This window comes from Erigeron canadensis, chromosome 1, assembly GCF_010389155.1.
Source record: "Erigeron canadensis isolate Cc75 chromosome 1, C_canadensis_v1, whole genome shotgun sequence".
NCBI classification, from domain to species: domain Eukaryota; kingdom Viridiplantae; phylum Streptophyta; class Magnoliopsida; order Asterales; family Asteraceae; genus Erigeron; species Erigeron canadensis.
Genome location: NC_057761.1, coordinates 31,314,190 through 31,433,176, shown reverse-complemented (window position 1 = coordinate 31,433,176; position 118,987 = coordinate 31,314,190). Strand labels below are relative to the sequence as shown.

At 32.1% G+C, this 118,987-nt stretch overlaps 6 protein-coding genes, 3 long non-coding RNA genes and 1 other non-coding gene across 14 annotated transcripts; 4 read left to right on the top strand and 6 right to left on the bottom strand.

Annotated features, from left to right (window-relative positions):
- Positions 1-13,973: 13,973 nt before the first annotated feature.
- Positions 13,974-16,699, bottom strand: LOC122586060. The gene is made up of 2 exons (XR_006321860.1): positions 16,547-16,699; positions 13,974-14,317 (listed from the first exon to the last, which is right to left on the bottom strand). It is a non-coding gene; the product is annotated as an uncharacterized LOC122586060 (long non-coding RNA).
- Positions 16,700-20,696: 3,997 nt separating this feature from the next.
- LOC122589895 (aquaporin NIP2-1-like) lies at positions 20,697-23,535 on the top strand. Its single transcript, XM_043762227.1, has 4 exons — positions 20,697-20,720; positions 20,856-21,074; positions 21,149-21,210; positions 23,367-23,535. Exons 1-4 carry the CDS (start codon positions 20,697-20,699, stop codon positions 23,533-23,535), a joined length of 474 nt encoding a protein of 157 aa, XP_043618162.1.
- Positions 23,536-39,763: 16,228 nt separating this feature from the next.
- LOC122584092 (aquaporin PIP2-1-like) lies at positions 39,764-41,674 on the top strand. Its single transcript, XM_043756404.1, has 4 exons — positions 39,764-40,121; positions 40,533-40,828; positions 41,218-41,358; positions 41,458-41,674. Exons 1-4 carry the CDS (start codon positions 39,824-39,826, stop codon positions 41,575-41,577), a joined length of 855 nt encoding a protein of 284 aa, XP_043612339.1. The 5' UTR covers positions 39,764-39,823; the 3' UTR covers positions 41,578-41,674.
- Positions 41,675-44,443: 2,769 nt separating this feature from the next.
- On the bottom strand, positions 44,444-44,515 carry TRNAP-AGG. Its single transcript has one exon. It is a non-coding gene; the product is annotated as a tRNA-Pro (tRNA).
- Positions 44,516-47,469: 2,954 nt separating this feature from the next.
- Positions 47,470-48,887, top strand: LOC122586113 (V-type proton ATPase subunit G 1-like). Its single transcript, XM_043758221.1, has 3 exons — positions 47,470-47,625; positions 47,819-47,919; positions 48,592-48,887. The coding sequence occupies exons 1-3, from the start codon at positions 47,499-47,501 to the stop codon at positions 48,733-48,735; spliced, it is 372 nt and encodes a 123-aa protein (XP_043614156.1). The 5' UTR covers positions 47,470-47,498; the 3' UTR covers positions 48,736-48,887.
- Positions 48,888-63,320: 14,433 nt separating this feature from the next.
- Positions 63,321-67,267, top strand: LOC122585541 (patatin-like protein 7). Its single transcript, XM_043757670.1, has 2 exons — positions 63,321-64,427; positions 66,591-67,267. The coding sequence occupies exons 1-2, from the start codon at positions 63,321-63,323 to the stop codon at positions 66,855-66,857; spliced, it is 1,374 nt and encodes a 457-aa protein (XP_043613605.1). The 3' UTR covers positions 66,858-67,267.
- Positions 67,268-70,311: 3,044 nt separating this feature from the next.
- On the bottom strand, positions 70,312-73,752 carry LOC122599484 (G-type lectin S-receptor-like serine/threonine-protein kinase At4g27290). 2 transcript variants are annotated; one of them, XM_043772007.1, is made up of 7 exons: positions 72,499-73,752; positions 72,195-72,338; positions 71,817-71,977; positions 71,483-71,693; positions 71,163-71,403; positions 70,919-71,069; positions 70,312-70,718 (listed from the first exon to the last, which is right to left on the bottom strand). In XM_043772007.1, the coding sequence occupies exons 1-7, from the start codon at positions 73,724-73,726 to the stop codon at positions 70,419-70,421; spliced, it is 2,436 nt and encodes an 811-aa protein (XP_043627942.1). In that variant the 5' UTR covers positions 73,727-73,752; the 3' UTR covers positions 70,312-70,418. The 2 variants fall into 2 exon arrangements, with proteins under 2 accessions (XP_043627942.1, XP_043627950.1); XM_043772015.1 differs by having other exon boundaries at positions 71,163-71,400.
- A 3,148-nt stretch (positions 73,753-76,900) lies between these two features.
- On the bottom strand, positions 76,901-78,946 carry LOC122599547. The gene is made up of 9 exons (XR_006323927.1): positions 78,861-78,946; positions 78,520-78,650; positions 78,344-78,397; positions 78,141-78,233; positions 77,714-77,774; positions 77,520-77,632; positions 77,356-77,439; positions 77,179-77,284; positions 76,901-77,078 (listed from the first exon to the last, which is right to left on the bottom strand). It is a non-coding gene; the product is annotated as an uncharacterized LOC122599547 (long non-coding RNA).
- Positions 78,947-84,441: 5,495 nt separating this feature from the next.
- Positions 84,442-89,284, bottom strand: LOC122599477 (G-type lectin S-receptor-like serine/threonine-protein kinase At4g27290). Its single transcript, XM_043771997.1, has 7 exons — positions 87,947-89,284; positions 87,361-87,504; positions 87,044-87,201; positions 86,111-86,318; positions 85,784-86,021; positions 85,521-85,671; positions 84,442-84,805 (listed from the first exon to the last, which is right to left on the bottom strand). The coding sequence occupies exons 1-7, from the start codon at positions 89,217-89,219 to the stop codon at positions 84,515-84,517; spliced, it is 2,463 nt and encodes an 820-aa protein (XP_043627932.1). The 5' UTR covers positions 89,220-89,284; the 3' UTR covers positions 84,442-84,514.
- A 23,367-nt stretch (positions 89,285-112,651) lies between these two features.
- Positions 112,652-114,578, bottom strand: LOC122599532. 4 transcript variants are annotated; one of them, XR_006323925.1, is made up of 3 exons: positions 113,711-114,578; positions 113,516-113,617; positions 112,652-113,025 (listed from the first exon to the last, which is right to left on the bottom strand). It is a non-coding gene; the product is annotated as an uncharacterized LOC122599532 (long non-coding RNA). The 4 variants fall into 4 exon arrangements; XR_006323926.1 differs by having other exon boundaries at positions 113,516-113,612; XR_006323924.1 differs by having other exon boundaries at positions 113,716-114,577.
- Positions 114,579-118,987: the final 4,409 nt, after the last annotated feature.

Sequence of the window (118,987 nt, the reverse complement as noted above, 5' to 3'; positions counted from 1 at the left end):
CATACGAACCAACCGTTGAGCTATTATTTGTTTTGCTTGGTATTTGGAAATCTTCAGTAGTTATCTGATCTCAGTGTCTTATCTCATCAACTAATCTCAATTTTTAATCTCATATTCCCATCAAACACATAAGCTCTAAATATGAATTAAACCGGATGTTTATTTATAAACCCCCAAATTAGAATCCATAAATTTCGTTCCTAATATAACCTCGAATCCTTAAACTTTAAGGTTTTAGGGTTTTAAATAGGATTGATTTAATCAATGTATATCGATCATCCGCATTCGAAGGTTTTCTATTTACATTGTCAATCGCATATTTTCGATTCTTTCTTTCAAATATGTTTCGACACCAATGTGTAAGGACTTATTAATGATATATGTTTTGAAGGAAAAACCTTTTTGTATTTAATGATTATGCATTGATTTGAAGACAAAATATATTCAGATTTTCAAATGCACAATGGTCTTTGATGAAATGCTTCACCGAGTATCTGATTTGGTCATTTTTAATTTAGTTGTTTTTTCTTTGTCATTGAACGTACCAAATATTCTCATGGAATACTATTCTTTATGAGGGATATTGCCCGCGCGGTGCAGCGGTGAGATGGTGGGGTGGTAGGTAATAGGAGGTGATAAGTCAAAGAGTGTGATAGCCAAATGCCTTAGCCGTACGCCCTCGAATTTGAAAATTCATCGAAGGTATATCGAATGACATCTCTAATGAAAGAGCACGAAATTTTAAGAACACCCATACAACTTTTATAGTTTATCGATATACGGTTTTTGAGATAAAAGATATTGAATAAATTAGAGGAATAAAATGATTTATGGAGGGAGAGAGAAAAAATTAGTGATTGAGATTTGAGAAGAGAGAAAAAAATGAATAGTTGAGATTTAAGGGTATTATAGGTATATTAGGTATAAATGTTTAAATTAGTGAATAAAAAAGAGGGGCAATATAGGTACTTCAATTCATCTTTTGAGAATTTCAAAAAAAGGAGTCCTCTTTTATAATATAGTATTAGAAGGATTAGATGGTTATGTGTAGAAATTAAAGAGTCCACCTTTGAGCTGCAGTTCGTTAAATATCTTGACTTCGTTGGTTGCTTTTTATATATTTTGAGTTCAATAATTCAATATATGATGTTTTAAATTTAAATTAGAAGTTACTGACTGTTTTTAGTTAAACATTGCATTAAAATTTTTTATTTGCACACCTTTGTAGATTGTGAATCTAAGGGTGAATTCATTATCTAGGCATGTTGTCGTGGAACATTTTTGATGAATGAAAAAGTTTATCAGCAAATGATGTCGAGAAGGTAATTTCTACATCCTTTAATAGCTATTTCATCCGTTTTTGTTAACATATAATGCACCCTACAGTTTCTTAAAAGGTGCTTAGGAGTTTTTTTGGCAGAAATCATACATGAACGCGGAGGGACATCAAGGAGCACCACATAATCTTTAACATGGTGGAAGTTCAAGGACTGTCGAATGGTACTTTTTATATAAAAAATGAACTATTCAATTTCACTCCTTATTTTGAGATATGTTACGCTGGTCAATAGGCTTAATTGGATATACTTTTATTAGGTTGTATCTGAGCACCAACAGAGGGACGCACAAATTTTGGCATGTGGTCTCTATAGAGATAAGAAAATTCAGTATGAAATCTAAATGATTATGATTAACCTTTTTTTGTTAAAACTGTAGAATAAGCTAATAACTATTTGATGAAACCATTTATATATATAGTTTTTAGTAAAGTTTTGAAAATACCAAAGTGATAATGTATATATGAAATTGCCTCATTATCTTGAGTTCTCCCTCGCCTATTGATTTTGATCTCGAGTCAGACCATATATATCTTAATACAATAAGAAAAGCTATGGAGGCATTGAAGGTTTTTTATTTATGTTTGACCATCAAGTCTTCAATGTTCTCATGTGTTTTTTTTTTTTTTTTATGTTTCAGCGAACCAAAAAGGATTTGTTTGAGACTTTATTTAATCATGCACTACAAACGACAATGATCTATCTTACCTAGAGTCAAGTACATTGGTACGTATTTATTTTTTTCTTTAATTTCTTATGGCATTTAGTATTCTAATTGATGGTAAAAGCGATCCTAGACGTCTATAGAGTTCAAAACAATGGTAAAAGCTTATATTGTTATGAGTCCAGTAAAAATTCATACCTTGCATAGGTTGTGTTATTTCTATGTCTAATTAGCTATAGTTTTACGTTATAAGGTTTGAGAACAATCTATCGGAGCTTTAAAATTTTCAATATATGATTTTCCCCTTAAATTTTTCTATATGTATGTAAAATTCCTGTTTCAGGTTACAAAATAACAAAAGTATAAAATAATTAAAATTGGTGCAAGGTTCTTCTACCCTCTCATCTGCAATAGGCTACCCAAGTCGAGCAGGATGTTTTTTAGAAAGTGCTATCAATCATGGGAATAATTCCATTTCAATATACAAGTGTAAAGACATACATATATCCTTAATTTCTGCAAAGAGCTTAATTAGTACTAAAATGCATTTCAAAGTAGGCAACTACAGGGTACATTTTGAAATGGGTTGGGCTGACCTAAGCTAAGCTGGAACACCAATGATTGTTAAATGTGATGACAATACTTATATAATGCAAAATTTATGGGTAATACAATAACACACTTGGTTAGTTTCGGGTTTTACGTGTAGTTTGATCCTTTCAAGGTTTTTCGTTTACCTGATTGAGTAGTGACCGATTAGAGATAATGACAGAAAATTGGAGATGATGATGGCTGATCAAGCAAGGATATTTAAGAGTTTATAGGAGTTTTACGTCTCTTCAAGTTTGTTAAGCATTTATGACATTTTGAGAAGTTGCTTAATGACAAATTTGTATCACCCAAATTTACTGATAACGAGTCATCTATGCTATAGTAAATAGTATGTAACCTCTTTCAGGGACTTTTAGACACTTGAATCTCACGCCTTTGGGTCCAAGGAAGAAGATAGTTGCACTCAAAGAAGCAGAAAGTTAATCTTGAATCTTAAAAGGATTGTAGGTTCCAAATCCAATAAATTTCAAAGTAAATTAAGAAATGAGTTGTAGAAAGCTATCCTGTTGCTTTCATACATCTATCTACTTGATGTTATCAATTAATATAGAATTTGTATCTACTATATTGTCTTTGTTAAATGAATTTATGGTAATTTCTAGAGACTAGAAAGCATGACAAAGTTTGAAAAGGCAACAAAATTAGAAGTCTATTTTTCAGGATTTTTGATGGGAGGTAACAACCATACTATATAAGTCGGCAACACCAACTGTGAAGGTGAGTTGGTAACAAATGGTCAACTGAATAGAACTTATATAGGAGCTGGTGATTGCTTTAAAAGGGTTTTCACTTTCAAAGAGGGATATTTTTCTCATTTTGGATGAGTAACCAAGTCAATGTCATTCAATGTTGTTCAACTCAAAATAACCCTTTAGTAATGTAAATGATGTCTATTTCATGAACTCATCATGAACTGATATCGATTATATAATATTTTCGAATTGTTTGGTTCCTGGAGTAACTATTGATGAAGAATATTTACGAGCTTTCAATTTTGAAATCAAGGATTAACTATGTAAAGTAATCAACTATTTCATGAAGTGATATCAAATTATATAATGTTTTCGAAATGTTAGGTTCCTGAAGTAATTATGGATGAAAAGTATTCGCGGGCTTTCAATTTTGAAATCAAGGATTACAAAGAAATTAACTATGTTAAGTACCAGCAGTTACAAGACTTTTGCTTTCATCCGATCTACAATATGCAACAAAGAAATTAACCATGTCGGGAGAATATCTTATTTATTATATATATAATTATTTACCTCAAATTCTACTAACACGTTACCCGCGCAATGCGGCAGTGGTCGTGGTGACGACGATGTGGTTTTTGGGGTGACTGTTGGTGGTAGATGAGGCATTAAACGGTGTAAATAATTGATGTAAAAGTAATTGATTTAAATTGTTAATGAAGATATTTTAAAAAAATAAATGATTCATAGTGTAATTTAATCATTAATGTTAACGGGTTAATATAAGTGAAACTATTTAAAGGGATACTGATGTGCAAGATCGAGCTTTAAATTTATAAACTAAAACTACCAAAGAACTAACTACTACGCACTCACGGGCAGTGGACCCGATCGTTTGTAATATAGTTAAGAGGTAAGTCTGAGTTCGTTCTCAGGGACTGTGAAATGATTAGTTGTTTGTTAAATGGTTTGGAAAACAGGTGTTGCTTCGAAATTCCCCTTTGACAATTAAACAAATTGATTTGCAAATTGATTGCATAAAATTAAAAGACAAGTTCAGACGATATAATTAAAAGTCATCCACCTTGACTTCCCTTGACTTCAAATGTGATTGCATTTGATGAGTAACAAATTCTCTAGAGTTTGAAAGACAGTCGTGACAAGATTATACTACTCACGTGGTACCACCAACCGTGAACAAATTATCGAATCACCTAACTACTAGTTGAATTACCCAAGCCGGTACCACCAAGACCAAGACAATTCTCCTAACAATCAGTTTTTATTGACTTATCAAATTATCAATTGAACCTATGTGACAATAACGTGGTACCACCAACCGATATCAATCATGTTGACAAATTTAATCTTTTCTTAAAATGATATTCACTATCATACCATGAACTAGTGATAATTACTTATAGACAAGTAACCGTTTTAAAATCACATACACATTCAACTGGTACCACCAACGAAGAATCATATGCAACCAATATCGAATTTAATTAAATGAAAAGAATTAAAATCATCAAGATCACGGAACGACGATAATTAAACAAACCATTTTGAATTAAAAATATTGCAATCACATTATCCGTCTCGTTTCATCAAGGTGGATGATTAAACAGTTAGCCACTCATGATCAATTCAAAATAATCTATGAAATAGAAAAGAAACATGATGTACCAATTGTTTGAAGAAAATAAATTGCAAGACAATAATGTAGATACGATCTAGATGGGTGCCCGTAATATCTTCGATGAATCCGCCTAAGTGAAACACTTGATTGGAGAAGGAAGAATCCTTATAGAGCAGCTCCTAGAAAGAGTATTTGATGCCCAATTTTCGAGTTAGGGTTTCCTATTTATACCCCTTCAAAATCTGATGCAGAAACAAGTCAGGATCTTTTTTCCCGTGCACCCACTGCGGCACAGTGGGTCTTGGCTTCTCCTCACTGCGGCGCAGTGAGGCGTTGGTCGACTATAACTTCGGCTGACTGCGGCGCAGTGGTTCGTGTGATCACCACTGCGGCGCAGTATGATTCCACGGCCTCCTCTCATCTTTCCTTGACTGCGGCGCAGTCGGTCTGAAGCCCTCCCCACTGCGGCGCAGTGGGGATTTTTCATTTACATCCGTGGATCAGGACTGCGGCGCAGTGGGCTCGTGCATTCCCACTGCGGTGCAGTCAAGAGCTTGTATAGGACCATCTTGTTTTGGTCTCGATTACTTGCTAAGCTCTGCCGTCTCGTTCATTCAGATCAACTCTCATCAACATAACGTACTTTCTGGCCAATAATCACCTGAAAATGTACCAAACGGACGCGCAACCTGTTTAGAGCCTGAAAACACTAACAAACACCGTAAACGCGCCAAATGCATACAAAAACGACTTAAAACATCTACTAAAATGGCCAATTATGATGTGGGTAATGGATATAAATTAGTCACATCAAATACTAAGTAAAAATATCACATATCTTCAACACTTCTAAAAATAAAGTGCTATGAAGTATTTTTTTTTTTATAATATAGTATAGATATATGATTTTATATTAAATTTTTGTATCGTTTCAATCACTTTTGTTACACTTACGGTATAATCAATATCAATACCTTCATTAGTAGACATCCCAATACTAAATCTATTTTAGTGTTCAATCCAAATTAATATCTACATTATTGTATTCATTTTTCGTTATAACATTTTTTTCTTTACACGTCATTTACGATTTATGTCGAAAACAAGAAAGTCCGGTGCAATGCACGGGTTTCACCTAATTTGATACATGTTTCATGTTTATGTATTAGAGTATAAATTTATATAGTCAGTTGTAAATAAAATTTATATATTATAAAAAGTTAATAACAAAATAATATACTTATGTAACTTCCCAATCATAAATTATATTTTTAGCTTAAAATATGTAGGACACTTCAATTCTGTCACAAAGATTATTTAGAAACAATTTTAAAGGAAATCATTATCAGCCAAGAGGAGGTTAAATTATGTTCTTTAGATCTAAATATTTTAATCTTTTGACTGATACAGATCGAACATCACAATAGAGAATTTATACTATGTTGTCTTAATTAATCAGGTCCACATTAGAGAACTCTCACACCTAATACCTAATAGGAGAAAAATCCCCCTAATATTACATAAATTTTTGAGCAATTAACATATTAGTGAAAAACTTTGTCCACTTAAACTCGAATCTGGGTCTCTTTAAATTTAAAACGTTCATAAAGGGACTTTCTAACCACTGAACTATTGACTAAGTTTAAGTTTTACACAACCTTATATTCATATCTACCATATATATTTTTAAGCAAATTACAAATAAGTAATGTACTTAAAATTTTCTAATAAAAAAAATGTGAAAAAATAGATTATTAGAAATACAATTTGGTCATAAAAAGATAACGTAATCATAAAGGTATTTATTTAAAAGAATAACCATATAACTAAAATGCACAAAACCAACTAACAAAATATTCATATCTTCATAATTGATAATGCAAAATTTAATGCATGTCTCGGAATTTTTATTTTATTTTAATTTTTTTACTTATATGAACAATAAATCTTATCTTACATTTAATTTACTTTATAGACTTCAATAAACATCGTTAAAATTTGAGTTCTAGTTTCAATTGAATATTAGTAACTAGTTGATTCAACCCGTCCGATGGGCGGCATCGGTTCCTGAAAAGGATTACATGCATGGGCGGGTGTAAAAAAATTTTCAAGATAACATGTGCTTTTTATTATTTATTTGATTCTAAGTAAAGCAACTATTTACGGAAATTAAACATAAGGTAAAAAACATTGGAGAGTCCGTTTTTCTTTTTAATGGCAATACTACAACCACATCACTAAAAAAGTACATAAGAAATATACTAAAAGCAAAGAGAAAAAAGAAAAAAAAAAACAAAATGGATTACGAAAACCAAGTGATAAAATTACAGCAAAACCAAATATTACATGTGAAAAAGGTATAAATACTAAAATGTTTAAAAAAGTAGAAAGGAGAACATAAATTTTACAAATTCAAAAAGATTTATGTGAGACAAAAAAAATTTAAAAAACAAAAATATTACAAAAGTTATAAAAAAAAAATTAAAGATGGTAAATACATAACAAAAAATAAAATAAAATACATAGAATACAAAATTATTGAACACAACTAATTTTTTTAATATAAGAAAACTAAAATTTGTTAATAAAAAAGAAAATGTTATAAATCAAAAAATACAACACATGTCAAATACTATAAAGAATTAAATGAAATTAATAAATAAAACAAACAAAAACACAAACAATTAAATGAAATTATGTATCTAAAACCAAAACTTTATATAATACTATAATCAAATGTAAAACTTCAGGGTCATGCATGTAAAATTATGAGGGGCTAAAAATGAATTTAAAAAAAAACAAAAACAAAAGCAAAACTATGAAAGGGTTGTGCCCAGTTTCGAACTAGGGACCTTTCCTCTAATAAATGGCATGTCTTCCACTGGGCTAAGTATATAACTTTGTATATAATTTGTATATCTTTTATTTATACTAAAAATACATGTGAAGACAAAAGAAACACTGTTTACATCCATTTGCTTTATTAAAGAAATTAATATTATTTAGGGGTGATCATGGGCTCAACCCGGCCCGACCCAGCCTCAACCCGGCCTGGCCCGTGACCCGAAAAATACAAAATATGTGGACCGAGGACCGGCCCGTGTTTCATTGGGTCGGTCCGGTCCGAGTTAGCATGCGGGCTCGGGTTTTTTACGGGCCAACCCGTAACCCAGAGAACAACAATATATTTCATGGTTTTTTAAGTGTTCTTATGGTTTTCGTAATAATGGTTTAACTACAATACAATATCTCATTATGGTTCTCGTTTTGGTTGTACTTTAACAATCAACAACATTAAGAAATTATGTGAGAAATTCCTAATTACATTATTAACATGATTTTACATAAAAAAAAAGTTTGTTGGATGGAATTGAAAACCAAATCAAATACTGAAATACATATATAAATATATTTAAATACTAGTAAAAATATTATTATAATATATAAAATATATTTACGTGAGTCTACATGAGTCCTATACAATGTAATGTCAATGTTGGCCGGGTTGACGGGTTCTCGGGTTTTTCCCCGGGTTAGCCCGGCCTGGCCCACAACCCGAGATTTCATAAAATATAGGCCCGTGGACTGGACCATATAACTAATGGGTTGGGTCGGGCTCGGTTTTTTCCGGGCCTGTTAAACGGGTTTGACGGGTTGGCCCGTATTTTGATCACCCCTAATATTATTGTCAATTCAAACGGTTTTCTGTGGGAGTTAAAAAAATCAACACATTCCTATATTCTAGTCTTGGCTCCTATATTAAAGGGATTTTTCATATTCAAAAGAAAAGTTTTTCTAAAATAAATGTCTATTGAGGTAAAAATTTAAATTATGATTTTATGCTAGCTAACTTTAGGACTTTTTATATAAAAAGTAAAAATTAACAACAAAATGACACATAGGAAAAATACTTACTTGTCAAAAGAATAAAAATGTCACTTGGTCCCCTCTCGTAGTTATATATAGACAAGAGAAGAGAAATATACCTCTTTGTCATGTTTTTTACCTCACGTTTATATGTCATTTGTTTTTCTCATACACTTACTAATATATTAATTGTAAACGGTTGTACTACCTGTAACCATGCTTGATTGATTTTTTATTTTTACATTTTTTTTTTGTCATACTTTTACCCAATGTTAACTTTAGTTTACTTTTTTAATTCATCTATTCGTATATTAATTGGTAAGGGTTTTCCTTATTATATAAGTTACTTAAAATAAGAAAACAGTAATATCCGTTACCCACGGCCAATGGGCGGTGGTTAATCACTAACCAAGGGGAGGCTATAACACTCAAAGGGTTGATTCTTAAAAAGTCTTTGCATCACTTTTTATTTTTCGTGTTATATTTTTTATTTCCTTTATGTAACGTTTTTGTAATGTACGTTTATCGTGATGTATCTATCACCGACCTTATATATATTGCAAGTTTTACGTATTTTTATGTATTTCAGTAATTAACTCTAATAAAAATGGGTTGGGCTTTCAAATGACTAAATTTAGATAGTTGGTTATAGTGTTTTTGCCCTAACCCCGCGCCACTCCTATTTCTCTCTCTCTGTTTCATCCTTTCTCTCTTCCTTCACTTTTTATTAAACTGGCAGAATTTAACAAAAACCTAAAATTTAACACTTAACCTACCACTATCAACCCCTAAGAATGGCAAATGTTAAAGATGAAGAGCCCACTGCATACTTTTTTAATTAAAATTAATAGTAAAGAGATAGGTTATTTACATATCAAGCTTCATATAAATGAAGCACCATAAACTTTTGCGAATTTCTTGGAGATCTGTAAAGGCGAACTTCGGTATCCTCTTGCTTACCAATGTTATAAAAATTCAATTTTTCACAGGATTTCCAAGAACTTCTGCTAGGGAGGGGATTACATGTATGGTTCTGGGGTTGGAGATGTTGCTCCAATTAAGAGGTAACTTTGTAAAAGAAAAAAGAAAAATAGATTTCAAACATAAAAGAGGCATGATATCAATGGCGGAGAAGGATCCGAAGATGAACGGATCTCCGTTTTATATCTCGTTTAGGGAATGTGACTGGTTTAACATAACACATGTGGTGTTTGGACATGTTTTAGACGAGTCAATGGAAGTTCTCAAACAAATAGATGAAGAAGTTGCATTCGATGGAAGAACCTATCAAGAATTTTGTTATCGCCGGATGTGGGGTAAAGAATAATGATGGTTCTCGATGGAAAGTAGAGAATGAATACATAAGAGGTATTAAAATTTTTGTTTTAACCTTTTTTTATTATTATTTGAATTTGTTTCTGTTTTCTTGTATTTTTATTATTTGTTTGTAAATCTTCATAATAACATGTACTAATTGTGTTACCAATCCAAATTACATAATATGGGGAGGTGAAAGACAAAGGGACGAAGCTCCGTATTAACGTAAATTTCTTTTCATTCATTACTGTTGATAAATCTGTGCTTGAAATTATACACATTGGTTTCAAATTAATGAGACAGATGCTAATTCCCTATTATTATCATGCTTATTCGAGACAATATTTGTATATATTAAATGGTCAATTTGGTGTCTTGTTTAATTTTTAAGAAGGGGGTGGATAGTGTGTATTAAATTTAGTACGGATTTTTATTTGTAAAGGGTATGATATTTTGTCAGTTGGGTCAACTGGAAATAGTCAAGATTAGCAGGTTTGACTATATATAGTCAATAGCAAGTAAGAGTTTGGCTTAAATCTGGTACCGATTATGATTATGGCGTGGTTAGTTGGTGGATTAATATATATATATATATATATATATATATTATCATAGTAGGGATTATGTATAAATACAAATAATTATATATAATCCACCAACCAAAATATCATACCCCTGTTAACCCTGACTATTCCCCGTATATCCAACCGACAAAATATCAAACCCTTTGCAGATAAAAATTTCATACTAAATTTAATAGACCCTATCCCATTCCCTTCACAAAAATTAAACAAGACACCAAATTGACCATTTAATATATACATATAGTGTCTTTAATAAGTATGTCAACAATAAGGAATCAACACATCTGCCTCACTAATTTGAAACTAACAGATATACTTTCAAGCACAGAATATCAACATAAATGAATGAAGAGATATTTACATTAATACGAAACTTCTTCCCTTTGTCTTTCACCCCCTATTCTGTAACATGGATTAGGAACACAATCTGTACATGTTATTATAGAGATCTATAAACAAACAATAAAAATACAATAAATTAGAAACAAATTCAAATAATAGAAATTAAAAAAAAAAAAAAAGTTAAAACAAAAATTTTAAGACCTCTTCCGTATTTTAATACATTCGGCGATAACAACATTCTTGATAACAACATTCTTGATACGTTCTCCTCCATCAGATGCATCTTCTTTCTCTATTCGTTTGAGAACTTCCATTGACTTGTCTATAAGACGTCCAAACACGACATGCGTTATGTCCAACCAGTCACATTCTCTAAACGAGATATCAAAGTGAGATCCGTTCATATCCAGATCCTTCTCCGCCATTGATATCGTGCCTCTTTTATGTTTGAAATATTTTTTTTTCATATTTAAAGTTACCTCTTGGAGCTCGAGCTTCTCATATTTAAAGTTACCTCTTTTATGTTTGAACTATTATCGAGTTCGAGCTCTGAATTAAGGCTCGAAATATTTATCGAGTCAGCTCGAGCTCTACATAGCTCGGCTAGAATACTTATCTAGCTTTTCGAGCTTTCCATATATTATGTATATATTTATATATATATAATTCTCAAATAGTAAATTTCTAATTCTACAAGGACTATTTGTATAAATTTTGTTATAAGTGATATATATTTTCGAGCTTTTCGAGCCGTACTCGAGTCATGTTTTTAGACACAAGCCAAAATCGAGCCTTTTTCGAGCTTTTTGAGCCAAGCTCGAGCCATATTGTAGGTACAACGAGTCAAGCTCGAGCCTACACACTGAAAGCTTGTCGATCTATTGAGTCGAGCAAATATTGTTCGAGTCGAGCTCGAGCCATGCTAAGCTCAAGTTCGGCTCGACTCGATAACACCCCTATTGGTGTGGAACGGCGAAAGTCGTTATATCAACGTCGGGATCTAGCTGGGTTGTTATGTTCTTATTGTTTTTGTTTTTCTTTATCGTGTGTGCTGGCAAATTTTAATGGCAGTATCAAGTTTTTAATAAAGGTTGTATTACTAAAGATTATGACTACTGAAGAAGAAGATGACAACCATCACTTTTTTTTATTTTTGTTTTCTGAATTTTAATTTTAAATCTTTTTTACCTTTTAAACCCTATAGTATTTTCTATACAGAGCAAAAGTTTATAAATTCAATATTGTACTCCGTAATTTTGTGCTTTGATTTGTTGTATTACCTTAAATTTTGTAAAAGCCTAAGAAGTTTGATATATATATATATATATATATATATATTAATAAGAAAATATAAAAGTAATATAATGTGGTGTGATTATTATTACGAATGTGGTGTGGTTACTGGGTGGTGCTGATGTGATGCTAATGTGTCACATCACCTGGTATGGTGATGTGAAACATTACAAATCCTCTTAGATACACCAAATTCGGTCAGAGATTTACAAACATCTAAATTTCTTTTGAAAGCTTGGTCATATATTCTAGCACAATTGTACAAACCTTTTGCCTTGGAAGATGAGAGGGGTTGAGGGTGGTTGGTTGGTTTCTTTACTGTTATATTTTTTTTGGTGTTAACTAGCTAATTAACCTGCATATTATGTGGGCACCTGAATAGAATTTGTTTTTTTAAAGATATAACACAATAAACATGTTCAATTTTTCATTATATTGAACACTATTATATTGTATATTTTGATTAAACGATGTTAAAACTATAATTTGTTTAAAAATCATAACATATACATATCACATTAGCTATGTTAAAAATCTAATGATATTTAAATCTCATACATTTAATTTCAAACCCCAATTATAATAATCAATTTTGATTAACAAATTTATTTCTCATTTTAATAGAAATTATATATTAAAAATATTTTGAAGTCATAATATGAAATAAGTTTCCATTTTTTCCACCACCTTTAAATTTTTTAGATAATGTCATAAGAATATCAAGATTATATATTAAAAAGTCTTCTTTAAAATAAAATGACATCATCACAGTTTTGTTTTATTAATATAAGAGATTGCATGATTCGTCCATGTGGTTTACCCATTATCATGGTTTACATCTTTGGTTGAAGTTTTTAGCTAAATACATCCAAACTAGTCGTATTAGTTGCACATTTCATCCTTTTGGCTAATGAGGTTACTTTCATTTTGTTAAATTATTTACATACGAGGGCATTTTGGTAATTTCTCCCCCAACCCCGACATGCACTTTTTCTCCTTCCTTGTGTATGCATCTATATAAAGTTATAAACTATACCTCCTCCATATCATAAACACATATTAAATATATACATCTATACTCCCTATATAAACAAACTACCCCTTCCCAAATTAAACACTATACCTTCAAATTCCCTATTTTACCCTTATAATTTACACTTTCCCAAACACTTTATTTCTGAACTTCCTAAAATACCCTTAGAAAAATCTTATACATCTACGTATTTATCATTCATATTTTGGAATAAAGATGTTTGTGCGTTTAAGTAATGGATATTGTGGTATGTTGATATTTGCAGGTTGTTCACTATGTATAGTCATGTAGATTGAAAGTAGTGTTTTTTTTCAATTTTATTTTAATCTTTATAACGCTGGTTTGATAAGGGTTAGTTGATGTAAAAGACAAGATCTCAGTTTAATTTCTATATTCGATTAAAATTATTAGCCGCATCACGCGTATTTCTATTCAATACAGTCCATTGTTTTTTGTTCATGATACCCCCACATTTAACCGTCTTTCTTTTTTAACAGGTGTCGCTGCAACGCACGGGTATCCCTCTAGTATCATATAAATCATTTAAAATTCCAACCCATACAACCATTAATCAGAAATAGTCAAAAAGAAGGTACCTGCAAAGTAATTTCATATACATCTTGAAATCCAATATATAAAAACAAAAAATCATCGACTTTAATTCTTTTGGAAAAAACAAAGAAATGATAGTAAACTTCAAAGAAGTTTTATACATGTGGGTTTTTAATTAGTTTACAATCGGAACCTCTTGATTTTATTCTTTGACCTCCATCAACTGTGGTTGCAAATGGTGAATCTGTTTTGGCGGGCGGTGGCGGATTTTTCTACATTTCTTCATCGATCGATTCTTAGACATGAATGAAAATGAAGATATAGAAAAGAACGATGTTCATTCATGATTCTCATATGACATCGGTTCAATCTCAGATCTAGTAGTCTTGATTAATCAAAATGAAGATTTAGAAAAGAAAATGATGGAAAAGAGCAATTTAAATTAACAGGTATCAAAAGATTACCATTTCACAATGAGAAACCCAATTGAAGGGTTATTGTTGCATTTTTTCATTCATCTCTCTAGATAACTAAGAGAGGATATGAAAATGCTTATGTGGCAACCTTTTTTAGATGACAAGTAAGATTTTTACTTATGTGTCAAATTGTTAAAATTTTAGCTTATTTTGGTGTTACTTTAAAATTTAATTTAATACTTTACATTAATGTTAGATATCTATTATGGTATTTTACACATTTTTTATCTCTCATTTATTAACATAAGTTATGTTTTGTTTATTATTTGGTGTTACTTTAAAATTTAATTTAATACTTTACATTAATGTTAGATATCTATTATGGTATTTTACACATTTTTTATCTCTCATTTATTAACATAAGTTATGTTTTGTTTATTATTAAAAAAAACGTATGTGTTGTTTACATATTTTTGATATATTATTCAAATTTAATAAATTATTCATTTTTTGAAATTAACCCTTTTAGTTTTTATTTTATGCATTGAAATTTATCTTATGTTGATGATTCATTTATTAAGTATATTTTATATGTTTTTTTCTTTGATTTCATTTGTTGTTAAATGATTGCATTATGTAGACACTAACAAGTCCATTGATTATATGTTTAACAAATAAGTTTATATTTGAATACATTGTTGCTACAATATTACCGTCTTTGATTTTAAATTTGAAAGATTCATTATTTATTTTTAACAGATTTTTGTAATGATTATTTTTCATGCAACGCATGGGTTTAATCTAGTTTGTAATATTTGGATATGTCATATTGTATGTAATGATATACTTTTGTGAAAGAGATATATGTGATTAAAGTGATTTTTTTATTGAAAAACCTAGTTCGTGGATTACTGTTTTCATTATGTTTTTTTTTTAAATTCAGTAAATATAAATAAGAAGAAAAAAAGGGTAGGTGTGAGGCTGGCTAGGAAAAATACGAAAATGCCCTCACATGTAGAGCGCGTGACACAACTTAACGGTGAGAATCTAACGCCATTAGCCTTAAGGATGAAACATGCAACTAGTTTTGATGTATTTGGCTAAAAAAAATCAAGGGATGTATAACATAAAAATGAGTAAACCATATGGACGAATTCTGCACTTAACTCTCTTTTTTAAAATAGTGTGGTTATGATGATATAAAGAAGGAGAGGAACTGTGGAATGGTTGGTATGACAAAATGATATACCCACACTTTTTATAAGTCATTAAGTAACTGAATTGAGAAAGTGACTGAATAGAAACATAATGTTTTTATGGATTAAGTCAATATTGTTGTTTTTTTTATTTATTAAGTCAATAACAAACAAGTCAATCAAAATTAAGTCATGACTTTTTAATTAAGTCATTATCAAACACTACCTAAGGAAATTATTGTAGTAGTTGGATCATATTTTTTTTTTAACAGAATATTTGGATAATATCTATATTACTATATAAAATTTATACCCCTATGTTGAAAAACTTACAATTTTGTGACATGCAAAATTACCATTTTACCCTTAATTAATTAACTTACACAACCATTCCATAATCTTTTAAAAGATATTCACTATTCCTAAAAATCAAATATCTTTGTATCAATTACCAACACCACTTAACGCCGATGCCACCACATCGCACCTAATGTCATTGCAGCCGCATTGCGCGGGTACCATGCTCGTTAATTATAAGTTGTACAACAGATTTTAGTAAAAATATGAAATAATGAATGTAAATCTTTAAAGATCTATTATATTAATCATTACATCAACAAAAAAAAAAAAGTTAAATCTTATTGTAAAGGTGTCGATACAATGGATGTTTATACGTATTTGGATGTTTATAGATATTCACATGTTTTGGAAAAACAAACAGTTATACTAATTCATATTGAGACATATAAACCATATTTTAACATATAAAAATGGTATTCAGATTTAGCTATTATCTTTAATTAAAAGCAACCAAGGCTTAAGCAAATATCACGCTTGAGACATATCTTTGATGAAGTTATCAATAAAAACTATGTGAATTAACTTTTACGGACTATCAAGGTTAAATCCACGTGAACTTGACCACCACATTACATAATCAGAAAAGTTTTCAAGAAGTTCGAGAAAAAGTTAATAAAATTTAAAACAGAGAAGTAGAGATACCTTTTGTTTTAAAGAGGAAAGCATAGCAGAACCATTTTTTGGGCCCGAAACCAAACCCAAAAACAATGTTAACACTTTTTATGTGCATGAGCAAAAATGTTTACAAGCCGGACATATAAATCTACTTGGTGAGAAGATGAACTTTGGTGTGTGATTTTGGTATGGATCCTATGTTGCTTTCTTTTTCATTGTTCCAACTACTTTCCCATTATATTGATGATGACCTAAGTGATATGGTTCACTTTTTAATTGTTACTGACATGGTTAGGTTTGACCATTATGAATTTATTACAAACTTAAATTTTAGTTGGGGTTCACTACTTGTGACAGTACTATGCTCATAGCAGTATTATTAGGGACAAGGGTGTAGTCGGCTAGTTTTATCGGCAAAAACCATCGGTAAGAATCTTCAAATCGGCTCACTATAGCATCTGGCTCGGCAAGTTTAATCGGCAAGATTGGCTAGTTTCATCGGCTAGTTTTGGCCGATGCAAGTGAACGTTAGGGGCTTGATTTTGAACGTTGGGAGCTTCTTTTTTTGGGTTTTGGTCCAAGTGGCTGTTTTTTTTTTAAAATTTACAAAACTTGGCAAATGTTGGCACTACAAAAATTGGTAAAATTTTGGCTAGTATTGGCAAATTTTTGGCTAAGACACATGGCATCTCCTAATTGGTTTAATTTTAGCCAATTTGCCAAATTAACCGCACTACACTTCTCCCCCTTACTATCTACTTTTTTTCCTTTTAAGTCTTCAAATTTCAACCTTTAAATTTAGAAAAAATTTCATATATGTGAATAAATGATGAAGAAGTTAAGAAGAGGTGTTATAGGGTGGAAAAAGTAAGGAAATGATAAGTCACAAAATATCATATTTGTCTAATTAAAATTTGAAATATCATATATGTCATTTCTAATTTATCAATATATCAAATATGTCATTATTGAATAATACAGTATCATATATGTCATTCATAATGTATCAATATATCAAATATGTCATTGTTAAATAAAAAAGAATAAATATCTCCAATAAAACTTAAAATGTTATATATTTTGCTTTTAATATTGAAATACATCAAATATGTCATTGAAGTATATCCAATATGTCCGATTAAACTAATTTAGTCAAAATTAAAACATAAAAAATCTTTAAAATTATTAATAAAATACTTAGAAATCACAGTTACACACATTTTTTTCTCTTTGCTTTTACAATTTAATCCATGTTTTTTTCTATAACCGTGTAAATTTAATTCAATGTTATCGACATGATTAATTTCATTGATATTCATAAATTTAATTCAAGCGTTGCGATCTTGGTTTGTAAGTGACTCAACTATTTGATGTTTTTATTTTGCATAAGTAATTAGCTCCATGATATTTGATGCAAGAAAAACTCATGAATTTAAGAAAGAGAGAATAAGTGCAATTTAACTTTTAATGATAAATTTGAAGTATTCAATATATTTCAGTGATTTGTTACATATATAAAAAATAATGACCCCATATATAATATTTAATAATGTATTTGGGCACATATGATATATTTTTATTTAATAATGACATATTTGATATTTAAGGGTATTAGAAATGACATATATGATATTTCAAAATTTAATTGGGTGAATATAATATTTTGTAACTTAAGAATGTCATATATGAAATTTTCCCTTAAACTTAAAGGGGTTTTATATTTTTTAATATTTATAGTCTTGTCCGATGGCCAAATATTTTTATGATTATATCTTGTAGATTTTGTTTTAATATTTTTTGAGTTCTTATGATAAATATAAAATTATACTTGACTAAATAAATTGATAACTTCGTTTAAATAAACAGAACAAAAAAATATACATATGTAATAATTTACATTTCACCAAACACCATATATACATAAAAATAAAAAATAAAAATAAAAAACAATAAAGTATAGTTCTATTAAATACAAATGGTATACCAAAATCACACAAATAACTAAAATTTCCGTTTTATTTATACGACATAAAAAAAAAACAGATTGATTAAAAAGAATCATATTATACGATTCCATATAGAAAAGGTTATGTTCAAACATATATAATTCAATGATTATTAAAAATAAATAAATTACAATCAATATAATGAGAATAAACCTATCAGAATTAAAACCATAACTTATTTAGAGTTTTATAATTTGCTGTAAAAAAATAATCAAGATATTTAAATATTAAATAACGGTAAAAAATTGATAAGAATTCATATTTTAAATTAAATAATATACGACATATGGTGGAAGTGCCAACGTGTTGGTAGATGGATACAACAAAGGTGCAGAGATGATTGGCGGCTTTGTTCTTGTCTACAATGTCTTCTCGGCGAATGTAATCAAAAGGTGCGCTAGAGACTCTCACGTGCGTTTTATCTTTCCTTCTTAATGTAAAAATTGTGAAATGCTAATATAAGTTCCCGGCCCGGTATAACTATAGATATTTTTTCTTAAAAAAAGTACCCGTAATTATTCAGTCCATCGTAACTAGTACTACTGGCCACTTTTATGCAAGAAAGTTTAAAGTGACTATCAAATATCAATGTAATATTTTTTTTTAAGATCTAGTTGACTAATGACGGTGAATGATTTAAGTTATGCATTTATTAACAGTGAAAAGATCATTTGCAAACTTAATTTTTTGTGAAAACCAGAAAACAGATCCTAACCATCCATCCATCATAATCAACAGCTGAGATTAAAACTTAGTTCCTAAATACAAAGTTAACACGGAGGGCTATTTTTGTCTTTTCACCCCGCGAACAAAACCCCCCAAGCACCAACTGTTTCCCTTCTTTCTCACAATTTTCATATCTGATATTTTGAAACCCTAATTCTCTCTCGTTTCTCTGATCGGAATCTTCTCCGGCAGTGTGTATCATCAATGGTACTATTCGATTAATCGAGTTTAATTTCGTTTTCCACCAACTATCATCCTAATTTCTCTTGCTCTCCCTGTTTCTTCGCCCTCAATTCTTCTTCGGCCTCGTTTTTTTCCGGCCGCCGTGTATTATCATCATTAGTTATCGATTAATCGAGTTTAATCGATTGTAATCTCGTTTTTGACGTCTAAAAATGGTGAAATAGTCTCAATCTTCCACGCCTAATAAAAAACGATCTATGACGGTCAAACCAAAAGTTATATCCATCAAATCTTCTATTGAATCTGGTATAATTTCTAACTATTCTACCTTTTATTTTATTAATTTAGATTTAATCTTTTTTTAGGTTATTTTTCTGCATTTTTAGCTATATTTCTGACATTATTCTGTATTTTTTGACTGGATTTATACTGTATATGTGTGATGTTAGTTAATTCTGTTATTTAGATCTGTATCTTATAAGAAATTTGTGCTTGATTAGTTTAATGAACCTTATCTACTTCTGAATTATTGTAATTGGCTAGGTTTTGTATGGAATATCAGTTTAGTTATTTCGTGTTAAAGCGGATAAAGAAATTCAAATAGTTTTTTCACACAACTAATTCAACCTATACAAATATGTGACATGTTTTAGAGAATACAGTTGTGTTCACTGATAAAATCTCAAATTACGACGTAGCACATTATACTAAATAGGAACAAGTTATCAATGTCATTTGCTACTTCGATGGACCCATATTTTGATTGTTCCATCGCCAATAGGACCTGCAGAAGCAATTATGTTGTCTTTCGGTTGTCAATTTACAGAAATAAGTTGATCAGTATGGCATTCTAACTTCTGCGGCTAGTTTTTCGTCTGTAGATTCCAAATTTACACACATGTTTTGTATAATTCCAAATGTTTTGTTCACATGACTTGTATAATTCTTCAAGAACTTTCAAGTTGAGTAGTTCAAAAGCTTTTGCATTCATGGTAATAGAACAGTACAGTCAGGAGCTGAAGTCACTCAAATCACACACTTACTGTCTTTTCATTATTTCATTCATGATCATAAAACACAATGTGTTTAGAATTAGAAACACCTTGTGCATGGCCATTGTAAGAACTATCTAATTCAAAACACAATGTGTTCTGAATTAGAAACACCTTGTGCATGGCCATTGTAAGAACTATCTAATTCAAAACACAATGTGTTCTGAATAAGTCAGGTTTGAATGCTATGCTAGGCAGGTTTGACCATATATGGGACATGTCATGGACCTACTGGTAGTTGGCACTATGCACAAGTTCAATTAAGTCATCATATAATCCATGGAGTTCAAATAACTTAAGATTTTCTTATGAGTCAAATATCTAATCTGAGTCACCTGAACTTGTTTTGTTGAACACTTGTTTGTGCAGGTCCCCATCAATGTTGCAGCACAATCGACTAGATCCATATCAGCTTCATTCGCCCTACGGGAACTATTAGATGAAGTTAAACATCTGGGCACAACGACACCTTCAGGAACAGACTTGCAAGCTCTGGTCATGGAGATCATCGTTACTTTCTCCATGATGTTTGTCACTTCAGCTGTGGCTACAGATTCTAAAGCCGCGAGAACTTTATCCTCATTCAATGTTTCAAGAAAAATTTAAATTGTGATTATGCATATAAGACTCGTGATCACATACTAATGTTACTATATTCGCAGGTAGGAGAGCTTGCAGGCATGGCAGTAGGATCAGCAATATGCATTACATCTATTGTAGCAGGGTAAACCTAGACTTTCTGAAGTATTCACTTTGAATCTATATATATCTGTGTCTATAGTAAAAAGCACATTATGTTGTAGTATAATAAATTAATAAAATAGTACTGCCATGATGCTGATCAAAAGTTGTTTTTTTTTTTTTTTTGAATATTGTAATTCTGTTTTTTCCATTCAACTATTGTAACATTCTGGATTAATCGTAATAGATGAAAGGTTGTGATATGTTGGAAGTGTTGCATTTGGTTATTAAAAATTTTGCAATCAATTGCCCGTGATGTGCATCTAACTTACTGAAACAATGTCAAGCTAGATACAATTAGGTTACTTGTTACTAACTCGTGGTTATATGAAACACATTGTTCTCATATATAGTACGGTGATTTAGAAAATTGTTGGATTTCATGGTTTGAAATTGGTTGTTTGCAGATTTTCTAGTAATGGATACTTTCTTTAAGTTTTTCTTTCATATGTCAACTTCTGCTTCATTAGCAATACTACTGGAAACCGCAACACAATGTGTTTTCGATTTGAAGCATCTTGTGTTTGGCCATTTATGAATTCTCGAAACCAAAACACAATGTGTTTTCGATTTGAAGCATCTTGTGTATGGCCATTTATGAATTCTCGAAATCAAAACACAATGTGTTTTGGACTTGAAGCATCTTGTGTATGGCCATTGCAGGAACTCTGACCCAAAACACAATGTGTTTTAGACTTGAAACATCTTGTGTATGGCCATTGAAGGAACTAACTGAACCGAAACACAATGTGTTTCGTATTAGAAACACCTTGCGTATTGGGCCTTTGGCCCACTCTAGCATTTTAATCTCCATCAAATATGTAATCTTCATCAGATGTGTAAAGACTATTGTGCCTTTGGCCCATATATTTTAGCCATTAGGGTTTAGATTTTTCCAGGTTGGCTAACCCTCGACCTTCAAACCCTAAACCTAGAGCGGGAACCTTAATCCTCTTTAGGTTTTTAGGCTTTAGGGTTTAGCATTTACGGTTAGGCTAACCCTACGACTTCAAACCCTAAACCCTTAAGCGTACCGTGACTTCCGTTTCCTTCTTGTAGCCTTTAGCATTCTGGGGTTTAGCATTTAGGGTTTAGATCTTTCCAATCGGTTTTTAATGGGTAGCTTAGGGTTTAGGGTTTGAAGGTGTAGGGTTAGCCGTTAGGCTAACCCTACGACTTCAAACCATAAACCCTTAAGCGTATCGTGGCTTCCATCCCCTTCCTGTAGCCTTTAGCATTCTAGGGTTTAGCGTTTAGGGTTTAGATCTTTCCAATCGGTTTTTAATTGGTAGCTTAGGGTTTAGGGTTTGAAGTTGTAGGGTTAGCCGCTAACCCTATGACTTCAAACCCTAAACCCTTAAGCGTACCGTGACTTCCGTCCAACATTCTAGGGTTTAGCATTTAGGGTTTAGATCTTTCCAATCGGTTTTTAATAGGTAGCTTAGGGATTAGGGATTAGGGTTTGAAGTTGTGGGGTTAGCCGTTAGGCTAACCCTACAACTTCAAACCCTAAACCCTTAAGCGTACCGTGACTTCAGTCCCCCTCCTGTAGCCTTTAGCATTCTAGGGTTTCGAGTAGCATTTAGGGTTTGATAATACCCAATCTATGTGTATGGCCACTGTATGAACTACTTAAAACCGAAGCACAATGTGTTTTGGATTAGAAACACCTTGTGTATGGCCACTGTATGAATACTCGAAACCAAAACACAATGTGTTTTGGATTAGAAACACCTTGTGTATGGCCACTGTAGGAACTACTAGAAACCAAAACACAATGTGTTTTGTATTAGAAACACCTTGCGTATGGCCATTGTAGGAGTTATTATGGCCTTTGAAAACATACTTTACCTATAATCTTCATCAAATCTGTAACTGAGACATCATGTGTTTCTACAAATGATCATAAAAACAACATTTGATATAATCAACACTTTTATAACTAGATGTAGCACTTTTACAATTAAGGGCTAACACTTTTTTATACTATGATGCAACACTTTGTATGACGAAATGGAACACTTATAACAATTAAAAACAACATTTTATATAATCAAAGGCTACCTTTCCAACAAACTATGACAACACCTTCGTTTAACACTTATACACAATTCAAATTAACATTGCGTTCCATTATAGCAATAGTAACATATATCAATGGGAGATCAATGAGAAGATAACTGAGAAGCTTGAGTCATTAGAAGCACAGTCTCCTCTGAACTTTGAGTCATTAGAAGTCAAGATCAGGCCTGCAATTGTTTTCGCAAGGTCTGGAGCAACTTCGTATAAAAGTGAAAGGATGGCATAAGCAGTGCTGTTTGCGATAAGCTGTGAAATTCCAGGCTACTCGAACTTTGCCAAGCAAATGGGTAAGAACTTAGGACCTGCATGTTCAGTACAAGTCATAAAAAAACATTGAAACAGAAAGAATCAAGTGATGATGCATTACCATGTGCATACCACGACATAGTGTGATAGTGCTTGTAGCATATTAATGGAGCCTTAATTTGAAAGGAGTTTGAGAGTTTGGAGTCGCCATGTCTTGTCCAGAGATCTGTCCAAGTTTACATATCATCATATATGTAGTATACTACTAGAAGTAAAAACCGGGTCCATATGAGATTCTAATAAAAACAACATAGAATGCTTATCAGCGGTACTTTATCAACCAATGACTCATAAGCAAGACCACATTAAAATACATTCTTTTTCCTCTGAAATGACAATCTAAACCAAATTGATAGTATTTCAGATGATAGACACCAGGGGTAGCAAGATGAGTGGGTTGGGTAATGGGTCATAATGGATGGATCATTCACGGGTCATTTTTGGCACAGGTCAAAATGAGATGCATCGAATGGGTTAACCCGCAAAACAAATATAAGTTAAGTTTTATAGAAGTAATCTAAAGTATTTACTAAAAATGTTTTGGAGGTTGTATGCATTAAAGATAGACCTTCTGCAACTATTACCCTATTTGACCCGCCCAATCCCTTTATAGCTAAGTTTTGCAGTTTACCCACTTGAGACAAAACAACCCACACGACCAGTTCATAAGTGAAGGGTTTAAAATCTCAGATTTAATGTTAGATCCGCCAACAGCCAACAAACATTAGGAGCACTACTATATGAAATTAACCAATCCTTTCCAGATTTCGAGATAAGAATGGCTAAGAAACATATGAAGAATAACTGTAAGAAAATCAACGAGGAAAGTTATATTACTCCAAATCTCAAGGTACGGTTGTAAAGGGTCACAAGTCTAGTGAAAAACCTCACAGCATCATCTGCAATCTCCTCAGTTTCATATTCTGCAAACGTAAAACCTTTTGGTTTATCAGTTTCCTTATCTCGAGGAATGTGTAAGTTGACCACCCACCCAGCTTGAATAAGTATATCAAATAAGACCCTATGGCTTACTCGCTCATCCAAATTACCTGTATCAGGAAAAAAATGTAGGATTAGTTATATCTACATTGATAATAGAATAATAAAGAGGTGCTACCCTAATAACGAATGTCTTTTAACCAAAAATACTATAGTAACTAATATAAACATATACACTAACATCTTCTTATTTACTTGTTGGTCTCTTGTTTATGTCTTCTTTCTTGTTGCAATTGGCCCAGACAATAATTATTTCTATTGTTTATAATGTTGTGGCCGTCTAAAAATGCAAGATACCCATTAAATCAATGAAGTACATATTTATTTTACATGACCCGTAAGACTGTTTTTTGGTTATAAAATGTCAAATGGGCTACTGTAAGCAGTGTGTATCGACGACATTATAAAAATACCTGGTCATCAAGACCAAAAGCAAGTTGCAGCCTTATGTATTAGTGACTCATAACAATTTAGACAAACTTTCAGATTATAATACAAGTATTTGCTTGTTGTCAAGCATTTTAAGATATCTGCTGACCGTGTGTATGACATAACATAGGACTTTTTGAACCTCCCTTTTAAAAAGCAGAAGAAGAATTGTTATTAACATGAGATTTGACAACAAGTATTTTAGTAATCAACTACTTAGCCTGGAAGACGTTTACGTAACGATCAATTCTCAAGATCTCTTATGTTGTTGACAAAGTTATTCATGCTTTCAGAAAGATCACCAAGACCACTTCACACTTGCTCCCATAATACAAACTCCACTGAAACACATTTGTCTGCTGCCTCCAATAAGTAAGGCATTCAACATGGCAAATTAATCATTGTGACTATCTAATTAAAAAGGCTATAGCAAATAAATGAGACAAACATTAACTTAGTCAATTTGCTCACCATTAAGATCTTCTTTGTCACAGAGTCTAGGTTTTCAAGTAGACATGAACTAATAACAATCAATTTTTGTCCAACATCTGTGTTGTCACCTCCCCACGAGTATAGCACTTAATCGCTATACAAACAATCCTTCTTTCATCGAACACATTAAGCTATACAAACATCCTGTGTTTCACCCTCTAATCATACTGATGATCAACCAGTTTTATTCGAAACTTCAAATAATCACATTTTCACAAAAACTAACTGTCATTAACCAATAAAATACGATAATTCGCTACAATCCTTCTTTCACTAATACATACAAACACCTTGTGTTTCACATTCTAAGCATATCAAACATCAAACAATTTGAATCAAACCTGCAAATAATCAGAATTACATGAAATCTAAGTGTCATTAATCAACAGAAACTTATAAACACCTTGTGTTTCATATTCAAAGCATATGAGAGTTTCAAACAGTTTAAATCAAACCTAAAAAAATATCAAAATTACATGAAATCTAACTGTAATTAAGCGAAACAAACACTTAGTGATTCAAATTGTTCATCAATTTTGAAATTCTATAAACTGAATCTAAACAAAAAGCTTATCAGATCGTCTCCGTGTTCTTCATCGATTATAAATAGGTATAAAAAGCTTAACAGATACAAAAAGCTTAACAGAAACAAACACTTAGTGATTCATTTACTTTTTGATATCTCTTCGAGTTCCTGATCGCTTATCAGATCTTCTTCCTCCATTGATAAACAATTCGGAATTAGTTACTGATTTAATTGACGTCAGCGAGTTCAATTGAACTTGAATTTTCCGGCGACGATTACAAAATAGAACGAAGGACTGAGATTACGGCGACGTTGAAGGTAGATGAAGATGAAGATGATGTCGTTGAGAGTGAGATTACGGCGTGGAGTTTGTCAAAGAGGACGTCCGGCGGTGTTTTCCGGCGAGTTAGGTATTTTATCGGCGGAAGGAAGGAGGAGATAGTTACGCGATTGGAAGCAGGAGTGGGGTGTTATTTACGGTTTATATACTTCGTGCAAAATGACTCTTTTGCCCCTCCGTGTTTGTTTTTGCAAAATGATCCTGGCCTTAGATTAGATCTGATCCAACAGTCCAGATCTGTTTCCTGGTTTTCACCAAATTCTTTGTTTTTATATGAATACAACTCTTTATTAACATCTTTTAGAAACGATATGAAAATTTAGTTATTAGCCTTAGCTAGAAACACTTAACAGTAGACGTCCTTAATTGTTTAGTTATTTGTCACAACATATTTTATGAAAATTCTTACAAATCCTTACAATTTTTCAAGTTTACTTTCAGTAATACATACTCATCTTTACATATTTTTACATTTCCACACCCTTCCTCCCATTAGAATTTCCACATCCTCAAGAATCCTTATTAGGCTCAATAACCTAAGGAAAACACTTCCACACACAAGCAACACAAATTTGGATATGCTTTAATGGGTTTGATTGTTTGGACAAGTATTCTTCATCTAGGGCGCATGGTCAAATTTTTGCGTTGGATCGGAGAAAGCATTAATTAACGATAACTCGAGTAACCATATTTATTGTATGTGTTGTTTGGAACTGCGGTGATTTACAACTAGAAGAAAGCATGGGATGATCAAGTGATTTTTAGTTGCTTAATTAAGTGTTCTATTTTTTGTTTGTTTGTTTCTTTTTCTTTCTTTTTTTGAAAAAAGTTCAGAAAATATAAAGTGTTTTTGTATGTATGAATATTAAGTATGTCGTTTTTGGTGTTAGAATATCATGTCTATCTTGTTTACAATGTAATTGGAAACCATGAAAAATAGAATGTACGTAAATTGTTTTGTAGGGGTGCCCCCGGCCCTCATCTTGGCATCTGCTGAGTTATAGAGCTATATATCTTTAGGGTCATATTAATCTTTTGAGACTCATTTTTATTCGAAATAACTTTTAATCTTTTTTTAGTTGTTGTATTATTATGACACATCAATTATTTAGCAAATACTTATAACACTTAATATGATGTACACACGCCTTCCTATTTAGTGGTACTCATGATTTTTTCGTAACCTCTAGTGATCGAAAAACCCATATGCACAGGTACAACAACATCAATTTATTTTTGAATAGAGATGGATTGAACTTTGTTCAATGAGATTAGCCAAATAAATCCCAAAACTAGTACGGGACTTTAATACCATTATATGCATATCTATTTAAGAAGTGGTCATTGGGCCCGGCCCAAAGCTTGCTACGTCCATATAACCGGCATTGGATCGGAATCGGTTCTTGGTCAATGTTTGACCATGTTTTTTGGTTTTTTTTTCTGTTTTTTTCGGTTTGGAACCGATTTTTGGATCCAAAAGTGGAATCGGTCCCGAACCGGAACCGGCAGTTCTTGAGGAATCGGAACCGGGTCCAATCAGTTCCGGTTATTGGATAATCTAGAACCGGTTTTTTGGAACCGGTATTTTTGCCCACGTCTACATACAACTAAAAAGTACTTCCTAAGTTCCTATTAAATAAATGAATGAATTACTGCCCATTTTTATTCTCGACTTAGGCTGGACGGAGTGGGTAGGGGAGGGAACTGGTACCGGTTGGCACACCGCGCCGACCCCTCGGTACCGGTTGGGTGGGGAGGAAGATGGGGAGGGTGGTGCCGGTTTTGCTGCCTATGAGTTGACCGTTATATCTGGCTGTTGGATCTGTTTTTCTTTTTCTTATTATTATTTTTTTTAAAGTCTGTCATTTTTATAGATACATACACATTTATATCTATATTTTGCAGGGGATCGGAGAAAGAAGACGCCAACCCACGTGATATCTATATCTATAATATTAATTAATTAAATTCATATTTACAATTTATACCCTAAAGCTTAAACTATTTATAATATTGATACAAAAGTCTTTTGTTTTTCTTTTCTTTAGTTTTCTATAAATTATATATTATTATTATTATTTAAAATTATTTTAGTTATTATTTAAAATAAAAATAAATATAAAATAAATTAAATAGAAAAGGGTGAGGAGGGGAGGGGTGGCGAGGTGCTCCTAGCATTAGGGGATGAGAGGGGAGGAAAAGAAAAATCGGGGAAGGGAGGGGAGGAGTGAGGAAGCTCTCCCCCCACCCTTATGTGTTTTGATTAGGAAGATGTTAGGTTCAATTTTTACAATTACCATTTTAAGATCTCTTTTGTTTGATGAGTTTTTATATCTACAAAATTTTTGAATTATAACATCTCTATAATTATATAAGACAACTTATTATATTTTTGATTTTGTTATATTTTAGGTTTTCCATTTATTGGTATACTAATTTGTACGGATTGTTTAACTACTTTTTAAATTAGAAAACTATATTTGTAATCATAGATAACTATGATAAATGATAAAATCTAAACACAATAACATATAACCATTAAACCGAAAACTCTTTTGGAGGTATAATAGTACTATTAGCAACCATTAAAAAATGATATGAAAATATTCTTTCTATATTTTGCTTGCCCTCATGTTTGTTTTTCATGAAAATACCAGTTTTTTTTTTCAAAGGTGAATTTCGCTGAAAACTTCGTGTCACTATTCGACAGCGAGAGGTCTCGCATACGTTGTCTTAACTGGATCCGCGCTAGAGAGCTCAAAGTAGAAATGTCTATTTCAAATACCCGATGGGGGAAAAACCCTCTACTAATCTGCCCGAAGGCACAACGATTAATATGAGTAAACTCTGCTCTTCAGACTTGAAACTGGGTAAACCCAAGCCAAACCCTCATAAAGGGACTTCCTTATGTCCTCCCCAAGCCTTGAATAAAAAACCTCAAACATAAGGGGATGATCTTTCAACCATTGAGTTAATGCTCAAGGAACATTGAAAATACTATTTGAAGTGGAGAGTTTTAACTTTTAAGTACACGCTGACAAATGGACTATGGCATGGCTTTTTGACATTAACCATTTTATTATTCGTTATACTCTATAAATATATGAGTAAATTATCTTCAACTTGACATTGCTGATCCAAGTCACTGCAGGCCATAAACTGGCCCAACCATTCTTTTAAGGCCCTAACATAAACCAACAAACAACGAACTCTTCATCTAATATAATATAATATAATATAATTTAATTTGACTTGAGATAATAGTCATCTTGCACTATATAAATATGGATACTGGTTTAGTATTTTACTAGCTGATTAACCCGGATTCAACCTGGTCATATTAATGAAAGTTTTTTTGAAAAAGTATGATCACCGCTGCTGAAGTTGCGACAAAATGGATTGAATCTATTTTGAAATATCTATTTGATTATTTACTACAATATTTTTTTTATAGTTTTAATAAACAAAATGCATATACCTTTAAGCTTTTGTGTATCAAATATATTTGTACTTAAACAACAAACATTAATATATTTGGTGATAATTTTTTTAATTTAAACTTCTTATATCAAGCTATTTTTTTTTTCTTTTTATATAAGATACTTAGCATGTAAAAAAAAAAACAATCTGTAGTTATATATTTTACTTCAAAATATTCTTTTTACTTGAAAATAAATAGAAAAATGTTTATATTTATTAGTGTTTCATCAAGACTTAAATGTAAATTATAAAATTATATGAAAATTAATAAAGTAATTAAGATAGTGTTAAGTGGATTAATTGTTTTGAAAACTAAAATGTTGCTAAAGTTATAATTTTAAATATGATGTCATAATTTCTAAAAACATTTGTAGGAAAGATTGTGAGTTTGCCACATAGGAAATTTTATATAAAAATCTTCTAGAAACAATTCTCTTTTATTTACATAAGAGATTTCAATTATAATGAAACGTGTATTTTAAAAGTTGAACAATCTTTTAAGTATGAAGGTAATTAAGTAAATGATCAGTCTAACTTAATGCATATCTTGATTTACCTATAAATCTTAGATTTGATTACTTTAAAGTGATAAGTCTATGAGATTTTCGTTCTACATTAGTACATTCTTATATGGTGAGATGGTTCTTGATATTATTACTCGATTCGTTCAAAAACAAATAAATAAGCTTTGTCTTAGCTAAATGTTGCATTAAAATCATATACATATTAGATTCTAGAATATCACTAAAGCCAATCGATGTCCTATGTTAAACAACTAACAAACTTACTTTTAATGTTAAAGTATATCACTCGTTATCATTGCTCCAATACATAAAGTTTGGTACCGCGACGAAGTGCGAGTTAGGTTTCATTTCCTAGTACATACTAATAACTTTGGGTTATAGAATAACGATTTTGAAGGACTTAAAGATATTATTTAAAAAACATTAAAACCATTAATTTTGGGTAAATAATGTAAATTTAGTCTTTCCATTAATGACAGACACAGATGAAAATTCATAATAAAAAAGTCTTGTAGCCTACGGATAACCGTCAATGATGACTAGTTCAACTGATCAGAGACATCTTAGGCTTATCTAACGTTTTAAATTCGATCCTTAAGGATGACAAGTCTTGGTATTTTCCTCCGAATATTTGTAATGACACATGGTTAACATCTCGTTGTCTAGGGTATGTGTAAGACTTACGGATACCCATTGTGGGTGAAGTCGTGAAATTCAATCACAATTGTGAGTAAGTGTGGATAAACTTTTTGGTTTAACCGGTCCGCACAACCGTAATACTCGTATTAGATACCCATTTATTAATATACCTGAATATAATGGTAACATAAACCATTAAACCTGCAAAAGCACTATTAAATTTAGTTTTTGTTGGATATAGTCATGTGTTACACTTATACTATGCATAATTTAAACTCTGTCTTAACGTCTCAAAAATGACAACTATGTTTATAGCATAAAATAGTTTAGATGTAATGAAGATTTAAGCTTTATTTAAACTTGTGTGTTATAATAAATAAAAATAAATACGAGTATTAATTTTAATCCTTTAGTTAACACTAAAATTGATCTATCCACGAATATGGATAACCCATAGCCCATAGCCCATAGGTGACGGGAAAGTACAATTTCATATCCGTCAGTCAATTAATTTTGACAACTTCATATGTAGTAATGAAAAATGAGCTAGTATAGGTGATGGTTGGTTGGTTACTGGTTAGAGGTATATAAACACGTCACCCGTTGGCAACCTATTAAAATCAGCCATACACAATTAACATGTCATTAACTTTGGTTTGATTTCATCAAATATTTCCAAAAAATATTCTTTGGACCATCCGGTGTAGCCCATTTTTTTTACAGACATTATAATCAGCATCTCATATTAGCTTTCAACTTATTTTCCCCGCATACACCTTTTACTTACAATAATAACATATTCATTTTTTTTACAAATAACCGCATATTATTTCCACATCATCAAATACTTATAAAAACATAATTACATTAATTTAAATAAAAGTTTCATGCATAAAATTTATATGTCAACAAATTTGTTTTCCCAAAAAAAATAAATAAATAATTGAACTTAAATCAAAGAAATAAGTTTTTGAATTCTAAACATCGTATACACAAGTTTTTAAGATTTTACTTGAATAAAAGAAACAAGTTTTTACATAAACGTGGAGATATGGGCACTACAAAAACGCCTAATTAGATCAGTTTCACTTTTGTTTTAGCGGCAAAGTAGATTTAGTAAATGTCTATTAAAATGAGGTTAGTTTATTTATTAGAAACTTTTAGTTTTTTCTTTTGTTTTGTTAAACACAATATTAGGGGTTTTGTACATTTATCATAAAATTCAAAAGTGAACTTTCTATATCAAACTATAAATTTTTTATCCACAATAAATGCAATACGTTTAACATTTTCCTTTATTATTTTAGACATTGATGTTTTTGATATCCATTAGAATGACACATAAACTTGCCATTCCTTTTTAACGGCAAACCAAAACAATATTGTGTATTTCGTATGTAAAAGTAGTAAAACCCCAATGATTAACGGTGTTTTAATCACCAACTGACCGGTGCAAAACGAACGAAGATTTTGACCCCAATGGTAAAATCCAGTGGGAACAGGATAGTTCTGTTTGAGAAAGATATACTGTCAGGAACAAGATCCATATTAGCCATCTTAAAGTGCACACGTAGCAAGCTTTTCAGCTCTCTAGACAGTTAAATGGGGATAAAATCAAGATAATCTTTCAAATCCCATATTATTTTAATTTGGTCTTTTGTAAAGATTTTCTTAGAATGTACCAGAAAGTTTTTGCATATATTTTTGTTCTTTTCAATATATTCTTGTATGTACCTATGCAGTTTAATCTTGTAAGAACATCTTTTACGCCTTACTCAACCATAACCTTTTTTTTATTACCTAACCATAACCTCTTTCTCACTACTACGTCAGCACCACATCATCTCTTTTCTCATTTTATATTCCAGAAAATACTACTATCAACCATACCTCTTTCTCACCCTTTTTTCTCAAAAAAAAAAAAACAATCTTATACTCACATTAGTGTCTCTCTCTCTACTTACTTTCTCTCTCTCTACTTTCTATTGTTTTCTCTTGAGAAAAAGTTGAAACCTTTTTCTCAAAAAAAGGCCCAAAAAAAGTAAGAAAAAGGACGTTGGGAAGGGCCTTAGATTCCTAAACCTTTGTCACATATAATGACTAATGATAGCAAGCATCGACAATAACAAGTTAGGTTTGAGCTTCATTCGCTTTTTTTTTTTTTTTTTTTTCTGTATTTATTGTAAGTAAGTAAATAAATTAAATAATATATATGATGGCCGAGTTAATTAAATAGAGTCTATACTCTATACCTTATCGAGTAATGATACAACTTTCTAACGTAAATAGTTTTCTTAGCAAGATCATCATACTCATAAGTCTAATAGAAAAAAATCATGATATAATGAATGGAGCATCTCAATAGATCTTTTCATTTTCGACTGCATTAAAAATTTTCAAAATTAATACCAAGAAACTAGCTAAGACAAAAAACATACTATCCAATCCAAAACAAAATACAATAATAGGATTCTAAAGAGACTAAATTAAATGACATACTTTTTATATAGTATCAATCTTAAATTGTAAAATAATAAGTAAATAAACGTATTTCAGTTTCTCAATGATGCAAGACTCAAGTTCAAGTCTTGTTAAGGGTACGGTTTATCTTAATTAAATGTCGTATTTTTGGACTGTTTAATTGAAGGTTTTTCTTCTTACAGGGCATTGAGGAGGGATGGACTCTCTAACATGGACCCGATTAAGACAATGTTACAAACAAATGATTCACGCCTTTAGAAAACGAGCATCTTTTGGGTTTTCGATTTCAACATTTAGGTCGCTCACTAAGCGGTCATCGACCACTCGTCGACGAGTTCGCCGATGAAGCTAGCTTAAGAAGTAAGGTCGTCGACAGCTTCTTCATTCAACGCATTTCGTTCGGTCGATGATCAAAGACGAGGGAGGGAGCGTGTGTGTGGTCCGTTTTAACGTAAACAAAAAAAATGATTTTTTTCAAAATCTTTTCAAAATAAATGGCTAGTTTGTTTTTTTTCCCCACTTTTCATCTATATATACTACCTTCTTCACATTTCCTTCTTCACCACTTTCCATTTCTTCACAACTTCTTTCATTTTTTCTTCACAATATCAACAAAATCTTTCACTCCCATTACATCTCTAAACCATGTCAAACAACAACGAAAACCAAATTAACGACCTTTGGAATCACTTTCTAGAAAACCCGACGTCGGGTATGCCCCTGATGCCACCTATGCCGGCTATGTCGTCAACTAACCAAGGCCAAACAAGCCATGCTTCAGGCTCATCCAACCCGACCCCAATGGGTCCTTCACCCCCTTGCCTCGTTAACCCATATTCTCAAGCATATTACAATCAAATTGGTTACAATCCAGTTATGGGTCAAAATTGGACCGAGTCTCAACGTTTGGCGTTAATGCAAGCCTAATTTCAAGCTCAAGTGCAAGCTCAAATGGCGTTTGACTATCACCACCAACAACAACAAAGACCAAGAACGTCACAACAGCCATTGATTATCAATGAAAATGTTCCTGACAAAGATAGTGTCGCGTCTGCCGATGATGAAGATGAAGATGAAGTTGTGGAGGTGGGTCGTGGGAAGAGGCGCGCCACAAAACCGAGAGAGAAAAGGAACTGGGAAGATGATGATACACTGTTGTTAGCACGGTGTTGGGTGCATTGGTCGCAGGACCCGGTGGTAGGTAATAGTCAGACGGAGGGTATTTTTTGAAAAAAAGTGGTGGAGATGTTTAACAACGAAACACAACATGCAGCACGTACGAAGAGCCAAATACACGACAAATGGAACAAGATTAAAAAAGGTGTTAGCGAGCACGACCGACAAAGTGGGGCGGATGAGCAACAGGTGGTGGATGCGGCTGTGAAACTATACAAGAAGCAAACAGGGGGGAAATATTGGCATTACCAAAGTTGCTATGACCTTCTTAAAACCTTGTCCAACTTTTGGAATGAAAACGAGGCCACGAGTAGTCGACAAGCTCCGACGGTATATTTGACCGCCGATGATGTTCCATTAGGCGGGACCCCCATTCCCACTCCTATTCCCACCCCCACCCCGGTCCCATTTGAGGCCTTATTTGGGTCAAACCCCATTAGGCGACCACCGGGTCGTAATGTTAGCCGCAAGTTGTCTAGTTCATCCGATGCCACATCGGGCCGATCTTCGGGTTCTAAAACGGCTTAGCTCGTTAGTTCTTATCTTCAAGAACAAAAAGAAGCCTTGCGACGGGCCGAGATTAGAGATGCCATGAAGGTTTTAGTGAGACCAATTCCAACGGGCTTGTCGCAAATTGACTTTGAAGCACATATGAGATATCGTCAACACTTGAAAGAGAACTATGCAAGCTCGTTTTATGCACCGGCGGCACAGCCGGGTCCTAGCCACGTCCATGAGGAGGACGACCAGACCGCCGACGACGAGTAGTTTTTTTTTTATAATCGCAATGTTTTATTTTTCCTTGCAATGTTTTATTTTTAAGTGTGTTATGTGTTTTTTTTTAGTTGTAATGTTTTATTGTAATGTTTTTTTTTTTTTTTAAATTTAGTTGTAATGTTTTATTATTAATAAAATTAAGTTTAGTTTTAATTTTGTGTAAATATAAAATAAAATAAATAAAAAGTGTGGAAGATGTGTGGAAGAGGGGTTATAGGGAGTGATTGTGGAAGAGGTGGATGAAGAGAGAAAAACTGATGTGACAGTGTAGAAAGAAAAGATGTGATATTCTTAGGGAGAGACATTAGAGGTGTAACCGACTAGCCGGGGATATCAATAAAAATGATACCACGTACAATTGACAATTCTAAGGCATCAATTCTCGGACATCAATTCTAGATTCTATAATTCTAATCTGGACCCTTACACACGAAATCTACCGACAACTAACCTTGACCCAAACACTATTTGAACGAGTTCTTTTAAAAATAGTATACATATCATAAATATTTAATTATCATACGTGGACAAGTTATAATATAATGATTTTAATTATACAATCTATGTATCTTGGTACATCTTATGTATTTGTTCGTTAAAGTGGTTTTAATCTCATAATTTCAATAACAAATAATTGGAAAATTATTTCACAACAGGTTGATCTTTAACCCATTTTACATAAAAAAAACTTAGATGAGCAAAAACTGACCCAAATGTACGTATCACACGGGTTAACACTCTAACTTTGGGTATTAATCAAGTCACATGGGTAGGTCTTGGTTAATAGGTCAAAAGTCAGGGATAAGATTTATAATTTGAAAATTTTAGTGGTTTGTGTTAGTGTTGAAAAATTTCTATCCGCTAATTTGAACCCTATTTGATTGACACCCAAAAGAAATGAAAAATATTTACATCTCAACACAATGAAATTTCTATCTTTGAATAAATTATACTAATTAAGAAATGTAATTTAGTTCAAATTTTATTAATTTTTATGAACTGCAAATCTTACATTCTAAACTAATTTATAAACTACTCCATAATCTATCATTAACTAGATCAATACCCGGTCGGTGACCGGGTTAGAAACAATAAATATATAATTAAAAGTACACGAAATACGTACAACTTTATCTTTAACTTGATTTTTTTTATCGGGCCCGGGTTAGGTTATTAGGTGGTTCAGTTGACCCGTTAACCTGAATAACTTTTTTAAAATCATATATATTATATATAATGTTGACCCATTTGACCTCAAAACCCACTTGACCTATCAACTCATCAACACACATCACCAAAAAAAAACCTATTTGTCCCACTTGACCTAAGTTATATTCATTTGACCGCCAACCCACTTGACCCAAAAGAACCCGCTTGACCTAAACTAACCCAATTGACTTGCCCATCCCATTGACCAAAAACAACATATTTGACCCAAAGCTAGCTTTTTAGATCTGTCAACCCATTAACTTGCCAACCTAAATGGCTGAAAATTAGTTATAATTAATTAGGTTAATTTGGCAGACCTGAGATAAGGGTAGGTTGATATTTCTAACAATAAATTTTTAGTGGGCGAGTTAGGATTATATATTTTCAACTTGGCATCCCGGCGCAGGTTGACCCGATTGATAACCCTAATAATAACGGTTGTTTACAAATACACACATCTTGTATAAACCACTAAGAAACTTTATTGAATATATTTATTTAAAATTTAGATTAAATGGTTAATTTGTTAAGAGTTTAATTTGACGAAATTTCTAGTCAATTTGTTTAGAACTTTAGATGTATTCTTAAGTAAACTTCAAAATTATAGCATACTAGTTAATTTCCTTCGATCTTGGACAAAATTGGTTCACTAATATGAATTAAAACTTAATTTATTTTAAATAGCAAAATGTAAAATTTGTACCAATGTTGCGAAAAATTCTGAAAATGTAATTTTGACTACGTAAATTGCATATATGTGGTGTGTGTAATTAAACTCATAATGTGTGATTAGAACGACCCAAAACATATTTAATAAAAATATACTCGTATTTGACATTTAATTATAAAAAGATTAGAAAGTAAAAATGGGCAGGAATGATAAAAACAAAATAAAAACTCTGTCATGTCAAACCTCATTTCACATTTTTATTAAACACCCACTTCTCTAGTCCAGCCACAACTCGCCCTTTCACCGCCACACGACCCGCCGTGTCACTCCTCCAGCCACCGTCGCACGCCACTTCTAGCCCGACCCCTCTTCTCCCGTCGACTACTTCACCTCTATATTTGTGCGTGTAATAAGAGATCTATGGGTATGTTTATCCGTCTATAGATCCGTGGGTGTGTGTGTGTGATGATAGATTTATGGGCATGATACACTTCAATACTATGGAGAAAATAAATTTTGTAATGAATCAACGTAATGGTTATATGGTAATATCTTCACTTTTGTAATGAATTTTGATGAATTTTGTGGGTATGATATACTTCAATAGATTTGTGTGTATGTGTGATGAACGAACATAGTGGTTAAAAAACTTAATGTAATCTTACGTTTATATATCTGTGGTGTGCGACGGTATAAATCCGTGTGTACATCCGTTTTGGATGGAATTTGGTTGCAGGTGTACGACGGTTGGTGGTGGCCATTGGCCAGAGGTAACAGCGGCTACTGGTAGTTGGTGGCAGGTAGTGGCCGAAAGTTATTTTGATAGTTGGTGATATGGTTAAAGATGGTAAATGAATTGATATTTTGTATAAAGATATGTAATTAATTTTTAGTCAGATCTATTAATTAAATTAATAATAGAAAATGCTTGATTTTAATTTCATATATTAAATGCGAATGAATCTGAAAGGTTACATTGGTTGTTTGACTATTTGACTATTAGTTTTAAGGGGTTGAAATCAATTTGGTTATTAATTTTAGTGATCAAAAGTTGAGTTGATTTTTTCTCTTAGCTCTGGGAGCTATAAATATATATAATTTGATAATTGTAAAGATTCTTAAATTGATTTTTTTTATAGGTAAATGAAGTTTTTATAAGTTCCCTAAAAAAATTTAAAACTTATTTAATTAAATGAACTTACATAATGATTCTATTTTTTTAATTATACATTAATTAAATTAACATATTTTTAACAAACCAAAATACGGAGTAGATTGTTACCAAAAAATTGTGTCACCAAGCAAATTATAGTCGGTAGGCTAATTATTATTATATAACGAATTAAAATATATATGATTTTAAAAAGGAAAAGATTTACTACATCGATATATATATAACTGATAGATCTCTCGTATAAGTAAATTTTTTTGTCATATACTGTAAATCTTTAAGATCATAAATTAACCCCTAGGATACGGAAACATATATTGGTTCCCTAAGAAGATGGCCGGAGAACGCAGCAATGAATCAGTAGAATATCGGGAAAAGCTTATCTCCAGTAGCACCTTATTATCATCCAAAACCAACACCGTATGTAACCGAGTTCTATATATATTAATTTATTTATGGAGCATGCTGATTTCCTTTTTTCTTTTACTGTATTTATCATTCAATTTATACATGATAATAATTAAGGGGGAATTGAATTTTATGAACTGTATGCAGGTTGCCACAAGAATTTTACTTGATGACGCCCGCAACGGTTTCAAGCATGGGAATTTTGTTTGTTCGCCGTTTTCACTTGAGACCGTGTTGGGAATGCTTGCTGCTGGAGCCCAAGGCAAAACTTTGAAACAATTGTTGGAGTTCCTTGGACATGAAACTATTGACCAACTGCTTTCCGAGTTGCCAAGTGCCATATATTAAATGCGAATGAATCTGAAAGGTTACATTGGTTGTTTGACTATTTGACTATTAGTTTTAAGGGTTGAGATCAATTTGGTTATTAATTTTAGTGGTCAAGATCAAAAGTTGAGTTGATTTTTTTCTCTCAGCTCCGGGAGCCATAAATATATATAATAGGCCAAAACCGGCCTCTAATATATTAAATTTGTGAACCAAACGAATCTCTAAAAATCCATGGGTTTATTCATAAGTATGGATCCGCTCAATCGATAGAAATGGGTACCGATTCATACCCGTCATCAAATGATATACGCAATCTTATGCTAAAGAAAACCCACGGATATGGGACTATAGGTATTTAGTATTTACACACCTTACCGGCTCTCACCCACACACAGATCTCATTTACTACCATAAGTTACAAATCACCCCTTAAACATACATCATCTTTACATTCCACCCCTTTCTTTATATATCCTCAGCCTATATACATACACCCCTCTCTAAACTCATTACTCATTTTATTACTCAACACTCTATTTTCATAAACCACAACAAACATGGCAAACGAAGTAACAAATAATCAAGGATCACTCTCGGCAAAGGACTACCATGATCCGCCACCCGCGTCTTTTATCGACCTAAAAGAGCTAACCAAGTGGTCGTTATATAGAGCCGTGATTGCTGAATTCATTGCCACACTTTTGTTTCTTTACATAACTGTTTTAACTATAATTGGTTACAACAGCCAAATTGCTTTGGGTGCTGACCCTTGTGGTGGTGTTGGGGTTCTTGGTATAGCTTGGGCTGTTGGTGGCATGATATTTGTTCTTGTTTACTGTACCGCCGGTATCTCTGGTTAGTTACTTTTCTTTCAAGTATTGCACGCTATTTTCTTTTTTAATACTTTCTACTTTCTTTAAGTTAATTTACGTAATATTAATTACTATCTGTTTATTTAAAACGGTTTTAAATACCAGAAGCAGGCACTCTACCTCGATAAAAATATGATTGAGTATATACTCGTATAATAATATATGTGTCACATTCTCATATACCAACATTTGACTATATTGATATTGTTGTCGGTTTAAATATATTACTCGTATAACATTATTGTTTAATTAGCTCAAGCAACTAGCTAGAGATACATTATGCCTTGCGGTGACTATTATATTTACGTGTTCTAATTTGTGGTCCCAACTCCCAATGGCAAATACATTAATTTACAAGGATGGTACGTAATAAATATGTTTGATGAATGTGCAGGTGGCCACATTAACCCAGCCGTAACGTTTGGTCTATTTTTGGCTCGTAAGGTTTCACTGCCACGAGCCATCCTGTACATGGTGGCTCAGTGTTTAGGAGCAATTTGTGGTGTTGGTTTAGTCAAGTCTTTTCAAAAGACTTACTTTAATACATATGGTGGAGGTGTCAATGTGTTGGCCGATGGCTACAATAAAGGGACCGGGTTGGGTGCGGAGATCATTGGCACGTTCGTTCTTGTCTACACTGTTTTCTCGGCAACTGATCCCAAAAGGAGCGCTAGAGACTCTCACGTTCCTGTATGCATCCTATCGTTCCGTCCTAGTTAGATTAGTGAAATGATAATTAATTAATTGTTAATCTTTCGAAAATGGGTCTAATTTAGAAGTCACTACTTATAACCACAATGAAAAAAAGTATAAAATGATTCTTGATGTTTGATTTTTAAGAAATAGAATAAAAATTTATCAATGATAACACTAAGACTATCTAATGTTAGAGACGCCTCTAGGTACCTTTAGCTGCTATGTCATTTGCGACATTATATCCTTATAAATTCTTAAAATATATTCCTTAATTTTACCAAAACCTAATTAGAATTTATAAATCTACATATTTATTCTAGCAGTGAAAATAATACTACTAATTATGTATTAACCCATAATGTGTTATATGGGTCTTGATATAGGTGTTGGCACCACTACCTATTGGGTTTGCTGTGTTCATGGTTCACCTAGCCACTATTCACATCACTGGAACCGGTATTAACCCGGCAAGAAGTTTAGGAGCCGCGGTGATTTACAACAAGGAAAAAGCTTGGGATGATCAAGTGAGTTTTGGCTGTTTTTTACGGTCATAGGAAAAAAACAAATCCTATTTATCTATCTATACTTGATTTTTGTTAAGTTTATGACATGGTTTTTTGCAGTGGATATTTTGGGTCGGGCCCTTCATTGGTGCTGCAATTGCGGCTTTCTACCATCAGTTTGTCTTGAGAGCTGGTGCGATTAAAGCCCTTGGATCGTTTAGAAGCAGCACCCATGTTTGAGATTCGATCTATCTTTTGAGAAAAAAAAAACATGTTTAGTTATTTTGGGGAGGAAGTTCGGAAAAGATAAATAAAAGTGTTTGTATGTGTATGGAAATTATGTTGCTTTTAGGTATTAAAATCTCATGTCTTGTTCATTATCTAATCAGGAAAATTCAATCTAAATGCTTTTATAGAGGTGCCCCTCATCTAAAACGTTGCATCTATTTGAATTTGTTAGCCTATATTATTCAAAGTCAAATAGAAGTTATTAAGATTAGAAAAATTAGTTTTTGTTATAACTCTATGGAAAATGTTGCCTGTGTTTTTGATAGTCTCAAACTTCAACTTGGATTGGTTTTTTTACGTCATTTTATAATTATAAATTTTGAAAAAAAAACTAATGTTATAAGTTATTGACTTATTTCCAAATTCCAACCGAGGCAAATTTGTGATTACCCAATTTGAATAACAAAGGCCCAAAATAAGTCAGGATCCTTTTAGTTCCTAATACGCATGTGTATATAAGTAAGTGTATCTTGGCCCAGCCCAAAACCTTACCAAGGCCGAAACAGAATTAGATTAGAACATAGAAGAAATCTATCATCTATCAATCTATCAATAACTGATAAAATTTTGAGCTTTGTCAAGAATACTAACTATTTTAGATGTTAGAATAGAAGCATGATTCATGAGTTATTAAAAATCGAACATATCATTTGCCATAAAATTTGGATCTTATATTTCCTTAAGTTTAGGCACTCTTACATTCTTAAACAAATTTGTTCAAAGCTTCAAACTCCTTAAAAAAACATCCATGGATGAAATCCTATGTGAAATGAACAATAGAAATCAAACAGAATCCTTGTTGATCATGAATCTCCTTAAATCGGCCAAGGAGAATGCACACATCAAGGCCTGTTCCGTAAATGGTCCCATCGAGTGCTTGAATGAAACATCCAAGTTTTACGAGCTCTCAATCATCCAAATCGAAGCCATTTTAAAACTGATCAAAGAAGAACCCAATAATCCAACCCCAGAAACCACTCGAAAAAATATGCTCACAAGTCTCATCATCAACCTCAAGGACTTGTTTCAAGGGCGTCTCAACGAGACAAAATGTTCAATAATGGAGAAAGATAGAGAGTTAATAGACAGGTTAGAAAGTGAGTTCAGGTTACAATATGATTTGGAATTAAAAGAGAAAGAACTGGTTTCACTGAGATCAAAACTCATGAGTGTGATGAACAAAAGAAGCCAAAATTTGGCGAATTTTGTACCCAAACTTCAATCTCTTAAAGACAAAGAATCAGAGAAAGATCGGTTAAGGGTAGAACAAAACATAATGAACGAGCAAATGAGCTTTGACATCAAGAATTCAAAACACATACTTGATCTTGCATGTGGGCTAATCCATGAGGCAAAAGTTCAAGAGTTGGATCAACAATGTACATTATCAATTGAGAAAGACATTATTTTAGCTATAATCAAAGGGTTTATCCTTGATCAAGAGTATTTGAAGAACGAGAAACGATATTCAATTGATGATGTCTCGAAGAAAGACACCATCATAGCAAAACTGATGAAAGAAAGATATGATTCGGCCCTCACAACGATGACTATGGAAGAACATTACATGATTCTCATAAACCAATGTTGTAACGAGTGTCAGGGTGATGAAATAGAGAGAAATGTTAGAGAAGATGTGTTTATGTACGTTTTACGTGAAGTTATCAAGGATTGGAGGTTATATTACGAAAAAGAAAGAATCAAAATAAAGCTGACCGACGAAATATATAAATCGATCTTTTTGGAGACTATGAACGATGTTAAGATCAAATCAGATTTTGAGTTGCAAAAGATTAAAAACGAAGAGGTGGTCTACAAAAAGGCCTTTTGGAGAAGATGTCAAAATATGATATTAGCTGAAACTGAGGTCTGAAATTAAGTTTGGCTATATGAAAACATTAACATTTAATTTGTCATATTTTTTTTACAAACAGTATATCTTAATGTTTCACTTTTTGTTTTGATTGTCGTGAAGGTTGATTTGTTAGGAGATCAAGTGGAAGCACTACAAGACCTACTTCGAAATGTTTATGTGGTGTTGGACCAAAATTCATCAGTTTTGTCTCACAATGTTCAAGTGAGTTTATATAGATTTGAGATTAAATTGTTACCATATTTAATTAAAACCATGTGAATTGTGACATAAAATAAAAAAAATTTAATAATCTAACATGTATGTTTTATCTTAGGTGATGGAGATATTGAAGTTAATTAGAAAGGAGCTCAGATTTTGAGTAGCAATGCAGCCAAAATAGGTCAATGAGGTCAACAGTGAAACGCGTCATTTGCCAGAATTATTCAACTTTTAGGTGTGTGGGAGTTCTTAGATACAAATTGAATAGTATGAATGGTTAATATAAATTTTTGATTGCTTGATGGGTGCAAATTTGATGTTATAGAAGAGAAAATCACGTAATTAGCCAAATTTCATTGCGATTATATCAAATTAGCCAAGTTTTTTTGGATTTTTACAAAATAACCAACAAAATCGCAATGAGATCTTCAAAATCGCAACGAGATTATGCATGACCTCATAGAGATTCCGCAGGATCTCATAGAGATTCTACAGAAGAATCGCATTGCGATTCTCAAGATCTCGTTGCGATTATCAGAATCTCGTTGCGATTCTTCATAATCTCATTGCGATTCCGTTAATTTTATTGCGATTTTGATGTTCTCATTGCGATTTTGTCAGTTTATTGCGATTTTGTTGGTGATTTCCTGAAAATCCAAAAAAACTTGGCTAATTTGGTATAATCGCAATGAAATATGATTAAGGACGCGATTTTCTCGTTATAGAATGAAAAAAAACCATTCTGGGGCATTCCGAGAATTGAACTCGGGACCTCTCCCACCCTAAGAGAGAATCATACCACTAGACCAAATGCCCAATTTTGGTTTAATTTAAAATTTACACTACAAATAATATTACATTTGTTCAAACTTTTAGGTGAGTGTGAACAAATTAAAAATTTTGTCACGCTTTTTAGTGTGTAGAAATATATTGAATTAAAAGTGTGTGAAAATTTCTCCATACTAAAAAGTGTGTAGAAATAAAAATTCACACTTTTTAATGTGAACCTTCATAATTATTTTGTCACACTCCATTTGTTCACGGTAACTATCCATTTGTTCACGGTAACTAAATAGTTACCGTGAACAAATGGAGTGTGACAAAATAATTATGAAAGTTCACATTAAAAAGTGTGAACTTTTATTTCTACACACTTTTTAGTGTAGAGAAATTTTCACACACTTTTAATTCAATATATTTTTACACACTAAAAAATGTGACAAAATTTTTAATTTGTTCACACTTATCTAAAAGTGTGAACAAATATAATATTGTTTGTAGTGTTACACTTCAAGTAATACAGTAATACTTTTACATGCAATACCCAAGTACAAGAAATTTACTGCTTGGCACACATACCATAATGACATAATCGATTGTTACAAGTGAGTGCATATTGCTTAAACTCCAAAATATCACATCAAAACTCATCAATCGGTCACTGGCAGCTACTTTTCTCATAATTTCAATCATCTTTTAGAAACATTAATTCTTGGTTTGATTATTTAAGCTAGCATTCGATTTCTTGGTTATTTTAAGCTAGCATTTGATATCTTGCCACCAACCAAGTGTGATCGATTCAATTATGTTTTGGATACTGAAGAGCATAACGCGACTTGTTACATATATTTTTATTTTAAAGTTAGTTTAATTGATTATAAATATATAATATTAATAAGTTACAAACGAATCAAAGTTGGCTGAAGTGAATTCATGGCTTTCAACATATTAACATCTTAAAATAAATTAAAAAAAAATTATGTGTGTTATATGGTGACTAGAAAATTGCCCGAGCCTAACGGCGGAGACGATGACTCTTACTTTTATCCATGTTCTTGACTCCAGAGTTTAAGATTGGTGATTAACTCCGGTGAGTGTTATACTTCCAGAGATACTTACATACAATGTTCAAAATTTTTGATGCATACACACAATAGAAAAAGTTACAAAGTTACTTACACTTTGATATACTTAGCCCATAATTAAAAGATCGAATTTTTGTTTTTGGTCGACATATCCAAATTTAAAAATTGCAAGGAATTAAAAAATAGCCTAAACAGATAAGTAAATGTACTCCTATATTATCTCCAAATGAGATAGTCTATTATCAATTGTATTTTTGGGACAAGTCTATTTTGATTGTATTTTGGGACACCAAAAGTAATCTTCGACTATACTTTTAAGTAATATTATTTTCAAATGATAAAAAATAAATATTCATATTTATGATATTGATATATTTTTTATTTTATTTATATTTTTGAACATTATGATATTTGATATATTGAATATGTTGTCGTATACTAAGTATCATATTGCGGATAAAAGCTTTGGTTACTGGCTTATAAAAAAATGTAATCATTAATCAAAGTTTAAATGCTCAAAATGCAACTAAACTCAGTATGTTTCAATCAAAAATTAATTTGTTATTTTGGGTTCCAATCTCTAGAATAGTGTAATGAGAAGTGTGGCTCGGTATACTTGGGTTCAACTCTTAACAAACATCGAATTTTACTATTAATTTATTGTCGTGCATACGGGCAGACGAGTTGATGGGTTTCCCTTGATCGTGTGACTAACGGGCCTTGGCTCCATCCGACTCAGGTGGATCAGCTGGCGGTAGACTTTAACCATCGGGTTACCCCGGATGAAGTTTAGGTTATAAAATGTTTAGTTGGCCGTTTTAAAAAATAACTTGTTAACTTAGGCAATGTTTGCAAAATGAGGGGGTGTATTTGTCAAAATAAAAATGTTACGCAAAACACAGTTCTTGCCAGTTTCTAACTCCGCGTGAATGCGTAATACCTATAAAACCGAGGTCGAAATTCTTCCAAAAACCCAAATTATCGTGAATAGTTTTCGTCATCAACTTTTACTTTCTTGCATCCTTGGAATATATACGTACGTACTTTTCCCCAACTTCACAATTTAAATCGTTTTTAGTGTAAAAATAACATATATTGTGATATCACATTAGTTATTAATATTTTTGTTAAACCAGTTTGATTGGTATTAGGGTTGAATGTTGCATGACCACACGAATTTTATGGTTTTAGGGTTATGGCATATATGTATGTACGTTTTAGGAAAATCATAATCTTCTAATGGTTGTAAAAATAATAGCTTTATATAAGAGATTCCTGTTTAGACTACCCTTAAAAAAGTATCATCGTGACTGTTTACCATAGGAAGTTAAACTATGGTCTCTTTCGAGACTTTTAGATCTCCTTTTGCTAGGTAAAGATGATAATTGATGCGTATTTTTCTACATTAAAAAATTAAAAAGAAAAAGAATTTTTGGGCCTAAGGTTGTGTTTGGCTCACAAATTTTAATGGAATTTGATGAAATTTGAATATGTCAAAGATGAAGGAATTTTATTCCGTTTGAATTTAAACATTCTCTCAACTGATGGAATCTATGAGAGTGGAGGAAGGAAGTTCATTCTGTCAGAAGACATCAAAATCAATTCCATTAGTTCAAATTTCAATTTCGTTTGATAGATTCCTTTCTTTTAAAAAACATTGTGTGAACCAAAAGGGCCTAAGAAGATGTTTAGAGAAACACAAACCTTAACATAAGGCAGTGAACCAATCGGACGTAACCGTGTTAAGTTCGCGTCTTTTACTTTTCTGTTTCTTGTTGTATTTACCAATTTTCTTAGTTTTACATCCCACAAATTTTATGGTTTTAGGGTTATGGCATATCGTTTTTCTTCGTTTTACTTTTGCATTGTTTTAACTTGTCACATTTTGAGTTCTTTCAGCCTCTTTGTGTGTTAAAAGTTAAAGCTTGAGAAACATGGATTATTCCAGCCGAGGGCGTAGTCAGGGTCAGGGTTTGGGTCGGGGCCAAAGCCGACTTCCAATTGAACTGTTGCAAACTGCAGAGAAGGAAGCTCAACGAATCGTGAATGCTGCCCGTAATGGTCTGTAATCTTTACATTTCGGAATTTACTATAATTACATTCTTACATTTTAGTATCCTAATATGTAAAAGTTATCTGTCATATACACAATATATAAGATACATATTCAGGAAGTATTAGAGGTAAAATAAATGTATAGTAATTAGTAATATAAAGATAACTGCCTAATATTCCATCACTTTTCTATTTTCAGAAAAAGTGGAGTGGATTAAACAGGCCAGAGAAGAGGCTGAGAAGGAGGTTGCTGAGTTCCGTGCACAAATGGAAGCAGAGTTTCAGAGAAAACTTGCAGAGGTATATTAGTCTAGTTTGAAAAGATGCAATTTTCACTTATCTTTTTCTAAACGAGACTAGAAGAGAAAAAGGAAACCCCGAGTTAGAGCAGTCAATGTCATGAGTTCTCTTAGTGGCCAATGAACAAAAACGAGCAAATGGGTCGGTTGGGTAATGGGTTGCCAAGGGAGTAGTTCACCCGAAAACAATTGCTTTCATATAGTTGTGAAGATATCTTATAATGTTTTAAATATAATAAAAAACTATAGCTTTTGAGATAAATTTGTTTAAGAGACTGTGCTTTGATGATTTTCAACTCATTTGACCCGTTTCCCTTGTCAGTTTTTTTTTTTTTTTACCTTCATTATGGATAGATCATATTTTAAATCTTGCCCAAATTTCCAACACTTATGCCAATTCTTTAGAAGTGTGGATTTTCTGTTCATTTGGATCCTGTACTTTTTAATACATCCATCTGATTAGCGCGGAGCCAGACTACCTGTTAAGTGGGTTCCTAAATTAAAATTAGCAATGTTTACGGATAACATCAAGGGGTTGAAACATAGTTTCATATAAAGTTTATCCTAAATTACGCTAAAAAATGATGAAAAATAATCTACTGCACCCTCTTGGATGTTGTAGCACTGCCCATGATCTTATTCCTTTGTGTCTAAAATATGTGAGCTTTGACAGGCCAGTGGAGATTTGGGTGCCAATGTGGAGCGTCTCGAGGAGGAAGCCAATGCAAAGATTGAACAATTGAAGGTGGATGCTGCCAGAATTACACCCGAGGTTGTTGACATGCTTTTGAAGCATGTAACAACTGTAAAGTATTAAATTTTCGCATCTTAAAGAGTCGAGAAAAATGTCATTGTTTGCACATTCTGGGTAGATTTACAGAAATAGGATTGTAGATGATTTCATGGATTTAAGTCCATATTTTCCAAACAAGATTTTGCATATGGAAAATGGTATTCTTTTGAACATATAGTGGTTGATACTTGATACCTTTTGTTACAACTTACAAGTATAATTTATACATTCGGGTAATTGGGCTTGTATTCAACATTACAATTTTTAAGTTTTTCTTCATACCACAATTGAGACCAAGTCTAATTGGGCTTTTCCCTCAAGTTTTTGATCTTGGGCCTTTTTAAAATTTGCCAAAAAATATTTAATGTATGTATATGAAGTACTCGTATGTTATACTGCTTAACTGCTATAGTATATTACTCGTAGTAATCATTCTTTAAGTAATAAACTGATGAATGGTAAGGTAGAACATACAGCCTTCACCAATATAGCCGTGTAATTTAGGTTGAAAAGGTCATTTTTTAACGTATGTCAACGCTATGACACCAATTCCATTTCGTATGCGTTCTCTATTGGTGGTAGACAAATTGAGGTGAAGCTACTTGTTAATAGAAAGAAAGATTGATATTTGAAACACGTTTTTATGGCATACAAATTTCTAAAATGCAATGAATATGTCCTATAGTACTTGTATGAAAAGATAATACAAAATATTGATGTTAGCCAGTTGGAGAATAAAACATATGCAAGGGGGCACCTGCATCCAGAGTCTAGCAGTCTGCTAGCATTTGTACAAAAACACATTCAGTACATTCCCTTTGCGTGTTATTCCCAAAATGACCCAACTAATATTTTTCATGTTGAAAAGTCTACATCAACATTGATTTTTATCTAAAAGATGTCATGTTGTTTATTGCAAGTATATGATGATTTGTATACACATACATTACAATATATGGTATACCAAAACCATACTATACCTATATATGCGTAGAATGACACTATGAACGGAAGTTTGACGCCAAGATTAAGCAAATGTGCTTTTACAATGTGATCAATGAGATATATATATAAATATATATATATATATATATATCAATTTCCTTCGGTATAACAATAACCATGACATATATGATACAGTTTATCACTGTTATTCGAGCTCCGCATACTGCCTAATTGGATGTCATTATGGTGTCTCGAATGCTAAGTAATAACTCGTTGTTAAAAAAATAATAATAATAACCGTGATATATATGATTGAGTGGAAATGATAGGATTTAAGAGGGGGTGAAGACAGCAAGGAAAGGTTAAAAAGAAAGGGGAAATAGTCCTTGAAGGTGATTTTGGAAAGTAAAATTCCTGGCCACTGAATGGTCTGCAAGCAAGCTGGTGTAACCACCACTCTGTCAGCTACTGTCAAATCAGTCCGTCTGCAATCTTTGTCGCAAGATGCTTTGTAATCTTGATATAAATTGTTAAACACAAATGATATCAACGCAACTAGTGAATACTGAGTGTTATGAAGTTGGATTTGTTTTTTTTAAAATTAACTTTTATTCAAAAAAACGACACCAACCACACACAAGAGTGGGGTGGTTTGGATATTTACAACTTATGTACAAACATCAAACTAAACTTATTCCAGTCTTTTAGAGTAATATTACAATTCCTAGATCTATGTTTGAACCATAGGAAACTAGTCGTCTTAATCTCTTGGAAAACCTTTATGGCACAAGTCTTCTCGCCATTGAATCTACTATCATGCCTTACCCGTCATATGCACCAACATGAAACGAATATGACTCCCTTGAATAAATGACCGTGTTTATGGTTCTTGATAAAAATAAATATTTGAATTAATCGTATTTAGATGTGTCGTCTATATTCCTTTATGAAAAATTTGAATTCTTTCTTAAATGTTATGAGTATTATTTTTAAGTATATCAAAATCACTAGTTTATCGTGTCTCGTAATCGTACATGTATAGCATCAACTAGATTTTAGACCCGTTTTCGATATTGGGCACGGGGTTTTCGATATTATCAATATTAGATCTTCATACATTTAATTCATAAAAGCTTATAATTTTGAAGATATCTAGTTTTAAGTGTTTACTTTGCAAGTTATAGTACAATAACCACATGTTCGCCACTGTCATTATTAGCTGAAACATATTGATGGAATTGTTTATCGTAGTCATTCCACAAGACACATGTTACAATAATTTCTTTATTATATAATTTTTTGAAACCAGTTATACTCATAATGTGATATTACTATAAAAAATTATTAAGAATTAAAATATAATCATACTTGTTATCCTGTACTGACATTCAAATATGTGTTTGATCATGATTCGTCCCATAACATGAATACGTTTATTTTCAATCACTGTTCTATGATAATTAGATAACAATTAGGATTGTTTTCATATTATTTGATAACGATTAGAACTCTTGATTTGAGTGACAATTGTAACTTTAAAAAATCAAATATAAATACTTTTTGTAATTTAAAAAAAAAAATATTTTCAAGTTGATGACAAAAAATAAATATAAATTAAGTATTTAGGGTTAAAAAGTGTAAATTATTGATGAAAATCAAATAAGTGTAAATTAATGAGATTTTTTTACAAATTAATATATATATATATACTAATATAATATATATGGATAATTATTATTAGGATTTTTAATTTAAGGTTAATCTAAATGATGACATAAGCGAGAGTCAATTTGATGAAATTAAGCGATTTAATTGGTTAATAAGTTATTAGTTCAACTGTCTTATAGTATATATTAAGATTAAGATTAAGATTAAAATTCTTGGAGTGTTGTCAATTCTTTTACAGTTTAAAATATAAATAGAAACAAAAAATCAACACCCTACAATAATGTAACACCCCGAGCAAGGGCTCGAAATATTACGGAAATCATATAGCACAAGGAGGGATTATCGTAGGCAACTAAAAAAAAATGAATTCGGTGAATTCACAACAAGTCAAATATTCATACAATGCACAAGGAGCAAATGACCATGAAAGTTTACAAAAGAGAATTCTAGAGATGGCTATCGATCCTAAGCATTAGTCAAAAGTGGGCGAATGAATCCTTGATCCATAAAGTCCATGCCTGAATCCAAAAGCTACACCAGATCATGCATCACATCCTTGAACCACCTGATTACCTGAAAAGTGTTCTACAAGTCAACACGAGGTTGGTGAGTTCGTAGTGGTGGTCCTAGAGGAGCCACCGACAATAACCACATATCATAAAAGCAAGAGCAGTCATCGCATACGAGTAGACTTACACGTCATCCAATCAATGCATCACAATATAATGAGCGTATAAAAATAACCAATGCAATGTCAATGCCAATGTCAATGTCAATGTCATGATGCAAATGATATGTACGCCAAACCGAAATGCGAGTGATAAGTGTGGCCATCATGCCATCTATGCAACGATACTCACAGGTCATCACCATGACCAATGTGGCATCTCAAAAACATCGGCGAATATACCTCTATAAACCCGGATGACCAACACCAGTGTATACGTCTATACCTGGATAAACACATTTGTCTCAACAGACAACCAAATCATCTCAAAGCAACCAACACAATGCAAGCCAAACAATCCATCAATCCAACATCCAATAACCAACAATGTGATCAAACTATACATACATACACTTGAGAGGGCTTGCTTTCAAAGAGTCCTCGATGTTTGTATACAGGGTGTACCAGCGGCTAATCCTCCACATCTCAAACCTTTTGAAAGCGAAGTCGACTTCCATGTATGTACATCTAACCTAAATATAACCTTTCTCAATACCAACATACACAAAACAATTCAATTCATCCATCAATCATCATTCAATCAACAAACAACTAATTCAAACAAATAAACACACAATGTACACTTTTCAGCCCGAATCTCAATAGAGTAGGGAGATACGAACTCACCTTGATTGGCTAAGAGAGGTTAATACGAATTAAAACCAACTAAAGTTGTCTTGCATTCACTTCACGTCCACTACCTATCATTAGTATCATATTTGATTATCAACACGATTCATTCACGTCTTAACACATAACGAAAACAATCCTAGCTAGGTTATCAAGAAGGATTACAATTCTAAGCGACTCCCGGAACTTGATAAAGTTGTTAGAAAGTCTAGGTGAGGTCTAAACCAAGTTTAAGTCGGCCACCACGTACCAAAGCGTTAGTAACTTCTCCCGTGTAAGGACTTAGACACAAAAGAATCGACCTTTTTAGAAATGGGGGAGGTTTCATCCCAAATGAGAGTTATTACAAGAAACTAGACTCTTTCACGAATCCAACGATAGGTCACACGTCTCGATTGGACTTACGGTTTGAGAGATACGACTATTTTAAGAAACAAGTGAGTTTGCGATGTTCAGGGGTCAGGTGCGGCGCACCAGAAGGGTGGTGCGACGCCTTTTTTGTTCAGAAAACTCACTCAGACCCTGGTGCGACGCACCAAAGAGGTGGTGCGATGCACCTATGCCCAGTTCAGTTCCAGATCATCCAAACACGAACCAAACTCGACCCAAACTCAATTTTTGACCTAGAAATCGATTTAGGAGGCTTCGAGACTCATTTTGAAGCATAAGTAAACATACCTTAACATAAATAAACATAACCCACCTTACAAATCCATTCCATAACTCAAATCAAACTCAAATTCTTGAATTAACTTCCTAAAACCCTAAATGACACTTGCAAGCTTTTCGACTCGATTCAAGACCCGAATCCACTCGACATCAACTAGAAACAAGTAAACCAAGATAAAATAAAGGTTATGGAACAAGTTTAGATTACCAAATCTTCACCTAGCATTCAAACCCGAATCTTGACCCGTATGGGATGTTTTCTTGCACCTTGGAGCCCAAATCTTTGATATGGTGTTATTATAATGATAAGGTTTATTATTCTTGCAATTTCCAAGCTTGAATTACCATAAACTAAGAATTAATCTAGAGAGAGAGGAAAAAGAGTGTGTGGGTGTTCTTGTGAGTAAAGTAGAGAGAGAGAGAGATAAGAAAAATGAGGAAAAGGGAAAGAGATAAGGTGGGTGGGGGAAAATGGGTTGACTTGCTTAAGTCTTGGGTCTTAGTTTTTACCCATGGATTGACCCATCAACATAAAACTAGTTAATTCATATCCCGCAACATATCATCTAGCACACCATCAATCGACCTAAGGAGTATAAAGTTAGTCATTTAATCACAAGATAGACCTAAAGATATCATTAATTTCAATAATCCATTAAGTTACACTTAAAGTCAACGGGTCAAAATTCACGGATGTTACAAATAAGAAGCAAAATTGTTCTACCAAACCATTAATTTCTTAACCATTTTCATATAAGAAACGTAATTCGGCCATCGACATCGACGAAGTCAGACAACATCAACTTTCGGTGAACTGCATGCCCTCAATGAGAATTTAGAAAAACGATTAGCCTCCAAACATCATGTTTTCATATTTCTAGTAAGTTTATCAAGTATTTTGGTTTACATCACATTTGTGGGATCATATCTTGATGTCAACGAATCAACTATATTTAGACAAAAATTACAAGCATATGGCACTCAAGTTTTGAAATTACAGAATCCATTTATAGAACAATAGCTACCTGTTCCTCTTACATGGCCATGAGCTTTAATCGTGACTATATAGGATCTGTTACTACCGTTTATAATTTCACAATAAGGTTTTCTCAAATAATACCATCTTAACATTGTTATTTGCAAAAAATAATTTGTACACCATCTAATTTAGCCGTACATCACCAAATGTGTTTAAAAATAGGTGGTGTATAACTCATCATCTCTGCAACATGACACTCCTTGAAGCCGTAATATTATATTTCGTAGTTACATTCAAAATTTTCATCTGAATATGTAACATTCGCAAATTTTGACCTATTTGACAATGTAACACTCGTGGTGATGGACCCGTTGAATTTCGTTAATTATGCAGGTAACATTTGCCTTTTCTTTTCGGATTCATCCTTCATGTGTATAACTCGTGTTTCTAGTAGACTAAATGTGGTGAAATCAGAAAATAGACTAATTCCCAGAGTAATAGTCTAAAAGACAGAATGAGACTAATTCGTTGAGTAATAGTCTAATAGATAGAATGAGACTAATTCGTAGAGTATTAGACTAAGTGCTGGAATCTAAAACTGCCTCCCACACCCCCTTTATCTCCAATTTTATTTCCTCTCACCCTCCATTTCTTATCCTCCTTTCTCTCTCTAATTCTCTCCCATGAACACACACACAAACACATATCCCTCTCTCTCTCTCTCTAGATTTCTATCATATTTATGGAAATTTAAGCAAGATTAAAACTAGAATAATAATCATCATGATCTTCTAAACAACATATCAAAGATTTGAAGGTCAAAGTTTAAGAAATTCTTCCATCTAAAATTCGGGTTTGACTCCTTGAAGATAATTTTGGTAAGTAAAAATCATCTCAAATCCACCATTTTATGTTTATAATCATGTTTCTAGTCAAATCCAAGTGTTCTTGAGTGAAATTGTAGGTCAAAAGTGAAATGGGTCGAAATTAGGGTTTCAAAGTGGGTAAACTAGGTCAAATCCGAATCTAAACTAAAAATGGATGTTCTAAATTGATTTTTTGCAGTAGATGTACCTAATTTTCATTCATACGTCCAAATGAGTTCCAAGCCTTCAAAAAGGCAATTTGATGATTTTGATGATTTAGGGTTTTTGCAAAAGTCAAAGTGGGTCAAAAACGGGTTTTGATGATTTTGTGAGTCATGGGTTAAACTTTTGAAATGGGTTATGTTCGTTAATGTTATTTCATGTCTAATAAAGCATGAAATTCAGTTTTGAAGCATTACAAACCGGCTTTAAGTGTCTAATTAGGGTTTGGATGTTCTTGGTCAATGTTGACTTTTTAGTCAAACCATTCTTACCCATGTTGCTGCCCGTTTTCTTCCTCTATGTCTTTAACTCGTTAAATCCATGTCGAAGTCAATTCTTAACATCCCCCTAGTCTCATATCCATCCAACAAACATCATTTTGATTCTCATGATCGAACGAATCTCGAAAAATGAAATTATGAACGTGTATTGATATGCATATATGTATAACTATAGGTTGGGATCGTGTGACGAATATTGTGCACTTGTGATCATTCTTAACTTGTTTATGCCGACAAAGGTGAGTTTCGTAAACCCCTCCCTACTCGATTGAGATTCGGACTGAAAAGTGTACATACTTGTTTTATCGTTGACTGACTGATTGATTGTTCTATGGGCGTATTGACTTATCACTTAGTTGATTTTGCTTTCGTTATGAATACATGTTGTGGTCATTAACTAGTTACATTATGATATGATTCGAGATGTTATGTTGTGATGCCTGTTAATGGACATTATATGTGATGTAGGACGTTATGTTGTGATACGTGTTAATGGACGTGTATATGTGATAAAAGTCGTTATTGTATACTATTGGACGTTATAATATATATATATATATATATATATATGGACGTGGACGTGGACGGTGGATTGACGAATCCACACCCGGTATGATCATTGCTACATTATAATTATTTTGTTAAAAAGTATATCTTTATATATTATGTAAGACGTGGACGGTGGATTGATGAATCCACACCCGACATTATCATAACCGTGGACTACGGGTTGTTTAACCCGCATACTGGACGATATTATATGTATGGACGATTATTGGACGATATTATATATATGTGGACGATTATTGGACGATAATATATGTATGGACGATTATTGAACGTGGACGTTGACTTGTATTGACTTTTGATAACGTGAAACCTTTTAGGGTTTTCCTTAGACGTGATTAGGTATTCTAATCCTCGTATATCGTTAACGGTTGTTATCCCGACACACTTATTTCCTGTTACTTGTCCCTACGAACTCACAAACTTTATGTTGACGCGTGTTAGTACACTTTTCAGGTGACAGGTTAGCTCAAAGATGTATATGGGATGATTGATTGTCTGATTTTGCTAGAATTGGATTTGGACTTGGACTTCTTGGATCCGTGATTCATTATTCCCGATTAGGGTTTATGCTTAGATGTGATCCGGTTGCTTGCACTACTAAATGGTTCGTATGGATTTACTTGATCCTTTTATGCATTTAGTTTACTCTACATAATTTCCATGTCGTGCTGTGCTTTTCTTGTGATACCTCATGATTCCGCCTTGTTAGGGTGTTACAGAATAAAAGATTTTAACATTATACTTGTGCATTTTACAATCAAAATTTTCTTTTAATAATATAGCTTTCATTAGAATCTTTCATATAAAAGAAAAATCTTTTCAAATGTATGGGAATTGTGAGGACGTTTTCCTGGTTATACTCAAAATTTAAGTTCGACTTTTGGAATTTGACATTAGGAAGTTTTTTCACACCATCGACCGATATCGACTCATCTCCATCTTGTAGTGACAACTTTGTAGAGTTTTTTTTTCTTGAATATTCCGGTTGAGTTTGTATAATGCCTCGAGCCCAGGAAATTAAACATTAAAAAAAAAAATTAAACTTGAAAATATAAACTAATACAAATATTTATTCTTATTGACAGTCCTCATTAGGAAATCCTTTTTTCTTTAAAGAATTTCTTGTAATTGATATTTATCATCATGAGCCATTGTCACTTGCAACACCTAATTTGTGGTCATACCTTTTCGAACTTCTCTTGATTTCACCCGTGTTTGCCTTGCACAGCAAATAAATACTAGTTATACTTTGCCCATTTTTAGCGAAACAATCATTCATCAAAATTTATTAATTTGTCGATTGTATTAGGTAACATGTTATCTATGAACGTCGTTTTATAAAATATGGTCGTATACCACCGTCTACTTCATTTTATACCGTATCATAGCACAAATACCCTTTTAGAATTACATTTATTTTTAACTGCAAATTTCAACTTTGGTGTCTAGACTATGTTGTCCTAACCGAACTCACACTAGAGCACCCTATACACCAGAACCTCAACCCAATGGGAGGAAAAGCCTCTGTTAATCCATCCAAAGGCACGGCAATTAATAGAGGTAAATCCAGCCCTTTCAGACCTGAACCTAGGTATACCATAACCAAACATACATTGAGGGACCTCCAATATATATCAAAGCTGTCGTGAGGATTCGAACTTGGGACAAAGATGTCACCAAGGACAGCACCAACCACTGGACCAATATATATATATATATATGTATGTATATATATATATTGAAATCAAACACAAATCTAAGCCTACATGGAGTAGAATTATCATATGTATTTTTCAGAACTCAAGTATGCATTCGCAAATTTTACAATACATGAAATTAAGATCCCAAAAATGCGGCCTTTTGACCCCGCAAGGGGGGCGAAAGTAGTGCAAAATCCCATAGACTCTTGCCATATTAACAGATACGTATCAGGCTAGTTCTAATTAACGAGCTTGCACTTTGAACTTATTGATTTGTATTCAATTCGAAGCTAACTCAAAATCTCAAATAAATTATATCTATACAAAATTACCGATAACACTAAAGGATCATCAACAAATTAGTTATTAAAAAAACACACACATCAATCTCGTATAATCAGTTCTCATATCTATTATTTCTTATAATATTGGTCACTTTTTTATGCTAGAAAAGGATATACATATGGTTCAAACGTCAACTATGAACATCTTGTAGTTTTGCACAAAAAGAAAAAACTAAGAATATAATTCTTGAAGTCACGTTATCTTGTAATTCATTCAATGTATATTTATTTATAAAGTATATATATATATATATATATAATATATATATAATGATTTATGTTTTTTTTTTTCATTTTATTTTATTAACACTCTTTTTTGTAAAGACCATATTGAAAGATAAGTAAAGACAGTTCAAATGAAAGGTTGTACTATATTTTAAGTATATGTTATATTCCGAAACCTTTTATAATCGTGCTTGATAATGTCAGTTAACAAAGTTATACGCATCGACCGCTCTTTACCACCAATTAAGAATTTTAAACTTCAAAAGCATACAAAATTACTCTTAATTATAATCTTAGAGCATACACAATCGTTACATTTTGTTTTTTTTTACATATATACATTGTTGTTCAGAAGTCTTGTCTACGTACACTAACCACAAAACTTTTCATTAATTGCATTAACCAACCAACACTTTCACAATCAAATGTTATTTGTACGTGCTACTATATAAAAAAGATAGCTTTACTTTGTTTGTGAAAGTTTCAAGAACAAGATAGAATTAAAGTTAAAATTGAATCTCCATATACTAAAAGTGTAATACTTTGGAGTGGAAAAGGCATGTAAAATATATAGTAAGTTAGTAACAAATATATGCTTAAATCACACTTTATGTATAAGGAAGGAAATAATAATATAATGATTATCGAAACATAGTTTTACAACTTTTCAAGCAAAGGTTACGTGTATGAGTGTATTCAAATGAGTGTGTATCATTAATTGTATATATTATGAGTGTAATTTTATCTCTTAAGCCCGTGCATACATATTTTAAAACAGGTTCGTGTCAGTTTGGGTTTCACATCGAATATTTTTGCAACGTTAATTTTAATGATAAAAGGATATGTATAAATAGAATATTAGCTTATACGTTTATGTCAATCAAATATTTGGCGTTGTTGATCTTTTGTTTTCGACCCTTGTTGTACGCTTTTGTATGAAACACGGACTATTGAAGTAAGAATTATAGGGTAAGATTCTTGGATTTAAGATTTTAATTCACAGAAGTCCTTGATTTTGAGTAGATGATTTAGTTGAGGCAGCGAGCTAAATCAAATGGATCGGAGCAACCTGTAAGGGGTCACAAATGCAATCATATAAACTTTGAATTCAATAGAGTAGCGATTTTGGATTGAGACCTTCTAATTTTGAAAACAACTTTATAAATAAAGTTAAAAATTTTTAACCATTGAATTAAAATAAAAAATGAGGATTCATAAAATCATCTTTATAATCTTAGTCGTAACTTTTGATTCTAATTGAATTGAATGGTCAAGATAATTTAACTTAACCTTTAAGTTTGCTTTCAACTTTAGAGAATCTTTATCCAGCAATTTTTTTTTTTTTGTAAAGTTAGTTTCGATTCAGACGTACTGAAGGTAATTTTAACTAACAAATCGCTAGACCTTCAACTCACTACAAGAAAAATGTTGATTAGTGACGACTTTACTTAGCAACGACTAAAATTTGGTCACTAATATCTTCATTTAGTTACCATTAAGAAAAAGTGGTCACTAAATTTGGTCACTAAACAAATTTAGTGGCCAAAAAATAACATTTTTTTCGTCTCTAAACAAAATTAGTCACGGACCTTTAGTGACGAAAAGTGACGACTTAAAATTTGGTAACTAATTTATCATAATGACCAAAATTTGGTCACTAAACAAAATTAGTGACGAAAATTTGGTCATTATGATAAATTAGTGACCAAATTTTAAGTGGTCACTTTTTGTCACTCTTCGTCACTAAAGGTCCGTGACTAACTTTGTTTAGAGACGAAAAAATGTAATATTTTGGCCACTAAGTTTGTTTAGTGGCCAAATTTAGTGACCACTTTTTCTTAATGGTAACTAATTGAGGTTATTAGTGACAAATTTTAATCGTCACTAAGCAAAGTCGTCACTAATTAACATTTTTCTTGTAGTGACTCTCTCCTTATGAAAAATACCTTGAGATGAGAAATCCAAGACTCGAACCCAAGACCTTGGGAAAAACTCACCTCTGAAACCCACATAATGGATTTAGAAGATATCCCTGGCCAACCCGCCTATGTGATGGACTTTCTTTGATGTAAACAATTTTTTTACCATGTGATAGATAAACTTTGATCTCTCTAGAGCCGTACAAACATAGACCAAAAACACTCTTTTTTCTTTATATATACTTTTGTTCAGTATGGGCTTTTTATTTATTTTTATAATAAATGGGCCAACTAAATAAAATTTAATTTTTTGATGAGCTACTCAGCTACCGCAAATATTTAATGGGTTTAGTTTAATTTAATATTTTGTTCATGAAAGTATAAGTTCAGTCCTGACCAACGGTCTTAGAAAAATAATCACATTGCTTTTAGAAATTTTTGGGAACTAATGTAAATACTAACTCCAACTTAGTAATAGGCTTGAACCGCCTTTGTGCATGACCAATCTTTTTAAGTTACATGTACTGATGTACATATGAACAAAGTTGCATTCCAAATGTTGGAACATACTTAAATGGTTTTTAAATGGTTTTGAAATTAAGGACAAAGAAAACTTCAAAATACGATTAGTCTAACTAATTATACATATATAGCTAGGCAAATACTGTATATGATAACTATCACATAACTACAATGTAATATAAGTTGGTGAGCTAAGACTTTCTCTAAGTCAAAACATTGAAAAAAAAAATTAAGAAGACGAACAAACATCTAAATCAACTAATTAAATCACATTGTTGAAAGATCGACATTCTTCTTAGAAAACGTTTATAAGTCATAATCGGACATTAATTGTCTCTTTCAGTACTTAATCATATTCTATGTCGATTACCGATTGTAACATTCAGTAGGCTGGTTATATTTTTATGAATATTGAAATATATAAGCTAGTACTCTTTTATCATCTTAAATTCTTAATAAAACAACATATTGACAATGAAAATCTAACTTGATGCATCGTGAGCTACAAAATTATCCATTACCCAATTTTGTTAAATAATGTTATAGAAGATATGTTACTACATATATCTTTAATATTTAATTTTTAGAATTATAAGTTTACTAGTTGTTAAATTGAAAAGATATATTTATTTAAGTGGTGATGACATAACAATTTTTATTAGGATATACTCGCATGTGTTATCGTTAAGGTTAATCTCAGCAGATAGAGACATTATTAATTTAGTATTTTGTAATTGGTTAACATAATATATCAAGTTGTTTCAAACATAGAGAGTATTTAAATCCAATCTCAACACCTCACTTAAGATATTTATTTCTTTTACCGTTAAGTAAATAAATATGGATCAAGCTTAATTACCTTTTTACTCTGTTGCTCTATATTTTTTACTAACCAAAGGGGGTAAACGGGGTCAGTCACTATTTGAGCCCAAATAACGGCAAATATGAGGGAGCCCCTACCTTTCTACGGTACGTCATCCGCTAGGGGTGGGACCGCTGACCCAGCCCAAATAATGGGTCATTGTTTCTTAACGACGCCGTATTGGTCCACGGGCCCACAATGTTTAACTAGCCTCAGGAAAAAAAAAACTCACCGGGTGACAGTGTGACACTGTTTGATGATGCATGTTTGGAAGGCTACTTTGAAACTTACATTTTGCTACCTTAAGGTTTGATGGTTGAAAATTTGTGTATTTATTTAGTGTCCTAGAACAAGATTTTAGTGTTATTTTGGCTTTCAATTTAACAACTGATGGAGAACATAAACCTATCATGATATAATTTGAAAATAATATACTATTTAAATAAGACACTTGACTAAAAAAATTTAAAAAGAAACAGAAGAAGTTTCCTCTATGGCGTATCTTTGATTTTCGATTTAAACGACTTATTTTGGAGTGAGTTTTCCTTTATTACGTAAGAAAATTTGAATATGAGACCTCTTATGAGGACATCAAGACGTCTAACCACTAATAATATGACTTAGTAGTTGATCATCTCTATCGACTATCGTTCATAAGACCAATTAATATGACTTCAAACCTTGGGAATTTGGATACATTTCTTTTGATTTCCTATTATAATTGGACTACAATGTCAATAGTTAAACAAGAAGGACTGAAAATAAAAGACCAAGGCTCGTCAACTATGGCTCTCTAGCCAAGAAATACATTGAAACAGGAGAGTGCAAAGACATATGAAGTTCTCTGCCAATATTTTTCAGTGTTTTTAATCATTTAATATATGTTTAATAATCATTTTGTATTTAACATTTTGTTGTTGGTGATTGTGTCCATATATCCTTTTAAATACACAACAAAACAAATAATGAACTATACATGTCCTTTACATCAATCACTCTCTTCTTGCCTTCTTTAACAATTACTTTCTCACTTTCTTTCCCTCTCTTGAAAATCCATATTTTCTCCATCTCCATTTTAACATGTCCATATTTCATTCTTTGTCAAATTAAACTAATTATTTTTCTGTCTCATATTTTCTTTTAATTTGATAGATGAATATATATAACATCATCATAAAATGTTTCTGCTAACTTTGGCGGGAGATTCACCAAATACATTTATTTTCCTTTGATATATATCTATAGTTAATTAGATTGAGTAAAATTAGTAAAAGAAATTGAAAGCTATATTTGCCCGGAAATTGAATGTCGAAATAGACATATTTGTCATGTTGTTACACCTAGCCATTTAAAGTTGCTTACAAACTTATTTCAATTGATCACAAAAAAAAAAAAAAATACCTAGCTAGCTAGCTATTAACCATTTCAAGTTTATTATATATATACTTACTCAAAATTCATATATACATAATATAAATATATGGATCCAAATGTTGAGTCGTTGGAACTACAAGAGCAAAATGTTGGCACCGATAAACTAAGCTACGAAATATTCTCAATTCTTGAAAGCAAATTCTTGTTTGGTTACGAAGATTGTAAGCTTTGGAAACAACCTACGACACAAGTAGTTTCTCAACAAGGTGTTAACGTTATACCTCATGAACAACAACATATGATGAAGAATCAAAGAGGCAAGATATGTGTCTTGTCGATTGACAACGGGGGCATGAGAAACATTCTAGCTGGAAAAGCATTAGCCCATCTTGAAAACGTGTTGAAATTGAAATCCGGGAATTCGAATGCTAGAATTGCGGATTATATTGATGTAGCTGCTGGGACGGGTATAGGTGGTGTTTTTATTGGGATGTTATTTGGAAGCAAGAATGATCTTGTCCCGCTTTTTGAAGCGGATGACACGTGGCGGTTTTTGGTTGAGCAAGGAACGCGGTTGTATTGTCCGAAATTGGGTTATGGGGGTGGAGGGTTTTTGAAGAGGCTTTTTCGTGGTGGTGGTGGTGACGGTGGCGATACAGAAAAATTTGAAAATGTGATGCAAGAAATGTTCATGGTTAATGGAAGGAGTTTGACTTTGAAAGATACTTTAAAGCCGATTTTAATCCCGTGTTATGATTTGTCTAGCTCGGCTCCGTTTTTATTTTCAAGAGCTGACGCGTTAGAGACTGATAGCTTTGATTTTCGTCTTTGGGAAGTGTGTCGGGCGACTTCAGCTGAACCGGATATGTTTAAACCGGTTCAGATGAAGTCGGTTGATGGAAAAACCAAATGTGTTGCAGTTGATGGCGGATTGGCTATGAGTAACCCGACATCTGCTGCAATTACACATGTGTTACATAATAAACAAGAGTTTCCGTTTGTGCGTGGCGTGGAGGACCTTTTGGTACTTTCACTCGGCGCGGGTCAACCGTTAGAAGGAAACTATGGTTTTGATCAAGTTAAAAGATGGAAGGCTAAAGATTGGGCTCGTCCTATGGCTCGAATTTCTGGTGATAGTTCGGCTGATATGGTGGACCACGCCGTAGCAATGGCGTTTGGTGAAAATTGTTCTAGTAATTACGTACGCATTCAGGTACATTTTTTGTTCTCAAAATGATTTATATGTCTAATTTTAAGATCATAATGCAAATTAATTAATCTCAAAAAATCTCTAAACTAATGATGCTTGATATAGTTTAAAGTTTTTTTAACAGCAAATATTGTTAATCTATTGAAAATTCATAACATGTCGATCATACAAGTCGGGCTAGTCAGCCACAAAGACCACGACGTACTAATTAAAATTAGAAATATATGAAACCGAAAATTTATAATTCTTAATTGTGTGTCTAATTCAATTTTCTACGTTTAGTTAAAGAGATTTAGACATGCCTACGGTTCCTCAACTTCCCATGATTTCACATATGTTGATATGTAATTAGCATTTTTCTTTTTTTTTTTTTCTTTTTACAAACGGAATATAAACATCGCTATCTTTTTCTTTCTAGCTAGTCTTAATCCAACTAATTAAGATATTAAGATATATTATTATAACTACCGTACAGAAATTATATAATGTGGTCCTCGATCTATATGTCACACACTTGGTAAAAGGTGTATAGATTTGGTAATATACTCGTATACTTTTCTTTTTTCTACTATTTTTAATGTATGCACCAAAATATCAACATAAAATGTAAAATTTAGTATAAACCTTCCGGTTAACACGTACAAACAAATTCTATACAAATTTTAATTCTGCAATGAAATGATATAAAGTTTTAATGCATACATCAAAGATGCCCTAATCTGAGTTAACACACCTGCGGGTTTGATCTCATAATTAACTTATTTTTGTAAAATTTAATAAAATAGCTATATATCTGAATTGAAGTCATTTTCTAGCTAGTTCGATGAGGTTGCCAGGTTGGTTTTTGATTGTTATCATTTCTTTTGGTAGGCGTGCATAATGTCAATGTCATTATATAAAATCTTGGAAAGAGAACCTTTGCTGAAAAATACGGTGTTTTTAACTAATGAACTAAACATAGCATTTACAAAGATTTTCTTCGACGGAAAAAAATAGTACTTTGTGTACTTTGTGTTTCTTAACGTTCTTTTTAGGAAGTTTATAATTTCGAGTATATATCAGCCTTTTTAACAACTTTATAATTTTGAGTAGTAGCTTTTTTAACAGCTAACTTGGATTATATATATATTGACGGACTACAAGAGTATTATCTTGTTACAGTGAATTACATTTCAACAGTTATCAATTTAAGAGAAAACCCAATATTTCAAATAAAGAACTCCTTATGATACCATTTAGTCTTATTCCATCAACAAATCTGTTCAAAATTTTACTTAATTAAAGACCAAAGACAAAAGTTATGAGTAGTTGATAAACTTATAATCTATATTGAAGAGATCGACACATTTTTCCTATTCAAGCTAGGTTGCTTGCATAATGAGATCGATGCATTAAATGTAGCTTAATGCCTTAACCTAATTTAGGGAGACATTAGTTTTATAAATAGGAGGATGCACCACTCTTAATCAGGTTAGATAAATCATTGATACAATCATAGTAGAGGTGGGGTTATTTGGGGTTTGTTTGGAAGTTTTAGGTTCAATCGTGGGTTTTCAAAGTAGTATAAAAGTATCAAAAGAGTATAATAATTTGTCGTTAAAAAAATACAATATATTTATGTATCACTTTAATTTGATATTTATAATTGTTTTTGATTTTGGAAAGAGAATTCACCGATGTAAGTATTGGAAATGATGGTCATGTTGTAAAGCTAAAATTATGTAAGATTTAATGCATAGAATAAGATTTGTCAAATCATGCATGCCTAATGCTCTTCTCTTTGTTTTCGATACAATAGTGCTTTTGTATCATTAGATGTCTTGACGCACGTCATCAAACACCCAATCAGTGCCTATTAAAGTAGCGTTTCTTTGTAGGTTTCTTGGGAAGTCACGGATATCTATTGAGGTTGGTAGCAAGTAGACAACTAGAAATGCCCCCATAGTTTTTGTTAATTATATTATGTACCAACTAAACCTATTCGAATTAGGACTTTTCTACAAGTGATTATACCACTATCCATTAATTTGTCGTCTCTTAGGCAAAAGGTTCGAATATGGGTTGTTTTTCAGTGCATCAAGTAATTTGGTGTATTTTTAGTTAATTATGTTTATCTATACTTGTATGATTATTTATTTTGATGTAATTTTTGATGGTTTTTATCAGGCAAACAGTTCAAGTATGAGCCGTCATGGACCCAATGTTGATTCAGATCCTAGCCCCAACAATGTAAAATCACTAATTGGACTAGCCGATGAGATGCTAAGCCAAAAGAACGTTGAATCGGTGCTATTTGGTGGTAAGAGAATTGGGGAGCAGACGAATTTTGAAAAACTTGAGTGGTTTGCTGAAGAACTCGTGTTAGAACATCAAAGGAGGAGTTGTCGAATTGCCCCCACTGTTGCGTTTAAGCAAGCTACCCCCAAATCGTAACCATATCCTCGTATATCATGTATAAAATGGTCAAGTTCATTTGTGTAGCTCACTAATTACTAATTGTCTAATTAGTACATCTTATGTAACCAACCCAGCAAGATTAAACGTTTTAAAACTTTGAATAGTCTAAATGTTCATGTTGTCGGTCTACCGACAAATGGATTTTAGGAGGAGATTTTGTCATTTTAATGACTATGATCTTGAAATCATTCATCTTGGAGTATGTATTGTGGTGGGGGAGATGGATTTAAAAGGTATTGGTAGTGTGATAAAAAGACATGTCCTCATGTATATTAGTATATATTTTATATTTTTTCCCTATGTATTTGTTATAACATTTTGCTTCCTTACAAAAAATAAAGCAAATCATATGGAAAAAAAACTTCTGCCGGTCTTTAGTTAGACAATACTTTGGTGATATACTGTTTTATGCGTTTTGGTAAATTGCCAATCACATATGTTCCAATATGTATATTCACATGATATAACCATAAAGCTTCCACCATCCAATGACTTCGATTCAATATGATTTAAAAGGAATGTTGATTGGCTAGAACATAAAAAGGTTTTACTTTTGAAGGGTGTGAAGCAATAAAAGTGAAGTGTGATATTTGATTTTGCCTACAAGAGTACAAACAATATAGTGGTGTGACTGATGTCTATTCGCTCTTCACTTTGTGCATTTGCCTCACTAGGAAACAAACAAAAAGGCAATCGGGGAACAATAAAGAAAAGTAACTTTGTAAAAGTTTGTAAGGGTAGAAATGACAGTTTAAGAAAGATTAGGGACTACTTTGGGAAATAGAACTTCTTTTTGTTCCTCAATTTATATTTCAACAATTATAAATGGAATTTATTACTCAATTGTTTATTTATATCAATTATTCAAACTCATCATTATGGACGGATTTAAATTATAATTAGAATTGTACAAAAAAGAGATTATAATTAGAAGAGTAGCAATAATCATAAATCCTCGTGAAGTCTATTTTAATTTTTAAGTACGCCAAAAAAATTTCTTAGTGTACCAAAATTTAAAAAGAAACAAAAAAAAAAAGATAAATTCCATCACTATAGGTCCAAATTTCTCAATTGAAAATCGAGTGATACATAAAACTTTTTCAAAAGTTACGATGTTACATATACAATTAGTTCTAATACACGTACGATGTACGATATGTATATAGATTTTATCATAAAAAAATTCAAATATGCTTCGTATATGATTCGTGAGTATGAAATAAATTGTTGTTAAAATAAATCGATGATCGAAGTTAAATTATAACAAACAGTAATGATAAATATAATATATGTTTAGTTAGAATTTTTAATTTACCTTAAAGTTTTAGAACCATATCAAAATCGAAATTTATAAGCACAATGGATGATTGCAAATAGCCTTGTGATTTCATATTGTAAACTCAAATTTTTTAAGTCTTCATGTGAATAACTTATTATAATTAATATAAATAATGAGAGTTGAAAAACTGAGAAAAAAAGAGACAATTTATTAATGAGAAAACGATCAATCAAATAAGGTTTTAATGTCTTTTGTATTGATAAGCCAAGAGTTAGAATTTAATTCTAAGTCTAATAAGGAAATTGAATTTATATACAACTTAAAAAAAGCTAATTTAACAAAGTAAATAAATTAAAAGGACACGTATCGATCAAAAATATATCAATCATGTTTTAGTTTATTGCTAGATACTATCTGATATAAATTTTATTGTTTTCTAAACAATCCTGTTTAAAAAGTAACCATGACCAATAACAACCCAAGGTACCTAACCACATGTTCACAAAAAGTTTTTAGAATTGGAATATGACTTGAGATTCCCAATAGAAACCTTATCTAATTATTTAAAAGCAATGTTACTAAAAATAATTCCAGATACAACTGGCACACTATCGATTTGCAATCACAATAGAAGTCAATTAGTTTGATTTGAGTTAAGTGTCTTAAGATTTGACTTTTTATGGTCAATGTGGAGAAAATATTCACTTAGATTTCCTCATTGTTTCTTACGGACGCAACCTATATGTATAGAACTGATGGAATGAAAAGAAGAGATGATCTTCAGTGAAGAAATCTTCATTACGTAAAATTTTGGTTATAATTCTTTTTATTTTTCATTTAGTTTTAGTGAACAAAAAAGAAAAGAAAAGATGTTGCAAGGAAATAGGAAAGAAAAAACAAGATTGACCAAATGTATCACGACCCATCAACGTCTAAAGCTAAAAGCCTAAAAAAATGATTTGGTAGGCAGAGCCAAGCCCGGTCCTTGGCCTGGTCCTTTTGTGGCCCGGTCCAGCCCATTTTAAAAAGTCCCCAGAGGTGAAATTTTCCGCAGCTTGATACTTTCAGGGCACGTTTGGTTCGCGAAATGTTTTTGGAAGGAATGAAATCTTTCAAAGAAATTGAAATCTGAAGGAATGGAATTTGACAGAATGTTTTTGATTTTTTGAAGATTTAAGTGAGAGACGGAATGAGATTCCTTCCCCCATCCCCAAGGAATGGAGATTCCATCAAATGAGGGAATGTTAACATTCCAATGGAATGTGATTCCTCCATCTTTAACCAACCAAACACACTAAGGAATGGAATTCAATTTCAATTCCATCAGATTCCATCAAATTCTGTGAACCAAACGCGACGTCATAGTTTCATGCAGTCTTTCCATGGGCTGCTCTCTGTTTAATTCGACCAAGTATGAAAAAAAAAAGTCAAAATGTAAAACGATATTTCTTAACATCAGAAATGTGATTTTGAAATTCTCTGTTTAAAGAATAATCAAGATTTGAGCTTTTTATTTATACAAATTCTACACATATTTACAAAATATCGACCATGAGAATCATATGCTTTGGAAGATGGTCTTTTGGCTGAAATAGGCGTACAGGGACCGTAGCTTTTAACAGTCTCCTGCCGGGCCTAGGATAGGTTCTGGCTTTGACCGATTTCCCATCTGACAAGATGATTTCAATACAATAAGTAAGTAAGTAACTGCTCAGTGCCGTCTTCCGCGAGTTTTGAGCCCCAATATTTCGACAGTGTATGAGGGAGGTTAAGATGTAGGCAGACCTTACCTCTACCTAAGTAGAGAGGCTGCTTCCAGTTTCTACCTAAATGGTAGAAAAGGCCCTCCAACCTTTGCATGGGATGAGGATCGAACCCATGACCTCTGTCTCAAGAGGCAAGGATGTTTACCACTAATACAACCATGATTTCAATACAATAGTGTATTCAAATGTTTGAAGGTGTAAAACGGGCTGCTTTCAAGTTCAGACTTAATCCTCATGGCACCTTGGCCCAGGAGTTTTTGTTATGGAGCAATCGTTGTTAACATATCAATACTTCTTTAGTTCTTTTGAGTAGACTAGTTAGTACTTAGTAATTGCGCTTTTATGTATCTATATACAAAATGTCTAAATATGTCAACATTCAATATGTATCTTATATGTGGTATTCACCTTCTATACTAATGGAATATATCTACAATATTGTTAAAAAATATATATATCTAAAGCTGACATGAAATTTGAAATCTCTTCTAATTATCTACCATCTACTTGGCTCATTGTGACTCCATTTATGGATGATAGTGAAGGAACAGATGAGCTAGAGCCAATTTCACTTCCTTGTATAAAGAAACCGGGTTGTTTGGGAGAAGGAAGTGACCCTTTACCATTCAACATGGCAACCACAGATGATGTGCTAGGTCTATCTTTTGCTTGTTGTTGCACACACAAAAGGGCAACGTGTATTGATCGCAACACTTCATAAACAGAATAGGACTTGCATAAGCATTCGTCAACTAGATCGAGAGACTTACCTTCTTTAAAAAGTCTCCATGCCTGAATAAATCCAAGTAAGAAACACAAGTTGGTTCAGTAAGAAGGCGCACATGTATCCTTCAATATGCACGGATGGCACAGGTCGGTTCAAATCACAAATGGGTGTTTTGGAACTTTACTAGAAACATCACCGAGTTAAGGGTTTTTAGTCATCATATGCTGATATTTCATGATTTGATGATTATATTCAACCAACTTACATGTCCAAGAAGGTTGTCACCATGCTTTTCATGAACAAAGCCTCTAGTTTTCTGTCCGCTCACAATCTCCAAGACTAAAACTCCAAAGCTAAATATATCTGACTTTACCGAGAAGAGACCATTCACTGCATATTCTGGGGATATGTATCCCCTGTGTACAGATCAAATGCGAATCAATACTCACCAGACATATATGAAGTATCAAAATGTACTAAAACTACAGAATAGGTTCGAAGGTTCTTACAAAGTTCCCACCACTCTCTTTGTATTTGCTTCATTCTCATGTTCTTTGAACATTCTGGCCAAACCAAAGTCTGATATCTTTGGACGCATTTGGTGATCGAGTAAAATGTTTCCTGCTTTTAAATCCCTATGTACTACTGTCAGCCGAGAATCTTGATGAAGATATAGAAGACCTCGAGCAATCCCATGAATTATGAGGAAGCGTTGTGGCCAATCAAGTAATAACTTCCTTGATTCATCTGCTAAAATTACAACAAATTAGTTTATTATTCGTTTTGACAGTTAATAACTCTGTTTTATAAGATTTTATTAGAGGCCAACCAAATATAAAACTGTCCAGGCTATTGTTAGGCATGTATTCATAAATCAACATCGTCTCATCGCCTTCAATGCAATATCCCAAAAGCTTCACAAGATTCCGATGCTGAAGTTTAGCAATACATAAAACCTCATTCTCAAATTCGTCTAGTCCTTGTCGAGATGACTTTGAGAGCCGTTTCACAGCAATCTGTTGTCCTTCCTCTAGCACCCCCTGAAGACTAACATTGTTATTGCATCCGTTTGAAGGCAATTACATTTCAATCTTTAGTCCGTTCAACATGTAGTGTTTAAGATGCACTTTTTCGGATATCAATAACAATTTTATATCGATTACCTTGTAAACTGGACCAAACCCACCTTCTCCTAGCTTGTTGTCATCCGAAAAGTCATTGGTAGCCTTACAAAGATCAGATAAGCTGAAAAACGGAACCTCCACACTTCCCTTTTGGCTTCTGTTACCTTTGTAAGCTTTATCAAGGGTCTTTTCATGCCCACCTTGAAAACATCACATTCAGACAAATTGATGAACTTATTTTCAGATATAAATCCTAAGGTTCAAATTAAGTAAATGGGGAGGAGAAATTTTTTACGTCAAGTGTCCACCATAGATGAAATATACATGTTTTTAGGCACATTTTTTTATTAGTCATCATTTTATACGTATAGCATACAGATAGTCGGATATATAGGAACTGAAAAGAAAATCACTTGCCTTTCCTATACGCATCTAATATTTTCCTCCGTCTACTCCTAATGTAGAGTGTGAATATGAGGAACATCAAAGTCAATCCGGCTGATATTGACACAGCTACTGTAATAACTACTCGTTTCTTTCTATGGGAGCTGGAATGCTGATCTAAAGGATATCACAAAAGTTCAACAAACAATACGTTGTCAAATGTAACTTAGGAGCTGCAATTCTTTCATATTCTGAATGAAACAAACATCATAACCAATATGAAATTACTAGCCAAATCAACACGAAATGCATTATTTTTGTAAACATATTCGATTACCTGAAAATTCAGAGGCTGCCAGTCTAACATATAGATCTTGTCCGTTTTGTGGGTACACTCGGATGTCAATCAAATCACCAAACCATCGCAAGCATCCAAATCCACCTGCAGTGATGTTTGGATTTGCATAGGCAGTGCAAGAACAATTATTCTTGCAAGCAACCTCACATTCTTGGAGGGTCATGCTCTTATTATAGACAGCATTCTGAGTGTCAGGCAACTTCATGTCTAAAAACTTTTGAAATCCTTCATCTGACCCACAGTCTAAGGCTCTACTCCGTCGACATCCACTAGTCCTATTATATGTGTCTTGTGGCTCAAACCCTTTCAAGCACCCACAAATAGGATTATTGGCAGCACTACAGCTTCCAAATGGGCCACATGTTGCATAATTGTCACAAGAATCCACAGGAAAGGTAAGATCTTGGGTCAATTCTTGGCTGTGGGTATATAACTTGCAATCAGAGCCGGTTACCAACCTTAATGAAAAAATGGTGCTATTAGAAGTAAAATTGTAATACATCTCATTCGGGTCGACAACTATATCAAGTTTGTATAAACTAGGCTGGCCAGCAAACTCTCTGCCATTATATGGCCCAATCCTAGTTTCAACGACAGAGCTTTTCTTAATATATAACTGAGTAAAGTTAACCGTATCCATTGAATACGAAAGTGAACAATCGCCTGGAGAAGGATCGTCTATGCTCCACCATGATGTCAGATATGTTTCTTTTCCTGTCAAGAAATTCTTGCCTAGCTTCATTCCTGGTATGTAGGTATCTCCAGGGTGATCAAAACTTTGCCAAATGAAAGGTTCTGTGTTATTATTCATATCTCTAATTACAAGATTGCCCGTATCCAAGAGTTGCGCTATGGGACTGAAATTTGTGCCAAGTCTCGAAGAATTAGATGACCACATGGTTTCACGTCCATAGTAAAGAGACAGGCTCCCTTGGCTGTCTAATCTGACAACACCCGACTTATCAAGAACTGCACTTTGACGATTAGCAACCCATACAGCCCTAAGAGGTGATGTGTTTCTAAACCATATACTTAGATGTCGATTTGGCGTACTGCCTGGGCTAAAGAAACCCATCTCATATATCCCGTTATTCGAAACAAGTGTCTGACCATTATCAGTGATGTTTTGATTCACTGAAATGGTGTCTAATGAACTACAGGTTCCTAGCAATATTAGAAAGAAGGTTATCCTAAAGGGTAGCATCATTGTTTATTTGTATATTACTCACAACTTAATTGCTTATTTTTGTATTAGAAAAAAAAAAAGAAAAAAGACTACACTGACTCTGAAGACTTTATTTTCCACTAATTCATCCCGGAAGGAAACTTCTTCATAAATAAAAGTCAACTGATACTGTGGTGAAGACTTGATGACTCCAACTATATATTATTCCTTTTTCGTACGGCAAGTAATTAAATACGTATCATTTAAGTGAATCATGCCCATAAAATCAAGCCAAATCTTATGTTGTACGAGTACCATATCTATACTAGTATATAAATATACTACTATATAAAGCAAACTGCTCTTCCCTTTTAAGTAATTAAGAACCTGAAATGATCATATTACCCTTCTTATTTATTCACTAATTTAAACATCTTTACCTATATACTTATAATACCCTTAATAAAATAAACTACAACATAGATTCTCCAATCCTTAAATAACCATATTAACCCTTACCGCCGCACATCATCGCCACAATTGCCGCAGCCACACCTTTGTCGTTACCACCATCACCGCTGCATCGCGTGGGCACCCCGTCTCGTAAGATTTAGTATATACTCAATTTTTACATCTATTCAACAAGTGTGAAATTAGTTTACTTGTAACTAGCATTATATCCGGTCGTTGCCCGGGAATAACAATCAAGATAAACTTGAATGCAGGTCATGAATTCTAATATGCCAACCGTTACACACGGTTAAACAATACACCTTGAATCTTAAAACACAAAACTTTGATGGAAAAATACAAAATTGTAAACTTTATTGGAAAATAAAAGGAAGAAACTAAAAACTTTGATGGTGAAAAAAAAAGACAAAATGTAGCATCATGAATCCTCATATAAAACTTAAATGATAAAAATAAAAAGCCAAAAGATTTAATGGTTAAAGTGTGAAACGCTAAAACAATACCAACCTAAAATAATAATATAAATATAAATAAAATATAAAAAACCAAAAAGGGTAGACTGATAGCTGCACAACACGCTGATTATAAAACAAAAACATAAATAAGCAGGTCAGTAATCTGTCAGCTTGCTTCAAAAAGAGGTCATGTTTGAGTATTTTCTCTTTACCTGTCTTATTTCTCATAGTTCAGTATTTCCCCCCTTTTTTTTAGAACGACAAATGTTAGATGTTAATGATTTGAACCCTAATAGTAACATCCAAAGTAAGCAGTACGTATGCTGGAAGTGGGAACCCGCTCACTCTTGGAGACCAGGAGTGATAATACGAATTCCCACACACTCAAGAGGTAAATGCCCGAAACCATGGGGAATCAAGATTCAGTCCCAGATCTCTAAGCTAACATGACTTCCGCCAGATCCGTTAAAGAGGCCCCAGCTGGACACCACCCAAATAATCCGTAATTATATATCAATTATTGAACATGTAGGAGAGTTAACTCTAGACTTCAAGCCAAGAAAAAAAAACATGTATCAAGTATGCTGACCCCGTGTTGGCGTTCTCTATCATATAATTTCGAGAATATTTTTCTCTTTTCTTAACGACATTTTAAACTATATCTACTTCTAAACTATACGTATGATTGGGATGAAACCCTAGATTCTCAAAAAATCCCTTTAATCCACTCCACAAATTTGAAAAGTGAGGCTTAAACCCCGATATATTCTCCCAAAGTCAAATACCTTACCAATGGGCCACCTAACAAACTGTTTTAATCAAACACAAATAATTTAAGGTTTCAGTTAGCCATAAGGGAACGGTGTTAAAGGTATTACTCATTCTCAACCTGCTTTTTCGTTTGATCAGTTTGAATTATGATCAGTATGTACTGGATACATATAGGAATTTTGATATTAGTACATCTTCTAATTAACATGGATATAATTAAGCAATCATTATACAGGTAATCAAAATCGAACACGCAAACTTAAAACTTGTCATTTTGTCAAATAAAATTGATTGGACTACCTGCAGACAAGTATACGTTGTTGACTGGAAGATTCAAGAAACATGATGGTCATCCACTAGCTTTCCATAAGACCATGAGTCCTCCAAAATATATAGACCCACAATTTTTGTATCCCAAAATACCCAGATTTTAATCGTGTGGATGGAGTAAGGAGTTTGCAAAATACACATTATACAGTAATTAAAGTCATCATTATATATTTAGGTAATAAGACAAATATTAAAGTACAACACAAAAAATAATAGGTCATTTTCATTGAAAATTACCATGTGTATCATTAAAATCATCGTATATCATTTGTTTCATGAATCTTGAGTTACGAGTCAAAATCTCGTCCTATTTATTTTACTTTAATACTTATTTTACAACATTCAACTAATATATATGAATTAAAGTGGTCAAAAAATAATTATGATATTCTTTCTATGGCAATACTTGCGGTATATTCTTGCAAAATACACATTATAATTTTGGGATAACTTATACGATGTTAACATCATATAATTATATGATGTTTTTTCTCACAAACCTTAAATTCAGGAGGCTATTTAACATATGTAAAAATTAGTATAAGTGTAGTAATATAATGTTAACATTATATAATATTTTCTCTATAATTAAAGTCATCATTATATAATTACGAGAGATAGTGCTTGCGCGTTGCAGCGGTAAGATGGTGGGGTGGTAGGTAATAGGAGGTGATAAGGCATTGTGATAGCCAAATGCTTTAGTCGTACGCCCTCGAACTTGAAAATTCGTCGAAAGTATATCGAATGACATCTCTAATGAAAGAGTACGAAATTTTAATAACACTCATACAGTTTTTATAATTTATCGATATACGGTTTTTGAGATAAAAGATCTTAAATAAATTAGAGGAATAAAATGATTTATGGAGGAGAGAGAAAAAATAAGTGGTTGGAATTTGAGAAGAGAGAAAAAAATGAGTAGTTGAGATTTAAGGGTATTATAGGTATATTAGATAGAGATGTTTAAATTAGTGAATAAAAAAGAGGGGCAATTTAGGTACTTCAATTCACCTTTTGAGAATTTCAAAAAAGGGGTCCTCTTTTATAATATAGTACTAGATTTTTATCCCGCGGAAAACCGCGGATCGATTTTAAAACAACGAAAGTTAACACTAAAATATATTAGCTATATATAATGTGAAAGTAATGAAATAGGATTAGATATAAACCGGACAAAGTAGTAGTTGTACATTAGATATTACAGATAGTAACAAAAGATATTAAGCCTGAGGGTTTGCTGTTGTTCCTGTCATTCTCAAAACATGAGAATGGATGAAAGCGTGCCTGTTTATCAATGAACTGAGGGTTTGCTGTTGTTCCGGTCATTCTCAAAACAGCTTGATAGGTCATTTTAAGAATGCCAAGCCCTGCACGGAAGACAATATGGAGAATAAGGGTTCTACGGTTTCTATATATCAGAAATAGACTTAATCACCATACAATAATAACAGAAATGTTGAGTGGGACCTTCCAGCTCCAACAACTACAATCTTTTGATCTACAAAATCTGACAATGGTCGGCCCTGTGCTCTAACAGTCCAAGCAATCCAGCTAATGCAACACCAGCATTTCCCTAAAAGAAAATTTGAAATCTTATATGGTTTTTCCAAGAATAAAAGTAGAACATGATTCGTAGGTGCTAACCTGTATGTCGTCATTGAACATGTAGTACTTATTTTGGTATCTTTGAAGAGTTTCAAAAGCCCACTTGAATTGAAAATCTTCAAACTGATGTAACGTAATTATTTAAAAAGGGAATCATACAAAACAATACTCCGTATAACATTAAAACTCATGAGGATATAAACCTGGATAATAGCTTTTGGCCAACGTGTATGAAGAGCTTCCATCAATTCATCAACTATTGATATATATTCTTCTCCTTCCAACCTAAAGACTACAAGTAGAGTCTTTATATAGACTTTTTCAAAAACAAACAAAAGAGTTACTCCTGCTTTTTCCATTTGCACTACACAATCAAAATTTCAACCAAAATCCACACCAGCTATGTAGGATATTATCCAATCGAGCAGTACATCATTGCTTCTTGCTACCCATGCCATCTGATAATTCAAAAGACAAGATTAGTCTCATGCTTATACTACTAACATTAGAGGACCTCCTACCAACACCCATTTTATGACTACCAATTAAGACAATCCCATATATTATTGTGTGCATAAATATTTAGTGGTCATTAACTAAGACAACTACTACCAATTCCATCTCAACACTATCCAACTATTAAGTCCACATAAAACCATCCATTAATCCAACCTTCCAACCAAAAGCTCAACCATCTAACCAAATTAAAGTCAACCACAACCAATTTAGATTATGAGAGTATAAAGAAAAACCATTAAGCTTAAATTATAATGAATGAAAGATCAATAACTTGATTAGATCTATGATACAATCTTGCAGCTTACCTTGATGAAAACTTGAGTAACTTTCTCATAGCCAGTTACATATTCCTCAGTCGGATTCTTAACCTAAAACCCATATTTAGCCTCATCTTTTATCTGCATGCATTTAGATGTTGCATTACAACCACAAACGAAGAGTAGACAGCAGAATCCAAGAAGTTCAGTTCCATGCATCAATAAACCAAAAATAAAAAAGTAATATCTACCTCAAGTTTTCTCTGTGTTGGATCCAGCAAATCACCAATTTGCTCATTGTATACCTGCAAAGAAAATTCGTTGGCATTTACTCAAATTATATTGAGCTAAAAAATATTATCTCCTACTATAATTTCTTTTATTAATGCAAAGAAAATTCATTGTCATTAAAGTTGATTGAACTTACTGTATCGAGCTTTCCAAAGTGTGCAACAGTGGATTCCACTACTCGGTTTGCATCTGTATCGAGCTTTACCCCTTCTGTATCGAGCTGTACCCATTTGTCACCTTCAATGGGCTTGTCAATGGAGTCCATATCTGCATTAATTTCATCAATGTTCTTATTAATCACCCACCTTTAGACCACCGCCTAATGATTGTTAGTAATAGGCAGTTAGACAGGTGGTACGGGTCAAAACGAAAACTTTTGGGTATAGATGTAGGTCAGATAATTCTGCTGCCTTGGAACACCTTTCATCCAAAAAAATTATAAAGGTTTTAAATGATAAGATGAAATAAATGACTTACAAGAAGTAGATGATTATGCTTCCAAAAACTGGACCAATTTCCACCATCTCTTTAACATAAACAAAGTTACTTTGTGACAACTTCTACCAGCCTCAAATGACAGCTTACTGGGGCACATCAAGAGTTTTATTAATGTATGAATACAATAAGAAAGGTTTATATAAACACTTACATTAAACACAATGAACTTAAAAAAATCACAAACACCGACGAACTTTTTATTCCATTCTGCAACTTATTCACATCCCTTTCCTGACGAATATGACAAACCTTTCAGTACTCAAAACAACCATCAAATAACACTCTTTCAGTACTCGAACTCGAAGTCCAAGATCAGGTCACATCGTCATCAACCCGATCGCAAATCCAAATATGACAAACCTTCTCCAAGAAAACAATTTCATCAGGTATATAAGATTAGTATCCATTACACTTCTTCAAAAACCTAACAGGTTTAATTAATTTTTTGTTTATATCCAATACTACATGTTTAAGTTAAGAAGCTCACAATACCAAATACACTTCAGGTCTACCCAAAACGCGCAAACAACAAATTTGACACCTATAATGTGAAAATTGTACAACATGTTGTTTAACAGAAACAAATTGATTGTGTGTGAACCAGATTGGCTCACTCATTTTAAAATGGCCTGGCCTAGGTATACACCACTTATTATGTGAATTAGATCTTTGAGGTTCTAGTGCAATGATATACCTGGGTTGCCCCAAAACATAATCCAACAGTCATAATCCAGATGTCATAAACCTAAAAAATTGATAGCTTGACCCACCCCTAAGAATCATATATAACTAAAACAAAAATATGCTCAAGAAAAACACTAAAACGTATTTGCAATAATAAAATGAATAGAAGATGATTTGAATATCTGGCGGATTATATTTAAACAATATTGGTGCGGAAGAGTAATATACCTTCCAACAACAACAGCCAAATCACCTCTCATGGCTTCTGGCTTACGTATATGTGGCTACAATAAGTTTACGACCATATTAATTACACCTCCTTCCAAATCTGTATAAGAAGTATAGTTTGAAACTATATAAGTAATAGTTGTTGCAATCTACTTCATAACATGGTGTTTCAAGTGAGCAGCCACAACAGCAAAAACTACAACAACAAAAACTATAGAAAAAACTAAATATACCTCCGATATGTCCCCCTACTTCTTCCATTTTACGAACAACTATCCAAAAAATTAGCTTTGATAATCATCTTCGTCAAAATCCCTAATTTCAAACCAAGAACAACCCAATAAATCTTTTTTTTAATCAATAGAATATTACCTTTTCATCATCATCTTCATTTGCTGCTGATTTACAGGATTTTCATCATCTCTTCACCATGTCCTCTCACGTTCTTACTGAAATATATAATATAAATAATAACACATATTTCATTTTCGGAAGATGAAAACTTTACCTGCTAATACAACTTGAGATTTTATTTACCTTTAAAAAGACCTGATTATACAAAATATGATAGAGAAAAGATCTAATGAAAAAACCTAAACATATTATATAAGATTCAATCAAAACAAACCCCCATCTAACAAGCAAAAAACATATACTGAAATTAAAAAAAAAAAACATCATCTAAAAAAGATTAAAAGCCCATATCTTTTATATATATATAGAATTTAAAAAAACCCCAAATACTTTTAAAAAAATCATATCAAATCTCTATATAATATAAGATTTATATATATAAAGAAACAAACCTTTTGGCAATTGATTAATTAAGTTACCAGTATGTAGATGATGAATATTGATCCTTTTCTAAATGAATTCCACAATATACAAACCTGTGAAAGCAAAAATGAAATGTCTGTTATTTTTGAGAGAGAGAGAAGAGGCTGATAAGAAAGTAAATATCTGACGACTCTTTATTTTAGCCTTTCTATTCTTTTAGTCTTTCTACCATCTCTATTCTCTCTCCATTTCCCACCACTCAATGTACACATTCAAATTTTAAAACACCTGCCCAAACACCCTGGCACCTTCACACCTAGCCATTATTTGAAAACCTGCATGTTTCCCCCAACCCAAAAACGTTCCCACACACACCAAAAACACCATGAAATACCTACAACTTGACATCATACATCCAATGTGGCTCAGCACTTTCCTTGACAACACAACTTCGTGATGTCACATTAGATTTCTCCTTTAGTATGAAAGGGGGGATTAGATATATAAATTAAAGTGGTCAAAAAATAAGTATGATATTCCTTCCATGGCAATACTTGCAGTATATTCTCCAAGTTATATTGGTAAAGAAATGAGAGGAAGAGAAGAGAAAAAGTGTACTTTTTAAAAAAAAATTCAATCCCAAAAATGATAGAAATTTCTTTTAAACAAAATCTATTAAAATTTTCTTTTGTTAATTTCTTTTTTTTCCTTTTTTCTTTTATAAATAAAACTCAAAAATACATATATTTAGAAAATATATTATGTTGTTTGATATAATAAGGGATAATAAAAAATACAAAAAAAATAATAATAATAAATAAACTTAACAAAAAAGTAAATAAATACGAGTAATAAACAGCTTAGGGTGCGTTTAGTTCAAGAAAACTCCCTTGTTTTCCATTTTCATTTTTCAAGAAAACATAGAAAACAGGAAACGCGTTCAAATTGTATTTTTTTTGAAAAGTTTTCCTAGAAAATGAAAATTCACTTTTTCCAACTTTTGCACTAAAATTAGAAAATTGTTTTTTTCAGTTTTTGTTTTCACTTTTCTATTTTCTAAACCTAAAATTAGAAAACAAGTGAATTTGAACATGTTTTCTAGTTTCTAAAATGGAAAAATAAAAACTCCATCTTTTATTTTGAACGCGTTTTCAACATTTTCAAGGGTTTTTTAGAAATGAAAAACCTTTTCATTTTCTAGAAAACTAAAAATGGAAAACTTAAAAATATTTTCTCGAACTAAACGCGTCCTTAATTACTTTTATACTTTAATAAAAATCAAAAATAATATATGAAACCCACTAAAAATACACAAAAGAAAGAAAAATTAATAATTCCATTTTTAAAGATCTCTTCAATTTATATAAATTTATATATAATGAAGGGTATGTAAAGTATTCAATTCACACATCCACATTGTTGTTATTATTTTTTAATTTACTAAAACGAAAAATATGTTTTATTTTTGTTTCTTTTTTTTTTCCCTAACTATCCTATTAAACACTAATTTAGTTCCAAAATAAGTATCTTGGTAAAAGAAAAAAAGTTAAAAGATTTGTAATTATTAAATTAAAAACCTTGTTTGTAAAGTCTCCAAAATCAAAAGAAATAGATGGTGCCTTGATATAAAATTGTGTACGTGTTTGTGTATCTGTTTAAATATGAGGAAAATTAATACTCGTATAAAAGAAATTTCAAAATAGCTGAAGGCTAGTAATGTTCACCTATACCCCACTCTTTTTTTTGCGTGGTCACACCACTCATTCTCACACCACACAACGCTTTTGGACGTTGGCGATGGTGTTCCTGTGCGGCGCCGCTAAATTATATATATATCACATATAGATATATACTAGAAATTAATATCAAATGTACAAGGTTTTATGCATGACGTACAACTTTTTATTTTTGCTAATTTTCATTTTTACCCTATAAAGTTTGTACCTTTTAACCCGATAAAGTTTGTATCTTTTAGCAATTGCATCCATTACTTTGTGTACATGAAGTCCACAATCTTTTAACTCGTCTTCTTTTGCTCATTTTTGCCCTCTAAAATTTTTTTCTTTTAACTTTTGCCCCTATCAAAATTTCTGTTTTTCTATTTTATGACACCAAGTTTAATTTTTTGGTTCCTTTTTTCCTTTCAAACAATTTTTACACTTTTACGGTTTTACCTTTAAACATTGGTTTGATTATTTTCCTCCGATTCGTTATATATAAAGTTTCTTAATATATAATAGTTTTCATCATCGTGACGTTTTACGTTCATATAACATTAAGCAATATACTAGATTACGCCACCGTCTATTATTTGCATTAATATAGTTATTGCTTTGTTTTATACTTTTCATACAACATCTTATTTTTATTGTTCTTATACATTGTTTTATTATTGCTACTTTTTTTTAGAGAAAAATCATAAAAAAAATTAACCTTTTTTATTCAAAATTCATAATAAGATGAACCTATTTAGTTTTCGTATATTAAAAGGATTTTATTTTTAAAAATTTCTCAATAAAGGTAATATCATTTGTTTTTAACGCTAGATTTCTGTTAAATGCCACTTCGGCTTGTCAAGTCATTATGGACATCTGACTAGATTATACCTTTCTTTCTTTTTCACTACACACCCCTTTCTCCCTTTGAAGAATTCAGCCACCACCACTGTCAGCCGACGCTGCCACCACCGGAGCATCGCCGGAAAATCAGATTATGTAGCTTTAAAAAAAAAATACATACGAATGCAACACAATACAACCCTAAATTTTAGGGGTTATTTTCTATATCAATTATAAAAATTCACATTCATATATATATATATATATATACACACTATAAATCATCAAAATCAATAACAACAACTGCATCTGACTATTGAACAAAGCTTCCATCGGTTTCTTCCTAGAACCCGGAGGCCTTTCTCTTTTATCTCCATGTTAAACGGTTAAACCCACTTCCCCTAAACCCACTAGATCTGACCCAACACCATACTGATCCACCCATCAAATTAAAACCTTTATTGTTGCAATGAATCTTGATGACTCAATGTATTATCATTATTATTATCAACCATAGCTCCTCCTTGTAATTGATGGTGGTGGTGTTGGAGCACCACTGGCGATGTCGACGGCGGTTGTAGGGCTAAAGATTCATATAAAGCTGATTAGATGAGCGGGGACTCGGTTAAGCATCCTGATTTGAGTGAAGATTTTGAGATTTGGTGTTATAGAACAAAATCAGCTAAAAGAAGATTGGTCTATGGGCTGGATAGAGTTTGTAATCCTATGGTAAGCATTTGATGACTGATGACTTATTGGTTGGTAATAATGATACGGTTGTATATCAATTTCATAGATTAAATGTGAAGGTTGAGGTTAAAGGTCAAAGTTTTGTAATAAATAATGATGTGACATTATCTTTACTATCTAGTCAAATGTCCACGTTAATATTTTTAATTAATGACGTAGCACTTAACGAAAGTTTGGCGTTAAAAACAAACGATATTATCTTTATTGACAAAATTTTAAAAATGAAATCATTTTAATAGACGAAACTTAAATAGATTCCTCTAATCGGAAATTTTAAGTAAAAAGGTTACCTTCTTTTGGATTTTTCCCTTTTTTTAATATGGCTTTGAATATTTGTCATAAACATATATGCATATATTGTTTGTATCCAAAAATTTGTCTCGTAAAAAAATGTTCCGTAGTAATGCGCAGAGACAATGACTAGTTGGATGCATGCTAATCAGGTTTGTTGTTTGGATTATCTGGAGAAAACGGAAACGAGTTATGTTTCCATAGAACGAAGTCCAAACATCATTGGATGAATTGGTAGTAGGGTGATTTTATTGTCTTGGATTCAAATCTAGTTTTATACAAATTCATATAGTAATCTCAAATATATCACCACTTAAGAAATACATATATGGTTCAAATAGTTCCTTATCGACCATGTATTTGACTTAATGTTAATCCATTAATTGAATGAAGAACTGAGTTGGATACAATCTCACTTCCTTGAACAAAGAAACCTGGTTTTTTTGGAGAAGGTAATGAACCTTCGCCGTCCAACATATCAACCACGAATTGTGCATTTGGTCTATCTTCTGCTTGATGTTGTACACACAATAAGCCAATGTGCACTGATCGCACAACTTCAGAAACAGAATAAGACTTGTGTAAACATGTGTCAACTAGTTCAAGAAACTTGTTTTCATTGTAAAGTCTCCATGCCTATACGAATTAAAGTAAAAATTCAAATTAATTCTAATTAAAAAGTTACAAATGTAACAAGCATTGTCTTGATCAAGTCATTAATTAGTTCTAATTAAATAACACCTTTGCCTCTAGAGATAAAGGACAATGGTTCGCTCCTTACTCTTTGCAAAGTTAATTGGTGCTTCTTTACCTTAGGTAGCTGACGTAAGACTGTTTATATCTCAACCTCCTATACGTCTTGGAAAACGATATTCGGGCTCATAAAGAACGGTATTGAGACGTATAACCCGTGAAAAATAGTATTAATAGTTACTTTATTTTATGCGTATTATTTAAAATATAACGTCATGAGTAGTTAATCCTTTCATAACTTGTCACAGCGTGAATCTAGATGATCAGATTTAATATAACATAATGTAAATGTTTTTATAGTTCTTGACCTTGTTATAGTTTTTGTTTTAACTTTTTGTTTGTTGATCCAATTGTATATTGTATTTTTCATAACATTTCATATATAAATTCACTTCCGTGGTTATGATGAATTGGGTTCCATTAATTTTGACTAAACCATATGGGATTCAACACATACTTTTGTGACCTATATTTGTTTTTATACTATAGAAATACTAGACATAATGTTTGTAGAATTTACCATTTTCAACTGGTTAAGAATAACCCTAATTTTACTGTTTTCATTTACCTGTAATAACATTACAACCAACGCACTTACATGGCCAAGAAGGTTATCGTTATGATCTTCATCAACAAAACCTCTATTTTTCTTTCCGCTCACAATCTCCAATACCAAAACTCCAAAGCTGAAAATATCTGATTTGGTCGAGAAGACACCATTCACCGCATACTCTGGAGATATGTATCCCCTAAATTATATTGAAGCCAGGACAATTCAAATCAACATATATACGAGACATTAATTTGCATAAAGTATCAACATGTTTATAAAAAATACCAATTGAGTTAACAGGTTCTTACAAAGTTCCCACCACTCTCTTCGTATTTGCTTCACTTTCTTGTCCATCAAACATTCTGGCCAAACCAAAGTCAGATATCTTTGGACGCATCTGAAGATCAAGTAAAATGTTTCCTGCTTTTAAATCCCTATGTACAACTGTAGGCTGGGAATCTTGATGAAGATAAAGAAGACCTCGAGCGATCCCACAAATTATATGGAAGCGGTGTGACCAATTCAGTTGTGACTTCAAGTTTTCATCTGCTCAATGTACAACGACTTAAGTTCATGCACATTTTACTTTTACACATTATCATATTAGTGATTTGTAGGGTTCAAAGAAAACCAACCAAATATATAAGTATCCAGGCTTTTGTTAGGCATATATTCATAGACTAAAATGGTCCCATCATCATCATTGCAATATCCCAAGAGCTTCACAAGATTTCGATGTTGAAGTTTACCAATGCATATAACTTCATTCTTAAATTCGTCAACTCCTTGTCTCGAAGAAGTTGAGAGTAGCTTCACAGCGACCTCTTGTCCTTCAAGTATGCCCTGGAGAAGAATATTGTTATTAGCATATACATTTCCCTACATACATCGATCTTCTTTAATATACAAATATATTAAGGAAAACAAAATTTTCATTTTGATGGATTATACATCTGTAGAATTTATAAAGTTTATAATTAATTATCAGTATCCAAGTGTCTAACAACATATTGATTCATCAAAATAAAAAAAATTACATTTTTTTGCTTTAGGCATCCATCTTGGATGTATGATCTACATCGCATCATGAATTTCATTTTTTTCAACAAATAATGAGATTTCGCATCGATGCAACCATGTATTCATGCTTTTTTGATAAAGATGTATCAACTCGATGAGTTTGAGATGCAAAAGCATCAATTTTAAATATTCTCGTGACTTTTATTTTAAAGTGTTCATGCTTGAATGTCATATGGTGCCTTCAAATACATCATACTTGTAGCCTTAAATTACAAAGTATAAACACGGCATTGAGTATTAATTAAACTATCGTTTTATCCTCTTTTTTTTTTTTTCAAATTTAAAAATTCATCTTTTTTTATTCACTTTTGATTAAGACTATATAAAAGACTATAATTGTTTTCACATTTTCTTTAAAAAATTTTTTTTATTTGATTATAACTAGATATTTCACTTTCATTTTCTGTAGGTGAGGTTTGTTAATAAAAGTCAAATAATAAATTAAAGTTGACCCAAGTCAATGTGTTGCTTTCGAATAGAAAACTTACCTTGTAAACCGGACCAAACCCACCTTCTCCAAGCTTGTTTTTGACATCGAACTTATTGGTGGCCTCAGATATTTGTGATAAGGTAAATAATGGCAACTCTGTATTTTCTTTCATGCTATTTGACTTTTTATCTTTATCAAGTGCTTTTCCTGGCCTACCTATGAAATCAGAAGTTTGGAAGAAAAAAAAAGGAAATCTTGTTTGTGAAAAATAACATGATCCTGCTTGTCAGGGTGCTAAAATTTACTGATAGCACACAAGGAAACCAACTAATTAATTTTAAGAAGTTAATTTTATTATTTATATCAATTACTTACCTTTTCTTTCCACATCTGATGATCTCTTCTTCATTTTCCTACTCCAAATATACAGTGCCAATATCAAGCCAATAAAACCAGCTGATATTGACAAGGTAACGGTGATGATTACACGTTTTTTCCTAGAGAACTTGGAATGGGCATCTATGAAAAAAATTAAACATAGGCAAACTTATGGTTATAAATCCAGGGTAGTAGAATAACAATTAAACATACATCTTGACTATGAAAAAGCCAATGGGTGTGCTTAACCGTAGAAATGTATTCTAAAAAATATTCATAGAAAACATGAAAAACAGAAAACGTGTTCAGATTTTCCAAAAACATCTTCCATGAAAATAGAAAACTCACTTTTTTAATTGAAATTATATTGAAAACTTCTCCACTTAATACCTAGATGCGTTTTCAGAATTTCCTAACAATTTTCAAGAAATCAGAAACCCCTTTTCATTTTTCTTAAGAATTGCAAAACTAAATCCAACCTATAAATTTCTAGTTCTTTTAAGTTGTATGTAATGAATAGGAAGCGGTTTAAACGTAATGAACATAATATGTAATGTTATATATTGGTAATGTATTGACTTACCTAGTAGTTCAGAGTCTGCCATTCTAACATAAAGATCCTGTCCTGTTTGCTGATACACTCGAACATCAATCAAATCGCCAAACCATAGCAAGCATCCAACTGCAGCTTCGGTAATGTTTGGATTTGCATAGGCGGTACAAGAGCAGTTATTCGTGCAAGCGACCTGGCATTCTTGGAGACTCATGCTCCTGTTATAGACAGCATTCTGAGTGTCCGGCAACTTCAAGCTTGAATACATGACAAATCCCTCTCTAACCCCACAATTCAAGGGTTTACTTCGTCGGCATTCCATAGTCCCATTCCCGGGACTTGTTTTGTTTGTAGTACTTATTTGTTCAAACCCTTTCATACATTCACAGTAAGGAGGAGTTACAGAACTACAGATTCCATATGGGCCACAAAGCCCGTATTCATCACACTTATCATTCGGTAAAAATTGATCTTGTATCCATTCATGATTGTGCATAATTAGATGCGAAATATTAACCTTACCACCAGGAGTCAGTTTGAACATTATTGCGTATTGAGTACTATAATGTGTGAACTGAATATGCATATCTTCTTCATTTAGAACCATAATATCTTTGTCTATGGCATTATATTTTGTCTGACCAGAAAACTCGTCGCCATTATATGGGCCAAACCTGTGTAACATCACAGAATTTTTCCACAGGTATTCTTGAGGGTATTTATCTTTAACCATTAAATACCTCCATATATACTCACCTGGGGATGGATCAACTTCATTTTTCCAAGATGTCAAATACATTTCTCTTCCTGTTATGAAATTTTTGCCCATTTTCATTCCTGATACGATTGTATCACAAGGGTAATCAAAACTTTGCCAAATGAAGTCGTCCTCATCGAGACTAACTTCATCCTTGATTACCAAATTGCCAGTACTCAAGAGTTGTGCTATGGGTTTAACAGAGGTGTTGGGTGCAGAGGAGTTGGATGACCAAACGACAGCGCCTGCACCATCGAGAATAGACAAGTGTCCTAGGCTGTCCAATTTGACCGTGCCTAAGTGATTCTTAAGTGGAGTCTCCCTGTTAGCAACCCATATAACGCTAAGAGGTGTCGTGTTTTTAAACCATATCCCAAGATATCGGTTTTTTGAACTGCCAGGGCTAAAGAAACCCAGCTCATACCTTTCATTCACAGACGAAATGGTTTCCCCATCAGTGATGTTTTGATGCACGGTTATTGTGTCTAATGAGCTTGAAGAAGTTGTTAGCAAAAGAAAGAAGAAGATAACGGAAGAGAGTATCATTATGGTTTGAAATGGTTATGAATATATGGTTTTGGACTTTGGAGTGCCAAATATGTAGTCTGATGTATGGGAATAAATGGTTTGAATGCTAAATATGTATGAAATGAGCAGTATTTATAGAAGAATTCTCGACATATAATTATTAAGTTTGAAAGAAACAGACCTAACAAAACCAAATTTTCCCCTCTAACTCAAAATAACTTCCCATTTTGGTGCCATAAAATAACTTTCCCAACTAAGATATAATTAGCATTGTCAAAATTTTCTGAATTACTGAATTGTATCTTAATGATGAACTATTTAAATATCTTGAAAACTTGTATCTATGAGAATCGTTTCAGGTACTAACTGATAAGGCCGTAAGTAATACTAAAATTTTATGGGACCATTATATGCAATGATCTCTATTCTTTGCCATACGCTAAAGATGTCATACTGAACAATCAACTTTTTTTTAGAACCGGGTATGAAAGCATTTACTAATTGACTACAATATAATCAAACAATTATAATTAGAGTTCATTGCAGAACTCAACCTTTTGGTTTCTTCATATTCGAGGTTTACATTCCTCCTTGAGAATTTCAATGGAATAAGTCCAAATTAGTCTGTTTGTGTGAGTTAAATCCCCAAAAAGGAATGTAATCACAAAAGTAAACAAACCACAACAGCAAATCTAACTAGATCTATACCCGGTCAAGTCGTTGACCGGGTTTGAAATAATATATTTACCCCTTTATACAGCAAACTATTTCTATTTTTTAAAAATTTTTAAAAATCCAAAATACTCTTAACTTTCAACACATTTTTACCTCACAAACTAAATTTACTCAAACTATCCCAAAATATTTTCAAGTTTCAACCCCTATATACCCATCACATTTAATAAGCTAAATGGATTTTCCGTTAGAATATGTTCATATAAACACAATGGTTAACATTACTTTTTTTTTCCAATTGACATACTATCTTATCATTAAAAACTTATTTTCGATTATGATTAATTACATCCTTTTATATGTTTTAAAATTATACTTGCACATAATTGAAAAAAAATAATAATAACTCAACCAATAATAACTTAGAGACTTTATATATAATTTTTGCTTTCACTTCGTGGACAACATTAGAGGATGGTATGGAGGATGGAATGCTTTCTTTTACTTCATATTGATGATTTTAATTACTTTCCATGACAAGCATTTTGATCATTTTTGTTTCAACACTATATTAAAGTCAAAACACTGGAACTATCATATGTTAATTTGTAACGCAACATTTACGTTTGAAAAGAAAAACTTGGTGTAATTAATAACTTGCCTAGATTAGGTTTTTATTTTCAATGGTGAGGATTAGAATTTTAGTTTATTTTAAAGAGTTGAGATCAAAAAATAAAATTAATTTTTTCTCTTGGGTATGGTATATATATATATATATAGGTTCTAGGTAAAGTAAAACAAATATTAATGTAAAACAAATAAAACAATAGGTTTCTCTTCACTAAAAATTACCGTGCATCATAAAAATCATCGTCCATCAATATTCGTGCATCTGTTTTACCATGATCTAAAGGTCAAGATTTTGTCCTATTTGTTTTACTTTTTAGAATAAGCAACCCCTGTATATAATGGCATCAGGAAATTAGTGCACTACAAAAGCGAGTAATTTGGACATATTGCACTAAATTCTTGAGGATGTATGTAAAACACGAAATTGAACAAATCATAAAGATGAATCCTGCCATTAAAAAATTATGACTATGTAACAAAAGATTAATCATTATGATTTAAAGTAACGAATGTAGCAAGTTTTTCTTGAGATACACTATAATTTCATTCAAAAAAAATTTAACGTTCAGTTGTTATTCGACATCAGATAATATCTCAATATAAAACAATAAAACCGGTATTATACTCGAATAATCGTAAAACTAATGGAATGTTAAACTTGCAATATTACAGTATAAATTGAGTTTTTTTTACGGATAGGAATATAAATAAAGACATTGGTGCATCTAGGAATTTAAACAAAAACACTTGCAAAACTAAGAAGTCCGGTGTCTACAACACCGAACTTCGTCACGTCCACTGAGACACCGGACTTGGCCACTTTTTCCATTCATAAACTTTTTTGTCTTAAATCGTATTGAAATGTTTACTCCGAAAGAAACATACCTACACCCCAATAAATGAGCTTCAGCTAAAAGATAATGACATGACATGCATTCCTGAGAAAGAAAAAATATTAAGAGAAGTTCGGTGTCTTCATGACCAGACTTCACACCTTCACATGCAGACCATATATATGTATATTACATCTTCCATACATGACACTTCAAAAAATTAAGAGAAGTTCGGTGTCTAAATGGTCGGACTTCAAAATTCAAACACTAGTCCGGTGTCTCTATAACCGTACAAGCTTTTTGGGAACGTGGCGAAGTGCGGTGTTTTAGACACCGGACTTCCTAGTTTTACAAATGGTTTGGGTTAAATTCCTAGATGCACCATTGGATCCATTTTTGTTCCCATCCGTACAAAATTTTCGTATGAATTGGATTGCAATAGCAACCACGTACAGTACACTTTTGTAGAGATTTCTTTCTGTAATAAAACTTTTGTTATGATACGTAAATCAAAAATTATACATTTTCATGTTAGTTCTATTTTTTTTTTCTATTTAATTTCTTCTAAAAGTTAATTATCCAGGGCCGGCCCTGGCACTGGGCCAAGTGGGCGACGGACATGAGCATCAAAATTACGGGGGCAACAAAAATTTTGTGGAGGGGCTACATATATATATCGGAAACGGTAAGAAAAAAACGAAAAGGCGGCAGCATAAAGAAGTTGCAGGTGGTTTTACGGAGAAGAATATAACTTTCAATATATTTCTATTTGAATCCCTTGTGTAAGTTTAAAGTGGCAACTTTGCCCCCTTTTAAAAGTATTATTTATTTTATTTTTTTTGGAAAATCAATGGAGTATTACGCAGTCACCCATCAAAAGTTTATTTTTTTTGGAAATTCATTATTTTTAAATTAGTTTTTAATATTTTAGCAAAAGTTAGTTTGTTGAGTCATTAGAAAGAAAAATAATTAAATATAAATTACGCTTAATTGAAATTACTCCATATATTTATTTTTTAATATTTTTCCAAAAAAACTAGCAAATAAACGTATATATACCATTTATGATTTATATCGACCATGACATTTGTATTCATAATTTATGAGTTGAAAAGATATCACATATAACACAAAAACCAAATTTAAAAATTTATATTAATAGGACTTGGATTAATTTTTGACGACTAAAATAGCTCTAAACGTAAAAACAAATGATTGTCTGCTTAAAATTAGAATATACTACGGGCATGTTTTGACCGTCCCGCCCGGAACATTTGAAAACTCAGAACCGACCCTGTAATTATCCACATATAGTGCAATTAAATTTATTCACATAAAATGGGTTGAGGATAATCTTTTTTGTTTGGGTCCCTTTTGAAAGCTGAATTTTTAACACGGATTTATGCAATTTCATCGGATAATTATTTTCCAAACTTTTTTCGTGCCCAATCCAACATGTTTCGTAGCAATATTTGACTCTTACACCTCATGTGGGGGATCAATAAGTATAAGTATAAAGTATATAAATACAAAAATGAAAGGCTTTAGAAAATTCAACACTTAAAACATACGTTTAATTTGTTAATATTATTCCCAAGCCACATCTAACAAATTAGATTGAATGAGATTAAAACCACAAAATAGGAATCTCGACCAGTATATATATGTGACAATTACGGATGTGAAAAATGTCACAAGTCACCTGGTCACAAGTCACAACCCAAACTTCAAGTTAAAGGCAAATATACGTACGTAGAAGATACTTTGGCTTCTTTTTGACTTTTTCTAACGTCAAAAAAAGTCATGTTTATACTCCGACGTGTGTGGAAACATTTCATTTATTACTTTAGAAGCAGTCACAGAAAATACCAATTCGCTATCATTCTATCAATGCATTTTTTTCAAAAGAATATAGAGTATATAATTAACAACCAAGCATCTATGCATATTTTGGGATATATTGGTGGTTGATTCAAATAGTACACACAACCATCTTCGGATAATTCCCCCTTTTATATATATATATATATATACACTACAAACAATATTGCATTTGTTCACACTTTTAGGTGAGTGTGAACAAATTAAAAAATTTGTCACACTTTTTAGTGTGTAAAAATATATTGAATTAAAGTGTATGAAAATTTCTACACACTAAAAAGTGTGTAGAAATAAAAGTTCACACTTTTTAGTGTGAACTTTCATAATTATTTTGTCACACCTCACTTGTTCACGGTAACTTTTTTAGTTACCGTGGATAAATGGGGTGTGACAAAATAATTATGAAAGTTCACACTAAAAAGTGTGAACTTTTATTTCTACACATTTTTTAGTGTGGAGAAATTGTCACACTTTTAATTCAATATATTTCTACACACTAAAAAGCGTGACAAAATTTTTAATTTGTTCACACTCACCTAAAAGTGTGAATAAATGAAATATGATTTTGTAGTGATATATATATATATATACTAGATATTTTACCCCGCGCGATGCGCGGCTAGTTAAAAAAGTTATTTTATGCATTAGTAAATAGTTAATCTACTGATTTATCTTGTGGAAATCAATTATGTTATAATTCATGCCTTTATGGTTAATTCCTGGAACATTTTGATCACCTTTTATCTTTTCTGACATCACAGTCACTTAACCTACTTTGGTGATTACACACCCTTAATAATCCTAAATACAATTAAGAAATAAGGTATTTTATCTCCGTTAATCCAAAACCCATTTGTAAAACTCAAGTAACTATTGTTATTATCATTATATTATAGACTTTGTTTTGTGGTTAGAATAACAACCAATTTGATTACTTTATTTTATGTGTTTCCGCCAAGAGAACGAAGGAGAGAAACAACACAATTGTGTTGGACGACTTTTTATTCTTGATTTAATATGAGTTTTTTTTTTTTATATCTTATGTATATAGTTTTGATTTAATATTTTTATATTATATTTAATACAATAAATTATATTGGTTCGAGAAGAAGTATTATAAGATAAATATTATGAAAAATGTATGGAGATGCCAAATAGGATGAAATCCTATGTGGTAATTTAAAATTGATGTATTATCACAAACTTAATTAATAAACGTATTCATGAGTATTAAATTATAAACCATAAAAAGATGGTATAAATGTATAACATATCAATACTAATAGGTGAAGCCTAAACGGGGTTTCTACGGTTGAGTTAAGGGATGATGATGTTCGTGGATATATACAAAACAATGGTTTCCCGCTTCGACTACCACTAAGTGTACAGTGTGTAAAACCACTGACGGTTTGCTTTCAATATTCGGTAAATTGCTTATAATATATTAATCGTTTGATTTAAGGTGATGAATAAATGACCATAACTCGTGAGTCTTTGAATGGTTATGTCAAAAGTTATATACACATTATATGTTTTAAGCAAATATTATCAAATAAGGATATTCATGAATTTTACGTTGTATATAGCAAATATGTGAATGATCACAATCCATAAACAGTTTGTCAAATATGTTTACCAAATTTAGATCTAGTGGATCTAAATTTTCATACAAAGGGTGCTTCTTTTTTTATTTACGTACGTAACTTATTTTTTAAATATTGTATGTATATAGTTTCTATATATTTAAAATTTAGTAATGTATTTAATTTAAGATAAACATAGTAAAAAAATTATGAAGATGCCACGTAAGACAAAATCCTATGTGGCAATTTTTAAAGCTAACATTAAGTTGAAAGAAGGCTTTAGAAGACCAAGATTCTTACTGTTTTAATCCTAGGTATTTTACTCGCGCGATGCGTGAGCTATTATAATTAGTGTCCAAAAAATACTTAAAAATAAAAGTTCAGATATACATGCATTCATGATTGGTTCATGATGTTTTGTTGTTTTTATTGTTATATCACCATATTATACATAACCATTTGGTAGATATTTCTAAATTATACACAATTCATAAGATAAAAAAAAAAAAAAAACCATTAACAACAATCACTTGCATTCAGATTTTTTTTTCTTTGTGGCTCCATCCTAGGATTGGTAAACAACTATCACTTGCAAATCACAAATAGTGATAAAGCTAGTTAACAAAAAGTTTCAAATCATATCAAGTCATTCTCACTCGTTATTTATAATGTAAAAGAGCAATAATATTATCAACAAAAGGCAACATACTCAATAAACTTATGGTTATGCAATTATATTTTATGGTTATGCAATTATATCTATAATGTAGAATAAAACTATGTCAAGAAAGAGTTTCAAATTATTGGTTTAGATTGATCTTAAATACTTTTGCTACAATTCCATGGGGTGTTGCTCGTAATCAGGGGCGGTACTAAAGGGGGGGCAAGGGGTCCAATGCCCCCCTCCAAATTTAAATTTTGTCATGTATTTTTAAATTTTTCATAAAATTTAAAAAATTTTCTATAGGTTTTTAACATTTTGCCCCCTTTTAGATATATTTTTCATAAGTTTTCTAGGTTTGCCCCCTTTGGAATTTTTTTCTGGTACCGCCTCTAGTCGTTCTTGTAGCATTCAAAATAATATATAAAAATTCGAGAAACAAATATATAGTTTTTATATTAATGCAATTTGTAAACAATATCAACTACTAAAACTTGAAATATATAATTCTGTATAATCTTGGGATTTCATGATATAACTTCCAAGATTGCATTTTTTTCCCCATATACGTACGATGCGTCTTTTTTTTTTTAAATTAAGAGGATTTCCATTGTTAATTTTGTATTATATAGTTTCATTTATTTATTTAACTAGATTATTTTCCCGTGTAATATGCAAGATAAAAGTATACAATAACATAGCTAATAGTCATATGTTAGATGCATAAAAATTTTATGGTGTTATGATTCTAAAATAATTTGTATCAAAGTTTTTCAGTATATTATATCTTATATAATGATATAAAGTTATACACATATAGTATTTACGAAAAATTATGATCAATATATATTTGAAAATGCATTTTTTTATTATTATCGATAGTTTATAAAATATGGAATATCATTGATATAACTTTGTATAACTCGAATGGTTAAGACTTTTCAAAAAAACTACACGAATACCCTTTCTCAAGATTTCAACCCTGCATAGTATCTTTACAATAGGCCACCAATTTCATTAACATATGTTTTCTTTTAAGTCATGTATTTTTCAAAATGAATATTTTCGATAGGTATGTTACATACTTAATTTTATGACTTAAACCTAATCTATAATACAACTAATAATCATAAGCTTTATGAAAACAATTTATGTATAGATAAAATTATAACAAAATAGAAGAAAAAAATGTTAACTATACACTCGTAAGAGTCATTAATGTACACAAAAGACAAAAAATATAATATTAAAAACCCATTATGATAAAACATACAGTATTAAATTTTTTTTTATCTCCCTATATAACTAAGAGAAAATATGTTTTTTTATGTGACATTTTTAGTTTTTTGTCATATTGGATTTTTAATGAGTTGTCATTTTTTTCTTTTAATTTGATATATACATGCTGCTATGTGTGATCTTAATCATCAATCATAATCCTAATGACTAATATTTATTTTTCTATTTTTTATATGAGTATAAAGATGTTTATATACATTATATTATGTTTTTTTACTACTTCAATGATAATTATCTTTTTTCAAATGAGATTAATAATTATGTTTTTTTATTATTTATTAAATAAATATCATAAAAAGGAATTTTATGATGTATAAATATTTATGTTTCATTAGTCATGCTTTAACATATTTGACATATATTATATATTTATAAACTATAATTTTATTGTTTGTATCAGTCGTAATCTGAAAGTTTTTTATATTATCATAAATTATAAATAATCATAAACATCATTTTTCCATTGAATTTGTTATATTTATGTTGTCATGTATGATCTTAATCATCAAATTTTAATCCTTAATATTTAATACAATCTTAATCATTAATATTTATTTTTCTATTATATGTATATAAGTATAAAGATATTTATATACATTATATTATATTTTTTTATTAACTCAGTGATAATTATCTTTTTCAAATGAGATTGTTTATTATATTATATTTTTTATTTGAAGTTTAAATTTCCGTATAAGAAATTAGTACTTTTTTATATAGATGTCAATGGATTGGTGACCCATTGGTAAGGTCGTAAACCCTAGAGAAATCCATCAGGGTTTGAATTTCAGTACTTCTACATTTGTAGAAGTGGATTATTGGTTGGGGGGGGGGGGGTCAAGATTCTTAGGTTTCATCACAGACATTCGTGGTTCAAGCTATGCGCGCATACCGTCCAATTGGAAGTCACTGTGGTGTCTCGAATGCTATAACTACTAACTACTAACTCGCTGTTTAAGGAAAAAAACTTTTTTATATAGATATATTGTAGATTGTAAAAAAGAATTGTTAAAAAAAACAAATTTAATAGTAAAAATAATGAAATCGAAAAAGATTCCCAAATTATAAATATTTAGATCCCACCAAATGCAGGTGGTGTCGAATTTACCTTAACATGCATACATGTATTATTGAATTAAATATATTGTTTTTAGTTGTATGTGATAGTGTATAATTTTTTTTTAAAAAAATATATAAAGTATAAGGACTAATGTCGTGTTTTTTCAATAATAAATTTGGAAATAACATCATTATTTTGATCTAAGGGTTGTAATTAAAAATTTGAGTTTATCTAACGGTTCTTACTTTTTCAAAAAAGAATTTAGGACCTTGTTATATATATATTGGTAGATATTTACTGTATTTAACTTTAAAGTAATAAGTTATTGTATTTAATATTTAATTTGATTAAAGATATATAAATATTGTCAAAAAAATCATAGAGATGCCATGTAGGTAAAATCCTATGTGACAACTTTTTAGTATAGGTTTAGTTTTGAAGATGTATTTAAAAAGCTTGGATTACTACTTTTTTAATAATTATATATATATATATATATATACTAAAAACCTATGTAAATATACAAGTATTTTATGCGTAGAATGTACAAGCTTTTAAAGCACATACTAATTTTAACCAAATTTGTTTTAACCCTTTAAATTTAAACCAAATTTCGTTTTAACCCTAAAATTTTTATTTTTTAAACTTTTACCCCACATCAAAGTTTTCGTTTTCATTTTCGTGACACTAAACTTTTAAATTCTCATGTTTTCATTAAACAACTTCCACACAGTTACGGATTCCACCAGATTCGTTCACTGGACTTCACTCCAGTCATGATCTTCCCACTGGAGAACATTCTCACTGAAGTCGAAGACTGAAGTCTGAAGAAAGAAGTCTGACAAATAGCGGAGCTCACTGGAAGACTTACCAGATCTCCTGACTGGAGTCCTTGTCAGTGTTCTAGACCTTACAAGTCTGAACACTGATTACGAGGAATTGACTTTATGCCTTTACATGCCTTTACCCGGACAATCCATTTGTCTTTTGTTAAAAGCCTTACACGCATGTAAAGGTGGTTGGTTAATTAGAAGACAAGTCACTATCATGTGACTTTATTCTTGTACTTTAATCAATGCATTTAAGGAATTAAAGTAATTTCCTTAAATGCATGTAACCATATTTGTACGGCAAAAAGGATATTATATTTATTATTTTTTCCTATAAATACCAAGTCACTTCCTCGTCCAAATAATATACTTTTGCAATTTGGTGTCTTTGCTCAAATACTCTCGATCTAAACAGTTATACTTCTGATAAGTAGAATTTTGAGCTCAATTTGTGCAAAAATGGTATTAGTGTGTGAAAAAGTGTTTGTGTGTGTATGTAGGTTGAGGATGAAGATTGAGAGAGAATTGGAGTGGAATGATTGGAATTAATTAAGAAAATGCTGAAAGGCTTACAATTTTGGTATGGAAAGGAGTATTTATACAAATGACTAACTTTCACTAATACTCCTTCCATTATTGAAATAATTACATTTTAACACCATTTTTTATGTCTAACATTCTTCCCCTTGGTGTTGAAATGTAATACATGCATGACAATATCTTTAAATATGAATTTGTTGATGAAGGTCTTCGAAGCTTTCTCATTGTCTTCAAGATCTTCCATCAAACTTGGCTTTACGTCTTTAATCTTCACACTTTTCTTAAAGATGTATCTTTAAGTCTTGAACTTCTCAGAGTATAAGCATTGCGGAAACTTGATCTTGGCTCTTTAGATTTGAACATGAAAGCCTCTTCTTGACAATCTTGACTTTGTCACACTTCCCCTTAATTAATGAATCTCTCTCTTGAAGCATTTGGACAAACATCATTTTCATCACAAACTTACCCTCGATCAAACAATCATATTTGCATACCACCAACGCTTATGTATAGGGTGTACCCGCGGCGTACCCACCACGTTGGCGATAATTATCTTCAAAGAATAATTTGGGGATCACTTTAGTCAACAAGTTATCTTTCTTCCCCTCAACTGATGAATTCTTCTTTCTCCCCATCAAAATTCAAGAAAGCACACACACTTGTTCGACTTCATTGTTCTCTTTCTTCCCCTCATGATGAATGTGTGGCTACATGTTCATCATGTTTCTTTGAAGTCGAAACTGGGGAATCAACCATTATGAAGTAGTAGTCCAATAAACAACATCTTTAGCCTGGGTTATACACTGACACGTGTATAAGCCATATTCATTGAATCACTTACAAACAACCTTTGGGACCCATTTTTGTGTAGGCCCAACGGTTTTTGTCTTGGCATTCCAAATGTACGTGTCATCGATTCGACGAATTGAGTCTGAAGTCCATGGAGGGTGAAAACTCAAAGTCGTTGAAAAGTTGAGTTTTCGTGGACACAGTGGAGAGGATAAGACATTCACTTTTGGCATATGAATTGTTTTAGGTGCAAGATTGTAGAGTTGCCAAAACGAGTATTTGATTGTCTTTTTCTCAGTTGAATTTGGTTTGTAAACTGGTTTCCATGTGAGCTTAGGCAACTGAGCTTTGGCTTGTAAGATGAAACCTGTATTGTCTTCAAAAGATAGGAATGAGACTGAAGATACTAATCCATCAACTGTAGATGAAGTTGAATACTTCTTACTCTTCTCCAATGAGTAATTTGTGACAACCGTCATCTGAGCGTATTTTCCCGATGTACGTTTCCGACCATCTTTAGTTCTTTCAGTTCATGTACGCGACTTTATAGCTAGTATATGTATTTTTAGGGCGTGAAAGTCGTTAGTCTGTAAGACATTATTAACAGAATGAGTGGACTTATGTTTTTCCGGGCTTTATGAGCATATAGAATTTAGAAAAGTTATGCGTGGACTCGAGAACAGGAGGAATACTAGTTGTCTTGTGGAAATGCCAAATTAAATAAAATACTTTAAATTTAATCAAATAAAGATTTAATAAATAAATATGGACATGTTTATATCCGTTAGAAAGCTATTGAAAAGTTACATTTAAATATGTCGACGAAATATTTTAACGGGTCACGAGTCTTCCTAAATTGTCGAGTCAAACTAAATTAAAGGAAAGTCAAAGTAAAAGGGAAATTAGGGTTAGGGGAGTATAAAAAGAAAAACAAAACCTAGCCTCCCATTTTTCTCACACACTTTCACACTCCTCTCCCCCTTTTTCTCTAAATCCGGCCGCCCCTCTCCTCCTCCCATTTCCGGCCAACCACCACCATCGACCACCACCGGCCACCGCACGACCACCGAACCACCACAAGACATCTCCAAATCTTCATCTTCTCTTCTTTTCTTTTAGATTTGGAGCAAGCTTTGTTGAATCCATGTTTGTTCATCAATAAAAGTCGATTTTGTTGCACTTATATGAGCCTATATATATATATACACGAATTTATATGTTATATATATATGTATATTTTTTTCGGCTATCACTCTTCTTCCTCCTCTAAATCCGAAATTTATTTACAAGATATTATATAAATTGGGTTGTTTATGTTAAAAAAAATATGGATTTGAATCCGAAATTCTTATAAAAATATATTTATAAACCCATTCTCATGAAGACACTAGTATAGGACATGGACTTGCACAATTAAGTAGGTACTTACTGGGTGACTTGTGGACAATGTAGGACTTTTGGACAGATAGTGAGCTTATTTCAGGTGTATCTGACTGTTCGTGTTCTTGTTCGTTGATCTAGGGTACTATTACTTGTGCTGCTTTCAGGTGAGTTTCGTAGCCCCTCTTTTTATAAGTTTTTGGGGTGAAAAGTATACTTGTTCTTTTAAACAGTTTGTCGATTTCTGTTTATGTTTAATATTGAGCATGTGCGTATAGAGTTACTTATGCCATTTGACGTGCTTCTGTCTTGTTGTTTGTGTGTGATTATGTGTTTGTTGTTGTGTTTGATGACGTGCTTATTTGACGTGCTTTATATGGAGACTTGAGACTTTGAGACTATGGACTAAGGCAGGTACCGTAAGGCCAGACTTTGAGACATTGAGACTTTGAGTACTTCGGGTACATTGAGTACCTTGGACTTTGAGACTTGGACATGAGACTTATGTACTTTGACTTATATGGCGTAACTCTGCTCATTATATATTGAACAAATACTTATTTTTGTACTTAAAAGAATCGACAAAAGACTTATTTCTTGACTAGACTTTTTTGACTAAAACCTACGAACTCACCAACCTTTGTGTTGACACGTTTTAGTATACTTTTCAGGTACTCAGGCTAATCAGGGATAAAGACTTCTATGCTAGGACTGGACTTTGGAGATTTAAGCTCCATTGCTTATTGTCAGACTTTAAGGCTACATGCCTTGGACTATACCGTTTATGGACTTATTGTATTGAGTTGTTCCAGCATAATTTAACTTTGAACTCATGTTTTGGGAATATATTTATTATATTCTATTTCATTTAGCAGTATCTATGTAATTCTATATCGTGCTGTACTTTTCATGACACCTCATGTTTCCGCCAACGGTGGGGTGTTACATAATTGGTAAACTGAGACATCTTTCAGGCAGGGGTTGATGAACCATTGACATTGGAGCTCTTTGGGATGCACTCAATGGAAACTTTCTTTGAAACATCAATTTCAGTTGGAAATATTGGACTTGCATCATGATAAACTGAGCCATCATCACTTTGAGTGTCACCAGATGTTAATTGTGTTTGCAATTCCATCTCAAGTTCAGAGATTCTCTTTTGTAGAGATGTTTCATTTGATTGAAATTGCAAACAATTCTCTTCAAGAGTCTTGATTTTGTTGCAAACATCTTGTCTCTCCTTCTCAACTCTGTTCATCTCATCAACGAACTTGCTCTCCATGGTTAAGAAAATGGAGGACTCATTTTGCAACTGAAGTTGAATTCTTGAAATCTTTTCTTGCAAAATAAGTTCTCTTGATTTGCTCTCCAAGATAGTATCATTCAGCTTCTTGTTGGAAGTTTCCAATTCTTTTTGAAGTTCATGTATCTCAGCTTTCATTTGTGACATCAACTCATCATTTTTCTTCAAAGTTTGTTTGTCAATATCATTCCAAACTGCAAGGTTTCCAAATTTAGCTTGAAGATCTTTCATCTCATTTTTAAGCTTCACATTCCCGCTCGAAAGTAGATCATTTGTTCTTTCAGTTTGACATTCTCAGCTTGTAACGTGACTACTTCCTCTTGAAATTTGACATTTTCAGTTGCAATTGAATGAATCATTAACTTCATTACTTGACAAGGAGTTATTTCAGATTGCGAATGAGTAGTCGTACAACATGAGCACAGTCCATCTTTATGAAGTTTTACTTCGGATAAAGTAGGTTTCTTGGGTTAGGTAGTTAACCACAAATTGAAGACGTAATCATTTTTGACAGAATTTGAGATACTTGGACTTGACATTTTGTTGAGCAAAGGTGGAATGAAATGAAAAAGTATTGTGTTTTAAACTGAAATGAAGAATTAAAAAATGAAATTCGGAAATCTTGTAGTTCAGGTATTGTGTTTTTGCAGTCGAAGTATGTTCTCACAAAACTTTGAATTTCATGTAAACTTTGGATATCATGATCATAGAAAAAATTTGATAATTTCTAAAAAAAATTCGCCGAAACCGCGTCGAAAACGCACAAAAACGGACCGAAAATTTTTCGAGCGCTAACAAACTTCAAATCTCCATGAATCATGCCATTTTAAGGTCATGGGCAAAAATTATTTTTCCCTCCAAAAGACTTTTTTTTTTTTTTTTGAGTGGAATTATTGGAATTAATTATGGAAATGGGGGAAAAGCTTACAAATCTAGGGGTGGAGAGGGATATATATACATTTGACCTATGTTGACTAATATCCCCTCCATCATTAAACTAATTACATTTTAACCCTATTTTTGAGTGCTAACATTCTTCCCCTTAGGGTTGAAATGTAATGTATGCATGACTCCTATCTTTAAATAAGAATTTGTTGATGAAGGTCTTTGAAGCTTTCTCATTGTCTTCAAGATCTTCCATAAAACTTGACTTTACATCTTTAATCATCAATAAATCTTGACATTGTCATGCAATTGATCTTTTCAGAGTAAATGCACTGCGGAAAATGGATTTGGCTTTTGAGCTTTTGAACCACTTTGCGGAAGCTTGATCTTGGCTCTTTTGGATTTGAACATGAAAGTCTCTTCTTAACAATTTTGACTTTGTCACATTTCTCCTTAATTAATGAATCTTTCTCTTGAAGCATTTGTACAAGCATCTTTTTCATCACAAACTTCCCTTCGATCAAACAATCATATTTGCGTACCACCAACGCTTATGTATAGGGTGTACCCGCGGCGTACCCACCACGTTGGCGATAATTATCTTCAAAGAATTATTTGGGGATCACTTTAGTCAACAATTTATCTTTAGCTCAATTTGTGCAAAAATGGTGTTAGTGTGTGAAAAAGTGTTTGTGTGTTTATGTAGGTTGAGGATGAAGATTGAGAGAGAATTGGAGTGGAATGATTGGAATTAATTAAGAAAATGGTGAAAGGCTTACAATTTTGGTATGGAAAGGAGTATTTATACAAATGACTAACTTTCACTAATACTCCTTCCATTATTGAAATAATTACATTTTAACACCATTTTTTATCTCTAACAACTTCACAACTTGAAGTATTTCGATCAAAGAGTTTATTTAGTAAAGTTAGATCACTTGTAGTTCATAGGTTGTTTAGATACTTACTTTGTAATATCTTGTACCGCAACAACCTTGTATTTTATTTAACATCAATAAATAAAATACACTTGAAAATTACATTGTGTCTCACCATTTACTTATCTTTATATTGCTTAAGTACGTATTACGTTATATATATTCTTGCATTTATATTTATCGTAATACTAGTCCAATCTAGTGCTTACTTGACGTTTCATACTATTCCTATATCTAGTGATTACTTGACTTGTTATTCTACATTTGTGGGTTAAACCATTGAGTGAGGGACTTCACACATTCATTAAACATTTAAAACATTAATATAGTTATTATTTGTGTTCTTATACGACTTATTATTTATTTACAATATTCTTAATGTTATTGCTAGATAGTTAGTTGTAATTTTTAAAGTTTGGGTTCGAATATTTGACATAAATTTGCAAAAACTTTACTGTATACCCTCCGTTTCTTCAGGGCCCTCACGTTCTCACTCAATTCACTCAGACGCTCGCCAAAAACGTATCCCGCGACAACACGCGGGGTCAACAGCTAGTTTATATCCAAATTTGAAATCATTTAGATGGTTTAGTTCTTTAGACATAAAATAGTGGAGCAGGAACTTTCAAGACTGGATTCATTATCATAATTATCAAAGCTTATGAATAAAACTAGAAAGTTTAAGTACGAAATTACATAAAACAAGTTTTGTCACCAGGGCTTTGCCTGTGAAACATTAAAGAAACTTAGATAATGATATAATATGTTAGAAATGTAATTATTCCACAATAATTAATAAGACGCTTGATAATAGTTAGAGTAACAACGAAGTACAAATCTATCTATATATTTATTAAAACAATAGTTAACCGAACGATTCTAAAGGCTCTACAACTCAAAACCTATCTTATAACTTTGACACGTAGGATATAACCTATGTGGCATTTTTATAATTTTTTTGTCAATAATTTAATTATGAAAAATAAAATGAAATAAAACTAAAAACTCTAGATATTATCTAACACTAAAAACTCAAGATTCTATTTAACGTGGGATATTCTTTTTCTCAAGCAAATTTTTTGTTTCCAGGTTCTAATTATATTTATAATGATTTAATATTAATCATATAATTAGGAATGCAATTTTACTTAAAAAAAAAAAAAACAGATATTTCTTTCACCTTCTCAATTCATTGTAATTTTAATTTGGTTTTTAATTATTTTAAAGCTTTTCATCTTTTACAAAATGTATTATTTGATGATGTAATCTTCATTAAGTATGATAGATATTCTATTCTAATGGATTATATATCAGTTTGTAAAAATAATACTGTAGATTGCTATGGTTATACATTACAATACATTACAATTTAATTTAAATTTATGTTTTTTAATAGTGCGTGAAGTATAATATGTGTTATATTAGATAATAATAATTATATTTACTTATTAAGCGACTAATAGTTAAATAATAACAGTTATACTTTGGATTTATATATTTCAATATATATAAAAATATTTCCATTACCGATAAATATAGATTTATGTATATATGCTTACGATACAAGTTAGAATTGTTAAAAGTTATTATTGATACTCATATAATATATAAACAACATGAACTATTTTAAATAACCGCACATCATGCGGGTAAAAGATCTAGTTAGATATCTATCTATAATATAACTAAAAGAGGGGTTGGGGGTACACTTGACACCCTTAATCTCTCTCTTTTAGCCTAATCATTCATCCTTATTAATTCTCTAATTTTTTAATATTAATCTAAATTAATTTACACTTTTTGGTTTTCTATCACCAATTTACACTTTAACCCCAATCTAAAAAAATTAATTTACACTTTTTGTTTCCCATCACCAATTTACACTTTAACCCAATTTAAAAATAATTAACTTTCACTTTTTGATTTTCCATCCCCAATTTAAAAATAACTAATTATACTTTTTGGTTTTCCATCAATAATTTACACTTAAAAATAATTAATTTAAACTTTTTGGTTTCTCATCACCAATTTACACTTTAACCCATTTTAAAAATAATTAACTTACACTTTTTGATTTTCCAACACCAATTTACACTTTAACCTAATTTAAAAATAATTAATTATACTTTTTGGTTTTCCATCACCAATTTACACTTAAAAATAATTAATTTACACTTTTTGGTTTTCCATCACCAATTTACAATTTTACCCAATTTAAAAATAATTAGTTTACACTTTTCGGTTTTGTTGGTAATTTATAATATAACTCACGTATGACAACAAAAAAAAAGAAGCTACGATCAACTACAAAGGGTTTTTCTTTTTATATACTTTGCACATAATTAATCATCATTATTATTTTTTAACATTGAATTCTTATGTTATTGTTATTATTATTTCTTTTAATTTAGTTTGAGGTTCATTATGACTTTTTCAACAATAAAAAATATGACCACCTTAGTTCATCTTGAAGATCTTAAGCCAACACATGTTAACCATTATTTACAACTCAGAGTGGAATAACCCGAAGAAAATCAAAACGTTCGAGATGGTCTTTGTTGATGAATTGGTATTCATTTTTCAAATTATATAGTTTACACTTTTAAAATATAAGAAACTGTAAATTTTTGTTTAACTAAAGTTGAAAAAAAAGGGTAAACTGAAATCAATATTTATATGGAGTTAATTTTCGTATGTTTCTTCTTTAACTTTCGTATTGATTAAGTTATGATATATGACTTAACTAATCTAAATATTATTTATTAAATTTTTTATTTGTAACCTATATTGGATTTACGATTATATCTTTTTATAACCTTTTAGATATAAAGTCTAAATTTGCTATGAGTAGGTTTCTGATTACTTTAATATATTGACTTTGATTATTTTGATATCATTTTAAAAGTAGCTCATTAATGATGGATACTTAAAATTTACGATTATATCTTTCTATAAGCTTTTACATAAAAAGTCAAATTCTGCTATGAGTAAGGTTATGATTATTTTAATATATCGACTATGATTATTTTGAATCTGTTTTGAAACTAGCTCATTAATGGTGTAATATTTTAGCCTTTGTTATTCTATCAGGAGAAAATGCTACATATTGAGATGATATTGAATGTTTTAGTATGATTATTTAGCATGGTGGAACAATTCACCATTTTAGTTTGTGTATGACAAATATACTTCGGATCTTATGAAAAGCATGATATCAATTTTAAATAATACCTTTAGATAAAACCCATTGTTCCACATTATGTTTAGGATTTAACACAACAGGAGATGGCTTTGTAAGGTTTTTGGTTCAACTCCTTTTTTTCATCAACAATTTGTTTCCCTATCTTTCTTGCATTAGCCGATAAAATCATTAGATCGATGTTTGGAATGTCCTTGGTTGGGTTCCTTTTTTATCCTGAATAATTTTCCCCGATCTGTGTGCAAAGATGTTTATTCGATTCTTATGGTTAATTTGGTTGGGGTTTATTTTTTAAAGTTGGATTAAATATATAGAAACACACTAACAGAACTTACCAGTTTTTTCCATGTTTTTTTTGCTATTTGCAGGACACTATCATACATGGCTCGGTCAATGGTGAATGAACCGAAAATTTGAGACTACCCGTCTATTGGACGAGCTTGAACACTACATCTGTGTTAAAATTAAATTCATTTTTCAAAGGGACCCAAATAAAAAAAATTATCCTATACCCATTTTATGTGAATAAATTTAATTCCAGTATATGTGGACAATTAACTTTTATAATCAATAAAACAGAAAAAAAAAAAATTGAACTAACATGAAAATGTATAACTTTTGAGATACTTATCATAGCAAAAGTTATAATACAGAAAAAATCTTTACAAAAATGTGTCGTGGTTGCTATTTGCGATCCAATTTTTAGTGTAATATGCAATGTTAAGATTCCATTAGTTATATACGATTATTCGAGTACTAGCGTTGTACCCGCGCGATACAGCGGGGAATAAGAAAAAAAATGTCGGTGGTTTGATGGTGGTTTGTGGGGCGGCGGCAATGAAAAAGAAAAAAAAAACAAGCCGGCAGCGGTGGATGGTGGTTTGATGGTGGTTTTTGGGGCGGTGGTGGATGGTGTTTATTGGGAGATAACGTACATAGAAGGTGGATTGCGGCGGTGGATGGTGGTATTTGGGGCGGTGGTGGATGGTGTTTATGGGGGGAGAAAATCAGAGAAGGGGGAAGGGAGAGAAAATCGGAAATTGGATGAACGTATGTGTGTATAATAAGCGTGATGGAGAAAATATAGGGTAGTGTAAATTAGGAGGGCATAAAAGATATTTTAAAGGTAGAGGTGTTAAAAGGGGGGTGGGGTAGTTTGCTTATTAAGGGAGTATAGATAGATATAATGCAGGTCAGAGTATGTATAAAGCTTCACCATTATATGTTAAGATACAATCTGATGTTAAATAACGACGGAATGCTTTGAAAATCATTATAATGTTTTTTCAATAGAAACTTGCTACATTCGTTACATAAAATCGTGATAATTTACGATTATATCTTTCTATAACCTTTTAGGTATAAAGTCTAAACTTGCTATGAGTAGGTTTCTGATTACTTTAATATATTGACTTTGATTATTTTGATATCGTTTTGAAAGTAGCGCATTAATGGTGTATACTTAAGATTTACGATTATATCTTTCTATAATCTTTTAGATGAAAAGTCGAATTTGCTATGAGTAAGATTATGATTATTTTAATATATCGACTATGATTGTTTTAAATCTGTTTTAAAACTAGCTCATTAATGGTGTAATTTTTTAGCCGTTGTTATTCTATCAGGGAAAAATGTTACATATTGAGATGGTGTTGAATGTTTTAGTTTGATTATTTAGCATGGTGGAACAATTCATTATTTTAGTTTGTGTATGACAATATACTTCGGATTTTATGAAAAACATGATATCAATTTTAAATAAATTACCAGTTTTTTTTATTTTTTTTTCTATTTGCAGGATACTATCATACATGGCTCGGTCAATGGTAAATGAACGAAAAATTTTAGGAGTATTTTAACCGCTGGAGTGGCTATTCAGTTAGCAAATTTCCAAGTTGATTTCGGTATATCTATTTAATATATTTGAATTTCAATTTTTTTAGCTTTGATTAATATATTTTGAGACTATCCGTCCATTAGACGGGCCCGAACACCAGTTAAATATATAATTAACCAAAAAAAAGGGAGGAGAAATGTTTTATGTAAAGTGTCAACCATTGAATGAAATAAACATATTTTTAGGCACATTTTGTGACATCCGTCACCAAAACCGATAATTCATTATAGTCTCTAACTTGAATTCCTAATTTTTTGACTAGTTAATATGTCTGTATAGTGTAACAAGCGTAGAGATGTTGTGATCATGCCAATATTTACTTCTATTGCTTCGATTTCAATAGTTTAGGATTTAGTCCCTTTGATCTTTCTAAACATAAATGACTATAACTATTCCCGTAATATTAGACGTGTAGCTATATTCATCTCTTAATAGTAACACTACTTGATGGCTATTGGGAGTTATCAGTTGATAAGTTAAACCATAACATTCTATGGGTTAAGATTTAATGAAATCATATAACACATTTCAAATACAGAAGTGTCTACTTCTTGTTCATGAGTTCGGCCAGCAGGTATTTAAGACAAAATGTAGCATCATGAATCCTCATATAAAACTTAAATGATAAAAATAAAAAGCCAAAAGATTTAATGGTTAAAGTATGAAACGCTAAAACAATACCAACCTAAAATAATGATATAAATATAAATAAAATATAAAAAACAAAAAAAGGTAGACTGGTAGCTGCACAACACGCTGATTATAAAACAAAAACATAAATAAGCCGGTCAGTACATTGTCAGCTTGCTTCAAAAAGAGGTCATGTTTGAGTATTTTCTCTTTTATTTGTCTTAATATTTTTCTCTTTTTTTTAACAACATTTTAAACTACATTTACTTCTAAACTATACGTATGATTGGGATGAAACCTTGAATTCTCAAAAAATCTTTTATTAATCCACTCCATAAATGTGAAAAGTGCGGTTTGAATCCCGGTAGATCCTTTCAAAGTCAAATACTTTACCAATTGGCGCATACATATACGAATTTTGATATTAGTACATCTTCTAATTAACATGGATATAATTAAGCAATCATTATACAGGTAATCAAAATCGAACACGCTAAACATAAAACTTGTCAGTTGTCATTTTGTCTAATAAAATTGATTGGACTACCTGCAGAAAAGTAAACGTTGTTGACCGGAAGATTCAAGAAACATGATGATCATCCACTAGCTTTCCATAAGACCATGAGTCCTCCAAAATATAAAGACCCACAATTTTTGTAGCCCAAAATACCCAGATTTTAATCGTGTGGATGGAGTAAGGAGTTTGCAAAATACTCATTATACAGTAATTAAAGACATCATTATATATTTATTAGGTAATAACACAAATATTAAAGTACAAGATAAAAATTAATAGGTCATTTTCATTGAAAATTACCATGTATCATTTTCTTCGTGAATCTTGAATTAAGGGTAAAATCTCGTTCTATTTATTTTACTTTAATACTTGTTTTACAACACCCAACTGATATATATGAATTAAAGTGGTCAAAAAATAATTATGACATTCTTTCCATGACAATACTTGCGGTATATTCTTGCAAAATACACATTATAATTTTGGGATAACTTATACGATGTTAACATCATATAGTTATATGTTGTTTTTTCTCACAGAACTTAAATTCAGGAGGCTATTTAACATGTGTAAAAATTAGTAGTGTGGCAATATAATGTTAACATCATATAATATTTTCTCTATAATTAAAGTCATCATTTTATATTTATATATAAATTAAAGTGGTCAAAAAATAATTATGATATTCCTTCCATGGCAATACTTGCAGTATATTCTCGAGTTATATTGGTAAAGAAATGAGAGGAAGAGAAGAGAAAAAGTGTACTTTTTAAAAAAAAAATTCAATCCCAAAAATGACAGAAAATTCTTTTAAACAAAATCTATTAAAATTTTCTTCAGTTAATTTCCTATTTTTTTTTTCTTATTTTTATAAATAAAACTCAAAAATACATATATTTAGAAAATATATTTTGTTTTTTGATATAATAAGGGATAATAAAATAAATACAAAAAAATAATAATAAATAAAGTTAACAACAAAAAAGTAAATAAATAGTAAACAGCTTAACTACTTTTATACTTTAATAAATATCAAAAATAATATATGAAACCTACTGAAAATACACAAAAGAAAAAAAAAATTAATGATTCCATTCTTAAAGATCCCTTCAATTTATATATAATGAAGGGTATGTAAAGTATTCAATTCACACATCTACATTGTTGTTATTATTTTTTAATTTACTAAAATGAAAAATATGTTTTATTTTTTTACTTTTTTTTTCCCCTAACTATCCTATTAGACACTAATTTAATTCCAAAATAAGTATCTTGATAAAAGAAGAAAAAAAGTAAAAAAACTGCTAATTATGAATTCTCCAAAAACGTCTCCAAAACCAAAAGAAATAGATGGTGTTTTTGATATGAAATTGTTTATGTGTTTGTGTATCTGTTTAAGGGGGTGTTTGGTATTGCGATTACAAAACAGAATCCGCGTTTTCAAAATAGATTATGCGTTTTCAAAACTGCGTTTTGAAAAAGCCGGGAGGTACATGCTTCTTCAAAACTGCGTTTTCATAGCCGATAATCACTTTTTCATACAAACACTTTTCTAGATTATTTGCGTTTTACAAACGCAATAATCAGATAATCACTTTATAACTCAATCCCAAACACCCTCTAAATATGAGGAAAATTAATACTCGTGTAAAAGAAACTTCAAAATAGCCGAAGGCTAGTAACGTTCACCTCACTACAAAAAAATTGCAATCTAGAGACAGATTTAGAGACAAATTTAGCGACATTTTTTCTTCTAGCGACATATTTAGTAATACTTAGGTCATCGTCGCTATAAAGGAGTTGCAAATTTTAGTGACAAATAGGACCATGTCGCTACTGTTGGAGATGAAGTTTGCAACATACTGATGCATGACACAAATTTTTGCGATGTCAAAAGCTATGTTGCCATGTGCGTCTCCATTTATCGTCAATAATAGATTTATTGTCAAAACTGTTAAGTACAAAACTAGAAGCATCACACTTTGTCAATAATAGATTTATTATCTAACTTGCCTTTGGCCTAATCTCGATCCCTTGAACGATCATACCACCCTTCCAGGTTCCTCCTTTCACCTCCATCATGGTCATCTCGAGATCCCCTTCTACCCCCCTTCCGACTGAGAAACTCGCCCTCGATCTCGAGCCACCCATCTTCTCTATGTTTGGGGCCATTTAAAGGGGGGCCTGCATCAGATTCATTTCAACAAGATAATTATTACATCTTGAAGTGGCCATGTGATATTCATTCCCTATGAGTTTCATGTTCAGATTCTGGTGTTGCTAATCATAATGACCTGAGCAGCATATCAAAACAAAATAAAGTTAAGAGCACTTCCAAAATTGAAAAATATAATGCTTGCAACAAATCGACATAAAATCAATATGAATGATAACATTTTGTTTCCAGGTCATGATTGCCAGCTACAGTTGATGGCAATGCTAACCAACGAACAAGTTAGCTAAACTGTGAAACAGGTCTAAAGCATATTCAACTATCTACGTGTTTACAATTTGCAAACTTGATTTATTCAATAGAAACAATACTATTGTTTTAGGCATGCAGTTTGTGTGACAAAAAAAAAAAAAAAATTACACTAAATACGAGTACTGTATATAAAAAGTACAAGAAAGTGAACAAAAAAGTGTTGGGAGTCAGCCTGACCCGTTTAGACTCTGTTACCAAATCCACTTGTCCCATTTTTCTACCCACCTTACTATTTCATTTAGAAATATTTTAAGTATAAGGAACGTAAATGATAGTTATAACAAAAGCAGGACGCCAACCTACACAATGCTCCCTTGTCCAGAAGCAACTTCATCTTTACTTTATCTTATCTCAGCAAGTCAACGACAATGGTTTTGCATCAAGGTGCTCCTAGCCCTGATCTTGAAATGACAACATGGAAATTGACCTAAGTAGCATAAAAACCAACATTTTCTTTCAAAAAAAGTGAATAAAGATGTTGATGAAAAGTAAACCTTACGGTCTTATAAAAGGTTTCTCCCCGAAGTTGAAACAAAGAAGGTTCTGGAACTGACCAACTGTCCCTTCGATCTTCTGTTAGATTAACTATTAAGTCACAATTTACAATTTCAAATTGAACGACACCAAAAGTTTGGGAACATCAAAGAAGTCATTTGATTCATCGTCCATTTCTACAAAATCTGGTCGATCTTAATGAACGTCAGCTAATTCACATCCCACATTTCTATACGACAATTATGTAAACACTTACTGAGCCAACACAATCAGACTTGAAGACGAGCTATTGTATCGCAAATTAGCAAACTCATCCAATCAAGTAATGAATGATAGAAGAACGAATACAAGCACAATTCGATGTAAAGTTCATAGAGACATTTTCACAAACAGTTGGCGTGCAACCACACCTTCAAGCTTAAAAGCTCAGCTTTTTAACAAATTCATCCATCTAAACACAACCTAATTCACGCTTAATCAATCAATTTAACCAATTTTCGATTATATCAGCTAAAATATCAGCCAATTTTAATTGGAAGATGAAGGAGATATTACCGAAAATGATGAACTATAAGCACGGTGAATGAATATGACCTATTCATCTGCGACGGAGACAATTTTGACATAATCAGAAGCGGATTGCGATGTGCAATGACCTATTCATCTGCGATTACGACGGATTCATCGCCAGAGACGGAGGTGGAGGCGATTATCTCGAAATCAGCAGCAGATTGCGATATACGATGAGATTTCATCGGCGGAGTCGAAGTCATTGGCAGAGACTGGCCGGTGAAGTGCTGCAGAGATGACGGACTAGAGAGAGAGAGAGAGAGTGTTTTGACTTGCGTGACTGCGTGAAGGAGAATATGATTTTATATAATTTCCAGTAATATATACGAGTATTTTTTAAATAAGTTCAGTAATATAATGATAAAAGATTTCTGTAGTTTTTATAAGTTTTACAACACTTATTAAACAAAATTACGTTTTACTAAATTATCAAGTCAAAAGGTCAGTGGTTCTTTTTTTTAAATGAAAGTTAGTCAAAAGGTATGTGTTGTAGTGTTTGGACATATTTCAATTTTCAAGGCATTTAAATTCAGTGACACGATACGATTAGAGACATTTGGAGACGTCTCAAACTTAGGAACGCAATTACAAACATGTTTGGGGTGTCTCGATATTAACGACACGGCTAGCGACACGCTTTAGTACATCGCAAAAATTAACGACATTGTTAGACACATGGTGTATGTAGTCTCAAAATTTCAAACAAAGTTGGCGACGCATTGGAGATGTTGCAAATATGCGATACAATTTACAACACAATTTGCGATATTTTGAAGTAAACGTCGCTAAATTGTCGCCAACTCCGTTGCAAATTAGTAACATAGAAAAGTATGTCGCTAAACTTGTCACCAATTTACTGATTTCTTACCTTTTTGCGTGGTCACACCACTCATTCTCACCCCACCGCGCTTTTGGACGTCGGCGACGGTGTTCTTGTGCAACGCCGCTAAATTTTATATATATATATACACACTAGAAATTAATATCAAATGTACAAGGTTTTATGCATGACGTATAACTTTTTATTTTTACTAATTTTCATTTTTACCCTATAAAGTTTGTATCTTTTAACAATTGCATCCATTACTTTGTGTACATGAAGTCCAGAATCTTTTAACTCGTCTTCTTTTGCTCATTTTTGTCCTCTAAAATTTTTTTCTTTTAACTTTTGCCCCCATCAAAATTTATGTTTTTGTGTTTTCCTTTCAAACATTTTTTACATTTTTACGGTTTTACCTTTAAACATTGGTTTGATTATTTTCCTCCGATTCGTTATATATAAAGTTTTTAAATATATAATAATTTTCATCATCGTGACATTTTACGTTCATATAACATTAAGCAATATACTAGATTACGCCACCGTCATCAGAGTATTATTATTTGCATTAATATAGTTATTGCTTTGTTTTATACTTTTCATACAACATCAATTAATAATAAAAAAGTAATTGTGTATTGTATTTTATGATAGAGATTACAATGAGTATGTATAAAAGACAAAGTTACATCTAACACCCTCTAACTATAAGAACTAGGATAACCCTAGACTAATAATATCGAGATGCTCTAACACGCCCCCTCAAGCTGAGGTCGGGGAACGACCTGCAGCTTGGTCCGAAGAAAATTAAATCTATCAGCAGAAAGTTCGTGAAGATATCAGCAATTTGATCCGAAGTAGAAATAAACCGAACATGTAATCCTCCCCGAGCAACCTTCTCACGAACAAAGTGATAATCGATTTCCACATGTTTAGTACGTGCGTGGAAAACGGGATTGGAAGAGAGGTAGGTTGCTCCAAGTTATCACACCATAAAATCGGAAGAGAGGTAGCTGCAAAACCAAGTTCACGCAATAAAGACTCAAGCCATAAGATTTCAACAACAGTATCCCCAACAGCTTTGTATTCAGATTCAGTAGAAGAACGAGAAACAGTCTTTTGCTTGAGAGCCATCCAAGAAACAAGATTGGTGCCAAGGTCAATTGCAAAACCACCGGTAGAACGACGATCAAACGGGCATCCAGCCCAATCTGCATCGGAATAGGCGACCAAATTATTCCAGGATGTATCAGTAAATGCATGCAGAGTGGAGCCAGACTTATGTTGAATTAATAAACCATAATGAACAGTGCCAAAAAGATAATGAAGAATACGCTTAACCGCACACCAGTGATTCTTGGAGGGAGAATGCATAAATTGACAAACCCGGTTAACTGCAAATGTGATGTCTGGACGGGTTAATGTAGCATATTGTAAAGATCCAACAAGTTGTCTGTATTTGGCTGGATCAGAAAATAAAGGTCCATCATCAATAGATAAAACAGTGGAACTGCTCATCGGAGTAGGAACAAGTTTAGCACCCGATAAACCAGCACGATCAATAACATCCAACAAATATTTTCTTTGAGAGAGAAGGATGTCATGACCTCGTCTAACAATCTCAAGCCCCAAAAAGTAGTCTAGATCACCCATATCCTTTAATGCAAGTTCTGAGCTGAGAGCAGTAATAACATAATCGATGGTCGTCGGATGGTTACCCGTAACAATAATATCATCAACATACACCAGAAGATAAAGAACTACCGTACCACGTTTGTAAATGAAGAGTGAGGGATCAGTCTTGGATCCTTGAAAGCCCAAATGACAAAATGTAGTAGTAAGTTTAGTAAACCAGGCTCGAGGTTCCTGTTTCAGCCCATAAAGAGACTTGTGAAGCTTGCAAACATAATCAGGTTTAGTCTGATCAACAAAGCCTTGAGGTTGTTTCATATAAATGGTCTCCTCAAGATCACCATTTAGAAAAACATTTTGAACATCCAACTGTCTTAAAGACCATTGCCTTGTAACTGCCAAGGAAAGAACAATACGGATTGTGGCAGCTTTAACAATAGGGCTAACGGTCTCCCGATAATCAACACCCGCAGTTTGTGTAAAACCCTTAGAAACAAACCGAGATTTGTACCGTGTAGGAGCCCTAGTTTTATCTTTCTTAATGCGATGTCTCCCGATAATCAACACCCGCAGTTTGTGTAAAACCCTTAGCAACAAGCCGAGCTTTGTACCGTGTAGGTGCCCCAGTTTTATCTTTCTTAATGCGGTATACCCACCTGCAACCAACAACATTAGCCCCATGAACTGGGGGAACAAGAGACCATGTACCCTTAGTAACTAGAGCAGAATATACATCAACCATGGCACGACGCCATTCAACATATTTGTTGGCAGCAGTAAAGGTGGTCAGCTCGGTGGTGGGTGGTTGTCGGGAATGAGAGGCGATTCAACGGTAGAGGAAAAGGCGGAGGGATCGAAGCGAGATGTTTTCTTAGGATTTTGACGAAGATTTGAAGGTCAAGAGCAAGTAGGAGGAGCTGTTTGGTGGTCCGACACGTTGGGAGGAGCGGTGGAAGGTACGGTAGGTGGAACAGTGGTGGTGGGGGTAGGCACAGTATTATCGAACGAAGATGGAGTGATAGATGATGGTGCGTTTTGGGAGGACTGAGGATCCGGAGATGGAGCAAACGGAGGATCGGTGGGAATGAAGGGTATGGAAGTAATATCCATGGAAGAGTAATAGGGATCCGGAGTGGATGGTGATGAAACAGAAGGCTTCGATTCAAAGAAGAAATGGCCCTCATTGAACCGAACATGTTGAACAATGTATAGGCGATCACCGGAAGGATCGAGGCATCGATAACCATGGTGTACTGGGCTGTAACTAAGGAAGTTGCAAGGGGCGGACCGAAAATCCATTTTGTGAGGATTATAGGGGCGAAGATATGGAAAGCACTGACACCAGAACACTTTAAGGAATGAAAGGTCGGGAGAACGTTTATAAATGTGCTCGAAAGGAGATGTAAGAGAGGTTGAGGTGGAGGGTATGCGGTTGATGAGATAAACCGCGGTATCAAAGGCAAAGTGCCAGAATCGTTGAGGAACAAATGATTGTGCTAATAAAGCAAGACCGGTTTCAACGACGTGTCGATGTCGGCGCTCAATGATCCCGTTCTGTTCACTGGTATGAGGACATGATCGTCGATGAACAATGCCAAGAGATGTAAAATATGATGATAGATTTTGAAATCCACCTCCAGTCAGTTTGGACATTTTTGACTTTAGTATTAAGCTGACGCTCAACCATGGTAACAAATTGTTTAAATATGTTGTAAACATCTGACTTTTGTTTTAAAGGAAAAATCCACATGAACTTAGAATGATGGTCAACACATAGCATGAAATATTTGTCACCATCAAAAGATAGAACAGGTGCAGGACCCCATACATCACAATAAATTAGATCAACAACATTTCGACTACGAAAAGAAGATTTATTCAAAGATAATTTTGAAGATTTTCCCGATTGAAAAGAAGAACAAATTGTGTTTGAACATTTATCAAAAACAGGAAGTAAATAACGATTTAACATAAACTGCGAAATGCGATGATGAGGATGTCCTAAACGTTGATGCCAAATAGATGCGGGAGCACGTGTGGCAGAAAAAGTTGTCTTCGGTAGATGATGAAATCGCGGTAGAGTCAAGGTTTAAAGGCCATTCTTACTTGGACCCGTGAGTAGGGTAGTGCGTGTAGATATGTCCTTTACACAAAAAAAGAATGGATGAAATTTAAAAAAGACATGATTATCTAAACAAAATTTTTGTACAGAAAGAAGATTGTATGTGATTTCAGGAACATGTAGGATATTAGA

Coding starts and splice junctions, on each gene's coding strand:
- LOC122584092 (XM_043756404.1), top strand. CDS start 39,824: ATGGCAAACGAAGTAACAAATAATCAAGGATCACTCTCGGCAAAGGAC. Junction 40,829..41,217: donor CTAGAGACTCTCACGTTCCT/GTATGCATCCTA, acceptor GTCTTGATATAG/GTGTTGGCACCACTACCTAT. Junction 41,359..41,457: donor AAAAAGCTTGGGATGATCAA/GTGAGTTTTGGC, acceptor GGTTTTTTGCAG/TGGATATTTTGGGTCGGGCC.
- LOC122586113 (XM_043758221.1), top strand. CDS start 47,499: ATGGATTATTCCAGCCGAGGGCGTAGTCAGGGTCAGGGTTTGGGTCGG. Junction 47,626..47,818: donor CGTGAATGCTGCCCGTAATG/GTCTGTAATCTT, acceptor TTCTATTTTCAG/AAAAAGTGGAGTGGATTAAA. Junction 47,920..48,591: donor TTCAGAGAAAACTTGCAGAG/GTATATTAGTCT, acceptor GAGCTTTGACAG/GCCAGTGGAGATTTGGGTGC.
- LOC122599484 (XM_043772007.1), bottom strand. CDS start 73,726: ATGATGCTACCCTTTAGGATAACCTTCTTTCTAATATTGCTAGGAACC. Junction 71,978..72,194: donor ATTAGATGCGTATAGGAAAG/GCAAGTGATTTT, acceptor GATGTTTTCAAG/GTGGGCATGAAAAGACCCTT. Junction 71,404..71,482: donor CCTGGACAGTTTTATATTTG/GTTGGCCTCTAA, acceptor TTGTAATTTTAG/CAGATGAATCAAGGAAGTTA.
- LOC122589895 (XM_043762227.1), top strand. CDS start 20,697: ATGGGACATGTCATGGACCTACTG. Junction 21,075..21,148: donor GAACTTTATCCTCATTCAAT/GTTTCAAGAAAA, acceptor CTATATTCGCAG/GTAGGAGAGCTTGCAGGCAT. Junction 21,211..23,366: donor ATTACATCTATTGTAGCAGG/GTAAACCTAGAC, acceptor GTTCCATTATAG/CAATAGTAACATATATCAAT.
- LOC122585541 (XM_043757670.1), top strand. CDS start 63,321: ATGGATCCAAATGTTGAGTCGTTGGAACTACAAGAGCAAAATGTTGGC. Junction 64,428..66,590: donor GTAATTACGTACGCATTCAG/GTACATTTTTTG, acceptor GGTTTTTATCAG/GCAAACAGTTCAAGTATGAG.
- LOC122599477 (XM_043771997.1), bottom strand. CDS start 89,219: ATGATACTCTCTTCCGTTATCTTCTTCTTTCTTTTGCTAACAACTTCT. Junction 86,319..87,043: donor GGTTTGGTCCGGTTTACAAG/GTAAGTTTTCTA, acceptor ATTCTTCTCCAG/GGCATACTTGAAGGACAAGA. Junction 86,022..86,110: donor CCTGGATACTTATATATTTG/GTTGGTTTTCTT, acceptor TACATTGAGCAG/ATGAAAACTTGAAGTCACAA.